Source organism: Oryx dammah, unplaced genomic scaffold (assembly GCF_014754425.2).
Source record: "Oryx dammah isolate SB20612 unplaced genomic scaffold, SCBI_Odam_1.1 HiC_scaffold_26, whole genome shotgun sequence".
Classification (NCBI taxonomy): Eukaryota; Metazoa; Chordata; class Mammalia; order Artiodactyla; family Bovidae; genus Oryx; species Oryx dammah.
In genome coordinates, this window is record NW_024070210.1 from 7,977,111 (window position 1) to 8,121,289 (window position 144,179).

The window sequence follows — 144,179 nt, forward strand, 5'->3', positions numbered from 1 at the left end:
AATTATTCACAGTAAGTGTTCATCACTCAGTCGTGTCTGACTCTTTGTGACCCCATGGCCTGTAGCTTGCCAGGCTCCTCTGTCCATGGGATTCTGCAGGCAAGAACACTGGAGTGGGTTGCGATTCCTTTCTCCAGATTTATAACAAAGACTATGACTAATATCATAAAATTATTCCACATAAACTTCTGATAATCAAGACAATAACCTTTGGCCTCAAATCATCATAGCATAGAAACTAACAAGAAATTTTCAACACTGGCTGGTAAGAAATGCATCCCCATGGATCATTCAAAAGAAAAGTACATTTTATTCATAGATATGATTGTTTTAGTTCTACAAACAAACTTTAAAGTAAATTAACAGCCGACAAAATGTATTATTCTCCAGTGTCTGATAAAAATAATCCTTTTAGGTTGAATATATTTTTACCAAAACAAACTTCTGTAAGAGTTTAAATCACAAATATGAATAAAAACACCCATGTCATACTCTAATTGTTTGTTTTCAATATCAAGAACAACATTTGATAACAAGCATAACACTGTTTAACAGCTTCTGACTTACTCTGATAAAGGATATAATTTTTTAAGTAGGAAACCATGAAATGTGTATCTCTAAAAGATAGTGAGGTAATAGTCTTAGGAGATTCTAAAAGCTTGCCAATTGGTAATTGACTTTGTGAACTCTGAATTACCCAGAGTACATCTTTCTACAATACAATTAGTAGCTATTAAGTATTATTTCAATACATAAATGTCAAGTACAAGAAAATCTGTATCAGTATCTGGCCATTTTTCTTCTGTGGTGGGGATCATACAGATCCAAAGCAAAATATCACAGACAACTTAAGCAGGTGCCAATATTACCTCAATGAATGCTAGAATCTTTTAAAATTATTCACAAGTATTTATCATAATCCACAGTTTTGCATTAATCCCCTTTTTATATATTCATTTAGTGGGTATTTATAGAATGTCTACAATGCTGAAAATGAAGTATGTGAGATTGGAGAGAAGGTGCTGTGGTCGCTCAGTTGTGACCCCATGGACTGTAGCCCATCAGGCTTCTCTGTCCATGGGATTCTCCAGGCAAGAATACTGGAGTGGGTTTGCCATGCCCTCCTCCAGGGGATCTACCCAACCCAGGGATCCAACCCAGGTCTCCCTCATTGCAGGCTGATTCTTTAAGGTCTGAGCCAGCAGTGAAGCTGGCTCCCTGGTGGCTCAGACAGTAAAGAGTCTGCCTGCAATGTGAGAGATCTAGGTTTGATCCCTGGGTTGGGAATATCCCCTGGAGAAGGAAAGGGCAACCCACTCCAGTATTCTTGCCTGGAAAATCCCATGGATTTAGGAGTCTGGCGGGCTACAGTGCATGGGGTCACAAAGAATCGGACATGATTAGGCAACTAACGCTTTCCATAGAAAAGCCCCATTAATTAAGAAGTCACACATTACATTGAGTGTGAGGGGATATGGACTTTAAAACAATGAGCAAAGGGAGGGCTCAGAAGGCCGGTTAAGATCAAGTATTTGGGTAGGGGCAGAATTCAGAATCCAAACTATATACCCAGGCCAATACTTCTTTTGGTTTGTTGATACAGCAGGAAATTCCTCCTTTTAATATCTTTCTGATATTCTTGGACCATTTCATATACAAATATCATTAATCTTTCCTTGTGAGAAAGTAACAGTCAAGAAAAGAACATGGGATTGGATAGAGGGTTTGGTACACAGAAAGAATATCAGCATAACAGTATTATTTTATTTGGCTTTATCAACCCCATCCCATAATTGATTTCTACAAAAGCTCAAGTTCAGATTCTAACCCTAACATCTACTAGCTATGTGATAGAGAGAGAATCATTCTATCTCTTAAACCTGAATGCTGTCATATAAAAGTAGGTATGATAATATCTTCTCTGAGTTATCAAGGGGATTAATATATAATGTACACAAAATGCCTTGTATAGTGGCTGGCTTATAAAAAGCTTCTATTGGACATTTTGATACTCTGACTGTAGTTTCAAATCTTCAAGACCAAAATGTTTGACCAAAAAGTTGAGTTCCCTGTGCTTCTACATTACTTTATATATTCTCAAAATAAATTTCTGTTACCAAAGGCAGCATGAACCTTTTATGTAGCTCCCTGAAATCTGAAACAGGTTAAATAACCCATGTTCTTACAATGTTCTCTGTACTGCACTGCACTGATCAATGTGCATTATCGTAATATGTACATGAACTTGTAGCCAGACTGGAAAATCAATATATACTTAATAAAATGTCTGTTTATTTTGGTCAAATATGGCAATTGGTACAAGAATGCTCTTCTTGTTCTAATTGCTTCAATCACTAGTTATTCTATCTGGGAATAGTAAAAGGCCACTTGTTTTTCCCTAACCCAGCCTGACTGCACAGACATGGTTCAAGCCTTTTCAAGAGCTGCAAATTTATACAACAAGAACAAAATTATTTCAGGAAGAAGTAACTCAAGAAGAAGATTGTAACTACGGTATCATTTAAAATTTTTTTAAAGGTCAGAACGTTGACTTGAACTGGGAATCCAGATAGCATCATAATTGAAAACAGATGCAGTAAGCAGAAAGCAGCCTTTGGGCTTCTGGTTCCTGGACATTAATGCAATTGCCCGGTTGTGAAGTCATGCTAATGACTCAACATGAAGTTTTACTACCTCTCTCAGACATTCAGCTAATGATAGATTATAAATTACTTTGCTACCTGAAATGTAAGGCCAGACCTATATTATGTTAATGAATCAGATGCTGCCTGTGGGTGATCAGCACAAATCATCAGGGGCTATTAAACTTGTGCAGGTAATGAGCAGCTGTTTGTTTCGGTGGACAAATCTGGATTTATAATCTGGTTTACTAGCATTTTCTATCTAGGAGAAGGTGGTTTACTTCTTTAAAATTCAGATGCTTTTTCTATTATAAAAAAAGGGCGGGGTAATATGACTTCTCCCAGATTACCTCTCACAGCAAACAAATTATGATCATGTATAAGAAAATACCTTGTATATGGCAAACTTAGATTGTTTTGATTATGTGACCATTCTTTTAAAAAAATCATTTAGATTTTAAACATTTGCTCAGCATTTAATCAGAAAAATAACTTAAATAAACCTATTGGGATATTTAATAGGAAGGAGGAAAGCTGAGGAGGGAAAAGTTATTTCTTCACTTAAATCTTCTATAATGGTTTATTCAGGGAAGTTATGTTGCTTTATATTAGAGAATTATTTCACTTTCATTTAAATAATGCCTTAAGATCTTGAAATGAACTGCTGATTATGAATTCACAGATAAGGTAGATTCAATCACAATGAAATGTTAAAAGAGTAATATTCTAAAATTCAAGATGCTTTCTAATTTCATATTCAGTGAACAGTTGTTGAAGATATTCTACATGCAAAGTTATGCCAACCTTTAATTTAAGTATCTCTTTAAGGCACTATTACAAACCATAGAAGAGCTAGTATCATGCCGTTTATAGATAAGGAGAATGAGGTTCAGAGAAGTCTTATATAGCCTAAAGTCACGTAATTAATGCATTACCTATCTTTTGTATTCCAAAGCTAGTGCTTTTGTCCTTTATACTCTATTTTGCCCGTGATTCTTATATTTTAAGTCACTTTGCCTGTTTAAAATATCAAAGGATAATGAATGGATAAACATATACACTCAATTATTTCTTGTTTTAAATTATGGACTCTGAGGCTACACTGATTGAGTTCAATCTTTTGTGTAATCTTGAACCAATTGTATTTTACTTACATGCCCTCAGTTTCCTCATCTGAGGAAGATGATAACCATTGTACTTCTTGTTAACAGAGTTTACATATAAAAAGCCCTAGAACAGCAGTAGGCACTGAATACTTAAGCAGTTGGTAAATGCTAGTTATTATTATTGGCCCATTTTTTCTGCTACTATCCAGATCACTTTCTTTCTACATATTCTCATTTCAGAATCAAGAGAAAGTAAGTTTTTGATGAAAAAAATTTACAATTGACACGCCATGTTTATTTATGATTCATATATCTCAAATTCAGTAGTTATTATGTTTATCGTTTTCTCATGATTCATTGAGTTAGTTATAATGTCATTTTCCTGCAGCAAAGTATTCAGGAACACATCTCTCTCTCTGACCTTCTCTTACAGAGAGAAAACAAGACAGGCAATCGTGCTCCCTATGAAGAATGGAACATCCAATTTGAAAGAAGATAAATTGGCAATTCAACTATTATAACAATATCATCAACATCATCATATTTGTTAATTATTTAGATGAAATATCCTTTCAACATATGTTAAAGTAATAGCGGTATTTTTTACAGACCGTTATGCACCAGAATCTATGCTAAGGATTTTTCATTTATGCTTTCTAATTCTAGCACGAGCTTTGAAGAAGGAAACAAATGTTACCATCTTAAGAGGAAACAAACTCAGAAATTTTACATAAATTGGAAGGAGGAAGAACACAGGTGTTGGTGTTGGACAGACGAGTTTAAAATGTTTTAATTTTTTTTCAGCTAACTCGCAAACTTTCTGTCTCATTTCTATAATCTGTGAAATGCCTCATCATGTCACTATGAGGATTGTGTGTGATAATGTTCAGAAGATCTTTAATATAATAGTGGATACATGGCAAGCATTTATACAAGGTTGCTCATGTCATGAGTAAGCCAGTGCATCAGTATTATGGGAATTTATACTAAAACATACATCTGTCTGATTATAAAGATCACCATCATTGACAAACATATTTATCTACCCTTAAAAACAGTTACTGAAAGTAAACATTTTGATCAGCTGTTTTTTAATTAAGATTTAATTCTCCAAATATGAAAGTCATGTATATGTATACATTGGTATCATCAGGCTAAACTGAGAAAACTAATAAACAAATACTTTTCTTCTCTAGTGTTTACCATTGAAAGGTATGAGCTTTTAAATATGAGTCAAATTGATGGTCTTGACCCTGTTCTCACATGGAGGGCAGGTGCCCACAGACCACTTTAGTTTTGTATTTTTCTTTCTAGAGAACAAATCACAGGAGAAAGAACTCTGATTGCAATTTTTGATGTACTGTGAAGCACTCTTTTATACAGTGGGTTGGCTATTACCCACAGGAGATTAATACATTATAACACCAAATCAGAAATGACATATTCATTTTCACACCAAAAGCATACCAGCAATATTTATTATAAAGAAATGATTGATTTGCTCCAAGGAGAAGCAAATCAATATACGTTTTTACACATATGCACACACTCTTATAAACTTTCAAAGCTTTAGTATAATTACCTTCTAACACATATTTTCAATGAAATCTATTTCCAAAAAGCAGAAACTAATAGAGAATGTAATTATAATGTTTTATTTTATTCTATTAATTAATCAGTTATGAAAATATTCTTTAAGTGGATTTAAGTAAAAATTGATGTTTTGGAGAAGTCATTCTGTTATCATCTGGAATACTGCAGTCTACTTTTTCTCATGCAAAAATCACTCAGCTTCTGACCCTCCAATAACATCTCCATGGTTCTGCCTGTCAGTGACTTGAAATGAAAAATATTCAAGCAAAGATTTATGACTCAATATATTAGCTGTGGAGAATCTGTTTGTACATCATAAATGATAGCATTCTTTTGTAAAATAATTGACATGTTTCAGACACAGATGTACCATCTTTTTCAATAACATCTTACCTTATGAATAATTCAAAATTTTCATTTTACCCATTGCTAAATTCTGTATCTTCTGAAGTAAATATTAAACCTTGGAAGTTATATAGCAATGTGTGATATTGGGCTATCTTTCCCTATTTATTAGCAAATTTTTTTAATATGTAGCAGAAGGACAAAGCTATAATCCAGAATATATTTTTTAAAATTCAACAAATACTTCTATGTTCCAAGCACTATACTGTGAAAATTTCAAAATAATCTATGGGTGACTATTCTAATTTTTTTTTAATTTAGATCAGATATAATATCAAAAAGAAAAACAGAAAAATTAGAAAATTCCAAATGTACATTTATTGATAGAATAAAAATTTACACCAAAATTTGAATCGATGAATATTATTGTTTCCAATCATATTAATCATATTGTTCCATGAAATGAGAGAAGTTTTAAAAGCGTAAGAGAGTTGAGGACAGAATGCTCAAATTCCTTTGCACATCTGCAAGTGATCTTGAGACCCCCCAATGAAACTGCAGCTGCAGAATGTAATCGTGTCCATCACAGACCAAATGATTAACTAGTTTTCCATAAATCATAGTGTCAAGGTGGATATTTTAACCAACTGTCCAAAATATTTTGAAATGATATCACATACTGACTTGTCAATTATCTGAAATCATTGTGCTTAATTTTACAGTTTTCAAGATTCCCTTATTTGCTTTTCTGTAATTTGCTTTCCAGTTATTCTTCTGATATTGAAAAGTTCAAACTACAATAAGAAAAGTACAGTGAGTATACGTGTTTCACATTTAAGAATATTGAGAATACAAGGATGGGGTTTCCCAGGTGGCTCAGTGGTAAAGAGTACCCTTCCAACGCAGAAGACGCAGCCTCCATCCCTGGGTGGGGAAGGTCCCACATGCCATGGAGCAACGAAGCCCGTGCGCCACAAACTATTGAGCCTGTCCAGGAACCGCCACTATTGAGCCCACACGCTGCAACTACTGAAGCCTAGAGAATAACAAGAGAAGCCACTGAAGTGAGCAGTGTGCGGACCACAACTAGAGAGAGCCTCTGTTCACAGCAACTAGAGAAAAGGATTCACAGCAACCAAGACTCGGTACAGCCAAAAATAAATGTATAAAGATGCTCAAAAGAGAATACAAGAATGGCCTCAAAGTAAATATGGGAAAAGAACGTAAGCAAGACAATATACATTTCAGATTTTGAAGCACTAATCCCAAGGCAAGAGCTAGAAGATTACACAGCCATATCAAGGAAGTTGGGCCATTTTATTTATTCTTATGTAGCTCTTTAGCAGCAGAAATGACAAGGAGATTTAGCGACTAAAACACATAATGCTAATAGCAGAGAACTGAAGAGGGAAAATATGGAACACTAGCCCAGAACTGAAAGCATTTAGCTTTTGAAAATGCAAGTTTATATAGCTTTGAAGTTTTTATAAAGATTATTTCAAGTCAAATTGCAAAATGATGTATATGCACATAGTTTTTGATAAAACTGTAATATTTTCAATAAGCCAATGAACTATGGTCAGTAGGGTCATATCTTCCGTGATGAAAAGACAGAAAACGTTGAGTTTCTTGAATGTGATAGCTGTGGCAGATGAATTTTTTGAGTCAGCCAACACAATAACTCAGTCAGAGAAAAAAATAATATAAAATTTGAGTATCTTTTTTCCTTGAATTTGTAAGTATAGCCTCCTGGTTCGTAATTAACCCTCCAACTTAAACTCTAAAGAGGAGTTTAATATTCAAATGCATTTAAGAATACTGCATGTATATACCCACTTGGAGGAATGCACTGCTATTTGTATATTAAAGTCCTGAGTGATTCATCTGTATGGCGTGTTTTCTGTGTATTTGATGTAATCATAATTGATTACTTGAAAATTCTTCAAATTAAATGATTAGCATACTATAAAACTATGATTCTAGGAAACATTTTGAGACATGGTGCCCTGAACCCAATCATCCCAATGATTAAAAAAAAAAAAAAAGAGGTGTGATATGTTTAATATTTCCATTCTTCCCATCAGATTGGCTCCACTGTTTCCACACAGCTTCCCAAATAGCTGATCAGCTCTTCATTTTGATTTTGAATTAGCCAAAGATTGGCACCAATAGGAATTCAGAGAATGGGTGAGAGGTCCAATCCTTGTTACTCTGAGTGTCTCCCCACAAAATCACTACAAAGTGGCAGTGTACCTCTACTAAAGACCAAACCTACTACCAGACAGCCTTTGCCTACAGGTTATCTCCCTAGCTTATGTAATCACACCCCCTCTTCCCCCTTTAGACCTGTGAGTAGCAACTTTTCTGTCCACTGTTGTTAGATTTAGGATGTTTCATCACCATTTCTATTAAAACTGCTTTTGCTTTATGAATTGTTGCCATTGATGTTGCCATCTCTTTCCTGTTGGACTCATGAACAGCCCTAGGAAATGCACGCTCAAAATGAGATTCTTGGGTTAAGTTGCTCACGTATTTAAGGAGTCTACAGATAACCCTTTGCATGTGGGAAATAGGACACTGATAACTTCTTCAAGGTGGTGGCATCACAATTATTGAAATTATCACTAATTGTACATATATTAGAAGGCAACGGCACCCCACTCCAGTACTCTTGCCTGGAGAATCCCATGGACGGAGGAGCCTGATAGGCTGGAGTCCATGGGGTTGCTAAGAGTCGGAGACGACTGAGCAACTTCACTTTCACTTTTCACTTTCATGCATTGGAGAAGGAAATGGCAACCCACCCCAGTGTTCTTGCCTGGAGAATCCCAGGGATGGGGGAGCCTGGTGGGCTGCCGTCCCTGGGGTCACACAGAGTCGGACAAGACTGAAGCGACTTAGCAGCAGCAGCAGCAGCAGCAGCAGTAGTACATATATTAAATGCTAGATGAAGTACAGACAGCTGTTGAGAAATCATTTGGCTGTGATCCTCAGGCACCATGGAATGTAAATCTGAGTATTTATTCCTCTGTTTGAACTGTTTTTTCCCCTGGACCAGCACTAAAGACAAGCATTAACATAGAATAGCTGGTCTATGTGTGCGACCTCATTCCATGTCACTTCCTAGAAAATACGCTTTCTTAGCTAGCTCTACTGCTGCTCCTGCTAAGTCATTTCAGTAGTGTCCGACTGTGTGTGACCCCATAGACGGTAGCCCACCAGGCTTCCCCGTCCCTGGGATTCTCCAAGCAAGAACACTGGAGTGGGTTGCCATTTCCTTCTCCAATGTATGAAAGTGAAAAGTGAAAGTGAAGTCGCTCAGTCGTGTCCGACTCTTGGCGACCCCATGGACTGGAGCCTACCAGGCTTCTCCATCCATGGAATTTTCCAGGCAAGAGTACTGGAGTGGGGTACCATTGCCTTCTCCAGTAGCTAGCTCTGGGATAGGCAAATTTCTCTTGTAAAGGTAGTCATGTTGTGTTCCAGTCTGTGCTTCACAGATGCTCTTCTCTCTGTTACCCCATGTACCGCAGCACGCCAGACCTCCCTGTCCATCACCAACTCCCAGAGTCCACCCAAACCCAGGTCCATCGAGCTGATGATGCCATCCAACCATCTCATCCTTTGTTGTCCCCTTCTCCTCCTGCCCTCAATCTTTCCCGGCATCAAGGTCTTTTCAAATGAGTCAGCTCTTCGCATCAGGTGGCCAAAGTATTGGAGTTTCAGCTTCAACATCAGTCCTTCCAATGAACATCCAAGCACTTCAGAATAACCTCTAATAATGCGGTGCTGACATTCTACTATCCATCCAATGCCACTTGCCAGTCTTCTCTGCCAGACTATAAGGTCAGTAGTTAAGACAGTCCTGTGCATTTTTAAAATACAATACAACCATGCGCCAATCACATTCTCTAGTGAATAGGAGGAAATCTAGAAAAAATGATGCTGATTTAGACAACTAATGAAAATTATTTTTTCTGAGAGTGAAAATCAATACATGCACTCTTTCTTTATGCAATGTTTATATATGGGTAAATTCTCACTGGAGATAAAATGTCAAAAATGTACAAAGTAATACATGAAAATCACCTTTTGTTTCTTTTCATTCTTTTCTTCTCAAAATTAACTTATATTTACAATAGAGTGAGACTCATGCTTTTTAGGAAATTTTGTACCAAACAAAATAGAATTAACTATTTGAAAGAAGATACTTTTGGCATTTTTACTTGCCTGGCAGAAAGTGATGGACGAATTAACACTAATTTTGCTTTAGTATTTAACACTGCCATAGGCTGTGGTTTGCTTTACCACAACTACCAAAAATATCCATGAGACAAACGATTCACATTAAGTTTTTGACCCTTGGTAGGATATTCTGTTTATTTTGTGGATAATTCTAAATACAGTGTGGTTCTTGCTACACTACTGCTTTCAGTGGCTCTTAGTTGCCTAAGCATATAACTAAAAACCTTAACAGGCTGTTTAAAAGCAGGTGTTCCACATTTCCTTGGTTTTCCAAAAAATACACCATCAAATTTAAAACTACTACATGTAAGCATGTTTTCATATATTTGTGAGCAGTTAAATGCATTGAAAAAGCCAAACAAAAATTTTTAAATCCTTTAAAGTACAGTGGATGTAAACGCGCATACCACACGTCTTTTTTGTTTTTGTTTTTGTTTTTTTTTGCTTTGCTCACTATATCATATGTTAAATAAGAAAGGGCTCAAGGGGGAGGCAAGATAGGCAGGTGAGCCTGAATTTACTTTTAGTGGTGCACTCTCACTGCAGTGCACATTTTGCTGCAAAGTACCTAAGGCTAAAAACCCCACCTTTTTATCAATACAAGGTAAAGAACAAGTTTGCAAGGTATTTCCTAAGCACAAACTAAAATCTGGCATGTTTATGTGTGAATATTGTGATTGGCACTGTTAGTCTAATAGAAAGCTAATGGACAGCTCTATTAACTACTGTGGCTTAAAATTCTGACTTATGTTTCATCCCTTAATTAAAATCCAGAAACCTTAATGCTGAGATATATTATGTATAAATTTACTTTAGCAATGAGATGTCTCTTAGATGATGTAAATGCCATGGTGCAATTGGAGGACCTTTTCTGAAACATGAAAAATGGAAATACTCTTTAGCACAGAGATCTAAACCTTCTCAAAAGGACAGGCAGAAGGGCCCAGGAAACCAGTGCAGCTTGGTCTGTGATGGCTTTCATGCGTTGGTCTTATGTGAGTAGCCAACACAAAAGATCAGTTTTCTCCCCCAAGCCCTAGTTAATTAAGAAACAAGGGAAGCTAATGTGCTCGTTATAATGTATCTGCTACCAGAAAACTGTCAGAACAGAATCCACTTTATTTTTATTTTTTATACAATTTTAAAGGTCATATCCATTTACAGTTATTGCAAACTATTGTCTCTCATTCAACATATTCAAGTCCACTGCTCTATTTAATAATGTAGTTAGCACTATATAGTGTTTGCTTCTTTGAAATAAAGGTCTTAGGTAAGTCTTTAAATGGAAAAGGGAAGAAGTGTGAGTCACAAAGAAGGTACTTTTAGAATTAAAGCCTAACCTCCAAACTCTAAATTGTCTATTTTGAGTTAGGATCAGAACAATAGCATTTATTACTTTAAAATGGGAATCCCAGGTCTCTTTTCTCAAAGTGAAAGTGAAGTTGCTCAGTCATGTCCGACTCTGTGATCCCCATGGACTATAGCCTGCACCAGGCTTCTCTGCCCATGGGATTTTCCAGGCAAGTGGGTACTCTTGGGTTCAGAAAAGGAAGCAGAAAAGCTAAAAGGATGCAAGAACAGAGAGGATTGCCTGATAACTAGATAGGAGGCTTGTCTCCACACTTTCACCTTCTTTTTACAAATTGCATGCCACCTACCATCTTAAAAATATTTATCAATATACAAATGATGAATCAATGTAGCAATGATAAATATACATAACATACAAATATACATTATGATATTTTATTTATTCAACTTCCTTGAAATAAGCAGGAAAAGAAAGCATAGGGCTTTAGAAGGCCAAAAGAAAAGGTATTACAGAGTTACATTCCAAAGTTTGTAGATATCATCTTCTAGGTGAATTGCTTGCATCCTCAATCAGAGACCATTTAATTTGAACACATGAATCTTACACATGGGAAATTTTTACTTAATTATCGCCTCACAGGTCCGTTTGTCTAGACTGCAACTTCTTCCTTGCAATGAGTTTTATCTTGAGTATTTTACGTTTGCTACACTAACTAGAATACTGTGTTACACAGAGATAATCATGACTAGCATTCTGTGGTTATTGCTGTTTAGTTGCTAAGCCATGTCCAACTCTTTTGTGACCCAATGGGCTGTAGTCTGCCAGGCTCCTCTGTCCATGGGGTTTCGCAGTCAAAAATACTGAAGTGGGCTGCCATTTCCTTCTCCAGGGAAATTTTCCCAACCAAGGGAGCAAACTCCCCATCTCCTGCGTTGGCAGGAGGATTCTTTAACCACTGAGCCACTAGGGAAGTCCTATCATTTAAGAGCAATTTACTATTTCAAAAACAATTTCACCTACATTATCTTATATGACTTGCACCACCTCGTAAATGAGTCAACATGATTGCCATTTTGTTAAGTCAGTTAGAGTCAAAAAGTTTGACTTACCTGATAGTGTTATTAAATTCTAAAACCTAGTATCAAATAAAGTGTTTCAGATTATGAATGTCATACTCTTCTGCAAACAACATCCATCAAGAGATGATTATTGAATGAACAAAATTGGTTTGTATCTGATGTCATTTTCCTAAAATCTACCACATGCACAGCATATATAAGTCAAGGAACTAGATACTGGAGATATAAAAATAGTGAAGATGCAGTTTTTCCACAAAATAAACTCAGTCTAATAATGGTATTATTGGGGCTTCACAGGATCCATATTTTCAATCTATTATTCCTCTCCCATCCCCCAAAGAGTGATCAGATTATCATACTATGGCCATGTATCGTCTTCTTTTCAAATAGATGTTACTTCATGAATAAAATTGGTACATATAATAAAGGACTGATCTTTATACAAGGTAAATTAAGCAAATGCCTTAGTAGGATACCCTATAATGTTGCAGAGTTGTTTTGCTTATAAGTATTTCTAAATATGTGAAATATGATTTTATAATTGTGTGATGACCTCAGGGGAAAAAACCTCACAGTTTTTTATATATTTTAATAGTTGTTTTAGAAATTTAGACATAAAAAGTTAGGTTCAAAATTGAAGGTAGATTATTATTTGATGCCAGGTAGCATCTGAAAATCACCATTCCTAATTAAATATCAACTGGATTGATAGCCTAATGAATTTTATGTCTGTGTCTCCAACCTGAGGATGGTTTTCATTGTTGCTGAACTATATGACAAAATACAAACTGAATATCTGGGTTCTGTTTCAGATATATTCAAATATATTCCTGTAAACTCTAAATCAAGAGACCAACAGATGAATATCAATTATGAATAACTCAAACAGAAACTACTTAGGGACTCTGAGATATACACAAGACCAAAGTTTTCTGATGCCATCCTGGAAAGAGAGAATAACTTACAATGTTACTCATTCTTAAAACTTTCAGTTGGATGACAGAGCACAGTCAGTCTCCCAGGGGGTGGCTGAAACTCAGAAAGAAAACACAAAGTCTTTTGGCCTGTAGTAACAGGCATCAGATTTCAAAGCAACCACTATCTTTGAAAAGTGAGTAGTTAATCCTGGAGGGTAATGCTGCTGCTGCTGCTAAGTCGCTTCAGTCTTGGCCGACTCTGTGCGACCCCATAGACGGTAGCCCAACAGGCTCCCCGTCCCTGGGATTCTCCAGGCAAGAACACTGGAGTGGGTTGCCATTTCCTTCTCCAAAGCATGAAAGTGAAAAGTGAAAGTGAAGTCTCTCAGTCCTGTCCGACTCTTAGCGACCCCATGGACTGCCAGGCAAGAGTACTGGAGTGGGGTGCCATTGCCTTCTCCGCTGGAGAGTAATAGAGTAAGAGAAAAGAAGTGCAAATGTTAGCCTCTCAGTGGTGTTTGACTCTTTGCAGGACCATGGACTGCAGCCCACCAGACTCCTCTGTCCATGGGATTCTCCAGGCAAGAATACTGGAGTGAGTAGCCATTATCTTCTCCAGGGGATCTTCCCGACCCAGGGATCAAACCCAGGTCTCCTGCAATGCAGGCAGGTTCTTTACCATGTGAGTCATCAGGGTGAACTCCAAATTCTATGTTTACCCTATTCCTAAATCTCTGCATTGAAGTAAGAAACACACAGTATGGGGCTGACTGACAACAACTCTAAAGAGAAAAGAACAAAATGGAACATAGCTGTTGCTCAAGAGCAGGGGTTTGTGAATTGAGTTAAACAGTATTAGCTGCCTGCTATATTGGCACCCTACTCCAGTACTCTCACCTGGAAAATCCCATAGACGGAGGAGCCTGGTAGGCTGCAGTCCATGGCATCTCTATGAGTCAGACACGACTGAGCGACTTCACTTTCTCTTTTCACCTTCATGCATTGGAGAAGGAAATGACAACCCACTCCAGTGATCTTGCCTGGAGAATCCCAGGGATGCGGGAGCCTGGTGGGCTGCCGTCTATGGGGTCTCACAGAGTCAGACAAGACTGAAGCGACTTAGAAGAAGTAGAATATGATTGATACCAAAACTCTGGAGGAATAATACAAAGTCAATATCATCCACAATATAATATTTACAATTCCAGAATACAATCCAAAATTATTAAGTGTATGAAGAACTTGGAAAATATGACCTGTTCTCAAGGAAAATAATAATCATCAGAAATCAATACTGAGATGACCCAGATATTAGATTGTTTAGTCTAGGACTTTGAAGCAAATATTATAACTATGATTGACCAAAAGAGGAATATTAGCTTATACGGGGAGGGAGGAGGAGAGAGGGAGGGGGATTCAGGATGGGAACATGTGTATACCTGTGGCGGATTCATGTTGATGTATGGCAAAACCAATACAATATTGTAAAGTAATTAACCTCCAATTAAAATAAATAAATTTATATTAAAACAATAAAAATAATCCGGCTTGGAATTTAAAAAAAAGCTTATAATAAATGAAATGATAGATGTCAGAGGAAAATAGAAACATGAAAGGAATCAAATGCAAACTTTAGAAGTGAAAAATACAATATCTTAATCTGGTTAGATATTAAGACCCAGTGTGGTCTTAATAGACTAGAGAGAATGTTTTTTTCTAAAGAATCACTAGAAAGAAAGATAGATTAATTGAAGATATCTAATCTGAAGAAAAGGGGAGAAAATGATGAAAGGGAAAGGAACAGAACTTTGGAGACAAGGCGCAGAACAAAAAGCAAAAGCGCTTAACGTGCACATGATTATAATCCCACAGAGCTGAAAGACAATTGGCTAGGAAAAATGCTTGAACAAATATTGGCCTGAAAATTTCCCAGTTTTGGTGAAAGACATTTATTTACAGATGCAGTAGAGTTGGCCAAATTCAAACAATAAATATAAAGAAAGCATAACTAGATGTTTCATAGTCAGCTACTGAAAACTAGAGATAAAGAGAAAAGTCTCGAAGCAGACAGAGAAGAAGGACAAAGTACATTCAGGGGCAAAATAATTAGAATGGTACAAAATTTCTAATCAGAAATGATAGAAAACAGAAGACAGCAAAATGACATATTTGAAATGTTGAAAGAAAATCTTGCCCACCTGGAATTTCATATCTACACAAATATCTTTCAATAATAATAGTGTGACATTTTTAGAGAAAATAAAAATAAGTTAACCATGTGCAGATCCCAAATATAAGGAATGTTAAAAGATATTCTTCTTGTTGAGAGGATATGTAATGATAAAGAACAGTATCCTCAGGAATGAATGAAGAACATCAGAAATGGTAAATATTGAAATAAATTTAAAATACTATTTTTCTTTCTCAGTTTTAAAATATATGTGAATATTTTACAAAAATATTACAAATTCTGATTGTTACAATGTATGTATTTGTAACATATGACACAGTAGCATAAAAATAAAGAGATATAACTAATTAAAATTTTTTGCATTGTATGCAGAAAAATGCATTTTGTGAGCTGATAAAACAGTAATTCAAAATATACTGAAACATTGAAGAAGTGTTATCCCTAGAATAATCACTAAAACAAAGCAAAAATTAACAATCTAATACATAAATTGCAATAAAATAATTTTTTAATATCAAAATAATTTTTTAAAAGGAACAAAAATAAATGGGACAAACAGGAAAAATTACTAAACTTAAATCCAACTATATTAATGACTTAATTAATAAACTAAACATTCCACTGAAAAGAAAAATGTCAGAAGTGATTAAAAATCAACTCTATACCATATGAGATGTATTATATATATAAAAACACAGATTAAAAATAAATGAATAAAAATATAGATATCATGCAAATAGTATGTATTAGAAAGCTAAAATGGTTATATAAGTAACAGATAAAATAGACTTGGGGCAAATGAATTATCATAAATGAGATATACATTTAACATTGATAAAAGAGTCAGGAACATTAAGCAATCAGAAATTTATATTCAATTGATAACAGAGCTTTAAAATCATGAAGCAAAGACAGAACCAAGCAAAGAGACAATTTCACAAACACCGCTAAATTTTTTAACATCTTTAATTCAGAAATTGATAGAACTAGACATAAAAGACTCAGTAAAGACACAGGTGAATTGGACATTATCTCACTACCATGATTTACTTGATATTTATAGAACAGTGGCATTAGTGGTAAACAACCTTCTTGCCAATGCAGGAGACATAAGAGATGCAGGTTCGATCCCTGTATTGCAAAGATCTCCTGGAGGAGAGCGTGGCAACCCGCTCCAGTAGCCTTGCCTGGAGAATCCCCATGCACGAGGAGCCTGGCAGGCTACAGTCCATAGAGTTGCAAAGAGTCAGACACGACTGAAGGCACATACACGCAGAATATGTACAATGGTTTTAGTTTACACATTATTCACAAATGCAAGTAAGATATCACCAAGATAAAATATATATAGCCCTACAAAAAAAATTAAGTGAAATTCAAAGAATTCAAATCTTTGAATTTGAATTCAACGTTATATTCTCTAATATCAATACAATTAAATTAGAAATCAAAACTATAAAATAGGAAAACACAAATATTTAGAAATAATGCAAAATAGTTTTAGATAATCTGTATAAAGCACAAGTGAAGTGAAGTCACTTCAGTCATGTCTGACTCTTTGTGACCCCATGGACTGTAGCCCACCAGGCTCCTCCATCCATGGGATTCTCCAGGCAAGAATAGTGGAGTGGGTTGCTGTTTCCTTCTCCAGGGGATCTTCCCGACCCAGGGATCGAACCCAGGTCTCCAGCATTGCAGGCAGACGCTTTAACCTCTGAACCACCAGGGAACATACGGTCCCTTCTAAGTCACACTTTTGCTTCATCCTACAAAACTAGATATGCTGAATTAAATTATTTAGTTACAATAGTTTCTAATTCCTTAATTTAGCAAAAGTGTGACTTAGAAGAGAACGTATGACTTTAAATGCTTATACTAAAAGGAAGAGAGGTCTGTAAAATCAACCCCAAGTTTTCCAGAGGCTGGACTTTATGGAAAGACTAGAAGGATATGAGGTCAGGAAACTTACAGGTTCCAGATTAGATAGGGAACCACTAAGCTGGTAAGGAGTTGAATTTTACACTGAATTCCCTGGGGAGTCATTGCAGGATTCTAAGTAGGGAAAAAGTGGGACCAGATTTTTTATTTTAAAAAGATTATTCTGAAAGTAGTATGAATTATGAACTCATTTTAGAACCATTCAGAGCAAGGGGAATAGATATCAGGAGGCCACTGTAATAATCTGTGCACAGAAGGATAAAATTCCACTAGAATGCAGTCTAAGGAAACTGAGAAAAATCACTGGTGTCTGGATTATTAAAGAGGTAGTAGCAAAAGGATTTGGTGAGTGGTTACATGTTGATAGTGAACAAAACAACGGACCTAATTTGGCTTTGGTGTAACTGGGAAAGTGGGAATAGCACCAATAGTCACGGGTAGAGAAAACAAAGGTGAAACAAGAGGGTACAAGTAAAAACAGACTAATTTTCAGAGACCTTTTATATCAGTTTTAGATATTGAGCTTGTTTCTTTTCTCTATTTTTAATTTCTATTCCATTGCTCTCTACTCTTATTATTTAATTCTGTGTGTATGTGTGTGTGTATGTGTGTATGTGTGTGAGTGTGTGTGTGTGTGTGTGTGTGTGAGTGTGTGTTGGGTTTACTTGTCCTATTTCAAAGTGATTCTGATTCAACATTTTAATACTGAGATAAGATTTATAGAAGATAAGATTTATATATTGTTTTCTTTGAGTAGACAATGCAATGGGGAAGATAGTAGACCTGTAAGAAGTTTGACTGAAGGCAGGAGGAGAAGGAGATGACAGAGGATGAGATGGTTGGATGGCATCACTGACTCAGTGGACATGAGTTTGAGTAAACTCCAGGAGTTGGTGGTGGACAGGGAGGCCTGGCGTGCTGTGGTTCATGGGGTCGTGAAGAGTCGGACACAACTGAGTGACTGAACTGAACTGAACAGAAAAAGTTTGAGGCTAGTTGTAAAAGGTAGCATATAGGATCATTTCACCTTTGGAAATACTGAAGACCTTTCTCTTTTAGTGATGGCTAAATGAAATGTCGGTGTGTAATGCAATAGTGCTTATCATAGTAGAAGGAATCAGCATAAAATGGGGTTGTTACTAGGTTGTGCTGTTTGGAAAACCTTGATATTCACAGGCTTCGTCTATTCTTCATCATTGCCCAGGCAAAAAATTTTCATATCTGAGATAGATTCTGCCTCAGAATAACTGAAGAATACTCATCTAAAGTTAGCATGTCTCTTATCAGAAATAAAAAAACATAAAAAACGTTTTTCCAAGAATCTGAGAGAACAGTATGCTGTAAAATGTCTCATTCGTAAGTTCTGTAATAAACTAAATTACTGATTCTGTCGCAACCAAAAATAGCATGATTATATCTTCTAATAATTTTTCACTCTTCATCACGTTTGACTTTTACTACATTTGATACCGTTGACTGAGTTTTTCTTCAAACTTTACTCACATAGTTTTCCTAATGTATCTCTTGACTTTCTTTCTGTTTCCTCTGAGAATTCCTCTGTGTTCCTTACACTCTCATGATTTCAAATAATTGCTATCAAATGTGTATCTTCTCAAAATACAATTTTCCTGAACCTCAAATCATTGTATCCTACTCTCTGATGAATATCTCTACACAGATGCTCCACAGGACCTCAGTTCAACTTCTGACATTCAGACAACTCTCACAGACCTTTCCCTATCAACCATCTGGATCCATCTAATCAATTTAAGCAACATTAACCACACAGTCTTTCAAAAAGCCTCCTCACCTCAACATTCAATTAACAAGTTCTGTTAGCTTTATCACTGAAGTATATCTTGTCACTTCTTTGCATTTGACTGGTCATCATCGAGCACTGAAACTGCCATAACAGTTGGACTTAACTCTTTCAAATCCATCTTTTTTTCAGATATTATTGTTATTTACTAAAAGCATATGCGTGTGCACACAGATACACATACACATATATATACATATATACACATTCATAAATGTTTCATTACTAACTTAAAGCTTTCTGTGACTCTCCATGGCATAGAGAATGTAGTCCTGTTTATGGCACTAAGTTAGTGGTGGGTAACTAGTTTAAGAATGAATGATGGCATCACTGACTCAATGGACATGAGTTTGAGCAAGCTCCAGGAGATGGTGAAGGACAGGGAGTCACAAAGAGTTGGACACTACTGAGCCACTGAACAACAAGAAGAAGCAGTTTTACAATGAAGGATGATTCAACAAATAGACAAGATGAACAACTAGGTAATCATGGACACTTACAAAGGTGTTACCACTATCCAATCATGACGTCATGAATCTGAATATAACCACTTGTCCCTTATCAAACATTTACTGAGTATAGATATGAGCCTGGCCTTCTTCTAGATACTAGAATGCCCTAACAAGCAAGGCAAAATCCATGCTTTAAATTAATTAGGCAAAGAGGCCATTAGCCTATATAAGCAAACAGAAACCTAAGTCTGAAATGTCTCCAGGTTGAGACAACAAAACCTAAGGACAACCAGTCACAAAGAGCCAACTAGGCTTTCAAACATAAGACAACCTCATAAGCTATGGCTAGTCAAATAACGTAGTTGCTTTGCTTCCAACTCCTCTACAGAAGTTTTCCCATTAGCTCCTGTCAGTGGAGAGGCTCCTAACCAATTCCAATCTAGGCCTGGCACTGCCCCATTCAAATAGGTATTGGCTCAAATAACCTCTTACAAATCTAATGAGCCTCCATTTGTCTTTAAACATGCTCTCATTGTGTTTACATTCTTATATAAGCAAAGAAGTAATTAATTTCAAATCAGTGATATAGTTTCTAAAAATATAAAGCAAGTCCATTGAAGATAGAAAATTGGGGTTGGTTTTTAACTAGAGTAATCAAAAAGTAGGTCTCCCAGAAGATGACATTTGATCTGATATATAAATCCTGAGAATGATGAGATTAATATCTTAATAATGGGGTTACAATTTTGTAAGCAAACAGCCAAGGCCCATTAATGAGAATAATTATAAAGCATTAGAAGAACAGGAAAAGAGAAAGTGTAACTGCAAAACAGATGAAGAAAAGTGGTAGGAGATGAGCTCTGTGAAGAAAGTAGGCAACCAATGGAAGTCCAATAATATTATGTTTCCAGCTCCCATACTTATGATAGTAACTTATTACTATGATATTCTCTGACTTGTCTTTATCATTATATACCAACTGTTCCACATTAGGACTTCCCTGGTAGTTCAGACAGTAAAGCATCTGTCTACAATACAGAAGACCTGGGTTCCATCCCTGGGTCAGGAAGATCTGCTGGAGAAGGAAATGGCAATCCACTCCAGTACTATTGCCTGGAAAATCCCATGGACAGAGGAGCCTGGTAGGCTACAGTCCATGGGGTCACGAAGAGTCGAACATGACTAAGCAAAGAAGTAATTAATTTCAAAGCAGTGATATAGTTTCTAAATTAATATAAGGAAAAGCCAGTCTAATAGATTTATACTCACTTTTGTGTAGTTTCCAAGAAGAAACAATTTTGATTTAGTACATTTTCCTAATCCTTTCTTATATCTTTTCCTTGACCTTATTCACATTAAATTTTCCTTTTGCTCCCCATGGTTTTCCACTATAAACATTTATCTTTAGTGAAAGACCTGGGATTTCCTTGAAAGTCAGTTAGTTCAGTCACTCAGTCATGTCCAACTCCTTGTGACCCTATGAACCGCAGCACTCCAGGCCTCCCTGTCCAGCACCAACTCCCAGAGTCTACCCAAACTCATGTCCATTGAGTCAGTGATGCCATCCAACAATCTCATCCTTTGTCGTCCCCTACTCCTCCCGTCCTCAATCTTTCCCAGCATCAGGGTCTTTTCAAATGAATCAGCTCTTTACTTCAGGTGGCCAAAGTAATGGAGTTTCAGCTTCAACATCAGTCCCTCCAATGAACACCCAGGACTGATCTCCTTTAGGATGGACTGGTTGGATCTCCTTGCAATCCAAGGGACTCTCAAGTCTTCTCCAACACCACAGTTCAAAAGCATCAATTCTTCAGTGCTCAGCTTTCTTTAGAGTCCAAATCTCACATCCATTCATGACTACTAGAAAAGCCATAGCCTTGACTAGATGGACCTTTGTTGACAAAGTAATGTCTCTGGTTTTGAATATGGTATCTATGTTGGTCATAACTTTCCTTCCAGGGAGTAAGTGTCTTTCAATTTCATGGCTGCAATCACCATCTGCAGTGATTTTGGAGTCCAAAAATAAAGTCTGACACTGTTTCCACTGTTTCCCCATCTATTTCCCATGAAGTGATGGGACCAGATACCATGATCTTCATTTTCTGAATGCTGAGCTTTAAGCCAATTTTTTCGCTCTTCACTTTCACTTTCATCAAGTGGCGGTTTAGTTCCTCTTCACTTTCTGCCATAAGGGTGATGTCATCTGCATATTTGAGGTATTGATATTTCTCCCAGCAATCTTGATTCCAGCTTGTGCTTCCTCCAGCCCAGTGTTTCTCATGATGTACTCTGCATATAAGTTAAATAAGCAGGGTGACAATACACAGCCTTGACGTACTCCTTTTCCTATTTGGAACCAGTCTGTTGTTCCATGTCCAGTTCTAACTGTTGCTTCCTGATCTGTGTGCAGGTTTCTCAAGATACAGATAAATAATTAATAGCTGCTTAAGGAACTTCCAGTCTTAGTATATGTGTCTTAATAAGACTCCCAAATAAAAGCTGAGGAAAAATTAGTCTTATTGGTAGAAAATCATTCATGTCTCCTAAGCAATGGTATATGTACATGTGTGCATGCTTAAAAGTGTGTGACTCTTTGTGAAACCATGGTCTATATCCCACCAGGGTTCTCTGTCCTTGGAAATTTCCAGGCAACAATACTGGAGTAAGTTGCCATTTCCTACTCCAGGATATCTTTCCAATCAAGGATTGAAACCACTTCTCCTATGTCTCCTGCCTTGTAGGAGGATTCTTTACCACCTAAAAATGAGCCCCAAGTAATGGAGACCTGAGCCAGTTGTGAGCATTAACAGAGAACAAGCCTGATATGAGCATTGAGATAATCCGTGTTACCATGGATCATGCCAAATTTAAGCATTAAGGCAATAACGTATCTCTGACAATATTCATGTACACCATTTTGCATAAAGCCTCCTAAGCTTTCTAGTATAAAGCTATTAAATAAAAAAGAATAGATTTTTATACCTTTTTAAAAAAGTACATCTTAAAACTGCATTAAACAGACACCAGAACTGTCTCAAGGAATTAAGATGTTAGCTTTTAGAACAGTGGCAATGTAGGAGATTCAGAAGAGTGTTAAATTTGACCATAATCTCTGAATCTTTTTATGTAGCAAACTTAACACTTTGGCCCCGGGAGTATCTTACTTGATACAACCTGGCATCTAACCAAAAGTCACCTTACGCTGTTATTTGAGTAAATTACTGGGGGACCTTGAGATTTGTGAGTTAGAAATTGTGTGTGTGCTTAATTCAAGCCACAATCATTAAGATTATATATCACACAATCCAATGTTACTGAGATGTGAATGCTGCTGAGACCACATGTCCTTGATAATTTGCTGAAATGTCTTCAACTCAGCAGTTTAGAGGTTTCTTGCTAAGAAAACTGTTCTCCTTCATATAACACCCCTTTTCTCACTTCTCCCTTTTATTTCAAACTCTATGAATAAAGTATATGGAGAAAAAAAAGACATTTACAAATCTCCATGTGGACAATTAGGAGTTAATTGATTTACATGTGCCTCATTCAATATATAGCTTCTAAAATACATGTGTGACTACATCCTAAAGGTCTACCTGAAATGTAATATGATAAGAAAATGTACTGTAAAATACCCAATAAATGGAAAAGGATGGAAAATAAATACTACCTGAAACCGTTATATTTCACAAAGACATTTGTATGGAACTCTTTCAAATGTAAAACAGCTCTATTTTAGACCTGATTACTCCTTCTGGGTGCTAGTAATCATCTGAATAGCAGCTTTTGCTTCTTAATAATGACCATCCCAAGTCCCTTGTTCAGTTCTTCTATTCTCAAACACAATGTTCAGAATTTCAAGGTTGACTGTTTCATGAATGATTCAAAATGATCTGTTCCTGAATTGCCAGTTGCAACCCAGGGGTGGGTTACCATTCAAACTCCTTCACTGGGAAGCTCACCAGAATATGTATGAAAGTGAGCCAAGATTCTGGGTTTCCTTTTTTTCCCCTAACAGTGAGATTGTGAGAGAAAGAAAGATACTGGACTCTGAATGGATGAAATTTCTTACGGAGAAAAGCTTTCTGCCACCAATAGGTGATGAGGATTTTATATAAACAATCCCACTGCTTGGTACTCATATTCCCCCTGCCCCAGATTCTCATCTATGAAAAATTCCCTGTCAGTGTCTCTGTATGATTATTTTCTCAACCAAGTGTCTCTAGTTGCAGGCCCAAGCTCAGCAGCTGTAAAAAGAACTTACTGCAAAAGAAACCATTTCCAATAAAAGCATCAGGATTTGAGTGGACTGGCCAAGCCAATTTCTGTTTTGTATAACTGCTCAAGTTCAAACAGTTCTTTCCTATTTTTTTCCCCTAATAGATTGAAAGACTCCTTTTTACTGCTGAGCTAGAGCGATACAATCCAATAAAAATAGTCAAGTGTCTTTCTATACAAGCTTGTAATTTCCTTTTCCGTTAAGGTTATTTGGGAAATAAGAAAGTTATAAGTCAGAGAAAACTAGTAGGTCGTCTTCTTCCTCAGCCTCTAGTTAGTCTTATAGTCTTTAGTTGAAACAGTTTAATGAAATTCAATGTAATAAACTTTTATTAAGCATTTGATACCTGGTCTTGAATAGCATAAAACACAGACTTTCATTTGACCATTTAAAATAACCAGGACTATTTCAGGAAAAAAATCATTTCAGTTAGACTAAGACAAAAATAAAGCTAAAAATGAAAGGAAAAGAAAAGAGCTTTATATTATTAGGATGCTGAGAGATATCACAGAATAAGAAGTAGAGTTCACAGGTAAAGACCCGTAAAGGCCAAGAAGTCACTTCAATCTAAAAGAATATTGTGTCAAGCACTTTGAATGACTTCAGAATTTTTTTTCCCCTCTTTGTTTTTCTATGTTAGATATTTTTTCTCCTTCTGCAGATCAGACTCTTTTGAAGGGAAAAATATGTATATATACTGCTTTGATACCTGTATGGATTTGCCTGTTTCATCTCATTGTCCCAGGGAAGGGATTGATTGGCTTATCTATGGTCAGACACCCATAAAATTTAAACCAGAGGCAAGGGAGTCAAGCAAAGATAGCACAGCTCCTATGGGGAAGTTATGGTTGACAGAAAGAGGTGGTCCCTCTCTGAAGGAAGTATTATTGGTTTCCAATGATATCTAGAGAGCAAGCAGTGATAGGTGTTCATGAAATGTTAAAATATTAGCAGTCCATCCAAAGATATATTTGAAGTATGGTTTAAAACTAAGTGCAACTGATGACAGGGGAAAAAACAAGAGGAAGAGATAGTTAGGGAGTTTGGGATTGACACACACCACTGTGTTTAACACGGATAACCAACTAGGACCTACTGTACAGCATAGGGAACTCTGCTCAGTGTTACGTGACACCTGGATGGGGGGAGATTTGGAAGGAGAATGGCTGAGTCCCTTTGCTATCCACCTGAAACTATCACAAAATTGTTAATCTGCTATACTCCAATGTAAAATAATAATTAAAAAGTTTTAAAAAATCAAAACAAATGTAAATTAAAAAACAACAAGCCCAAACCTATAGGATAGTGCAATAGCAGTTCTTAAGGGGTAAATGTACTAATAAGTTCTGGATATCTAATGTATAGTAATGTGATCATAGTAATAGTAACAACAGTCTATTTGTACTCTAAAGTTGCTTGTACAAGATATTAAATGTTCTCACCACAAAAAAAATAAATTATTACATGACCTGATGGAGATGTCAGTTAATGCAACAGTGGAATTTGTACTTCAAAGGGTATAGGTAGTAAATGAACATGTTATACACCTTAAGGAGAAGAGGGCAGCAGAGGATGAGATGATTAGATAACATCACCGACTCAGTTGGACATGACTTGGAGCAAACTCCAGGAGATAGTGAAGGACAGGGAAGTCTGGTGTGCGGAAGTCCACGGGGCCACAATGAGTCAGACACAACTTAGTGGCCAAACAACAACAACATACTCCTTACACTTACACCATGTTATATGTCAATTATATCTTAATCAAAATAAAATTAAATTTCATAAATGAAATAAAATTAAGTGAACGGAAAAAAAAAAAAAGATTTGCAAAGTTAATCAAATCAACAATTACAGATAGTTTGCTCTGAAAGACTGATTTTACCTTAACAGTATGCTTCTCAGCCCAGATGACAACTATCAATAGTATGAACTTTCAAGGTATTTGTTCTCATTCTTTGCATCGTAGCAACACATGTGGCAGATGTATTCCTGAGACATATAAACAAAAATAAGTCTTGCCTCTAATCGGTGCCTTTGGGAACTCCAGAAATTATTTTGATAACAACAGCAATCAAAATTTATATAGTTTATGACTATTTTTTTAGCTTGAATCCATATGTATCACTTATTGGCTTGTGATCTGAACACAAAGCTGAACTTCTCTCACTCTTTTATTCTTTATCTATGTAATAAATATAACAATACTATCAGCCTCATAGACAGGCACATTAAATAAGATAGCATATTGGTAAGGCAGTGAGAACTCTGGCATGTAGTAAGTTCACAATAAGTGTTATTAGCTCTGATAGCTATTATACTAAGACAATGATGATATCTATGAAACAATCATATATCTGCCTAAAATTTGATATTTCAACTTACCTCCAAGTAAAAAACAATAAACCTAAACCATCTTTTAGATTTATTTTAATTTATACGTGTATTTGCAAAGACACCATTAGCTGAATTCGTTAAAAAGCAGGCCTACATGAAGGAAAACATCTTTAAATTCTTTGATTAAAATCACAGGAGAATTTGTAATGATAAAAATTTATATTTGAACAAAAGTCTCCTTTAAGTATTCTCTATTAATATGACTGAAGTAGCATTGGGACAACTAAACATAATTCTTCCTTGCCCCATAAATAGAGATTGTATATATATATGGAGAGAGAGCATGTCTGTGTTTTTAATAAACATGAGTCCTACACAAGAATCATTTTCTATTTCCAGCCAATTCCCAATACTAATAGCAACTGATTTTAACAGGTCATTATGAATTCTGCTAATTGTCAATCATTATAAAGCATTTCATAAATATCTGGAAGAAATAGGAGAGACCCAAAAATTCCATGTCTTCAGAAAATTTTTGTAACACATTGAGAACCATTGTGTGTCAATCATCTGGATCTGAATATAGCTGAAGAAAAAAATCAAGTGATACAGATAGAGAAATTATTTAAATGAAGAGTGGAAGTTGAATAGGTCATCACTGGGTAAGTGAGAGTTCAGAACGTAGAATGAGAATGAGGAATATTTACAATAAGGAAATAAATACTGTAAGTGGAGGTTTGAGTGCAGAATCAAGCAAGATAGCTGTAATTAGTCTCACTCAAATGTAAGTAGTGTGTACTCGCATATTGTGGGAAATTGACTTGATTTTATTGAAAAGTATTAAGTAAAAATATTTTCAAAAATCAGAGGAGTTTTGAATCAATTAAGTAATGGGAGCAACTGAGATTTCTGAAGAAAGTAGCTTCTAAAATTGGTTGATTTCTAGTACTGAGCACCAGTTTGATTAGAGAGAATTCTGGAGACAGACAAGTGAAGCAGATATTTAGATCTGAGTATAATGACACAGACTAAGGTATTATGTTGCTATTCTCTATCTTCCTATCAGCAATTGTAATAATAGCAATTTCAATATGAGATTAATTTTTTTCCACATGCTATATTCATGTTCCAAAGAATGCAAGACAAAGATTACTTCAGCTAAATATGATCTTTATTTCTAGGAAGATTTACCACCTAAGTTATTTCATCCTTTTTAAACTTGTCAGCCCTGATGAGAAACATTAAAAAGTAAATAAATAAAAACCTAAATACTTTTACAAATCTTTCTATTAAAACAACAGAAATTCTTCATATGCTTAATGTGTTCTCAGTCACACAGTTGTGTCTGACTCTCTGCAGTCCCGTGAACTATAACCTGCCAGCCTCCTCTGTCCACGGAATTTTCCATGCAAGATTACTGGAGCGGGTTTCCATTTCCTCTTCCAGGGTGATCTTTCCGACCCAGGGATGGAACCTATGATTTTTGTGTCTCCATCATCAGCAGGCAGATTCTTCACCACTAGTGCCATCTGGGAAGACCAGTCTGCCTAATACTTTCCTCATGAAAATACCCTGGATAAATTCAGTTCTTTCTAATCAAAACACCCTACCCAAGGTCAAGCTCTTCCACTCATGAGTATCCAGAAGCCATCTTTTGAGTATGTGAAATAATATGAGAAAGCCCAGAAGGCAAAGACATTAGAAATATGAGTAAATAAATGTCAAAGCTAGAAAATCGACAAAATAATGTGACTTGATTAAACAATATTACTCCAGATGAAAATTAAAAGTGAAAGTGTTAGTCACTCAGTCATGTCAGCCTCTTTGTGACCCTGTGGACTGTAGCCTGCCATGGCTTTCTGTCAGTAGAAATCTCTAGGCAAGAATAATGGAGTGGCTAGCCATTCCCTCCTCTAGAGGATTTTGCTGACCCAGGGATCAAACTCGGGTCTGCTGGAATGCAGGCAGATTCTTTACTGTCTGACCCACCAGGGAAGCCCCATTACTCTAGAAACATTCAGCTAAAGTTTACCAATTTAATTACCTTCTTCAATATAAGCAAAAATTGAGACAAACTATTTTAAATTATTTGCAACCTTTTTCCAAATGAGAAGACCGCATGCTTCATTCAAAGATTCATTCAATAAACAATTTTTTGTGCCTACTAAGATTGTGATAATACATTTTAAGGCTAAATACTAAATTAAATATGCAAATAGGCATAGTTCTTATACCGATATTTTAGTAAATAATATACACAAGCAATGATACGACCATAATATAATTATCATTTGTAATATAGGGCTACATTGAGATAGTCAGGAAGAACAAAGAGGGATTCATAATAGCCTGACTGGGTAAAGAATGATGATTTTGTTTCACTTATGCCACCTATTATTATAAAAGCAATTTGCTATGCATTGCAATCATCCTCTGAAGGATCCAATGAATTTAATCACTGTAGTAGTACCATGGCCTTTAACAAGTAACACATAATTTCATGGTAAAGATCAGGGTAACAAGGTAACAAGGCTTCTTGTCACTTATTGGGTGAATACAAAGCATACAAACCAAAGTGAAATCGTGCTTCAAATTTCTCCTTTCAAATAATTATGTTTAAGAACCAATTTGGCTAACATTTTTACTAAAGTTTAAAGATGAAGGGGCCTATAGAAGTAAATATCTAAAGACTAAATCTGTGTATCACATGCTTCTATTTAGCATCTCTTTTAAGAGTTATAGTTGTGAATAAGCTTAGTTCTTGTACTCAATTCCAGTGTGGCAATCACAAATGAGTTTGTCCTATTTTATGTTTAATTCAATGTGAAAAGTCTAAAACTATAAATAAAACCTGGGAAGTTCAACACAGAAATTTTCGTTCCTTATTTTTATTACCATGACCTTACAATGTAGGCTTACTAAAGTAATTATTGTTTGTTAATTATGTACAAGTGAGTTATCATGGATATATTTATTTAAGTTTAGGGGGTGAATAGCTTGATTTATAATTGCTTAGTCTTAAAACATATGTTTTAAATTAACTAGTATCCAATATAGTGTGTCTTATGATAGTCTTATTTAACTGCAGTCGTTAACTAAATAGCAATTATGAGAAACATATTTAATAAATTAGAATCATCATTTTCCAATGACTGTCTACAATGGTGGTTGAAGCTCATATAACAGTTTTCTTTTGGGAAAACAGTAGGGCATATTCATACTACCTAGCTTATTCTATTACATCTCTTATAAATCTCATTTCAGACAATCTCTCCCACCACAAATCAAAATTAAATAAATGGCCAAATCTGAGAAGATGCTTTTTAGAGACAGACATATCCATTGCCTGAAACAAGACCATAGTTCTGTTTATAGCGAGATGTCAATCCTACTTCATGACATTTCTAATTTCATTCACTACCACCAGAGTCCAAACTCTTGAAGGACGCAATGTAACACTTGTGTTGTCTTTGTGCTTTTCACAGGGTTTACAACAACACTTTAGACTGAAATCACTCTGTGTTTACTGAAAGGAATATCTATCTTTTCCCAATATAATATATACCATTTAGATAGATCATTTTTCATAGCCATTTGGACAAAAGATAGAGTGAGCAAGTAGTCATCACTGTCAGCAGGCTGGTCCCAGGAAGATAACATGGAAATGGGATGATTGGGGGGACTTATTTGAAGAGTATAAGTCATCTGTTAATCACTGTATACACACACATGCGCGCGCACACACACACACACACACACACACGGGATTCTCTGGTGGCTCAGATGGTAAAGAATCTTGCCTGCAATACAGGAGTTCTGGGTTTGATCCCTGGGTGAGGAAGATCTCCTGCAGAACAGAATGGCTATTCACTTCAGTATTCTTGCTTGGAGAATTCCATGAACAGAGGAGCCTGGCAGGCTACAGTCCATGGGGTCACAAAGAGTTGGACACAACTGAGAAACTAATACTTTCACTTTTTTCAAGCACACACACACACACACACACACACATTGTGTGTGTGTATCAATGTCCCCAAATAACCATATCATGTAAAGTTTTATAGGCAATAAAACCTAAACTCAGAGAGGTTGTCATCTGCCAAAGTACACAAAGAATACCAGCTACAAACTTAAAATAATCCAATTAGAATTTTAGTAATTAGAGAAAATAAAAGGATGGTTTTGGAGCTTAGGGACAATAAATTGAGAAAGGACATAAAGGACTTAAAGTAGGAAAATTGCGCATATATTTTATACTTTGAAATTATCATTTTGGCTCTTAAATAAATAGTAAGTCATGTAGATGAGAGGCAAGTGTAGAAGAAGCAGCAGGTAAACAGAATTCTAGATGGCCCTATAAATTTTGCTCTTTGTCCATTACTGCTGTGCTTATCTTGCTACATGGCAAAAGAGTTTACCAAAAAAGAGCAATTCAAAGATATGTAAAGTATGGGAAGGATTTGACCTTTGTTTGCTGGGTTAAAGATAGAAGGGGCCAAGTGAGAACAAATACACTTGGATTTCCAGAGCAGCCTCTGGCTGACAGGCAGCAAGAAAACTGGGACTTCATTCCTACAACCACAAGGAAATAAATTCTGCCAACAATCTAACTGAGCTTGGAAGTATATTCTTCCTGAGAGTCTGCACTTAAGAACTCAGTTTGATCAACACCTATGTTTCAACCTTTTGTAACTCCAAATAACAAATCCAGTTAGCCCTACCTGTATATCTGACCTACAGAACTGTGAGCTCATTAATGAGTGCTGTGTTACATCATAAGTTTATGGTTATTTGTTACAGCAGCAATAGAAAACAAAGCAGAAAATAAGCAAGGAGACCAATTACTGATAATTACAGTTATCATGGCCAAATATTGTGGGAACTTGAGCAAGAAATATGGTAGAAGCCCAGAGGATGATGTGAAAGTGGTCTGGGTATATTCTGGGAATAGTTAAACGGATCTGTTAATGAATTGGATAAGAGGGATGAGAAAAAGCAAAGAATCAGGTAAGACTCTTGAGTCTGGGGTTGGAACAACCCGGTAAAAGGCAGTGTGCTTTATTTTCATAGAAACCACTGGAATCAGTGATTTTGCATTATTTTGGGGGCATGTGCAGCTTCCCAGATGGCTCAGTGATAAAAAAAATAAATCTGCATGCCAATGCAGGAGACCTGGGTTCCATCCCTGGGTGAGGAAGATCCCCTGGAAGAGGAAAAGGCTACCCACTCCTGTATTCCTGCCTGGACAATCCCATGGACAGAGGAGCCTGGTGGGTTACAGCTCATGGGTTCTCAAAAGAGTCAGACGCAACTTGGCAACTGAACACGCATGCACACGTACAAGCACGGAGGCATGTGCATTTTAAGGAAGTATATTTTATGCTATAAATAGATAAAATGCTTATGTATAAATATAATCATAAAATTAGTTTTATAATTAGAAAATATATAAATATATTATCAAATATATAAAAATTATATATTTAAAATATTTAAGTAGTCATATCAAGTAATTGGGTACTCGTACCTAGATCTCAACAATGATGTGCAGCTAGACATGTAAAATTGCAGTAATCACTGTATAAAGAGTATTCAAAACTCTAGAACTGGATATATTCACCCAGAGAGATAAGTGTGAAAAGTCCAAGGCCTGAGTCATCCAAACTGGTGTCTCCCCCAATACAAATCTGGGGGAGAAAGCATAATCATTTATTTTTATGAGAATAGAAAGGAGCACCTAAGAAAAGTAAGCAAGGTGAAATGCAATGTCATGTACCAGACACCAGAAAATATTTCAAGGTGTAAGAAGGCATAAATGAAGACTGAGAATTATCCATTCTGCTGCTACTGCTAAGTCACTTCAGTCGTGTCCGACTCTGTGCGACCCCATAGACAGCAGCCCACCAGGCTCCTCTGTCCCTGGGATTCTCCAGGCAAGAATACTGGGTGGGTTGCCTTTTCCTTCTCCAATGCATGAAAGTGAAAAGTGAAAGTGAAGTCGCTCAGTCATGTCCGACCCTCAGCGACCCCATGGACTGCAGCCTTCCAGGCTCCTCCATCCATGGGATTTTCCAGGCAAGAGTACTGTAGTGGGGTGCCATTGCCTTCTCCGATTATCCATTCTATTTGAGTGCAAAAAACACATTCATGAGTAATTTCAATAAAGTGATAGATATTGACTCCAATACTCTTGCCTGGAGAACTAATAAAATATGATAAATAAGTTTAGACTCTGTGGTAGCTGAATAGTTAAAAACTAATTCTGGTGAGGGTTCATATAAGCATGGTAACAAATGGGACTAAAGGGAGAGTTTTTTGAAATGTTAGTTTTCTTTCCCACATGTGCCAACATGTTTTTTGGGTCATTATCAGAAAAAAGATTTGGCATAGTGGGATAGGTATTGGAATAAACGGTTTCGGACTCGAATTTCTGTTCTGCCTTTATCCTGTGCTGTTTAGCAAAATTCTGGAATTGGGATGACTAAGAAGTAGTTAACTAACATGGCAGAAATAAATTCTCTAAGAAAGAAGAATCATAAATGTGCATCAGTTCAGTCACTCAGTTGTGTCCGACTCTTTGCAACCCCATGAACCACAGCACGCAGGCTTCCCTGTCCATCACCAACTCCCGGAGTCCACCCAAACCCATGCCCATTGAGTCGGTGATGCCATCCAGCCATCTCATCCTCTATTGTCCTCTTCTCCTCCTGCTCCCAATCCTTCCCAGCATCAGGGTCTTTTCAAACGAGTCAGCTCTTCACATCAGGTGGCCAAAGTATTGGACTTTCAGCTTCAACATCAGTCCTTCCAATGCACACCCAGGACTGATTTCCTTTAGGATGGACTGGTTGGATCTCCTTGCAGTCCAAGGGACTCTCAGGAGTTTTCTCCAACACATTTCAAAAGCATCAATTCTTCTACACTCAGCTTTCTTTATAGTCCATCATTAAAACTCAAAAAGAAGAAACTCCTAATATCTTAAAAATTATTTTTTAGGATCCTTGAATTAAAGCATGTATGTGTGTGTGCATGCCCAGTTGTGTTCGATTCTGTGATCCCATGGGCTATAGCCCTCCAGGCTCCTCTTCTTTTTTTTTTCCTAGTCACTAAGTCATATCCGACTCCCTTGACCCCATGGACTGTACCCTGCCAGGCTCCTCAGTCCATGGAATTTCCCAGGCAAGAATACTGGAGTGGATTTCCATTTCCTTCAGTATTAAAATTTCAGGTTATCATCTATTTGGGCCCTTTGAGTATTCTTATATTCCAGAAATAAGCTCATCCCACAAGTTGCGGGACCAATAAAGAGGAAACTTGGTGACGTCAACTTTGAATTATTCCAGGGACAGAATTCTTTCCTTCTTTTTTCTTTAAATGTCACCATCACCTTCAACTAACATATTTGCAGCTGTACAAATCCCATGTGAAATAGCTCTGATTTCACAAACCTGTGCAGGAGCTTATATTAAATACTACCATTGCATTGACTGACCAAATAGGAAAACTTACTCTACTTGTGTAAGATCAGATCTGAAATTGAATACGGTAATTTACCTCGTTATATCTTTTCTAGTGGACATGTATGGATATGAAAGTTGGACTGTGAAGAAAGCTGAGCACCGAAGAATTGATGCTTTTGAACTGTGGTGTTGGAGAAGGCTCTTGAGAGTCCCTTGGACTGCAAGGAGATCCAACCAGTCCATTCTGAGGGAGATCAGCCCTGGAATTTCTTTGGAGGGAATGATGCTGAAGCTGAAACTCCAGTACTCTGGCCACCTCATGCGAAGAGTTGACTCATTGGAAAAGACTCTGCTGCTGGGAGGGATTGGGGGCAGGAGGAGAAGGGGAGGACAGAGGATGAGATGGCTGGATAGCATTTCCAACTCAATGGACATGAGTTTGGGTGAACTCCAAGAGTTGGTGCTGGACAGGGAGGCCTGGCGTGCTGCGATTCATGGGGTCGCAAAGAGTCAGACACGACTGAGAGACTGAACTGAACTGAACTGAATTTACCTCCAAATTAAAACTCAAAATCACTGCTTCAAAGAAAAAAAAAAAAGAGCTCAGTAGGCTTATTTATAAATGTATAGTGTTTATCATTAAACCCTGGATAATATGCCATGCTTCATGTATGATATAAGCATTTAAAATTTAACTGATTTCTCAGGGAGTTGGATTTCAGTATCAGGTCAGTGGACTAGGAGTAACTTTCAGACCTAGAGCCAGACACCTTAAGGTTTCTGTAGAAAACTGCCACCTGTCACAATGTAGCATTGATTAAATGACTTAATTTCTAAATGCAAAAATAATTGAAAATTTCTAAAATCAAAAGAGCTATGTGATTCACACTTATACAAGTAGAGCCATCACTGTTTTTTCTTTTCAGAAGTTTATTGCCACATTCTCCTTGAATTTCTAAGCTGCTGACAGAGAAGGAAGGCATAAAAGGGGTAAGCAAAGGGGTAAGCAAGTAGTAGAATTTGATAGATCAAATTCTGATGCTAGGTATTATTTTGGAAGATCTAGAAAACTATTACAAGCATAATGCAGTATTTGAATTTTGCTGTGACATTTATGAAGCAGAGAATTTTTTTTCATCATCAAACTTTTCCATTACAAACCACTTGAGTCTCTGAAATTCAACGTGGCTACACTTCTACCACCTAAACTATCCCTCAGAGTGGTACCAGTCCCAGCCCTACCAAAACATCACCTCTCAAACCAGGTTGGACTCAGTTTAAAATGGGAGGAGATCCAGGAGTAAATTCAGGCACTAAGAATTGATGCTTTTGAACTGTGATGGAGAAGACTCTTGAGTCCCTTGGACCACAAGGAGATCAAACCAGTCAATCCTAAAGGAAATCAGTCCTGAATATTCATTGGAAGGACTGGTGCTGAAGCTGAAACCCCAGTACTTTGGCCACCTGATGGGAAGAGTTGACTCATTGGAAAAGACTTTGATGCTGGGAGGGATTGAGGGCAGAAGGAGAAGGGGACAACAGAGGATGAGATGGCTGCATGGCATCACCAACTCGATGGACGTGAGTTTGAGTGAACTCCTGGAGTTGGTGATGGACAGGGAAGCCTGGCGTGCTGCAACTCATGAGATCGCAAAAAGTTGGACACAACTGAGAGACTGAACTGAACTGAACTGAACTGAGCCTAAAACTTATATTTTTCCTAGAATGTGACTTTTTTTGTGTGTGGCATACCAGTGTATCTTTATTTATTTATATAAATTTATTTATTTTAATTGGAGCCTAATTACTTTACAATACTGTATTGGTTTTGCCATACATCAACATGAATCCGCCACAGGTGTACACGTGTTCCCCATCCTGAACCCCCCTCCCACCTCCCTCCCCATGCCATCCCTCTGGGTCATCCCAGTGCACCAGCCCTGAGCATTCTGTATCATGCATTGAACCTGGATTGGCGATTCGTTTCACATATGATAATATACATGTTTCAATGCCATTCTCGCAAATCCTCCTGCCCTCACCCTCTCCCACAGAGTCCAAAAGACTGTTCTATACATCTGTGTCTCTTTTGCTGTCTCACACACAGGGTTATCGTTACCATCTTTCTAAATTCTGTATGTATGTGTTAGTATACTGTATTGGTGTTTTTCTTTCTGGCTTTACTTCACTCTGTATAATAGGCTCCAGTTTCATCCACCTCATTAGAACTGATTCAAATGTATTCTTTTTAATGGCTGAGTAATACTCCATTGTGTATATGTACCACAGCTTTCTTATCCATTCATCTGCTGATGGACATCTAGGTTGCTTCCATGTCCTGGCTATTATAAACAGTGCTGTGATGAACAGTGGGGTACCCTTGTCTCTTTCAATTCTGGTTTCCTTGTTGTGTATGCCCAGAAGTGGGATTGCTGGGTGGTATGGCAGTTCTATTTCCAGTGTTTTAAGGACACTCCACACTCTTCTCCATAGTGGCTGTACTAGTTTGCATCTCCTTTAAAATTTATTATTTACTTCAGTTACTTTTTACCATTTGCAGCAAATAAATTTGCAGCAAATTTATTAAAATACTATTTAAGGGATTTCTAGATTAACTAGGAATATTGATGTCTAAATGTTGACTGTTTCTGTTCATGGACATAGTACATAGCTAGCTATTTCTTTGTCCAAAACTTCTTTTATGTTTCTCAATAATATTGGTAATTTTATTGCTTCATATATTTTGTTTTTAAGCTCTATCTCTAGACATTTTATAGTTTGTTGTTTTTATAAATAGTATTTTCATTTCTATTTTACTTTTTATCTGTTAATACTAAAAATACAGTTAATATTTTTGTGGTTCTTGATTGTAGAAAAGTTGATAATTTAAAAAAATGTTAGATAGTTAAATTTGCTGATTCTCCTAGATATTGCTTAAGATATAACAACATGAACAGAGACAATTTCCATTTTTTAACATCATGTTTGTCTTTAAATAATACTATGTCTAGGACTTCTCAAAATAAGAATGAATACAATCTAGCCTCTGGATTGGACCATTAAACATATTATTTAGTATAGGTTTTTGATAGATGCCTACCAGATAACAAGGAGCTTCCTTTCCAGTTGAAATCATTTGAGTTTCTATTATGAGTTAGGTATTGAAATATAATGAATTCTTCATATGCTTTTTTTGAGCTCAATTTTTTCTTTCTCCCTTAAACTCTATGCAGCATGACATAGTGATAGTTTTATCTGAAACTGACATTTGTTTACATGCCTGGGAATAAGCACTAATTTGTTACAATATAGTTTGCATGTGTGCATAGGTGTATGCCTATACATGTGCACATATGTGGTTTTAATCTTGAACTTGATTTGCTAGTATTTTATTTTGGATTGTTGTTGTACATGACTTTTTTCATGGAAACTGGTATCGACATTTTTCTTTTCCTTTTTGCTCTTCTTGTCTGGTTTTGTTATTCAGCTTATGCTAGCCTCATAAACTTAAACTGAATAGTTTTCCTTTTTTTTCTAAATTCACTGTCTGAAATTGTATAAAATCAGGAACATCTGTTCCTTGAAGGTAAAGTCATCTGGGTTGAACATGTGTTTTATAAGTAAAAAGGCTGATGATTGAAGATTAAATTTTTGGTTTACATTCTTTATCAGATATCCAGGTTTTCTGTTATTCTCAGTACCTTTTTATAATTTCTATATTTTCTCAATATTCTATTAGGTAATTGACAGAAAATTATTCAAAACAATCTTATTATTTTAAGAAGCACTATTATAACTAAATTTGCATTCCCTTTTTGTTGTAAATCTGTTTGTGACTTTTCTCCCCTAATCAGTATTGCTAAAGTAACAAATATATTGATCATTTCTCTCCTAATGTGTTTCTATTAAATTAATTTCCACTTTTGCTATTATTATTACTCTCATATTTCTCCTATAAACTTAGTCATTTGTTTTGTAGCTTTTCTTAGCTCTGTTTCCAGAATTTTTTTTAAGTAAATGCCTTTAAAATTATAAATTTACCACTAATTACTATATTGATCTTTTTATGCAAATTTTAGTATATTATTTTTATTTTTGTTCTACTTTTTATATATTTGAAAATTTTCAACAGTTTCCTTTACCACCTGTAGACTATTTAGCTTGCATTTATGTCTTTAAACATATTTTTTCTGTTTTTAATTTTTAATGTCATTGCATTGAGGTATAATTATATGCTTTGCTTTGGCACTTATTTTGCAAGTGAAAATAAAGTAATACAAAGTTTTTGGTAAAATATTCTCCATTTTGGAAGGCTGGATCCTACATAAATAGATATTAATGTCAAGCATACTATAGTTATTTGTTAAAATTTTTTGTATATCTATGAACTACTCTTTCTGGCTGACAATGTCTAGTGGATATGTATTGAAATTAACTTCAGGGTACTGATTCCTTAATTACTTTGTGAAAGTTTATCACTCTTGCTTTGTATATTTGAAGGCTGTGATGTTACATGATTATATAGTCATGATTTGCATATATATCTGCTTGAAGAGATCTGTGGGTTTTTTCTTTTAATACTATGCAGTGCCGAGTGTCCTGGAGCAGAGAATGGCCACCCACTCCAGGAGTCTTGCCAGGAGAGCTCCACGGATAGAGGAGCCAGGTGGGCTATAGTCCAGGGAGTTGCCGAGAGTCGGATATGACTGAGCAAGAGAGAGTGCCAAGTGAAATACAAATTAATACTTTCACCTTAAAGAAACTCTTATCTGGTATTTCATATTGCTTTACTTGCTTTTTTCATTTGCTGATGTTTACTTGGCATACCTGCTTTCAGACCTCTATTATCACCTTTATATATTGCGTTTGTTTATATGTGACTTTTATGTAGAATATAGTTGATTTTGCATTGTTGGAGTTGTTTTTAATTTTCAATAATAAAATTTATGTTTTATATTTATTGTGACTGTAGGTGTATATATAATTTATATGTAAATATAGTCACAAAAATTATATTATAAATATAAAATACTATACGTATTGTACAACATCTTATTTTGTATATGCTTTCCATTTTATCTTTTTTTCTTTCTCTACCTCCTTATTGCTATTGTTTCTTTTTTTAAATCTTTTTCTTTTTAATTTGGATTGGATGGATAAAATTCCTGATATCCCTTGTCTTTCCTCTTCTGGTCTGAAGGATGCAAAATCTGTTTCAGTAATTTTAGTGGTTTGACTTACATTTTCCCAAACATAGTTAACTGCACATTTACTTAATAAAACTAAGGGAACTTCATAAACTTTTCTTGAACAATAACTACTTATTATGTCTTCTTTTTCATTGATATTGTTACTTATTTTATTTTATATAATGTTAAGCACAAAGTAACAGAGAAGGCAATGGCAACCCACTCCAGCACTCTTGCCTGGAAAATCCCATGGATGGAGAAGCCTGGTAGTCTGCAGTCCATGGGGTTGCTAAGAGTTGGACATGACTGAGTGAGTTCACTTTCAGTTTTCACTTTCATGCATTGGAGAAGGAAATGGCAACCCATTCCGGTGTTCTTGCCTGGAGAATCCCAGGGACGGCAGAGCTTGGTGGGCTGCCGTCTATGGGGTCGCAGAGAGTCGGACACGACTGATGCGACTTAGCAGCAGCAGCAGCAGCAGACACAGTAATGATGACTACTTTGTGGTCAATCTTAGTGAAGTTAACTAACGTGCACTTTCTGTGCTCTACAGTGTTACTTGTATCTCTCTTCTCTCCTGTGTTTAGTATACTCACTGAAGTATATACTTCATTAACTCTTTATTTTGGTCATAGGGGTATTAACACTTCTACCTTTGTGTCTCAATACTTTGCTCTCAAGTGTTGAGTGACAGTTTGAATAGCATAGAATTGTGGAGTTATGTTCTCTTATCTTTCCCGGGATATTTATCTTTTACCATCTGTCTGGGACATTCTGGTTAACCTTACTTAATTCTTTTGCATATAATCTCTTTTTTTTTTTTCTGATAGTTGCAATAACTTCTCTTTAATAGTGATGATATGCAAATTTAGTATGAACTGTGTGGTTGTAAATTTGATTTTAACCCCCTCGTTTCTTAGGCTGTTTCACCTATGAATTGCTGTCTTTCTTAAATTCTTCATATATTTTTTCTATAAAAATATTGCTCCATTTAATTTGCTATGCAAATTATATTTTTTATACAAATATTTTATTGTAATTGTAATATCAAAGTTGGTTCTTTATTACATAAATTATATCATTATCACTCTGGAATTTTGGAGGGAAGGCATATATCAAGCACTATCTTGAAATTCACACTTCTCCCCTGAGTGTAGCTGTAGTTGACACCACTTACTACGAGCCTCTCTGTATTATGAGTCTATTGCATTGATTTTACTTTTATATTCTACACAATAATTGTTTTTTTTTTTAATTTTAGAGTAAATGTATGTTCTAATCAGTGATCCTATAGCTGTTTTTACTAACATTATATCTACTTATCAAATTTGGAATTTTAATTTCAAGCTCAGTTTGAGTGGGATATTTTTTATTTATTTGTGTTTCATTTGACTGTCATTCTTTCACATTTTGTCTAAATTTTGCAGTTGTCTTAGAGTGGGTAATTGATCTCCAAGTTCACAAATAGGTTGTACAGTGGGATTTGAGGTTTATCCTCTACAGCAACCATAGATCTCTGTTCAAATCGTCCTCAGTCTAAATAATCCCACCCTCTGGGAGTATGGTAAATTCAGGAGAGCAATCCACGGCAGCCATGAAATTAAAAGATGCTTCTCTTTGGAAAAAAATGCTATGAAAAAAACTAGACAGCATATTAAAAAGCAAAGACATCACCTAAGTGACAAAGGTCCATATAGTCAAAGCTGTGGCTTTTCCAGTAGTCATGTATGGATGTGAGAATTGGACCATAAAGAAAGCTGAGCACCAAAGAACTGATGCCTCTGAATTGTGGAGCTAGAGAAGACTCTTGAGAGTTCCTTGGACAGCAACAAGATCAAACAGTGAGACCCAAAGGAAATCACCCCTGAATATTCACTGGAATGATGCTGAAGCTGAAGCTCCAATACTTTTGCCACTTGATGGGAAGAGCTGACTCATTGGAAAAGACCTTGATGCTAGGAAAGAGTGGAGGCAAAGAAGAAGGGAGCTGCAGAGGATGAGATGTTTAGATAGCATCAACAGCTCAATGCACATGAGGACAGGGAAGCCTGGCATGCTCAGTCTATGCCGTCACAAACAGTCAGTGTCTGAGCAACAACAGCAGCAGTCCACGGCACTGCTCTCCTGTGGTTTTCTTCCGAGCAGCGGTGCTAGGGTAGACTAGGAATCACATGACTTAGTGCCTACTGCTGATTCCAACCAGTTAGTGGGAGGACAGATAGAGCCACAATAGGAAACAATTCTGTGTGTCTAACCCATAAATTCAAATGAGCATTTTGTGACTTTTTTTCTTCTTGCTCTCAAACACAAATCCCCTTAAATTTTCCTTGAATGTAGAGCTAGCCAGATTAAAGGCTAATCACTATTTAGTTGACTTGCTGGCTTTTTCTCATATTATAATTTTTTCAAAAGAAGGTGAGGTCAGAGAGTCAGGATAAGATACAGAATTGACCAAAACTTAATTGTGTAGCTTTAGTTAAAACTTTAAAAATTGTCTTCAGATTCTCATTATGCCTTTGGCTTTCTTCAATCTTCAGGTTAAAAGAATGCTAACTATATTCATAGCTCTGCTTGATGTCCCAATTTGTCAGTGTTTGGTTGGTTTTTCATTGGTTTTTGTTTCCTCTTTCTTGTCATGAGATATCGTTGACCAGAAGAATGTCTTCTGAATTTGTTACCTTAATTTTTTTTTTCATGGGGCTTCCCTGGTGGCTCAGATGGTAAATCCTGGGTCAGGAAGATCCCCTGAAGAAGGAAATGGCAATCCACTCCAGCACTCTTGCCTGGAAAATCCCATGGACCATGGACGGAGGAGCCTGATAGGCTACAGTCCATGGGGTCGCAAAGAGTCGGACACAGCTGAGCGACTTCCCTTCCTTCACTTCAGTAGTAAATCTACTACTCTTTCTCCCTTATTAAGTGTAAATACCTCCTCTGACCAATGTTTCCTACTGAAAAAATTGATATTGAGAGTACCTTAGGTCTAGTTACATAACTAGTGTATTTGGATCAATTTTTTTTTTTTTTGTCAAGCTGTATATTGTTCTCCCTTTTTCTGCATTCCCAGTGGACTGAAAGGGTTGTGTTAGTCACTGAATCATGTCTGACTCTTTGTGACTCCATGGGCTGTAGCCCATCAGACTCCTCTGTCCATGGGACTCTCCAGGCAAGAATACTGGAGTGCATCACCATTCCCATCTCCAGCAGGTCTCCTTGACCCAGGAGTCCAACCTAGGTCTCCTATATTGTAGGCAGATTCCTTGCCATCTGACCTGCCACAGAAGTCCATGGACTGAAAAGTAAAACCCAAAATAGCAGCATTTTTTTTCCTTCTCGATTCAGTTCACATGCCTGAGAATTCCACCCACATCCTTGGCTTTCAAGCTTTGTGTATCAAGCAAATTCATCATCTTTTTGCAGATTCATTAATTTTGTATTACCCACACTTTCTTTACCCACAAACATGGAACTCTCAACCATCTTCTTCAGAGCCCTGTAGACCCTCAGTTTTATTTCAGCATCCTAACGTAACTTTCTAATCCACAGCTTTGGATCTATTTGCTGAGATTTTCTCTTTTTCTCTTTGTCATTGCAATGATTTTGAAGCTGAATGGCAGTGCTGAAGTTTATGTCAACTTCTAAGAATTGTCAAATACAGCTGACTGTCAAAGCATCTTATTATTATCTGCCTTCTTATTATTTTTTTCAGTTCTCCATCTACAGTTTGCCATCTTTAAACAGTACTCTAACTTTACACCAGAGCATTCTTTCTCTAACTATAGATAATATATAAAATAACCTTGTATTTCCTGTGTGTGTGCTGAGTCTCTCAATTGTGTCCAACTTTGTAACCCCATGGACTGTAGCTTGCCAAACTCCCCTGTCGATTTTCTAGGCAAGGATACTGGAGTGTATTTCCTACTTTTGTCTATAATTCTTATTTTGCTTCTTCTTCACCTCTTGGCTCTGTGGCAGAATGTTTAATTCCATCACAGTGAAATGTAGTCTTATACTTTTATAATTTAACATCACATAATGCACATGTACTATCCAAGGACTTATATAATTTAACTGTGTGAAACATTTTTGCAATGCACTCTACATAAAATATATTATATGCAATGAAGTTGTTTTGTATACAGCACAGAATTTTTTCTTTGAGTAATGATTTTCACTAAGGATTTTAGCTCATCTGGACTCATAAATACTTGCACTCATAAAAATTGTTTCTCTTTACCTTCCAATATAAATCTGCATTTGTCTATAAAACTTTTAGCCCAATGAGAACAGTATGTTTCTTTTAAGGTATTTGCCTTTTCTCCTATTGATTTTGTAGAATAATCCTTTCTCTCTTGAGAAAGTTATTTCTACATTTTCATAAAAGAGGAAAACCTTAGGGTGTGAAACAATAGCTTTATGGAACATCCTTAGTACAATTCAGAATACTCATAAACATCTAAAAGTGGTGAAAAGACTAATTTTATATTTAGAATTTTTACCATTATCTTCTAAAACCTTTTATAGATGCCAATTCCGACTGATTCCCTCTCACTAGCTCTTTATTGAAATATTTTTTAAAAAAACGTGCAGATGTATATAAGCTCATAGTCAAATCTATTGACAACCTAAATGAACATATACAGTATTTTCTCTTGGAGAATTTGCAATATAAATGCCTTACATCTTTGTACTTTTCAGAGATACACGTGGTATGCTATTGTGATCTGGTATAATTTTTTGTTTTCTATAAAAGACTTCTCATGTCATCTAAAATTTAAAATAAAAACACCAAAATATAAAAGATTAACTTATGTATTATTATCTTTATATTATCTTATGTATTATTAATCTTTATACATAAGATTAACTTAGTTTATCCATTGTCCATCTATATATTTGAAAATAATTACTTAAACATTCAAGATAGCTAATAATTACATATATATTTTTGGTAAAGCTTGTATTTAACCATAAAACCTAATTTTAACAGACTTTTCAAAACCAATAATGGTACTTCATTGAAAAAATGCTGATGACTGTTACATGTATTTTAAATTCATGCTGTTATACTGAGATTTTTTTTTTTTGTCCATTTTCCTAATGAAGAAAGTGGAATCCAGAATATTGTATAACATGCGTTTTTAGTGCAAAATTTATTCTAACGATCATATTATTACTTAGTAAAATATATTTTTAATTAGCTTTTGAATAAATAATACAAGAACAGTATTTTAGAGAAAAATGACATAGTATTCAAATCAATTTCTTTAAAATGCACCCCTACCTGTTAAAATCCTTCAGTGATTTCCAAACACATAAAATAATAAAATCCAAGGACCTCACCTGAGTCCTCAGTCAGCTGACTCTCTCACTGCCTCAGTAGTCTGAGCCCACATTGCCCATTCTTTCTTTCTTTCTTTCTTTCTTTCTTTCTTTCTTTCTTTCTTTCTTTCTTTCTTTCTTTCTTTTTCTTTCTTTCTTTCTTTCCTTTAAGGGGAAGCATAAGACAATGGCAACCCACTCCAGTACTCTTGCCTGGAAAGTCCCATGGACGGAGGAGCCTGGTGGGCTGCAGTCCATGCGTTCGCAGAGTTGGGCACGACTGAGCGACTTCCCTTTCACTTTTCACTTTGATGCATTGGAGAAAGAGGTGGCAGCCCACTCCAGTGTTCTTGCCTGGAGAATCCCAGGGATGGTGGAGCCTGGTGGGATGCCATCTATGGGGTCACACAGAGTCAGACACGACTGAAGTGACTTAGCAGCAGCAGTATCCTTAAAATGTGGATATGGGCCACCATGTCTGGCCCATGTAAGTACTCAGAAAATATTTGAAGGAAATACGGGCTATTCCCAAGGAAATTACAGTTGTCTACTGGTTATTCCTCTTGCTAACTTTGTGACTTTAACTAACTCTCATGGGTTTCCCTGGTGGCTCAGATGGTAAGAATCCACCTGTAATGAAAGAGGCCTGGGTTCAATCCCTAGGGCAGGAAGATCTCCTGGAGAAGGGAAGGATTGTTGTTGCTGCTGCTGCTGCTGTTAAGGTGCTTCAGTTGTGTCCGACTCTGCGTGACCCCATAGATGGCAGCCCACCAGGCTCCCCCGTCCCTGGAATTCTCCAGGCAAGAACACTGGAGTGGGTTGCCATTTCCTTCTCCAATGCATGAAAGTGAAAGTGAAGTCGCTCAACCATGAAGGACTCTTAGCGACCCCATGGACTGCAGCCTACCAGGCTCCTCCTGGAGAATCCCATGGACGGAGGAACCTGGTGCCCTACAGTCCATGGGGTGGCAAAGAGTCTGATAACTGAGCGACTAACACTTCCACTTTCATAGATTCTCTATCCCCTAAATCACTCTTCTACAAAAAGAGAGAAGGTAAAGAAATAATGTTTGTACTCCTTATCCCCTAGAGTTATCATGAGGATATAAGGAGATAATTTGCAGAAAATGCTTTGAGAATTGTAAAACACTGTGAACATATAAAATGTCATTGCTGTCAAGATTTTCTATTAACTTGCTGAGTGTCCTTCACTCACTCCCAGGATCCTCATCTATATAATTTGGGGAGTGAATGTCATAGAGTTCCTGACTCTTGAAGGGCTTATGAATCCAACCATTACTCTTAAATCTTACCTTGCTGTAACTGGCTAGTTTTATATTGAAAGCTAATGTGCCAACAATTAGACTTAGCAATGACAAGAGAAATATGAGAAAGCTGGGGTCTATAGAGGAGCAGCTGTGAATTTTTACATTTTATGCATAGAATCTTTATTCACCACAGAAGTATTAGTAAAATATCTAAAATGTAAGTTTATAAAAGCAAATGTATGATGTATTTAATAAGTACTCTCCCCTAAGAGTTAGATAAAGGCTCAAAAAATTAAGGTCATTTGAACATAATATACCTGCCAATATTTAACAAGAGTAAAATAATAAAAAAAATAACAAAAACCTACAAAGTTTCATTAAGCAATTATCTCTTGGAATACACAATGACAATTCTTTTAGATCTAATTTAGTAGGGCTTGATCAGCTATATTCCATACAACTGTAACTACTTATACTTTTGTAAATCTTACATAATATCATTATACAACTGGGAGAAATAATTTCAAAATAACTATTGGTCATAATAGCAGTGGACATACCTGTTATTTCAGAATGAATGGATGACTTATTAGACCAGGTTAAACTAACGATTATTTTAGGGCACAGTGGGAGGATAAAATCTTTAATGACAAATTAGCAAAGCAAGGATGAACTTTTTTTTTCTTTCAAATAAGAATCTATCCTCTTACACTCAATACCTTCTATTTAATAATTCCTTAACTATTCACCATTTTATGTCTTAATTTATTTTTATCTCACACAATGCCAAGAACTAATCCTTGTATCCAACCAGAAAAAAACCTGAAGTATATATAATCAATGACCAAAAAAGTGGTTAGATATATTTGCTTGTATTCAGTTTGAACAAAAGTAAGACTCTGCTTTCCTGCTTCAGGAAAATACACACATGGTGTTGCCTTTTACTCAGATGTCTTCATTATAACAACAAGGTCAATATTAAAGTAATTATTTTTTTCAATAACTGGAAAGATAATTGGATGTGCTATTTTCTATAACTACCTCTCCCAACTAAAACTTCAGTAGTATTTTCACTCACCATTTCACAGATGTTATTTTTTCTTGTCTCCAAAGCTGCATCCAAAGTAGTCGTTTGCTTGTTTTGTTTCTGTTTTTGCTTTTTTCTACAAAAGGTATTTGGGAAGCAAATTTCAAACTTCCTGGCGGTAATGATTAGGTTTGTTTCAATTTGACTGTGCTACCGGATGCCCAGATAGATGGTAAAATATTATTTCTGAGCGTGTCTGTGAAGGTGTTTCTATAACACCTTTGGTGTTATAAATGGTGGACTGAGTGAGGATCACCACACCAAAGCTCCCGGCACCATCCAATCCCTCAAGGGTCTGAATAGAACAAAAAGAGAGAGGAAAGAATGACTTGCCCTTTGCTGGATCTGCGTCTCCCATCTGCCCTGCCCTGGGGCATCAGTGCTCTTGGCTCTCAGGTTTCAGTTTCAGACTAGGATTTGTACCACTGACTCCCCTGCTTCTCAGGCCTTTCGGTTTACACTGGAACTACACCACTGGCTTTCCAGGGCCCCCAGATGCAAGCAACAGATCGTGGAACTTTTCAGCCTCCATATTCACATGAGCTAATCCTTCACAATAAATCTCTTTTGAAATATCTATATTTGTATCTGGGCTTCCCAGGTGACTCAGTGGTCAAGAATCAACCTGCCAGTGCAGGAGACATAGGAGATGTGAGTTCAATCCCTGGGTTGGGATGATCCCCTGGAGAAGGAAATGGCAAGCAACTCTAATATTCTTGCCTGAGAAATCGCATGGAAAGATGAACCTCACAGGCTACAGTCTATGGGGTAGTGAGGAGTCAACATGACTGAACACAAACTCTCCCATACATATTTTATCTATATTTTGATTCTTCTGGTACTGTTTTTCTAGAAAACCCTGACTAGCATATTGTCTTTTGTGAGCCTTTTTTTTTTTTTTTAATTAACATCTGACTTGGTTTGCTTTTCAAATGAAAGATGTTGATTAGTTATATATTTACCAAATTAAATGTTCTTAGTTCTTTCTTTAAACAAGGTTCAATATAAATTCAACTTTCAAATGCAGCAATGAGTTGGACATGACTTAGCAGCTGAACAAAGTATTAAATACTTAAGCCCTTAATATATTCTATCTTTTTTTTTTCTATCTTTTCATATGTCAGATTTTCTATGGAATGTGTGGGGTTTCAGAAATTATTCAGCAATTCTAAGACAAAGCTCTCTTTGATAATGCTGTCTTCCCTAAGTCTAGAAAAGACTGTGGAATGTTTAGTTTTTCAAGCATTAGATAAGAGAGTCAATAGAATATGAAGAAATGGTTTCAAAGATGCATCAGTTTATAGGCAAAACTGTCATGAGGGGAAAAATCACATAGGCTAATCACTTTATGGTCACATTCTCAGAGTTAGTCCCTAAATTCATGTGTATGTTGCCTATCAGTGTGTAAGTAAGCTAAATTAATAACTGCTTGAAGGAGGCAAGGTAGAGAATATACGTGGCAGTATCCTTTAAAGGACCAAAGACATTGAAGGTTTCATATTTCTTGGGGCAAAGGAAGTATTTGGGAAGCAAAGATGAAGTAAACATCTTACCAAGATGCAACTGAGAGAAATTCCACAAAAATGAAATGTATCTTTCATGCATTATGTCTCACTCCAGTATTGTCATTTTTGACAGTGATGTGCTTTTGGAATATGTTATTTTATACTAACTCTTATAGCGTGCTTCTACTTACTCTCCTATATTTATATTTCACTGCCTGAAACATTAATGCCAAGTGTCAAATTAAGCTAATTCTAAGAAAATAATTACAAGCGAATAGGGGGATATTGGCTTCATTCCATATTTAAAATTATATTCAGATCTTAATAAATACCATCTGCCACTACTTTCAAAAATTTTCTGTCATTTTTAAACATACTTCTACACACTAATTAATAGATTACCTTTCTTTTCTAGGACTGAGGGGAAAAAAAGGTTAAAAATAAAATATACAAAGAAGAAAAAACAATGGAGCATTAAGAGGACTTCTACATCATTTTTTGAACACAGAAGTTTTGAAAGACCAACCAGTTATGGGAATAAGCCATGATAACTGACCAAGAGAAAAACTACACCATGTAATGACAGCTCTGTTTTTGTTGTTCAGTTGCTAAGTCAGGATCCACTCTTTTGCAATCCCAGGGACTGTAGCCAGTCAGGCTCCTCAGTCCATGAGATTTCCTTGGCAAGACTATTGGAGTGAGCTGCTATTTCTTCCTTTAAGGGATGGTACCCGGGTCCTGCCCTGGTTGGATCCAGGGTATACGAAGCGTGGACGGCAAGGCGAGAGAGATATATAGGTTTAGAGAGAGATAAGGAAATAATTTGTAGTTAAGCGACTAGAGGATAGAAAGAAAAGACGACACGGGGGTACCAGGCTTTCGTGGAACTGGTCCTGGTCCTGGTCCATCTCTTTATTTTTCAGGGAAGCTTTTATACTTTAAGTTGTACACAGAGATAAATGTAAGAAGCAGAGTCACGCAGGGTCAGCTGCTCTGACCCTTATCTAAAGACAGTGTTCTTTGCATATCTTTGTTCTTACAAGGGTCTTACATTTGTTTACAATATCTTCTGGTCTGAAGACCGATTAACATTTTATGGCCCCATCTTTCTTTCTATTGATAAAGATTAGTCAATCAGAAAACTTGTTTTTCCTTAAAATCTACTTAGTATGAAATTACATTCTTACATAGCAAGGATACAACGATTTATAACAAAGAAAGAGGAGTACAGTGATTTATAATAAAGAGAAAATTCAATAACTCAAAAGTCAAGTATTGCTAACATCAAAACTACTATACTTCTTTTTCTACATTCCAATTACATTGATTAATACACTCTCAGATGCCTGAGGATATGGAGGCCTGGTGGCAATCATTAACTCAGCAATGAAACCCTTCACCAACAAGATTTTCATCTTTAGAAAAGCCCTATGTTAACTAAGACTTTCAAAATACTCCAAACTCTCTGTGCTGTTTATGGTTGAGAGGTTGTAAACAATCACATGCAAGAGTGTGGATAATCCTGTCACAAAGCTAGTCTGCCAGCAGAGAGGTTTGACCTGAGACACTCCTTTTATATGCAGGAGACTATTAACTGGAGCTCTAAGTTAATTTTCCAGAGAAAGGTGGTTGGGGATAGCCCCTGTTAATGTCAGAAGAGTGTAGCATAACAGACAGATTTTGGTTTCGGGGGTAGATGCTCGAGCAGATCTAGGGGACCGCTTGAATCTTGATCTTGCCTGCATGACCTTGTCATGGGTGGGGTCGGGGAGTCCCTCGAGTCCTGACCCGCCTTTGCCCATCAGGTCTCTGCCTCATGACCTTTGCCATGGGTGGGATCTCCAGTGCTGGCTCCTGGCAGGATGGTCTCGATCCAGGGTTCAAATCCATGTCTCCTGCATTAGCAGAGGAATTCTTTACCAACTGGGAAAGCTCTAATGGCAACTCAGTCTGTTCAGTCACTCAGTTGTGTCCAATATTTTATAACCCCATGAATTGTAGCACACCAGGATTTCCTGTCCATCATCAACTCTGAGAGTTTGCTCAAACTTATGTCCATTGAGTCATGGATGCCATCCAACCAGTTCATCCTGACATCCCCTTCTCCTCCCTCTTTCAATCTTTCCGAGCATCAGGGTCTTTTCTAATGAATTAGTTCTTTGCATCAGGTGGTCAAAGTATTGGAGATTCAGCATCAGTCCTTCCAATGAATATCCAGGACTGATTTCCTTTAGAGTTGACTGGTTTGATCTCCTTGCAGTCCAAGGGACTCTCAAAAGTCTTCTCCAACACCATAGTTCAAAACATCAATTCTTTGGTGATCAGCTTTCTTTATGGTTCAACTCTTACTTCCATACATGACTACTAGAAAAACCATAGTTTGACTAGATGGGCCTTTGTTGGCAAAGTAATGTCACTGCTTTTTAATATGCTATCTAGGTTTGTCATAGGTTTTCTTCCAAGGAGCATCTTTCAATTTCATGGCTGCAGTCACCATCTGCAGTGATTTTGGAACACAAGAACATAAAGCCTCTCACAGTTTCCACTTTTTCCCCACTTATTTGTCATGAAATGATGGGACCGGCTTCCATGATTGCTGCAGCCTGGCAGAGCAGAGACCAGAACCTGGCCCATGACTCCAGGATGCAGCAAAGTGCGCCCTTGTGATTGTCCTAGTAAGCATGCTGAGCAGACATTCTTGGGGCGGACACTCTCCCTGCTCCACTTTACTGCCTACCCCTGCATCCGTCTCCATGGGAAAAAAAAAACAAAACAGGATATTCCTGATCAACAGTAGGGCCTGTGCTAATCAAACTCCCCAGTATCACTCGTCTCTAATGATCTGATGTGACTACTGCCAATAAAAGTGAGAGCTGAAAGGAGCCATTTTGTCTTCCTGCCATGAAGAACAAGAAGGCCCTCTAATTCCTTGCTTGTCAAATTATATATGTCTGTTTTTTCGTTAAGCACTTGCCCCCGTTTCAGATCTTTCTCACCCACTGTGCTGGACACAGCACGTGATCTTTGTTTTTTGAATATTGAGTTTTAAACCAGCTTTTTCACTCTTCTTTTTCACCTTCATCAAGAGTTTCTTTAGTTCCTCTGCACTTTCTGCCATAAGGGTGGTGTCATCTGCATGTCTGAGGTTACTGATATTTCTCCCTGCAATCTTGATTCCAGCTTGTGCTTCATCCAGCCCAGCATTTTGCAAGATGCACTCTGCATATAGGTTAAATGAGCAAGGTGACAGTACACAGCCTTGGCATACTCCTTTCCCAATTTTGAACCAGTCCATTTTTCCATGCCTGCTTCTGTTGCTTCTTGACCTACATTGAGATTTCTCAGGAGGCATGTAAGGTGCTGGTTTTCCCATCTCTTTAATAATTTTCTGCAGTTTGTTGGGATCCACACAGTCAAAGGCTTTAGTGTAGTCAGTGAAGCAGAAGTGGATGTTTTTTTCTGGAATTTTCTTACTTTCTAACTGCAATTTCATTTTCCTAAGAATACTAGGGAATATGTTGATCTTCAAAGTTATAGAGATTTGTAATCTGCTGGCATACAAAAAGGATTTTTGAGGGTTTTCTTAAATACTTCAATGCAAGTTTGAATTCAAGACAGAATTTGAATATAGTAACCAATAGTTAAAACTAGCTTCCACTATTTAAAATAATACATTTTAAATCTTGATTTTCCAGTGACTTCTAGCTATCATTGTTTCTGTTTAGTGTTGAGCTATGGATTTTGTTGGATTTTTAAAAATAATGTATCTTTTTAATCTATGGGCACTTTTAAGATGTTCTGTTTTTGGTTTGTGAGGAGCTTGAATATAATAATACCTAGATGAGGGTTACCTTGTATTTGTCTTGCTTATGGTATATTACAAACCTTAAATCTTTAGTTTAAATTAAAAAGAGTAAAGACTTATTGTCATTCAAATATTGGTTTTGTTTAATTTTTTTCTATTCAGCCCTTTTGGCAACTTAATTTGTACGTCTCACACATTTTCACTATGTCTCATATGTCTCTTGTGTTTGCATATTTGTATGTGTATGTGTTTTTTTAAAAAAATTAAGTTTTTATTTTTAATTCAGGCAGATTATAGTCTATTTTCCTACACTACAAAGCACTACTTCACTCTTCTGCTGTGTTAATTCATATACGTAATGGATTAGTTTGTTATTAAATCTACTTAGTTCTTAATTTTGTTAGTAAATAAGAACTGATGCTTTCAGATTGTAGTTCTGGATAAGACTCTTGAGAATTCTTTGGACTGCAAGGAGATCACACAGTCAGTTCCAAATGAAATCAATCCTGAACATTCATTGGAAGGACAGATGCTGAAGCTGAAGCTCTGATACTTTAGCCACTTGATGCAAAGTTCTGACTCATTGGAAAAGACCCTGATGCTTGGAAAGATTGAAGGAAAAAGGAAAAAAGAGTGCCAGAGGATGAGATGGTTAGATACCATTAATGGCTCAATGACGTTAATTTGAGCAAACTCTGGGAGATATGGAGGGCAGACTAGCTTGGCGTGCTGCACTCCATGGGGTGCAAAGGGTCAGAAATGGCTTAGGCACTAAAAAACAACAGCAAAATTTCACAATTCTAAAATTTTTCTTTATAGTTCCTTTATAATTTCTTAACATCTGTATATTTTAAATAAATGTGTTTGTTGGAATAAATAAAAGGATTGCATGAAAGCTCTTTTCAAACTGATTTGTTTGGAATTCTTCATCTTGCCATCTGTGTTTTGATTGCACTAATTACATTAACTTTTAAAAATATGTGCTTTGTAATTGCAAATCTGTAAAAAATGGATTATATTTTATTTATTTTTTCTCCTCTTGCCCTCTCTCTCTGTCTCTCTCTGTTTCTCTTTCTTAATATGCTTGGTTATTCTTAATGGAGTGCCATATTCTATACACACACACAAAGAAAAACAAGATAAAGAATCTCTGAATGATGCTAATTCCATCTTCTTTGGGAATTTTTTTTCCCAAACTGAGAATAGAAAAAAAAATCCCTTAATTCAAACAAGTTCTAAATTTATTTGAGTCTGGGTGCATTCCTTGTAATACATGTTTTACTTATGTGTCACTACTGAGGCATAGCCCACAAGACATCTCAGGTGAGGGATTGGGAGGTATACTAAAACTGCCTTACCTCTTGGGAGGTCCTGAATTCTAAACTGGTCTAGTCTCCACCAGGGTCAGGAAGATCCCCTGGAGAAGAGCATGGCAACCCACTCCACCATTCTTGCCTGGAGAATTCTATGGACAGAGGAGCCTAGTGGTCTAGAGTCCAAGGGGTCGCAAAGAGTTGGACATGACTGAGAGACTAACACTTTCACTTTCCACCGTGAGGCATTAGAAAACTCGATTGAGCTTTCAGGCGATTTTTGGTTGACATTTAGCTTCAAGCTCTGTGAAGCCTAAGAATTCCCAAAGTTCCTCAGAAGAAAGAGAGTTCAGTGCATCACGAACCTCATTGTAGTTCTCGTCTCCCCAGAATCGTAGCCACTCACATAATGTGCCCCTGAGCATTCCAAAACCTCCATTTTTGTGTAAGCCAAGACCGCAACATAGAGGAAAACTCTCCTGGATTCTTACCCTCTTTCTAAATTCTCAAATGTTGGACCTACACCAAGAATCAAAACTGCCCCAATGAGAAATGTTAAAGAAAAGGGATTCCACTCCTCACGATTTTCTTGCCTCTACAGTTTACGTCTCTAAAGCCCTGGTTGCCTCAGTAGTCTTGAGGTACTTTCAAAAGGTTTTTATGACAAAATAGCTAGCTTTTCTAGTTGTTCCTAATTGGAGTTTTGGTCTCATAGTTTTTTAATAGAGAGAAACAGAAGTTTCTAAGCTAATTTAAGCTGTTATATTTTTATGTCTCAGGAGAATCCTGAGGAGGATAGGAAGAGAATGAGTGGATTTTGAGAATCTAAAATCTGTCATTTTACATATCTTATTTAAGTTCATTTAATGTATCATCTTTAAAGACGCCCCTCTTAAGAATTGCTGTTCTTATTTTACATTTAAAACTAGTGACATGGATTCATATTTGTCTTTTAAGAGTTTATTCAGAGAGTGAGTAGTAGAGGTCATATGGCAACCAAGTTCATCTGACTCGGCCCTGCCTGACATCCAAAGCATCTCGATTTTAAATTTAATTACCTTAGGCAGTTTTGATTCCAACAAATATATTCCATCTATCCATGCAGTAAAGAGTGACCCTAGAAAAATTTTTATTCTCACAGAATGCAAAAGGGCATTTCATATGTATTTGTAGCCCAGGAACCTATACTACATTAATCCTGTCTAAACATAATTTATTTTAGTTTAAAATTTGTTGTTCTGTCATTCTCTCAACTGTTCATGAAGAAACAGTACAAAGTAAAACCCTTTTAATGTTCCTTATTATTTCCTCAATCATCTTTTTGTTCTATAAAATGAAATTCTCTAAATACTGATTTTCTCAGAGTTAATTTTCTACCCATCACCATTATTATTACTCGGCTTCTCCATCAATACATTTAATTAAATTCTAGACAGAACATGAACCTCACTTAATATATTGAAATTACTATTATTAGCTCCTAAATAAAGCATCCCTGGAGAAGGGAATGGCAACCCACTCCAGTATTCTTGCCTGGAGAAGCCCATGGACTGAGAAGCCTGACAGGCTACACAGTCTATGGGATTACAAAGAGTTGGACACCAGAATGAAGCGACTTTGCGCACACACATGCAAACCAAACATTCCAATTTATATATTCAGGTTAGACTTTAAAGAGCAGGGACTTCCTGGCAGTCCAGTGGTTAAGATTCTTTGCTTCCACTGCAGTCTGCATGGGTTTGATCCCTGGTAGAGGAACTAATATCCTACACACTGCTTGGCACAACCAAAATTAATAATAATAATAATAATAGATACATTCTCCAAAAGTTAAAAAAAACATAATCGATTCACTATTGATCTAAGATTTTAATAAATTATAATTAAAATTTATTAAAACAGATAAAGAGTTATAATAATTCTAAATATCTTCTATCTCTACAAATTTATATTGCTTATGTTTCCAGGTCCAAGTTACAAGAAGGACACAAAAATATCTGTCTCATTGTTTGGCAATCATGTCAAAGAGATATGATTTAAGCAAAATGTAGATCATTTTATAGAAACCATATATTTATTTGTATATACAGTTTTCAAAAGCTACTCATTCTGGTTGATAAATTCTCCCATTTTCTTTTATTCAGTTCAGTTCAGTTCAGTTGCTCAGTCATGTCCAACACTTTGTGACCCCATGAATCGCAGCACGCCAGGCCTCCCTGCCCATCACCAACTCCTGGAGTTTACTCAAACTCATGTCCATCCAGTCGGTGATGCCATCTAGCCATCTCATCCTCTGTCCTCCCCTTCTCCTCCTGACCCTAATCCCTCTCAGCATCAGAGTCTTTTCCAAAGAGTCAGCTCCTCGCATGAGGTGGCCAGAGTATTAGAGTTTCAGCTTCAGCATCATTCCTTCCAATGAACATCCAGGACTGATTTCCTTTAGGATGGACTGGTTGGATCTCCTTGCAATCCAAGAGACTCTCAAGAGTTTTCTCCAACATCACAGTTCAAACACATCAATTCTTTGGTGTTCAGCTTTGTTCACAGTCCAACTCTCACATCCATACATGACCACTGGAAAAACCATAGCCTTGACTAGACGGACCTTTGTTGGCAAAGCAATGTCTCTGCTTTTGAATATGCTATCTAGGTTGGTCATAACTTTTCTTCCAAGGACTAAGCATCTTTAAATTTCATGGCTGCAATCACCATCCACAGTGATTTTGGAGCCCAAAAAATAAAGTCTGACACTGTTTCCACTGTTTCCCCTTCTATTTCCCATGAAGTGATGGGACCAGATGTCATGATCTTAGTTTTCTGAATGTTGAGCTTTAAGCCAACCCTTTCACTCTCCTCTTTCACTTTCATCAAGAGGCTTTTTAATTCCTCTTCACTTTCTGCCATAAGGGTGGTGTCATCTGCACATCTAAGGTGATTGATATTTCTCCCAGAAATCTTGATTCCAGCTTGTGCCTTTTCCAGCCCAGCGTTTCTCATGATGTACTCTGCATTTAAGTTAAATAAGCAGGGTGACAATATATAGCTTTGACGTACTCCTTTTCCTATTTGGAACCAGTTTGTTGTTCCATGTCCAGTTTTAACTGTTGCTTTCTGACCTGCATATAGGTTTCTCAAGAGGCAGGTCAAGTGGTCTGGTATTCCCATCCCTTTCAGAATTTTCCACAGTTTATTGTGATCTACACAGTTAAAGGCTTTGGCATATTCAATAAAGCAGAAATAGATGTTTTTCTGGAACTCTCTTGCTTTTTCCATGATCCAGCGGGTGTTGGCAATTTGATCTCTGGTTCCTCTTTTATTAAGGACCAGTTAATTAAGAACATTAATTTTTGACAAATAAACATATATTTGATTTATTTAAAATACTTTGAAATCCTAGAGGTGCTACATAAATTATCTTTCAAGTACATATCACAAAGTGTCCCTTTCAGTTGAGTTTAAGTTTCAAATATGGGCTACAGTCCAAAGAGTCTCAAAGAGTTGGGCACAGCTGAGTGACTGATCAGCAGCAGTTTCAAGTTTAAGTTTAAAAAAATTGTTTGTTTGTTTGTTCTATGTATGCATTGTCATAGGATGAATGTCTTCTATTCAAGTGATGGAGTATCACATTCAGAGTAACACATTCAGCCTGGGCCTTTTCCAGCAACAGAGAACCACAAATCTTTCCCTGCTAAAAGGAATCCCTCACGTTTCTGCCAAAATGGAGTTACATGATCTCCTGGTCCTTTCCATTATCTCTCTCCCTTCTCAAGTACACATAATTATGGAAGAAAAATTCAGGAAAATCTAAATAGGAGACTGACTCATTTATCATTTACACCTTACCTGAAATAACATGTCCTTTTGAAAATATGGAAGTCGTGTCTCAAACTTTGAATGCTTCATATGCACTGGTCTACTACACACAAAACAATATTAAAACCAATCAATTTATGTTGCCAAATTTTCCTTACAAATGAATTAAGCAAATAGTGATTGGAAAAAGCAATGACTGTGACATTCAAAATAAAAGACAAACAACATTTATTCAGTGCTTCCTTATGCAAGATTCCACAGATTTAAAAGCAAACAAGAAATGAGTAAGACTATTCATTTTATTGGGTATCCATTCATTAGTTATAGAAAAAGACCTAACATTACAATACAGTGTGATAATTACTGTAATATTTATGCACAAAGTGTTACAGGAAAATTAAAGAGAGAAGAATTACTCTGCCTAAGTAGGGAAGACTTCAAAGAAGACATGCTATTTGAACTGTCATTAGAGTAAGCATCCATGCTTTTCATGAAGTAAAGAGACAGGGGAAGTGGCAGTAAGGATGAGATGGAGGACTTGGGTGATAACGTGTTCATAAGCAGGATCTCATCTGAAATCACCATTATGCAATTTCTGTGGCACCTCAGGAAAGTTAGAAACACCAACAGGAATGAGTGTCGTAATCCCAGTCCCATTAAGCCTGCTTTGAATATCAGGCTCTGGCAAACACAACCTCCAAACTGTTTCCTTGAACTCTCACATTTCAAGAAATAGAGCATCAAAACTACAACTAGAGAACTGACTTGAACAATCAAGAAATGTTTCTTCATAGCTAATAAAATATATTTAGGTTTACTCTCACATTTCTACCCAGTATTTATAATCTCATTGAAGGGGTGGGAGTGACATGTAAGCTATTACTAGCAAAATCTAGGACACAAATCTCACTAGTGATGACCTTTTCATTGTTTCTTTGTCTCTGAAATGTTAACACATTTTTGATTAATCAGGGTAGCGAACTCTCTCAATCCATTATGGGAGAGGTTTCCGTTTGCAACTAATTTACAGATACATCATATAACCAAGCAAAAGCTATGAAATGAATGTTAGTGAGCATACACGCTATTATGGTAGTCCTCTGTGACTAGTGACATGAATGTTTAGCCATGTCTTGAAAACATCAATTTCAAGTCATTTTTAGAAATAAAGGCAATAGTTGAAACATTTCCAGTTTTGTATAAGTGTGTATTTTGTGGCAGGTTAGGAGATTTCACAGCATGCTAGGTAATTAACAGTATGTGATATAATGATGTAAGTGTTGTGAATGTCTTTACATTGTGTAATGTCAATATTCTATATTGTCAGTGCCTGAACAAAGAAACAAAATTTACAGAGTGCATTTGGACTATATCCATACTAGCTTTTAATTAGTTTTTGTTACCCATCATTGTTTTCAATAGAATCATATTTCTAAATTAATTCCACTCAAGTAGTTTTACTTTAAACACATAGACATGTATATCAGTGTTTGTTTTGTGTTTTTAACACATCTGTTAATATGGGTATTTATGATAAAGTAATCATTCAGTTCCTAGGATTGCAAAGAGTCAGACATGACTATGTGACTGAACAACAATTCAAAACAATCACAGAAAATGGAGAAGGCAATGGCAACCCACTCTAGTATTCTTGCCTGGGAAATCCCATGGACAGAGGAGCCTGGTGGGCTGCAGTCCATGGGTTCTCATAAAAGGTAGGACATGATTTACCAACTAAGCAACAACAAGCATGGAAAAGGATGCGATCTCTAGTATTTCCAGCTTAGGAAAATGAGGGAAATTTGCATTATCTTCTTTGTCTTATTTCTTTTCCTTTTTAATTTTTTTTGTTTGTTTACTTAATTATTTCTGAGAAACTTTGATCTCTGCTACTCTTCTTTCTCTTTTTTCATTAATAAAAATATTCTTCTTTGTTCCCTCCAACTTTACAATTTGGATCTTAACATCTTCAATGTTAGATGAGGTATGCACTCAAAGATTTGGGGTCTGTTGAATATGGGAAATTGTGGAGACGATGTGGTTGAACTAAATGCATCTATTGCTCATAGTTCTCCATAAGGACTAGTGTCTATTTTGTCTTGCTATGTCCCGTCACTAAGAGACTGAGCATACAACATTACTATATGTAGCAGTTTAGCAGACTGCCAGATAGTGATGACAATGTGTTTATGCTTTCCTCTAATTCACTTTTCAGATTCTCTCGGGAAGGAAATCTTCCAGAATAAGTGTAGTCTGGATAGTGACTCATCTGAGTTATTATCACTATTTTTTTTCCCCCCAATTTGGACTTTGTCCCGAGAGTTTTATCTTTTTTTGCTTCAACAGTCTTTGAATTCCAGAAAATGGCATCCCCAAGAGATCCAGCTAATGACAGCAATGGGAATTGTGCAGCTAATGCCAAGTTAACCTAGATTGTGACCTAATTTTTTTTATTATTTTCAGTCTAGGAATGAGTCAAACTAGTAGCATAACTGTGAGAACTTCATCTCTTCTTAATCTTCTCAACAGCTTAGTTCCTGGGGAAAAGCTAAGTATGTTGATGGCAATCCAATTCCAAGGCATTTCTTGTGTGGTTTGGGAAGGAAAGGTCTCATATATTCCAATAAATACAAAGACATATTAGGAACTCAGAAAATAGAAAATAAGCTGAATTCAGCAAGTGTTATCAGTAAGGTAGCAAAAATTCTTTGCCAACACTACTTTGGAATTATTTTCACATGGAATTGTTCAAGGAACTATAAAATGTGAACTCTTGAAGCACGAGAATCCTTCAGATATTATTTTAAAAGTTGTAAAATACAAGTCATTCCTAATAAATTAAATTAAGGTAATATATGCATATACACATGTATGAGTAATTTTATAAATGTATATATCCTGGTGTTTTCAATTTCTTATGAAATTGTCCATTCATAGAATATTAGTCTGCATTTTCCATATGAAAAGCAATTCACTTTCCACCTATAATAAACTGAACTCATTGCTTTTAACCAAGAAGTAAATTATTGTAAACTTCACAGAGAACATTATATTTTAAAATATTGTGATAAGACTAGATATTTTACACTGACATGGATCTTTTCCCCATAATAATTCATACTTGAGGCTGACAGAATTATTGAGGAATTTTCTTTTATATAAAACTGATTTTGTTTTTATTTTTATGCCTCAAATATTTGCTAAAATGCATTACATAGTTCACAGATTTCACACAGCCTCTGCCGAGGGATAAGTCACTCACGTTTGTATCATTAACTGCTGTGGAAAGTCTAGCTCTTTGGCTGCCTGTGGAAGAGTTTATGAGTGTTTTATGATGTTTCTTGGTTATACTGTATTTTTACAACTGTTGCAAATAGACACAAATGTCATAAATTACCGAAAAAAGTTATCCTCAATCCCTCTGAGTTTAATGAGGAACAGTTACAAAAAGGGGAAGTTTGCAAGTGCCACTAAAGTCCACTTGATGGATTCCACATGTAGAATTCTTTCAGATCTCTGAGTCAGATTGGTTAGACTTCTAATGTGTATCTGTTTCCTTTCTTTGATGCCATTTTAAATGTACCCTTAATTATGGATGAATTGACTGCTAATAAATACAGCTATTTGTTTCAAGTAAATGATCCACATTGGCTACCTTTTAGACACAACCAATGCAATATATGCAACCAATAGGTAAATATGTCCATATCTATAATATGCGTCCAGCAAGTTTCTCCAACTATAATCTTTCAAGTTTATCATTAATAGCATTTGGAAAGCTGTCATTGAGATACTACATAAACTTAATGTTCCATCTAAAAATTTAGTGAAAATCACACAAATATTAATGTAACCCACATCTATTATTACTAGCAAACATATTTACTGCCAAATATAGGGCTTGGAATGATGCTAAGTACTATGTATGGATTCAAAGAGGTAAAGGTGGAATTTAAAATACAGAAGACACATTTATAACTATCAATAAAGGATGAGTCTAAGATTTAATTTATGTTACTGATTAGTAAAGGTAACATCGTGATGGAGAAAAAGCAGCCTAGCAAGGGAAATATGCTTGACAAAGAAAGAATTGAAGTCCAAACTTTATCAAAATTGAACTTAAATAATTAAAAATGGGTTCAAGGAGCTGTATCCAGGAAGAATCTCTTTAGGTGCCTCTATTTTAGCAAATAAAGCTGCATGAATTGGTGAAGAACAAGTCATTTCTATTATAACCTTTCCCAAAATAATCAAAAACAATGAACAATGTAGAGGTAATATGAGAAACTCAAAGAAATAGGAAATACACAATCTTTCCATTATTCAAAGAGATTTAACTGATTTAACACTACTAACTTAATGCCTTACTAAATCTGGTACTAAGTAGGGAAACTAACTGGTTATAAATGCACTTCTTGTCTTTCAAAATTCTTCTGAACATGCCCAAATTAGAGCAATGATTAAAAATGAAGGCAGTGGTAGAGGGAGGTAAACTAGATAACACCAAAGCACAACTATTTGCTCTTTAGTAATTGAACATTAGCTGACTGTGAAAGGAAATACTTTGTGGAGTGCCTTAGATGAATTATCTCAAGCCAGCCTCATGTAAGCCATTAATAGAGATCCTATTATTCTCCCAGTTTTATAAATTATAAAATGTAGCCTTGTTAATATGAGACTTATGGAAAATCAAGAGTTAATAAAGCGATGGAGAACAGCATTGAGCCAATAAAGTTCATCCAATGATGGTATTAACAAATCCTCCATAATGAGATATAAGTATGAGGCATATTTAAATTCAAGTTTGCTCCTAACTTTGAATTTTATTATAATTATTATTATAATTATAATTTATAATTTTATTATATATATATACTCACACATACACACATCTGTATATTAAATACTAGCAACTCCTGAAATATATTTAATATCTATATCTATAGATGTATAAATTTATAAATGTATAATATAAAAATATATATATAATATAATATATATGTAAATTTATAAGTATATAAAATATATATTATATAAAATATGGACTATATTTTTTTACATATATTTAAGGAGTTGAATTTTTGGTTTCCTATTACTGGTTATTGCACTTGATTCAACAAGTCCCTAATTCTATGTTGTTTGTGATCCTAGTTACTAGTCATAATCACACATTAAATTTAGCCTAGGATTAACAGTACTCTTAATAAAATCTAATACCCAAAAGTATCACATTGAATAACTCTCAAAAGATGATCATGTATTTTCTTTCAACAAATTATTCTAATACTTTGTGAAGTTAACTGAACTTTTAGACTAAGTTAATTGACTTGCTTATCTAAAACCATATATAACTAAAGAGTTTAAATATATATATATATATATATACATATATACCATATATAGTATTTACCATACATAGAGAGAGAGAGAGATACTTAGGATGTAACTCTTGGAAACAAATTCTTAATGTCTGAGATAGGGTGAAACATTGAAAAGCTAATTCAGCCTGAAATCAGCATATGAAAACTAACTTTAAAATGTCTACTATTTTACTAGAAATTTTGATATATTCCAATGAACCTCCCTTTCTTTCTGCCCAAGCATTTTTATTTTTAAATACATATTCGTGTCTTCCTTTACAAAGAAAAATAAATGGATATAACTCAAGCGTCAACATTTGTTTTTTTCAGGCTTGGTACAATAAATAAAAATAATATGGAAAAGCTAGAACTTTTACCGAATGCAAATGAGACAAACACACATCACTGAAATTAGTCTGGGTTTTAAATTGTTCAAGGGGAACCAAAAAGATGCCTAAGGGTAAATGTAGTTGATGTCTTCTTCACTTCTATCATAATTGTGTTTTTGTTCTCTTGCTACATGTATTACCATTATCAAACTACCGTGTATTTCATTCTTGCCTGTGGCAATGCAGTGGCCCCCGCTAGCAGAAGACGGAGCCGCATCAGGACTACATTAGGAAAGGAATGTTTTATTTAAGGACTAGGCTGGTAACTCACTACCGTATTTCCCTTTACAATTTGCTCACTGTAATTGCTGAAACATTTCCTGCTATTTCAGAAGAGCAAGGACCGCAAAAGTCTACAGATGCGGTGCCACCAGGCTTACCCTAGAGGAGCACATTTGTTTTGTGACCTACATTTGACGGCATTTTAAACTTGCCTTGTGTGACTCCTTTCTTTCCTCTGTCTGCTGGTTCTTCAGAATTGAACATCCGAACTTCGTGCGACTCTGAAATGAGTAATTAATGAAGCATCAGCGTTTGGAAGCTTTCTCAATGAAAGCCAGTGAGATGGAACACAGCCAAATGAACCTAGAGACACACATGCACAAAGAATTGCAGTGTGCAAAACTTCTGGTTCAAAAATGGATTTGAGATTATTGAACTGTTTTCTCCGGATAGCTTCAGTCTAAAGAGGAAATACTATATCATTGTAAAATAGTGGAATATCTATGGGATATATCACTGGTAAGTAGTAGAAGTAATTCTTTTTTAAATTACAGTTTTAAAAAGGATTTAGGAATAAATTGGAAATGTATTGATCAAGTGTATAAAGATAAGTAGCAATTTTCCATTCTATTATGAAAAGTTTTAAATAACTTAAATAGTATTCCCAATATTAACAGATTTCTTGTGGATATTTGAAACATATTCTATATTTCCGGCATTTATTACAAGTGTCTTGTGAAGACCCAGCTAAAGACTTCAACTCTGTGAGCTCTCTTTGTCCAGAACATCTTGTACTTCTTACAACTCTCAAAATAATAGATGATAAATGTAAACAGATCAATATACAGACAAACCAAACAGACTTTAATCAATAAAATGCAGATCTTAAATTCTAAATTCCTGGTACTTTTCATGTATTCAATATAAGGAGAACATTAAATATTTTTAAGGCTTACAGTTTCATTTGGGGTATAATTTCTAATACAGTAAAGGTTTAATGGGAAATAGATGGGGAAACAGTAGAAACAGTGTCAGACTTTATTTTGGGGGGCTCCAAAATCACTGCAGATGGTGGCTGCAGCCATGAAATTAAAAGACTCTTACTCCTTGGAAGAAAAGTTATGACCAACCTAGATAACATATTCAAAAGCAGAGACATTACTATGCCAACTAAGGTCCACCTAGTCAAGGCTATGGTTTTTCCTGTAGTCATGTATGGATGTGAGAGTTGGACTGTGAAGAAGGCTGAGCGCTGAAGAATTGATGCTTTTGAACTGTGGTGTTGGAGAAGACTCTTGAGAGTCCCTTGGACTGCAAGGAGATCCAACCAGTCCATTCTGAAGGAGATCAGCCCTGGGATTTCTTTGGAAGCAATGATGCTAAAGCTGAAGCTCCAGTACTTTGGAGACCTCATGTGAAGAGTTGACTCATTGGAAAAGACTCTGATGCTGGGAGAGATTGGGGGCAAGAGGAGAAGGGGACGACCCAGGATGAGATGGCTGGATGGCATCACGGACTCGATGGACGTGAGTCTTGAGTGAACTCCGGGAGTTGGTGATGGACAGGGAGGCCTGGCGTGCTGCGATTCATGGGGTCGCAAAGAGTCGGACACGACTGAGAGACTGAACTGAACTGAACTGAACTGTAAAGGTTTAAATCAATATATTTTCAACATCACAATCATTGACTAGCTGGGGAGAAAGGTGTCTTCTTTAGTTAAGGTCACAGGGAGTAAAGATTAAGAATATGCCTTTTAAACATTTTCCCAGATAATGTTATAAACTCTAAAATGGGGGTATTGCAGGCTTTGGCATTTTCTGCCTAAATAAATGAATTTGACCAAATAGCCCTACAATTGGTGATTCTGTTGTTTTGTTTTGTGTTCATTTCCACAATGACAAGTCACCTGTTTGGCCAAAGTATTCTATTGATAACTGTAAGTTTCAAATCTTATCATGCATTAAAATCTTATGGGGACTCAGTCACAGGTTTTTATTTTTTCTGTATACAGAAAATTTCTGTTACCCCAGAACATTCCTTTATTTCACTTTCCAATCAGTCTCTCTCTGCCAGAGGAATCTGCTATTAGCTTTGCTAGTTCCTGAACTTCATAAAAATGAAATTCCACCTTATAACATTGATTTAGATATTATCAGGGGAAAACAATTCTTTAACCCCCCAAGTAAATTTTGTAGCATTTCAATATCAAGTCAACACCTATTTCATGAACTTTTAAGATAGAAGTTGTCTATTATGCAATCTCTATTAATTAGCATCATCTTTCTCTATATTCGAAGATTAATAATCTCTCCTTTGATAGTTCAGTTGTTCAGTCATGTCCGACTCCTGTGATAAACTGACCATAAATCTGAATTCTATACACTCAGAAACATTTTGTAGAAAATGAAAAAGAACTGTTGTGAAAAACATTAGTGAATTCCAAACCTCTTATCAAATATCAAGCATTATTAAGTACTGCAAGAAAAATCTTCTGCTCTGTATACATTCCTAAGGAAACAGTTACCTTCTCACTGTCTATTCAGGTGAAGAGTATTCAGACTTCAAAATCTTTAGTGTCCCTTGAGACATGCTAAATTCAATGGACCCTTTAATTCTTGTGTCCTTTAAGTTATAAATTCCAACTACTAGAGAGAAAGAAAAGAACCTATTCCCCACCTACCTGTCCAGTTTCACTTCCTGTTCCTTTCTCTTTTCCTGACTAGGCTTTAGGTCCAATAGTTTTCCTTTTTTGCTTCTAATTTTTACTGACGGTTAGCTGCTTTACAATGTTATGTTAGTTTCTTCTGTACAACGAAGTGAATTAGCTATATATGTACATGTACCCACCCCCCAATACCCTGCCTTTTTTGGATCCCCTTCCTATTTCAGTCATCACAAAGCACTGAATAGAGTTCCCTGTGCTGTACAGTAGGTTCACACTAGTTATCTATTTTATACACAGGATCAATAATTCATATATGTCCAGTCATTTTCAATGCCTTGAACCAACCCCAGCTTTTCCTGCCCAGGGCCTCCATACACGCTGTCTTGAGCTTTCTTATCTCTGCTTTTTGAGAGACTAACAGCTCCTTCTTCCTTTATCACCAATCAATATCTTTTTACTTATTACCTCTTCAGAGAGGCCTCTTGTGATCATTCTCACCTCTGCTTTTGCCCTCTCAGAGCACTATGGATTTTAACTCATGGAACACATACCAGTGGTAATCGCTATAAGGAAAAAGAATCTGAAAAAGAGTCTAATGACACCAAAGATCATGCTCCTTTTTAAGTATCTAGAACTTAACATTTTAACTGAAATAGTAAGAATTTTCAAAGAACTGAAGGCTTTGCCTTTCTGAATAAGAAAGCAATGACATTTGTTTGTTAATTGCCTTCGCTTACCCTGGAGTCAGAATCCCCAGGGCTCTTTTCTCCTGTTCACTCACTCAATGTCTGTGGAAGAGGGGCTCTGCTTCTTGAAGCATCCCATGTATATTAACCCTAACATCGGGGTAACGCTGATCTCCTGAGTAGTGTTTATGCTTGACATGCTATGGAAGCTGAGAAAACACTTTCTAATTTCTCTCTTCAAAGGAAAGAACCTCTTACTTCAACACGATTGAGTTATCCAAGCATACAGGAGCCTCTTTCTATTTAATTTTGTTCTCAAGATGTCAGCTATTTCTCTCTATTCCTCAGGTGTTTATCTTACCAACTCAATGAATTTGGATAATGGAGGAAAATTGACTCTTGTTCTTTTAAGAAAACTGATTTAGGAAACTATATCAGGGCTAAATACTGTCTTAAAGTTATTTCTTGATATGTCCACTGCCTTCACTGTTCAGTTCAGTTCAGTTCGGTTGCTCAGTCATCTGACTCTTTGTGACCCCATGGGCTGCAGCACGCCAGGCCTCCCTGTCCAGCACCAACTCCTGGAGCTTACTCAAACTCATATCCACTGAGTCAGTGATGCCATCCAACCACCACATCCTCTGTCATCCCCTTCTCCTCCTGCCTTCAATCTTTCCCAGCATCAGGGTCTTTTCAAATGAGTCAGTTCTTCACATCAGGTGGCCAAGGTATTAGAGTTTCAGCTTCAGCATCAGTCCTTCCAATAAATACTCAAGACTGATCTCCTTTAGGATGGACTAGTTGGATCTCCTTGAAGTCCAAGGGACTCTCAAAAGCCTTCTCCAACACCATAGTTCAAAAGCATCAGTTCTTCGGCACTCAGCTTTCTTTATAGTCCAACTCTCACATCCATACACGACCACCGCTAAAACCATAGCCTTGACCAGACGGACGTTTATTGGAACAGGAAACCTGTACCTTGTCCATCAGTGGCTTGCGCTGATTTTCCCATCCCCCACGATACCTCTACAGCAGGACCGACAGTATTAGGGACCAACAAAAGGAGAATGTCTCTTGCAAGTATTGCTCATTTGTCTTTCCCTGTATTAACGGAGATAAGCACTATGATATACTAAATTAGAAACAGAAGGTGGAACCAAGGTCTTTTGCGTAATTCTTCATAAATTAGAAGAGACACATACTTGAGCTTTTTTAATCAATGAAAAGACTTTTCTTTCAATGACTATGTTGCGGTTCTTAGCCTAGGAGTACTACAGCCAATGGTGGTGTGAGTTCTGCTATTTTAGTCATAAAATACCTATGTGAACTCCAGATGCTGCCTATGAAGCCAGTTGTTAACAGGGCAAGAGAGGATTCATTCCATGCCCATTTTCTACTTCAGTGCTGAAATGAGAGCTCGTCCACAGGCTAGATCCCACCCACAGGCCGACTTGCACCTGCAAAAGTCTTCAATCTGGGGGCTTTTAAATCACAAACAGACACTCTGACTCAGTCTTCCATATTAAAAATTCCATAGCAGAGGAAAAAAGAAAAAAAAAAAAAAAACACTCCAAAAACTCAGAGCTCTAATTCCTTAATGAATTATGTATGTGCTGTGAGATATACAGACAGACATAAGTTGATTTCCTATTCTGAATACTGGACAGTATATTGCGATGTGGACCGAGACCATTTCAGGGTCACGTTTGTGAGTAAGCCAAAATGTTAACAAGATTGGCTTTAACTGAGAAAACTGGGAACTCCAAACTATTCATAAAACACCACTGACAACGCTAAAGCGCAAGAGGAAAATGCCATCTACTTTCTACAAGTTAACTCTATGGTCTTTGGAGACATAATGCATGTGAATATATTGCCGCGGACTGAAGTGCATTTTGCACAGATTGTGCAGAGGCTTATTTATAGAGACTTGCCCCTGCAATCACCAAGTTTCATTTTAGACTCCCAGTGACCCAGAAACCCAAAGCTAAAATGTTCTACAGTCACCGGCTTTCTTATACTTTTCACCTGGAGTCATAAATCTTTTCTTTATATCCTTGGGGAAGGAGTGAGTTCTCCTGAAAACGTGAGCCAAGTTCACCTGACGCTTCTCATGAGTCCCATTTAGGGTTTTTGTAGGAAAAAAAAAAAAAAAGTCAAATCAAAATAATGTTTGCCAGTTTTAGATTTCATTAAAAAACACCCAGACACATGTGTCAGGTCCCAAGACACTTATTTTAATAGTAATCTGGAAGACAAAAATGGCATCAGTTCAGACTGTCAGGACTAACTTGAGAAACACTCAGAAGACTTGAATCCATCCCCCTAGCCCTAGATTATCTCTGAAAATGAGGCCAAAGGAAGGTTAGCCATGGAAGCTGACAGCATATGTGAGCACTCAGTAGTCGACTGTGTTATTATTATTAACGTTGATGTAAATGCTCTTAGAACTTGTATGTTTATGTGCTCCACATGAGCACATAAACAGTTTATACCATGCTCATTGTCTGCTGTTGTCAAAAGCAGGCTACCATGTCCTTTAGATAAGTGAAGGCACACAGGCATAAGCGTTGGAACTTGGGCCTGAACCTTCCAGTAGAGGGCCTCAAAGGCAAGAATTGTCCAAGATACATTCTTCTGGATTTCCTTCCTGGAGAGGTACCATCATTGTTCTCACTCTAAGTCCCCTCCTGACTCTTCTGCAAACTAATAGCATTGATAGATAAGATGTAAAAAGATAAAATTCAAAAGTCATAGTCCTCTTTGCCACCTAAATGGGAAGAAGTCAGGATAATCTCAAGGAAGAAATGATGTTTAGTAACTAGGCAGGAAAATGAATTGAACTTCAAGAATGCTAGTAATATTCTTTCTTCATTGGGTTGGCAGTCATATGCTTGTGTTCTCTTTGAAATGATTTTTCAATGTGCTAACTGGTTATATGTGCTTTTATATATCTATCATACTTAGTTTACTAACCCAATCAAAACGTGGGCCAAAGAACTAAACAGAGAAGACTAAAAGAAGACATAGAAATGGCTAACAAACACATGAAAAGATGCTCAACGTCACTCATTATTTGAGAAATCAAAACCACAGTAAGGTATCATCTCACTCCAATCAGAATGGCCACCATCAAAAAGTCTGCAAACAATAAATTCTGGGGAGGGTATGGAGAAAAGGGAACTCTCTTACACTGTCTGTGGGAATGCAAACTGGTACAGCCACTATGGAGAATAGTGTGGAGATTCCTTAAAAAACTGGAAATAGAACTGCCATACAACCCAGCAATCCCGCTGCTGGGCATACACACCGAGGAAACCAGAATTGAAAGAGACACATGTACCCCAATGTTCATTGCAGCACTGATTACAATAGCCAGGACCTGGAAGCAGCCTAGATGCCAAGCAGACAAATGAATAAGGAAGTTGTGGTACATATACACAATGGAATATTACTCAGCTATAAAAAGAAACACACTTGAGTCAGTTTTAATGAGGTGGATGAAATTGGAGACTATTATACAGACTGAAGTAAGTCAGAGTGAGGAACACCAATACAATATATTAGAGCACATATATGGAATTTCAAAAGATGGTAACAATGACCCCAATATATGCAAGGCAGCAAAAGAGACACAGATATAAAGAACAGACTTTTGGACTACGTGGGAGAAGGCAGCAGTGGGATGATTTGAGAGAATAGCATTGAAACATGTATATTACCATATGCAAAATAGATGACCAATGCAAGTTCGCTGCATGAAGCCGGGCACTCAAAGCCGATGCACTGGGACAACCCAGAGGGATGGGGTGGGGAGGGAGGAGGGTGGGGAGGTTGGGATGGGGACATATGTACACCTGTGGCTGATTCATGTCGATGTATGGCAAAAAAACACCACAGTAGTATAAAGTAATTATGCTCCAATGATAAATCAATTAATTTTAAAAAGTTTACTAAAAAAAAGTGTCATTGCACTGTGTTCCAAAAGATAAGTACTTGGAAAAGTAACGAAAAATAGTGGGCAGGACTGAATCTGCAGGCCTATTAGAGTCAAAACATGGAATTCCAAAGAACAGGGCATGACTTAGGCAGTGATGAAGTTAGAAATGAAAAGTATGAAAATAAAGACAGTGTCTAAAGCCAGGCTCACTGCATAAACTTGGGAAGAGGAAAAAGTTTAAAAAGGTGTTGCTTCTTTCTGGATCTATAGCTCATTTAAAGTTTCATACCCAGAGACACAAGAGAAAGAGAAGAGCCTGACAGTCAGGTCCTGCACTAGAGAATGTACTCGATTCAATCTACCAAATTTCAAATAACACCACTAAACAGGAGCCTAACCCACCAATATAAGACCTGGCTCTGAATCCAGAACTTCAGCAAAGAGCAACAGAAAAGCTGAGGGAGAGGAATATGGTAATAGACTGAGGTAAGTGAAATTAACCTTTACAAAAAGCAAACAGCCAACAACTAACTCAAAGAATCTATGGATTAAAAGCAAGTGAACAAATAAATTTGCAGCATTCTCCTCTTAACAAAACATTAGACAAAGGGAAGAGATGGATTGCTTACATATGAGTAGCAATTAAACAAGCCCTCTTCTCATCAGAAATGCTACTGAGAGAAGATAAAGAGAGTATTTAAAAAAAATACTGTCACAAGAGTGTATACGACAAAAGTATAGGTGATTTAAAAAAAATATACATTCATATTGAGATCTTTTATGTTTTTTTCCTATTTGGACAAACATTGGTGAAAAGCTAATAAAAGACTACCAAAGCAAGAACCGGCTGTATCTTAAGAAAAAGAAACGCAGGGCAGACAATAAATGAGTGTGTAGAAATGGTAACAGGTTATCTCTTCTAATTAAATAACAGTGTAAGCTAGAAACTAGAACCATAATTAATTTTTTTATTTAATAAAAAGGTTGCAGTAAAGTTTCTAGAGGCCATTAACAAGAAAAATGATAGACAAAATATTTATAAACTACATAAGAATCTTATTATGTTGTAGGGAAGGACAGGTAGGTAGAATAAACTTTGTTGGAAAAAATGTGTCCTTTTACTCAACAAAGGGCCTCCCAGGTGGTAAAGAACCCACCTGGTAAAGCAGGAGACACAGGAGCCTCGAGTTCAATTCCACAGAGGAACTCGGCAGGCTATAGTCCATGGAGCTGCAAAGAGTTGGACACGACTCAGAGAGAGAGCAGCCAAAAAATATTAATATTTACGTTAGACTATTCATGTGCTTCCCAGTGGTAAAAACCTTCCTGTCAATGCAGGAGATCCTGGAGACAAGGGTTCAATCCCTGGGCCAGGAAGATCCCCTGGAGGAGGGCCTGGTAACCCACTCCAATATGCTTGCCTAGGGAATTCCATGAACGGAGGAGCCTGATGGGTTATGGTCCATCGGGTCACAAAGAGTCAGACATGACTGAACCGACTTAGCATCATGACAATTCTAAGCGCTAAGGGTTGGCACAGATTCTGGAGAAACAGGGGACCACCCCGAGTGAAGCCGAACAGGTTGTAGCAGTGGGTGGTGAATATATTTATGGATGTAGCAGGAAGCCAAACTCTAGGGTGTTCTGTTTGGTAAAGGGATTGGAACATGCTTTCAGTTCTTTGGTGTAATGAAGAGTCGAGCTCCTTGTGTTTGTTGTTTGACTGCTGAGAGTTTTTAAGCCTTACCCAGCTCTTCCCCTTCTGCTGGCATCTGGGCAAGCTGATAAGAAAACCCCGTGCTCCTTCCTTTGGTTCCAGCAGGAGACGCAAAATACACAAACCACTATCTGCAAACAGACATCCTCATCCAGATTCTACTGCCTAAACATAATAAAAACTCCAAGCCAGTCTTTTTCCTGCTCTTTCAAGACATTTCAGACTCCCTTGGGAGTGGTAGTGCTCTTCCCGAAATACCTCCTTATGTGAGTGATAAGCTTTTTTAGCCCCTCTTGGTGTTTGTGGCACCATGAGCATTTACATCTGAATCAAATTTTGAGTCGCTTTCACAGATGGTAGGCCCTTGGAGTGTTTGAGTAGGTGTAGACATTATGGGACTTATATTTTTAAAAAATCACTCGTTTCCTCTGTGCAAAATACACCAAGGAAGGCAGAGGATACAGCAGGAATACTGTCCCAAGTTATTGCAATTGTCTAGACCCAATGCTCCCCAAACTTTTTTCACTCTAGGAAGCCCACATAGAAATTAAGACTGTCTGTGTGGTACAGTAGGAAAACAAGAAGCTGTTCAATGCTGGAAGTTGTTTCCAGTTTCCCCCGTTATTTCAGATCTCAAAGCACATCAGAATTGTTATCTTGGTACCCTTGAAACATATTAGGTAACAATATTGCAAAAGCTGGTATGAAAGAGTGATGGTTTAGACTCAGTGGCAGGAGCAGTGAGAGGCAGGAGCACTTTTAAAGGTAAAGCTACTGGATTTGGTTCTATGCCTGTATATTTCCAAGGATTTAGCATAAGCAAGTGAAAGGATAGAATTGTCATTTACTGATATGAGAAGAAGTTGGGAGGAGGAGCTGGTTTAATGGGACAAAAAATAAAAGGTAACATTTTGATAAGTATGTTTATCAAAAATGTTTTACCAATCACTGAAGGAAATAATTCAAGACCATAGCTTTCATTTTGACAGAACTGCTTTCTTAAAAAGTTAAAACCAAATGGTAAAATGTACTATCATCTTTCTTTTTGGTCACAGGCAATAACTCCAACACTATGTTTTATCTGAAAATGTCTTTATTTCCCTGTTGTTCTTGAAGGACATCAGTTCCAGATACAGAAATTATAGTTGATAATGCTTCTTTTTCAGTACTTCAAAAATGTGGAGGCATTTCCTTCTGGCCTCAAGGTTCATCTGCTGTCCTTTGAACTAGTATTGCTTTGCCTATTGTGCTGGTTATCTCTAGATGCCTTCAAGATTTTTCCTTCAACTTCAGTTCCAGAACTTTAATTATGATGCATCTTGCCTTGGGTTGCATGAATGATAAGTCGCTTCAATCATGACTATCTCTGCAACCCTATGGACTGCAGCCTGCCAGACTCCTCTGTCTATGAGATTTTCCAGGCAAGAACACTGGAGTGGTTTGCTGTTCCTTCCTCCAGGGGATCTTCCTGAACCAGGATCTTATGTGTCTCTTATGTCTCCTCCATTAAGAGACGGGTTCTTTAGCATTAATGCCATCTGTATAGCATTCACTCAGCTTCTGAGTCTGCAGGTTTTGGCAAATTTGGAAAGTTTTTTATCATTATTTCATTGAATATCTTTTTCAGTTCTATTCTCTGCACCCTCTGATTTTGGCCAAAAATATGAATATGACCTCCTTTATTATTCTACAAGTTCATGGGACTCTGTTGAATTTTTTAATGCTATTTCTTTATGGTATTCAGATTCACAAATTCTATTGATCTGTCCTCAAGTTAGTTAATTTTGTCCTTTATCATCACTGAAGCCCACCGATGTTATTTGTTTTTCTGATTTGTTTTTAAGTTACACGTTTTATTTGATTTTTGTTTAATAATTTTTTACTTATTTGCTGAGATTTTCTGATTTTTATTTAAGAGAATTTAAGCTTCTTGTTGAAGCATTTTATGGTGGCTGTTTTAAAATATTTGTCAGATAATTCTAACATCTAATTTTTCTTGCTCTTGGTGTCTGTTAATATCTTCTCTTATACACGTTGTAATTTTTCTAGTTTTGAGATAATAAGTGTTTTCTCAGTTATACTCTGAAGATTTTAAATACAATAGTGTAAAACTCCAGGATCTATGTAGTTTTATTTTTTATTTTAATTTTGGTAAAATCACATGATGTAAAGCATGCTATATTAACCATATTTAACTATACATTTCAGCGGCATAAACTACATTCACACTGTTGCTTCAGTTTAGGAAAGTGAAAAAGTTTGGAGATGCATGATGGTTAGAATCTATATATATGTTATTAAAATATAATTGACTTACAATATTGTTTTAGTTTCGGATGTACAACACAGTGATTCAGTTATACATACATATATATTTCTTCACATTCTTCGCTCTTATAGGTTATTACAAACTATTGAGTTTAGTTCACTGAGCTATACTGTAGCTGTATTATGTGGAGCAAGGGCAGAGAAGCCCCAGGAGGGCGGTAGGCGCTGGAGTGGCAACTGTGTGGTGCTGGAGCAACTTAGAGGAGATCCCCCATGTCGAAGGGCAAAAAAGAAGCCACGGCAAGATGTAGGAGAGGGAAATTGCATTTTAAATCAAACCCCATACCCACCAGACACAGAGGGCTCAAGCAAACCTTATACATGCCAGGACCCAGAGACCCCACAGAGGCTGAGACAGAACTGTGTCCGAACCTCTCCTACAGAGGACCGTGTCAGCAGTGGACTGCCGCAGGGGAAGGGGCTCTGGGTGCAGCAGGCCTGGGTGTTGCATAAGCCCTCTAGGAGGAGGTCGCCCTTAATGGACCATAGATCCGCCAGAACTCACACAGGACTGGGAAACAGACCATGGGAGGGCGCAAACAGACCCTTGTGTGCTCCAGGGCCTAGGAGAAAGGAGCGGTGACTCCACAAGAGAGTGAGCCAGACTTGCCCGTGAATGTCCAAGACTTGCCTGCGGGTGTGCGGGAGGCTCCGGTGGAGGTGTGGGTTGGCGGTGGCCTGCGGCAGGGTTGAGGGCATTCAGTACAGCAGGGCCTGCATGGAACCTTCTGAAGGAGGTCACCATTATCTTCATTACCTCCGCCAGAGTTTGGCCCCAGATAAACAGCAGGGAGGGAACACAGCTCCATCCACCAACGGATAATTGGATTAAAGATTTACTGAACATGGCCCTGCCCATCAGAACAAGACACAGTTTCCCCCTCAGTCAGTCTCTCCCATCAGGAAGCTTTCATAAGCCTCTTATCCTTCTCCATCACAGAGCAGCCAGACTGAAAACCACAATCACAGAAAACTAACCAATCTAATCACATGGACCACAGCCTTGTCACACTCAGTGAAACTCTGAGCCATGCCAACTAAGGCCACTGAAGATAGATGGGTCATGACTGGTCCACTGGAGAAGGGACTGGCAAACCACTTCAGTTCTTGCCTTGAGAACCCCATGAACAGTATGAAAAGGCAAAAAGATAGGACAATGAAAGATGAACTCTCCAGGCTGGTAGATGCCCAACATGCTACTGGAGATCAGTGGAGAAATAAATCCAGATAGAATGAAGAGATGGAGCCAAAGCAACAATAACACCCAGTTGTGGATGTGACTGGAGATGAAAGCAAGGGCCAATGCTATGAAGAAGAATACTGAATAGGACCCTGGAATGTTAGGTCTATGAATCAAGGCAAATCGGAAGTGATCAAACAGGAGATGGCAAAAGTGAACATCGACGTTCTAGGAATCAGCAAACTAAATGGAGTGGAATAGGCAAATTTAACTCAGATGACCATTATATCTACTACTGTGGGCAAGAATCCCTAAGAAAAAATGGAGTAGCCATCATAGTCAACAAAAGAGTCCAAAATGCAGCGCCTGGATGTAATCTCAAAAACGCAGAACGATCTCTCTTCATTTCCAAGGCAAACCATTCAATATACAGTAATCCAAATCTATGGCCCGACCAGTAATGCTGAAGAAGCTGAAGTTGAATGGCTTTGTGAAGATATACAAAACCTTCTAAAACTAACATCCAAAAAAGATGTCCTTTTCATTACAGGGGACTGCAATACGAAAGTAGGAAGTCAAGAAATACCTGGAGTAACAGGCAAATTTGGCCTTGGAATACAGAATTAAGCAGGCAAAAGGCTAATAGAGTTTTGCTAAGAAAATGCACTGGTCATAGCAAACACCCCCTTCCAACAACACAAGAGAAGACTCTACTTATGTACATCACCAGATGGTCAATACTGAAATCAGATTGATTATATTCTATACAAGCAAAGATGGAGAAACTCTACACAGTCAGCAAAAAACAAAACAACAACAACAACAAAGACCAGGAACTGACTGTGGCTCAGATCATGAACTCCTTATTGCCAAATTCAGACTTATATTGAAGAAAATATGGAAAACACTAGACCATTCAGGTATGGCTTAAATCATGTCCCTTACGATTATACAATAGAAGTGACAAATAGATTCAAGGTATTAGATCTGATAGATAGAGTGCCTGAAGAACTATGGACAGAGGTTCGAGGTGTTGTACAGGAGGCAGGGGTCAAGACCATCCTCAAGAAAAAGAAATGCAGAAAGTAAAATGGTTGTCTGAAGAGGCCTTACAAATAGGTATGAAAAAAGAGAAGCAAAAGGCAAAGGAGAAAAGGAAAACTTTACATATTTGAATGCAGAGTTCCACAGAATAGCAAGGAGAGATAAGAAAGCTTTCCTTAGTGATCAATGGATAGAAATAGAGGGAAACAATAGAATGAGAAAGACTAGAGATCTCTTCAAGAAAATTAGAGATACCAAGGGATATTTTCATGCAAAGATGGGCTCAAAAAAACGACAGAAATGGTATGGACCTAATAGAAGCAGAAGATATTAAGAAGAGGTGGCAAGAATACACAGAACAATACAAAAAAGATCTTCATGACCTAGATAATCAAGATGGTGTGATCACTCACCTAGAGCCAGACATCCTGGAATGCGAAGTCAAGTGAGCCTTAGGAAGCATAACTCTGAACAAAGCTCATGGAGGTGATGGAACTCCAGTTGAGCTATTTCAAATCCTAGAAGATGATGCTGTGAAAGTGCTGCATTCAATATGCCAGCAAATTTGGAAAAATCAAGAGTGGCCACAGGACTGGAAAAGGTCAGTTTTCATTCCAATCCCAAAGAAAGGCAATGCCAAAGAATGCTCAAACTACCACACAATTGTTCTCATCTCACATAGTGCTCAAAATTCTCCAAGCCAGGCTTCAACAGTATGTGAACCATAAACTTCCAGATGTTCAAGCTGGATTTAGAAATGGCGGAGAAACCAGAGATCAAATTGCCAACATCCGTTAGATTATCGAAAAAGTAAGAGAGTTCCAGTAAAACGTCTACTTTTGCTTTATTGACTATGCCAAAGCCTTTGACTGTGTATATCATTACAAACTGTGGAAAATCTGAAAGAGATGGGAATACCAGACTACCTGACCTGCCTCCTGAGAAATCTGTGTGCAGGTCAAGAAGTAACGTTTACAACTGGACATGAAACAACAGACTAGTTCCATATCAGGAAAGGAGTACATCAAGGCTGTATATTGTCACCCTGCTTATTTAATTTATATGCAGAGTACATCATGAGAAATATTTTACTGAATGAAGCACAAGCTGGAATGAAGATTGCCAGGAGAAATATCAATAGCCTCAGACATGCAGATGACACCACACTTATGGCTGAAAGTGAAGAAGAACTAAAGAGCCTCTTGATGAAATTGAAAGAGGAGACTGAAATGTTGGCTTAAACTCAACACTCAGAAAACTAAGATCATGGCATCCGGTCCCATCAGTTCATGGCATAGATAGATGGGGAAACAGAGGAAACAGTGACAGATTTTATTTTCTAGGCTCCAAAATCACTGCAGATGGTGACTGCAGCTATGAAATTAAAAGACGCTTGCTCTTTGGAAGAAAAGTTTTGACCAACCAAGACAGTGTATTAAAACACAAGACGTTACTTTGCCAATAATGGCCCATCTAGTCGAAGCTAACTATGGTTTTTCCAATAGTCATGTATGGATGAAAGAGTTGGACTATAATAGAAGTTGAGCACTGCAGAATAATTGACGCTTTTGAACTTGAGAGTCCCTTGGACTGCAAGGAGATCCAACTAGTGCATCCTAAAGGAAATCCGTCCTGAATATTAATTGGAAAGACTGATACTGAAGCTGAAACTCCAAAACTTTGGCCACCCGATATAAAGAACTGACTCAATTGAAAAGACCCTGATGCTGGGAAAGATTGAAGGCAGGAGGAGAAGGGGATGACAGAGGAGGAGATGGTTGGATAGCATCACCAACGTGATGGACATGAGTTTGAGTAAGCTCCAGGAGTTGGTGATGGACAGGGAGGCCTGGCTTACTGCAGTTCATGGGGTCACAAAGAATCAGACATGACTGAGCAACTGAACTGAACTGAACTAAATATTGGAGTAATACAGATTAGAATGGAAGGGAGATGTGGAGAGTTCTTTATGTTCACCTGGAACTACCTCATTCCACCTAGTAGATACTGGGTTGGATGAAAAATCAGCTTTCTTCTGGACCAGGATAACACTAGGCAAAAGAACAAGAGTGTGTCAACTAGCCCAGCGGACACCTCCTTGTTGTCGTTCAGTTGCTAGGTCATTTCCCACTCTTTGTAACCTCATGGACTGCATCAGGCCAGGTTTCCCTGTCCTTCATCATCTCCCAGAGTTCCTCAGATTCATGTCCATTGAATCTTTGATGCTATCTAACCATCTCATTCTCTGCCACCGTTTTCTCCTTTGGTCCTCAATCTTTCCCAGCATCAGGGTCTTTTTCAATAAGTCCACTCTTTGCATCAGTTGCAAAGAGTATTGGAGCTCCAAGTATTGGAGTTTCAGCTTCAGCATCAAGTTCTTCTGAAGGATATTCAGGGTTCATTTCCTTTAGGATTGACTGGTTGGATCTCCTTGCTGTCCAAGGAACTCGCGAGTCATCTCCAGCACCACAATTTGAAAGCATCAATTCTTTGCCCCTCAGGTTCCTTTATGGTCTGTCTCTCACACCTGGACATGACTACTGGAAAGTCCATAGCTTTGAAATATACAAACTTTGTCAGCAAAATCATGTCTTTGTTTTTTAATATGCTGCCTTGGTTTGTCCCAGCTTTCCTTCCAATGATCAAGCGACATCTCCAAACTTGTTTTATCGATGTTGGATGACTGTGGAGGCTCAGTTTCTCGCTGGATTGACCTGTATGTTTTTATACCAGCTTTATAATTAACAATAACAGTATAACTGAATATTAAAATTACATAAAACTTAAAAACTGATATTTCTATTTCCGTATAATTTGTGTTTCATTGTATTTCCCAGATCTTCTCGACATAGGTTTGTGTTTCTTGGAAGTTCAAAACTAGCATTGCTATTCCACATTTTTTTTCTGTTTATATTTTCCTTCTAGAGTCTACACGGTTTTCATTCTACTGCTCACACAATATTGTAAGTGGAGATGTTACTTTTTAAAAGATTGGAAAATAACTTCAAATCAATTTAGTAATTAAATGTACAGTCAGTTTTGCACCAAAGTAGTTGTTCATTAATGGCCATACTAGTTTCCAGCTAGTCACTGTATGAGTTTCTTATGGCTGCATAACAATTTACCATGGGTTTATAGGCTTAAAACAATGTAAATTTGAATCTTATAGTTTGGTCGTTCAGAAATTTGTGTAGATCTCACTAGGCTAGAATCAACTTGTTCCATATCCAGACTATGTTCCAATCTGGAGGCTCAGTGGAATCACCACTCTCCTTGACTTTTCCAGTTGCTAGAGGCTTCTTTGGCTCATGTTTCTTTCCATCTTCAAATCCAGCAATTGCTTTCAAATCTTTCTCGTATTGTATAAGTCTTACCCTGACTCACTTCACTCTTCCACATTTAGGAACTCCGTGATGACCCAAACAGTCCACAATAATTTCCCTACCTTGTTGTCATTTGATTAGCAGATTTAACTGGATCTGTAACCTTAATTCTTGTTTGCCATGGATCCTGACACCTTAACAGAAACTGGGATTAGTTGTGGACATCTTTGGATAGCTCAGTTGGTAAAGAATCTGCCTGCAATGCAGGAGACCCAGGTTCGATTCCTGGGTCAGGAAGTTCCTCTGGAGAAGGGATAGGCTGCCCACTCCAGCATTGTTGGGCTTCCTTTGTGGCTCAGATGGTAAAGAATCCTCCTGCAATGCGGGAGACCTGAGTTTGATCCCTGGGTTGGGAAGATCCCCTGGAGAAGGCAAAGGCTACCCAGTCCAATATTCTTGCCTGGAGAATTCCATGAACTATATAGTCTATGGGGTTGCAAAGACTTGGACACGAGTGAGTACCTTTCACTTTCACTTGGAAGACCATTATTCTGTCTAAATCCATGACAATTCAACTGTGGTTTGCATCTTGATTAACTGAATCATGATGTTCACTGTTTGCACGAAGTAACTTGAGGTTTACAAGTTTACAACATATAATTTATCCTTTCAACACTAATTATGAGCAAACGGTTGTAAAATTAAGATTGATTCTAAATAAATGTGGCTTTTAGAGTATAGATTAGATGTTAAATCATTCTTAAAGCTTGGAGAGAATGGGAACATTCATTTCAAAACTCTTAAATCTTTTACTATATTCCTAAGAGAAATTTGTCAGGAGCAGCAGGTGCAATTAGATTTGCCCCATTTTCTAAGATAAAAATATGGAGAAAAGAGTTTTAGGACTAGCAAAATCAGTATCAAGACTATGGAATAACATCAGCTACTTTTACAAAGGTGATGAAACTGAACTCCAGAATCTTAGACTGCTTATGGCCACATATTCAATAAGCAGCAATGGGAGAGTAAAAGCCAATAGTCAGCTTTTTTGAACTTAATCCTTATCCACTCCATTTCATTACAACATCTGTTGAAAAAAGTGATTTTGATTATTTATTTAAATTAGAATGTACTTATTATTAAAGGCATAGGAGAAAAAAATGCCATCACATCAATAGGAACATTTTTTGAAATAAGAAATTATGTAAAGATGAACTTCTAAAATTAATAGCAATAATTTGATGAATAATAATTTTATATATGTGTATATATTTTCCTAAAATAAAATCACTTTCTATTTTACTCCATTGTACACTCTCTGGATAATTATAAACTGTCATACTATCAGTGATTAAACATACAAAACAAGTCTTCTAATAAAAATGTTCAATATATAACAAGTTAAAGTGGCACAGATATGTATTAAGTAAGCAGTATATTTGAATATGTATATAATCAATCTACTCCATAGGGCTTTTATAACTAAATATTTGATATAAATTTATTATTGAACATGTAAGAAATCAATATCATTAATTTCATCACCAAAGGAAAATTTTGACATTATTTTTATCATAGCAATGGAAATATCTGTTAAATATATTAATTTCCTAGTAAGATCTCTTCTTCACTATAATTCAGGTCACAATGACCAGTTAATACAATACAGAAACCAAGAGCTCCTGATTGAGGTCCTGAGTCATCCAGCTGTAACTTATGATATGCCATGACTTTGGAATCAATAGCAGTAAACTAGTATTTACTAGACATATAATCCATTTATAGATGACAGGGGAGGAAAGAATGGTCTCTTAATATGTTTTCTTCTATCTGAAAAATCATCAAAATGATTCAGAAATCCCAAAATGATACTGTCGTAACCGTCCTGACTACACAAATTAGCAATTAGTATGTAGTCTATTTTTGAACACATTGAAAAAAACTTTGAATTTTTCCCAAGATAAAACCAAACATTTAGTTCAAATATGGGATCATCCATAATATCTTACTGAACTCTTTACTGGAAAACTAAAAGATTCTTCTTAACAAGACTGTATCAGAAATTTTTAGCCTTGAAAAAAAATCTGTTAATGTTCATACAGTCTTACAATGAAATATTGGAGAAATATAAGAAATATGTATTAGTGCTAGAAACATAAGTGAAGTGAAGTGAAGTGAAGTCACTCAGTCGTGTCCGACTCTTTGTGACCCCATGGACTGTAGCCTACCAGGCTCCTCTGTCCATGGGATTTTCCAGGCAATAGTCCTTGAGTGGATTGCCATTTCCTTCTCCAAGGGATTTTCCCAACCCAGGGATCGAACCCGGGTCTCCCACATTGTAGACAGACGCTTTACCATCTGAGCCACCAGGGAAGAAAGAGATATTTATTATTGTCTTTTCTTTGGGAGTTTTTTGTTTGTTTTAGCACCAAACCAAAGTTGACTCTTTTAGGAAATTGATTATACCAATTCTCTGTGGCAGGTATTTTTGTGGCATGATACATATGCCAGGGAATTTAAGAGTCCAAGTAGCTTTTCCCATCAAGTAGGTTGTAAGATACAGAGAATGAAACTGTATTATTATTTTAAAATATGTAGACACAATTGAAAAATATGATGTAAAGTTTATCTAAAAACAAGAAAAAAAATCTGAACAAGAAGGAGCCAGATAAGTTAGCACTAAAGCTAGGATAATTTGGGGAGTAAAATGAACCACTAATTAGATCAGGATAGCAGACAAACATGAAACATTCAGTGGGATTGTTCAAGGCAATTCAAGAGATGTGGTCATGCTACCGATCAAAAATATCACAACTGTGGGAAATTTCTTTGGTTGTCCAAAGGATAAGACTCGGCAGCCCCAATCCTGTGGATCCAGGTTCAATCTCTGGTCAGGGCACTAAGATTCTACCTACATAACTAAGTCTGCCCAATGCAATGAAGACCCAGAACAGCCAACTAAATTTAAAAAATAAAAAGGAGTGGGGTTCAAGAGGGAAGGAACACACATATACCTATGGCTGATTCATGCCAATATATGGCAGAAACCAACACAGTAAAGCAGTTTTCCCACAATTAAAAATATATACATTTTTAAAAAAGGAAATAAATTTTTAGAAACATATCACAACTGTGAAATAAAGAGCTTAGAAGCCTTCTCATACAAACCTGGATTTAAGTACTGGTGTGCCATCTACTGACTCTATTTTAATTGGGACATATTTTAAGACTTTAAAGACTATTGTCATATGTTAAATGGAACCATAATAATACCTATCTCTTGGTTTATTGTGAGGAATAAATACAGCAAAGTATTAATATTTAAAGAAGCTAGCAGACTACTGGCACCAAATGAGTACTCAGAAAAAGGACAGCTATATATATATAATGGTAATCAGAAAATGTGTCAAAAGAAGATGAAATAACCAGGAAAAGGAGACTTTGAGAAGTACCTCCCTAGCACCATGAAATTACCTATCCCACTGAATGTTAGAAATTCTAACTTTAATCATTTATTCATTTCAGCTACACCTTTTTCCTTTGAAATACAAGTATTTCTGGAAGATAAACAATTTTTAAGCACTTCAAAGGTCTTTATTCTCATGTATTACAAATTAGCTATTACCTGAAACAACAGATTATATTTTGTTTAGAGTTTTATTTCCAGAACATTTTTGCATATATTATCACAATAAAATTTTTGCACAATTAAAACTTACTAGCTCTACCCTTACTTCCCAGATGAGGAAACAAAAGATTCAAGCCTAGCAAGTGAAAGGCAGAACTGTTTTTGAGTGAAGATTTGTGTTTCCAATATCTTCAGGACTAGCTTAAGAACTTGTCAAAGTGCAAAGACTGGAAGAGACTGGCTTGTTGCTGGGCGGTGGGAGGCAGTGGGGGGAACCCTTAAGAAGCTATATCTGGTGATCACATGGCTATTGCTGGCAGATGGCACTGGGCAACAAACAAAAGAAGATACGGGGAGGAAAGGATACAAACAGGGAGGTGGGTTCAAATGGACAGATGGACAATAGAGTGGACAACTCTTTCTTGCCATTTCAAATACTTCCAGCCCCACCTCTTGCATTTGTAACACAGTGACCATTTTTGTGCAAGCTTTGTGCAACTGACAGATCCTTGTTTCCTACTTCATGGTTTCTCAGCAACCATATTATGGGATGCTCTTGATCACTGCCTCCTGTACAATGTCACGGACCTCCATCCACAGTTCTTCAGGCATTATGTCTATCAGATTGAATCCCTTGAATCTATTTCTCACTTCCACTGTATAATCATAAGGGATTGGATTTAGGTCATACCTGAACGGTCTAGTGGTTTTCGCTACTTTCTTAAATTTAAGTTTGAATTTGGCAATAAGGAGTTAATGATCTGAACGCAGTCAGCTCCCAGTCTTGTTTTTGGTGACTGTATAGAGCTTCTCCATCTTTGGCTGCAAAGAATATAATCAGTCTGATTTTGGTGTTGACCATCTGGTGATGTCCATGTGCAGAGTCTTCTCTTGTGTTGTTGGAAGAGGGTGTTTGCTATGACCAGTGCGTTCTCTTGGCAAAACTCTATTAGCCTTTGCCCAGCTTCATTCCTTATTCCAAGGCCAAATTTGTGTGTTACTCCAGGTGCTTCTTGACTTCCTACTTTTGCATTCCAGTCCCGTATAACGAAAAGGACATCTTTTTGGGGTGTTAGTTCTAAAAGGTCTCAACTTCAGCTTCTTCAGCGTTATTGGTTAGGGCATAGACTTGGATTACTGTGATATTGAATGGTTTGTCTTGGAAACGAACAGAGATCATTCTGTCGTTTTTGAGACTGCATCCAAATACTGTGTTTTGGACTCTTGTTGACCATGATGGCCACTCCATTTCTTCTGAGGGATTCCTGCCCGCAGTAGTAGATATAATGGTCATCTGAGTTAAATTCACCCATTCCAGTCCATTTTAGTTCGCTGATTCCTAGAATGTCCACGTTCACTCTTGCCATCTCCTATTTGACCACTTCCAATTTGCCTTGATTCATGGACCTAACATTCCATGTTCCTATGCAATATTGCTCTTTACAGCATCAGACCTTGCTTCTATCACCAGTCACATCCACAACTGCCCCTGCGTATTGTTTTAGCTTTGGCTCCATTCTTTCTGGAGTTATTTCTCCACTGATCTCCAGTAGCATATTGGGCACCTACCAACCTGGGGACTTCATCTTTCAGTGTCCTATCTTTTTGCTTTTCATACTGTCCATGGGGTTCTCAAGGCAAGAATACTGAAGTGGTTTGCCATTCCCTTCCTCCAGTGGACCACATTCTGTCAGACCCCTCCACCATTATCCGTCCAACTTGGATGGCCCCACATGGCATGGCTTGGTTTCACTGAGTTAGACAAAGCTGTAGTCCATGTGATCAGATTGGCTAGTTTTCTGTGATTATGGTTTCTCTGTGTCTGTCCTCTGACAACACCTACCGTCTGACTTGGGTTTCTCTTACCTTGGACGTGGGGCATCTCTTCACGGCTGCTCCAGCAAAGCGCAGCCGTGGCTCCTTACATTGGACGAGGGGTTTCTCCTCGTGGCTGCCCCTCCTGACCTTGAACACGGAGTAGCTCCTTTCGGCCCTCCTGCGCCCTCACAGCCGCCACTCCTTGGACCTCCTTCAAAAGGTCCCATGCAAGCAATGCTACACTCGGTGCTCCCAACCCTGTAGCAGGCCACCACCAACCCACCATGCCTCCGCCAGAGACACCTGGACATTCATGGGCAAGTCTGGGTCAATCTCTTGTAAGGGTTGTAGACTAAAAAATGAGAAATGTGAGTTAAGTTTTATCTGGGGCAAAAAGAGGACTTCAGCCCAAGAGGCAGCATTTCAGATAGCTCTTAGAGACTGCTCCAAAGCGGCAGTGGGGAAAAGTCAATATAAAAGGTTTTGGTGAAGGGAGAATTCAATACCATGAAGCACTCATTTTACAAAAGTGTTCTGTTAGTCATGAGGGTCTGATGTCACCATGAAAAGATTTAGTGCTTCTTTAGATATGAGAACATGCAAGGATTGAGATCATAAAATCTATTCCTAAAAACACCGATTCCCTGGAGCACAGAGTGCCTCCCTCCACCCTGAACTCCCTCAGAGATTGTTGAAGGTCAACAGCTAGAGCAGCATGCGCTTCAATCTCCATAGAAGCAGATGGCAAATGCCTTTGCTGTTCAGTCATTAGCAATGCTCTTGGTAAGTGCCAATTTGTAGTTGAAAGGTCACTGCTCCTTTCTCCTGGGTCCTGGTGCTCACAACGTTCTGTTTGTGCCTTCCAAGTGTCTGTTTCCCAATCCTGTGTAAGTTCTGGTGCCTCTGTGGTGGGTTAATGGTGACCTCCTCCAAGAGGGCTTATGCCATACCCAAGTCTGCTGCACCCAGAACCCCTGACGCTGTGGCAGTCCACTGCTGGCCCGTGCCTCCTCAGGAGACACTCAAACACAGTTCTGTCTCAGTCGCTTTGAGGTCTCTGGTTCCTGGTGCTCACAAGGTTTGTTTGAGCCCTCTGAGTGTCTCTGGCAGGTATGAGCAATAAATCTGATAGAGAGCCTGAAGAACTATGAACGGAGGTTTCTGACATTGTACAGGAGACAGGGATCAAGACTATTGTCAAGAAAAAGGAATGCAAAAGGCAAAGTGGTTATCTGAGGAAGCCTTACAAATAGCTGTGAAAAGAAGAGAAGTGAAAGGCAAAGGAGAAAATGAAAGATATACCATTTGAATGCAGAGTTCCAAAGAATAGCAAGGAGAGATAAGAAAGCCTTCTTCAGTGATCAACTCAAAGAAATAGAGGAAAACAATAGAATGGGAAAGACTAGAAATCTCTTCAAGAAAATTAGAGATACCAAGGGAAAATTTCATGCAAAGATGGGCACAATAAAGGACAGAAATGGTAGGGATCTAACAGAAGCAGAAGATATTAAGAAGAGGTGGCAAGAATACACAGAAGAACTATACAAAAAAGATCTTCATGACCCAGATAATCAGATGGGGTGATCACTCACTTAGAATCTAACATCCGGGAATGCAAAGTCAAGTGGGCCTTAGGAAGCATCACTACGAACAAAGCTAGTGGAGGTGATGGAATTCCAGTTGAGCTATTTCAAATCCTAAAAGATGATGCTGTCAAAGTGCTTCGCTCACTCAATATTCCAGCAAATTTGGAAAACTCTGCAGTGGCCACAGAACTGGAAAAGGTCAGTTTTCATTCCAATCCCAAAGAAAGGCAATGCCAAAGAATGCTCAAAGTACTGCACAATTGCACTCATCTCACATGCTAGCAAGGTAATACTCAAAATTCTCCAAGCCAGGCTTCAGTAGTATGTGAATCGTGAACTTCCAAATGTTCAAGCTGGATTTAGAAAAGGCAGAGAAACCAGAGATCAAATTGCCAATATCTGCTGGATTATTGAAAAAGTAAGAGCGTTCCAGTAAAACATCTACCTTTGCTTTATTGACTATGCCAAAGTCTTAGACTGTGTATATCATAAAAAACTGTGGAAAATTCTTAAAGACATGGGAATACTAGACCACCTGACCTGCCTCCTGAGAAATCTGTGTGCAGGTCAAGAAGCAACATTTACAACTGGACATGAAACAGACTGGTTCCAAATCAAGAAAGGAGTATGTCAAGGCTGTATATTTGTTACCCTGCTTATTTAACTTATATGCAGAGAACATCATGAGAAATGCTGGGCTGGATGAAGCACAAGCTGGAATCAAGATTTTTGGGAGAAATATCAATAACTTCAGTCATGCAGATGACACCACACTTATGGCAGAAAGCAAAGAATTGAAGAGCTTCTTGATGAAGGCGAAAGAGGAGAGTGAAAAAGTTGGCTTCAAGCTGAACATTCAGAAAACTCAGACCATGGCATCTGGTCCCATCACTGCATGGAAAATAGATGGGGAAACAGTGGAAACAGAGACCAACTATATTTTGGAGGCTCCAAAATCACCGCAGATGGTGACTGCAGCCATGAAATTAAAAGATGCTTGCTGCTTGGTTGAAAATTTATGACCAACCTAGACAGTATATTAAAACACAGAGAAATTACTTTGCCAACAAAGGTTCATCTAGTCAAAGCTATGTTTTTTCCAGTAGTCATGTATGGGTGTGAGAGTTGGACTATAAAGAAAGCTGATCACTGAAGAACTGATGCTTTTGAACCGTGGTGTTGGAGAAGACTCTTGAGAGTCCCTTGGACTGCAAGGAGATCCAACCAGCCCATCCTAAAGGAAGTCAGTCCTGAATATTCATTTGAAGGACTGATGCTGAAGCTGAAACTCCAGTACTTTGGCCACCTATTGCGAAGAAATGACTCATTTGAAAAGACCCTGATGCTAGGAAAGATTGAAGCCAGAAGGAGAAGGGGATGACAGAGGATGAGATGGTCGGATTGCATTACCAACTCAATGAACATGAGTTTGAGTAAACTCAGGGAGTTGGTGATGTACAGGAAGACCTGGTGTGCCTCAGTCAATGGAGTTGCAAAGGGTCGGACATGACTGAGTAACTGAACTGAACTGATATTATGGGAAGCCCACTGAAGCCCCCCTCAACTTTTATACATTTATACCTCAAAAGTTCAGGGAATTTCATATGAATGGACCTGTCATTCTCAGATTTCAGAAAAGAAAATGCTATTTCTTTTTATTCAAGGATTTGAGAAACATTTCATAAAGCTCCTCCATAGATCACAATGGATGGAGCACTAGTTAGCTTTTCTTCTTCCTCTGTTTGACTCTTGTTTGTCCTTCTCTCCTATTTCAAGGGACCAAGGCATAGCACAGTTCAGCAGGAAAGTATGGTCTCTGCTCTGGCAAGAAATTGCTCACATGCTGGACATTTTAGGACCATTGATGGGTACCAAAAAGAAACAGGGAAAAATATGGATGGGTCTTGTAAGTACTGGTCCAATGGGTCCGGGTATAAGAGTGACTTATTGGCCTAGAAGCACTTAGAAATTGTCTTTGATAGATGGCTTTCTGCAGTTTGCATGTAACAAACATCTATAGCAGTGTTACTCAAAGGGTCATCTACAGACCAGTAATATGGGTTTCACCTAGGAGTATATTAGAAATAAAACTTTAAAGTCTCATCCAATGTACTGAATCAGAATCTATATTTATCAAGATCCCACATAATTTGTATCAAATTTAAGTTTAAGAAACAGTAGTCTACAGTAACTAAAGTGGAGATGGCTTAAAAGAATACCAAGGGAGGAGCCAGAAGGCTCAAGGAAATGAAAATGCCTCTCTTGAGAGAAAACAGAAAACAGCTCCTTTGTCAAAGTTGCTATTAATAGCAAGGTATTGGTAAGGGTTACTGGAATCTTTAAAATCCTTGGTGGAAACACTCTTCTTCATGCCAAGGTTAATTGCAGGAGATAAACCTTTCAACTGGACTGCCTGGTTTTGAATGGGAGATGATGGACTCCGGAATGGCAGAGGCAAGGTAGCAGCACTCCTTGGGCAGGGACAAAGTGGATTAATGACTATAATGGATCACAGGGGCCAAATGGTAACTAGATTGCTATAACCTCCAGCGATTTGTAAAAATGATTAATAGATCCTGGTGTTTTGAAGAGTGAGAAAGATAGAAAGCTAAATAGGTATTACTTAACTTGAATAACTAGGAAAAAAGACATGATAGCTAGTGAGCAGAAAGCAGACGTTAAAGATCATGGTGAAAAATAGCAACCCCTGGGTCAATTTTTAAATGTAAGTTCCTCTGTCTCAGAGCCCACTGACCTATGGGAAAGCTGACCTGCTGGAGGAAAATCTTTGCATTGCATTGTATGAAAGTGAAATATCCAAATTCTTTGAACACTGTTGGACAAGATGTCTAAAGTGCCATTGATACCAAGGGACTGAAAGTGCCACCATGGTTTTCTAGATGGAATGGGGGTTTAAGAACTGTCTCAAGTTCATTATATAGTTGGTTTAATATATGCATGGAGTAATGCTGTGGGTATTTTCTACTACCTAAGCAGTCCATATGGTTACGAACAGTCGGACACAACTGAGCGACTTCACTTTCACTTTTCACTTTCATGCATTGGAGAAGGAAATGGCAACCTACTCCAGTGTTCTTGCCTGGAGAATCCCAGGGACGGGGGAGCCTGGTGGGCTGCCATCTATGGGGTCACAGAGTCAGACACGACTGAAGTGACTTAGCAGCAGCAGCAGCAAGCCTATAATTGCCATAGATATACCTAAGAGTTTGAAGAATCATTTCATTGATTCCCTGAACTGTAGAGTAAGGCAGTTTTTGACAAAAAAGGTCAAGTGGAGGACCCTAAAACTGGTTCTTGCAACCCCTTTGGAGGATGATAAAACAGAAACAAAACTGTCTCCCAGAGGAATTGTATGATTAATACCACCGCAGAAGTTTTATAAGATATATATAGTGCTATAGAACCCCATCAGACTCTCATTCAAACCCCAAAGCTGTGTATGAAAGGGGTGGTGAGGTAAACTCACAACATTTTTCATTGTGTAACTGGGAAATTTGGGGCAGTTAACACCAACAGTGCCACCCTTAAACAAGGGAAGGTTAAGCTGCTTTTATCTCACTGGATAGTTCATTAGTATCTCATACCCAAGGTGTCAAATAGAAACCCTCCTGAGAACCAGCCAGAAAGAATTGGATGTAGGGGAGTAGACTGTGCCAGTGGGAGGATCAGGATTTATCAGAGAATGTTTTTCCTCCATGTTAGTTTGCTCTCTAGAGGGACTTTTAAGAAGAGATTGTTTCCAATGCTCAAAAGTGAGTTCATAATTCAGGGGCCTGAGGGGAGAAGAGAAGCCCAACTATAGTTTAATCAAATTAGTGAGCATTTTATTCAAGTTGCTGAGTGGGAACAACAGTTCTGCAAATTATTTATTTATCAATATTTATTTATGTGGCCGTGTTGGGTCTTAGTTGCAACATGTGGGACCTTTGGTTGTGACTCCCAGGTTTCTCTCTAGTTGTGATGGGAGAGCTCCAGGGCACGTGTGCTCAGTACTTGTAATGTGTGGGCTTAGGCACATGGGATCTTAGTTTTCCAAGCAGGGATTGAACCTGCATCCCCTGCATTGGAAAGGAAGGTGGGTTCTTAACAACTGGACCATAAAGAAGGCTGAGCACCAAAGAACTGATGCTTTTGAACTGTGGTGTTGGAGAAGACTCTTGAGAGTCCCTAGGACAGCAAGAAGATCCAACGAGTCTATCCTAAAGGAAATCAGTCCTGAATATTCACTGGAAGGACTGATGCTGAAGCTGAAGATCCAATACTTTGGCCCACATGCTCTGGAGCCCTCTCATCACAACTAGAGAGAAATTTGTGAGCTACAAAGAAAGATCCCATATGTTGCAACTAAGACCCAACACGGCCAAGTAAATAAATATTGATAAATAAATAATTTGCAGAACTGTTTTTCCCACTCAGCAATTTGGATAAAATGCCCACTAACTTGATTAAACTATAGTTGGGCTTCTCTTCTCCCCTAGCTAATTATTAATGAGACAAAGAATGGGAATTTGAAGGGTCTATACCTGGCCCTTTCATAGGTACATAAGAGAGTCATCCAAAGTCTATGTTAAGTCGTGTGGGGGAGAATTATTAATTGTGATAAGATTTTCCCAAAGCTCAAAAATATGGAGGAGACTTCTTGACCCTTGTTATTTACCAAAAGTAGAGGGTTCAAAGTTCAGCATTGCCAGTGGGCAACTCAGCAAACACAACTTTCAGTTGTCCTTTCTTCTTTTTCTGTTGTTATAAGTTCATGGAATCCTTTTTTTTTTTTTTTTCCCCAGGCTTTGTTTTTTCATAAGAGAGCAAACTTTACTCTAAATTAAGGGTCAATGCTAGATTAGTCTTCAGGACAACTCAGTTCAGTCGCTCAGTGGTGTCCACTCTCTGCAACCCCATGAACTGCAGAACGCAAGTCTTCCCTGTCCATCACCAACTCCCGGAGCTTGCCTCTGTCATCCCTTTCTCCTCCTTCATTTATAAAAAGACAGCTATCTTATCATAGACAATAGTAAAATAATGGGTAAGAAAGACACGTTCCAATAAATATAAAAACTGATGATGGGCTGAATTTGCCTACAATGCTACAGTCTTCTGATAGCACAAGGGTAAAAGAATATTCAGTTCCTTTAACATGCTACTTTACTTCATGCTTCTAATTTTATTCACATATCTAGTCCTCTAAAATGAAATAATTATAATAAATAAAATGTTTTCTGTTTGATTGATGAGCTAAACAAATTTCTTTTAGAAAATCATGAAAGATTCTATTAAGAATTACCTCTGAAATGAAGGCTTGTCACCACCATACATTTTTTTCAGGGGTCTTCATCACTATATTCCTTATTCACCTGCTTTACCTTGTAATCACTTATTGGCCATCTGCATATCACTACTATTTTAAAGAATGTAAGGTCCTTTAGTGAAGGCAGATTTTATCTTTTATAGTCATCTCTTATTATGAGCTTTTGAAACTGTTTTGTTTGTGGAAATACTGAAAAAAAAAAAACAAAAAAAATGAATAAAGTTGTGTCATGCCTTTCTAGAAGCAGGGTCTCCCTGGTTTGCATGTTTGGACTAAAAAGTTGCTTCATTTGAAACTTTGGCAACAAGAGACAAATAAAAACAAGAATGTTTGCCTGTGACTATATCGTTGTTTTTTGCTAGATAATATTTGCTAAAATTTGAAGCTACAGGGTGCTTCATTAAGAGAGACAACCAGATTTATCACTACAATTTTGAGAGAAGAAATGGGGATAATCTGAAAGCACTTTCTTTTTAATACATATTGCTCTTTCCAGATAAATAGCTGATTAAAAAAGGACTTTTAAAACCAATCAGGAACATATGGTAACATATTATCTTCATCGTATTAAGATCCCAACTTTAAGGCTATCTTTTAATAAAAGAAAATGCTGCTAATAGGATTTTTACCCTTTTGCAATAGTGTTTTCTGCCCGCATCCAATGCTTCCATCATAAGATTCTCTACTTTATTCCTATGTTACAATGAAGTTTCTGTGACTATATTTACACATTGACTTTGATACAATGAATAGTGAATAGTGTCATCACTAACAAAATAAAATGAAAACTAAACTGAAAGTAAGATCACTTTATAATATTAGCATGGCTTATAATGTCCAATTTTGCATTTACTTTACTGATGAAATATGTCACCTTTTCTTTTTGCCTTTTCTCTGCCAGATGTATCAGCCTCAAATATCATGTTGGTACTTTTTCACTACAGTTAGGTCATAGCTGTCATTAGCCAAGAAATCCTGGGGAAAAAGGAAAACATATCTGGAGAAAACTAAAAAGTAACCAAAAACTCTGTCAAAATATTCAGGTTTGTAACAGGTAGTAGTTCTTATGAAAACAGATTCCAGAAGAAGGAAAAAAAAGAAGTCAAACACTGAATGACTAGTCTGAATATTGCAAAGTGAACCAAAAAGCCACAGATGTTTCCAGGTTTATGTCTGAAAATCTGGAAAGATGAATGATTTATATATTTTCATTTTTATGATGGGGAGAGTGAAGTGAATTGTTCTGTAAGTAACACGTCATGAGTTGTTGGAACATATGTTGAAAAGCTCAGTGACTTGGATGCTGAAATTGGCCACTCTGCTTTTATTTCTAGTTCATAGATTTTTTTTTTTCTGCTTTAATACAATTTTTATTATTTTTGGGAGAAAATGGAGAGCTGACAGATAACTTTGACTACCTAAAGTATTGAGAAGAAATTTAAGAAGTTTTCTTAGTTGAAAAACAGGCCCTAGAGCCCATGCTTCACAACAAGAGAAGCCACCACACGGAGAAGCCCCCACTCGCCGCAGCTAGAGAAAAGTCCGAAGGGCAACGAGACCCAGCACAGTTGGTAACATATTATTTTATTTAAAAAGATGCTTTTGGAAAACTTATTTGAAATATTTCTAAGGAAAGGCAAATAGAATACAAAGAAAGTTCTTCATATTCTCTGTATCCATATTCTATAATTTTTTAAACAATATTTCTCTAAATTATTTTCGACTGTGCTGGGTTTCGTTGCTGTTTCGGGCTTTTCCCTAGCTGCGGCGAGTGGGGGCTACTCTCAGCTGAGTTGCCCGGGCTTCTCAGTGTGCTGGCTTCTCCTGTTGCAGAGCACGGGCTCCAGGGCCTGTGGCCTCAGTCATAGCAGCCTCCAGGCTCTAGAGCACGGGGTCAATAGTTGCCGCCCAAGGGCTAGTTTGCTCCAAGGCATGTGGAATCCTCCCAGATCAGGGATCAAACCGCCCTCTCCTGCACTGGCAGGCAGGGTCCTCACCACTGAGCCACCAGAGAAACCCCATGTTCTACATTCTGAAGAAAAATTCTTAATTCACATTCCTGACAATCACTATATCAGAATATGATTTTGAATGTATTCATTGTGAATCACACCATTGATCAGTAAGTATTATTGTAATCTGCCATCATTAAAGTGACTAATATTGCTTTGAATATGATACAAAAGGTGTTTATACTAACTTGATACATGCATCTAAATTTTAGATTTGCTTGTTCCTACATTTCTAATGTATATTTTTCCTTCCTTATCTCTTTACCTCAGACTCAGGAAACCACAAGATGGGTCAGCTATTTACATCATCCCTGCCCAGTTCTTTCAAACATATCTGAAAACACCACTTCTAAATCAGTCTTTAAAATGAATAATAACCCTAACATTCAGTTTAATATTTACAGAAGAAAATTCATGAGCTAATACACACTAGTTATTTGGTATGATTAATTTTATAGAAACCTAATGTTATTAGTAGCAGATATGCAAATCTGCAGGAGTCTGATCCTTCTCCAGAGGAGCCCACAGCAAGTTTCAACAGACGGCAGTCTATGAACCCAGGACCCAGTCCTCAGCAAACATTGCATCTGCCAGCACCTTGATTGTGCGGTGATGATCACCACTTCTCAGCCTCAAGAACCTGGAAAAGTAAGATTGTCTTTTATAACCTACTCAGTCTATGGTACTCTGTTATACTCACCCAGACAGACTAAGATGTACAGTTCCCCAAGACGCAAAGATAAATGTTATCAATTTGCCTTTACTTGCACATACATATGTCTGCCTCTACACTCTGTAAACAAACCTTACATGAGTAGAAACAATACTTAGATATAGATCATAGATCTCATTGAATGATAAGTAAAAGCATCTACTATAGATACTTTCTCATATATACCTATTAAAAATGTTTATCAATGAAATATTTTAAATATATGAGGTAATTCTGAAATCAGATTGATTATATTCTTTGCAGCCAAAGATGGAGAAGCTCTATACAGTAAACAAAAACAAGACCAGGAGCTGACTGTGGCTCAGATCATGAACTCCTTATTGCAGAATTCAGACTAAAATTGAAGAAAGTACAGAAAACCACTAGACCATTCAGGTATGACCTAAATCAAATCCCTTATGATTATACAGTGGAAGTGAGAAATAGATTGAAGGGCCTAGATCTGATAGATAGAGTCCCTGATGAACTATGGACTGAGCTTTGTGACATTGTACAGGGGACAGGGATCAAGACCATCCCCATGGAAAAGAAATGCAAAAAAGAAAAATGGCTGTCTCAGGAGCCCTTACAAATAACTGTGAAAGGAAGATAAATGAAAAGCAAAGGAGAAAAGGAAAGATATAAGCATCTGAATGCAGAGTTCCAAAGAATAGCAAGAAGAGATAAGAAAGCCTTCCTCAGTGAACAATGCAAAGAAATAGAGGAAAACAACAGAATGGGAAAGACTAGAGATCTCTTCAAGAAAATTAGAGATACCAAGGGAACATTTCATGCAAAGATGGGCTTGATAAAGGACAGAAATGGTCTGGACCTAACACAAGCAGAAGATATTAAGACGAGGTGGCAAGAATACACAGAAGAACTGTACAAAAAAGATCTTCATGACCCAGATAATCACGATGGTGTGATCACTCACCTAGAGCCAGACATCCTGGAATGTGAAATCAAGTGGGCCTTAGAAAGCATCACTATAACAAAGCTAGTGGAGGTGATGGAATTCCAGTGGAGCTATTTCAAATCCTGAGAAATGACGCTGTGAAAGTGCTGCACTCAATATGCCAGCACATTTGGAAAACTCAGCAGTGGCCACAGGACTGGAAAAGGTCACTTTTCATTCCAATCCCAAAGAAGGGCAATGCCAAAGAATGTTCAAACTACCGCACAATTGCACTCATCTCACATGCTAGTAAAGTAATGCTCAAAATTCTCCAAGCCAGGCTTTAGCAATACATGAACTGTGTACTTATAGATGTTCAAGCTGGTTTTAGAAAAAGTAGAGGAACCAGAGATCAAATTGCCAACATCCACTGGATCATGGAAAAAGCAAGAGAGTTCCAGAAAAACATCTATTTCTGCTTTATTGACTTGCCAAAGCCTTTGACTGTGTGAATCACAATAAACTGTGGAAAATTCTGAAAGAGATGGGAATACCAGACCACCTAACCTGCCTCTTGAGAAACCTGTATGCAGGTCAGGAAGCAACAGTTAGAACAGGACATGGAACAACAGACTGGTTCCAAACAGGAAAAGGAGTCTGTCAAGGCTGTATATTGTCACCCTACTATTTAACTTACATGCAGAGAAATGCTGGGCTGGAAGAAGCACAAACTGGAATCAAGATTGCCGGGAGAAATATCAATAACCTCAGATATGCAGATGATACCACCCTTATGGCAGAAAATGAAGAGGAACTAAAAAGCCTCTTGATGAAAGTGAAAGAGGAGAGTGAAAAAGTTGGCTAAAAGCTCAACATTCAGAAAATGAAATCATGGCATCTGGTCCCATCACTTCATGGGAAATAGATGGGGAAACAGAGGAAACAGTATCAGACTTTATTTTTGGGGGCTCCAAAATCACTGTATATGGTGATTACAGCCATGAAATTAAAAGACACTTACTCCTTGGAAGAAAAGTTATGACCAACCTAGATAGCATATTCAAAAGCAGAGACATTACTTTACCAACAAAGGTCCATCTAGTCAAGGCTATGGTTTTTCCAGTGGTCGTGTATGGATGTGAGAGTTGGACTGTGAAGAAAGCTGAGCACCGAAGAATTGATGCTTTTGAACTGTGGTGTTGGAGAAGACTCTTGAGAGTCCCTTGGACTGCAAGGAGATCCAACTAGTCCATTCTGAAGGAGATCAGCCCTGGGATTTCTTTGGAGGGAATGATGCTGAAGCTGAAACTGCAGTACTTTGGCCACCTCATGAGAAGAGTTGACTCATTGGCAAAGACTCTGATGCTAGGAGGGATTGGGGGCAGGAGGAAAAGGGGACGACAGAGGATGAGATGGCTGGATGGCATCACTGACTCCATGGACATGAATCTGAGTGAACTCCTGGAGTTGGTGATGGACAGGGAGGCCTGGAGTGCTGCGATTCATGGGGTCACAAAGAGTCAGACATGACTGAGCAACTGAACTGAACTGAACTGAACTGAATTCATCTCATAGTTTATATTTTAAATTTTATTAAATTTATAAAAATATATATATACACATAGTTATATATATATAGTTATATATATAGTTATATATATAGCAAGGTAGATATCAAAATTAATATCTATTAATATATTTTGGGGTTTCCCAGGTAGTGCTAATGGTAAAGAATATGCCTGCAGTACAGGAGACTCAGGAGATATGGGTTCAATCCCTGGTTCAGGAAGATCCCCTAGAGAAGAAAATGGCAACCCACTCCAGTATTCTTGCCTAAGAAATTCCATGTCCAGAAAAGCCTGGTGAGCTACAGTGTTCTTTTGTAACTTAAGCCCTGCTTATGACAAAATATGCTTAGAATATAGCAATTTATCTTTATAAAGTAGGTTATGTATACTGTTATTAAAATGATCCATCACACTATAAAAGTCATTTTATTGTATCAAAAATTTTACATTTTTTTAGAGATTGGACATAACAAGGTATTTATATGAAAATAGAAATTATAAAATCAGTCCTTGCAAAACTAAAATATGCTTCATAAGATTATCCAGTTCCACTTTCATATTTAATCTAATTAGTATGTTCAATTTTTTGTCTGATTTTGAATGCAGTATCTTTATTAGCAGAATGTTTTCTTTTATAATAATCATGATCAGTCAACAAGATTGCTATGCTGTTTTTAAACAGCAAGTGGAGCTGTCAAAAGGAGCCCATTTAGACTTCTTTTTCCTTTTCCCTCCAAACATGTGATAACTGATCAAATAATTGGTGTACCAGATTATAAAATGTGAAGATGCTTGTATATTGAGACGCTTAGAGACCCATAGTCACTGCTCTGTAATCCTAATCAAAGTTCTAAAAATCTATGGAGACTGACTGGGACATTGGAAGGTAAGGTGGAGTATATATTTCCTCACTCGGACTTCTGAAGTCTATTTAATACATCTGTAGAAAACTTTTTATTGTCTCATCCGTGTCATCATTTTTGACTTTGTTTTTTATAGACATCTTCAAGAATATTATGGAAATCAAAAAATAAAGACTTTTTAATAGAAAAGACCATCCCCCACTTTTTGTTTCTATCTCACCTGTGTTTGCTGTTGTTTCGTTCCTAAGTCATTTCCAACTCTTGTGACCCCGTGGACTGTAGCCTGCCAGGCTCCTCTGTCCATGGGATTTCCCAGACAAGAATATGGAGTGGGTTGTCATTCCCTTCTCCAGGGGATCTTCTCAACCCATGGATCGCACCCATGTCTCCTGAATAGCAGGCGGATTCTTTATGACTTAGCCACCAAGGAAGCCCTGTTTCTACGTAAGTATACTTAAGGTAAGATATCAGGGGATATATAATTTAGAATTAAGGCTATTTGTATAGAAGATGTTCTATTCATTTCTTCATGGATCCTGTTGTTATTTTCATGTAATCTGGGTCCCAATCTTTTTTGGTATCAATGGTAAAAACTGTGTGTCTCTTTGTTATAAGACGGGCTTCAAACTTTTGGAGTACATTTTTTTTTAATTTTATTTTACATCACTTCCACAAGCATTTCTTAACAAGTGTCTGATTGAGGTGGGAATATAAATACCCCTTAGTCAGGACCACCTGGACATATGATAGACACTTGAGAAAAAGTTACCCATCATGGAACTTTGCATCAAATCACATAGTTTCTTGACCTTCTTCCTTTTTTGGTTCCATTTTCCTAGTTTCTTACTAAGTTTTCCCATGAACATTTCTTAACCAATCACTCTCAAATCTTGCATCTGAGGAACCTAATCTAAAATAAGACATGTCTAAAAGTAATGCTAGCAGTAAAGAACCCGCCTGCCAATGGAGGAGATGTAAGAGACAAGGGTTCAATCCCTGGGTCAGGAAGATCCCCTGGAGGAAGGTAAGGCAATCCACTTCAGTATTCTTGCCTGGAGAACCCTATGGACAGAGGAGTCTGGGGCAGGCTACAGTTCATAGGGCCACAAAGAATTGGACACAACTGAAGACATTTAGCAGAAAAAAAACAACAAAAGCCTTTTAGTGGAGGTGATTCTGAAATGATTCTGGGTAAGAATTTCTCAACAGTGGAAACTAAGGCAGGTTTAAAAGGTAGAGTGAAGCAGCCCTCATTGCTCTCAACACCACAATAGTCAGATGTGATGATAAGCAAGGTTAAAGATTCCTGGCAAGCTTCTGCCTGCCATCAGTCTCCTCTTGCTCCTCTTCTAGCTCGTACTTCTAGCTGCTAGCCCAGCTGAGCACAGCAAACTTAGGACCACCTGCAGCTTAGGAGCTTGACTATAAACCACAGAAGTGATAGTTACAGAAGGCCAATAGCTCCCCGTGGATCCCCCCATGAGTTTCCCTCCTGCGCTTTGGTACTTGAGAGAGGATGATTTCTGTGACTGACTTGTTAATGTCTCCTCCTCTGATTCTTCTGTTCTTTCTACCTTCATTTCTGCAGATCTCACAGTTGTGCCAGATCTAACTGTTCCTTAAGTTCTTTATCTATAACTTTCATTGTGACTTATACATAGTGGCACACACTTAATGGCTATTCCATAAATATGTAATGAATACACGATGGTGATTTCACCGAAAGAGATAATTTACAAAGTGACTGGGAAATATGTATTTCCCAAATAATAAATACTACCTTTTCACTGAAAGAATTAAGATGAGCTAAACTTAATTTTATCAGTGAAAAGGTCGTACCTTAAGCTAAACTTGGGCCTCGCTGATGGCTCAGATGGTAAAGAATCTGCCTGCAATGTGAGAGACATGGGTTCAATTCCTGGGTTGGGGAGATCCCCTGGAGAAGGAAATGGCAGCCCATGCCAGTATTCTTGCTTCACAAATCCCATAGACAGAGGAGGCTAGCAGACTACAGTCCATGGGGTCACAAAGAGTCAGATATGACTGAGCAACTAAGCACAGCACAGCACATAAGCTACATTTAGGGATGCTTATGAAGCTTAGAAATCAAAGCAATTATTTTGTGAATTTAGAAAAGAAGCAAAAAGAAGGCATAGGAATATAATATTCACATCCTCAGTTGATAATTTAAAATTGATCAAGCACTCGATGTACCAACCATTACTTGTTTAATTGGAGCATAGATAAATGTGTACAGAGAAAAGATGATTCAGTTTCTCTGCAAATATTGATAGACTGGACCATATTGAACTTCCTTTTTCTTGCTGAACAAAAGAAACATGTTTCTCAATAAGCATTCAGGAAGCATTAAGTAAGTAATTTGTGGTTGAACATGTGAAATTTTATACATCGTAACTGAAAACTAAGCCTTGAAAAACAGCAGTGTTTAGGTGCTGCATCTCTGCAGAAAGACTAAAGTACCACTTATTTTATTCAGCAATGTTGAAGAAATTTAATAGAAATCACTAGGAATTATGTCAATTAAGTATACATGATATTCAAACATGGGAAAGGGAAAGTAATGAGACTTGATTTCCAAGATTTATTATATATGTAAGAAACCACTCAATGCAATAAAAACTCATGAAAATTAATATTTTCAAGTTAAATTATTGCAGCACATTGTTTATATGTCACTTGTTAATGCTGCTGTCATTATTCACTCTCAAGGTGCTGAATAAATTTTAGTGGAGGCATAAATATGTTATCTTCAATTCAGGATAGCCTTTATTCTGCTATTTCAATTGGATTGACCATTTTTTATTTCCTACTCCACTTTTCCCCCATTAAAATGTTTCTATTTTTTTTTAGAAGAAAAGTGAACTATGGTGTGACTGCATTATAAAATATTGCCTTTATCACTTATTTAGCATCTTAGAACTCCAAATTGCATATGATAAAGGTTGCAATGTGTTTATACATTACAGACTTGCAGGGAATTATGCTATGAAGCTAGCATCTCAGACCACTTTTGTTTACCATATAGAGGTCTATAGATATAAACAGGTATAGATAACTACTTGCTTATAAGTAATCTATAGGAAGCAAAGATTACTTAAAAGTTAAGCAATGTTTAATAACATTTTTCACACTAAATAAATTATGGAAAATATCAGCTCTAGTATCCATTGGCTGTGTGACCCTAGCTTCATTTCTCCCCCTCTGAGATGTGTTTCCATAGCTGCAAGGAGAAGGGAATGGCTATCCACTCCAGGATTTTTGCCTGGAGAATTCCATGGACAGTGGAGCCTGGTGTGCTACAGCCCATGGGTGGCAAAGAGTTGGATACAACTGAGCGACTAACACTAAAGAGAGAAGGTATCCACCGAGTCTACCTTACAGACTACTCCTAAAGCTCGATAGAATTAATGAATGTACGTGGGTGCTTTGTAAACCCTAAAACAGTGCATGGCTGAAAAAAAAAAAAATACCATGAATTATTCAAAGTATGTATTTTAATTAGCTGTTCTTTTAAGCATAGCTCCAAATTACTTCATTAAGACTAGTGTTTGACCAAAGAGATGTTCATCATGACCCACAGGACATACCAGAGTAGCCATCAGAGTAAACCTCAAATAAAGAGAAAAGACTTGCCACAGCATGAAAAGGTGTGGATACCATTAACATAAAGAGTGTGAATTGGCTGTGTGGCTCAGGAAAGTCAAACAGGAGCTCTGTATCAACCTAGAGGATGGGATGGGGTGGGAGATGGGAGAGAGGTTCAAAAGGGAGGGCATATATGTATACCTATGGCTGATTCATGTTGAGGTTTGACCGAAAACACAATTCTGTAAAGCAATTATCCTTCAATTAAAAAATAAGTAAATTAAAAAAAAAAAGAATGCACTTTTAAAATAAAAGCTTTCACAAACAAAAAAGAAAAAAGAAAAATTCAAATGATCATTCAACAGAAGGAAGAATTATATATGTTGCTATCACTGCAGGAGAATAGGAACATAAAAATGACCACAATTATTGTAATTATTTTAAAATGATAGACTTTGTTGGATAACAGTTTGGTGGTATCTGAAAAAACTAAGCATACTTTTACCATATGATCCAGCATTTGTGCTCTTTGGTATTTCACCCAATAGAGACAAAAACTTATGTCCATACAAAAAACTACACAGTGATATTTATGGCTGCATTATTCATAATTGCCAAAATTTGGAAGCAATCAAGATGTCCTTCAATAGGTGAATGGATCGACAAGCTGTGGCATATTTGGACAAAGGAATACTCCGCACTTAAAAAAAGAAAAAAGAAAAGAAAATGAGCAACCAAGTCATGAAAAGATGTGAAAGAACTTTAAATGTATAAGGATTACTAAGTGAAAAAAGCCAGTCTGAAAAGGCACATGTTGTCTGATTTTGACTATATGACATTCTGGAAAAGGCAAAATTAAGAGGCAGTTAAAAAAAAAAAAATCAGTGGTTACTGGGACTAGAGCAGGGTAAAGCATGAACAGGCAGAACATAGATTTTTAAGGCAATAAAAAACTCCCTGTGCAAAACTGTAATGATGGGCAGATGTCATTACATATCTGCCCAAACCCACAGAATGCACAAAACTGAGAGTGAACCCTTATGCAAACTATGAGCTTTGAGTTATTTGGACATGTCAGTATAAGTTCATCTATTGGAACAAAGATAACGTAAAGGGGATGTTGATAATTGGAGAATTCATGTATTGTGGCGACAGGAGGAAGATGGGAAAATTCAATTTTTGTCTCAGTTTTGCTATGAACCTAAAACGGCTCTAAAAAATAATATCTTTTAAAAAGTGTCAGGTATTGTCCTTTGTAAAAACTGTACTATAAGAATTAAGATGGGTGAAACTGTCACCCAAGGATTAGGAAACAGCCAATCTATATCTCAAAATTATATAATTTCTGTAATGCAGGGGTGTTATCTATGACCCCTTCCATGAATAGCCTTGTGATCAATGAAGTGGAGAAACCTAAGGATAGCCCAGCTGGCAGAGAAGACCTCTGAACCCTCAGGAGAGAAGCAGGAAATTGTTGCACAGCTAAACTCTTTGAGAAATTTTAAAAGACAGTTTGGAGATATTTGGAGCCTGTGGAAGCCTGCTGGGAACAGGACTCTAAAATGACAAATACGTTGGAAAAATTATGGTCCAAGGCCATTATTGCTGGCTATAAGTGGGATCCCTGGAACCAAAGGGAGCACACAGCTCTTCCTAAATTGAAGTTGTTTATGTCAGAGGTTAAACTGATTTCTATCTAGGCAAGAGATATGCTTACACATACAAAGAACAGCATAGTAACTCCTGGCAGAAAACCTAACAAAACCAGGATAATCTGGGGAAAGGTAACTCTGGCTCATGGAATCTAGCAAGGCTCTTGCCAAATTCTGCAACAACCTTCTTACTAAGGTCATTGGATACAAAAGCTGTGTGATGTTGTACCCTTCAAGGATTTAAACTTATTGAAAATTAAATAAATAAAAGTGTGACTTTGTGGGGGGAAAAAGGCAATTTGGAAATACTACTAGCTCACATATCTTTTTAAAATTTCACAATATTTACCCAGTGAAACGTATAGCATCTATAAAGGGCTCAGGCTGATTTTTCATAATATGAAAATACTAAGAAACAATTTGACAACTGAAACTTCAATTTTTAAAATATGGGACAAGTAATGCTGTCTTCTATAGAAAGTCATCCATACTCCTGATCACTAGCCCTCAAAATATAAATCTAAATTATATTTCCCTAGGAAATTAAGAGAACACTCTTGAGACTCCCTTGGACTGCAAGGATGTCCAAGTCCATCCTAAGGGAAATCAGTCCTGAATATTCATTGGAAGTACTGATTGCTGAAACTAAAACTCCAATATTTTGGCAACCTGATGTGAAGAACTGACTCCTTGGAAAAGACCCTGATGCTGGGAAAGACTGAAGGCAGGAGGAGAAGGGGATGACAGAGGATGAGATGGTTGGATGGCATCACCGACTCATTGGACATGAGTTTGAATAAACTCCAGGTGTTGGTGATGGACATGGAGCCCTGGCATGCTGCACTCCATGGGGTTGCAAAGAGTCAGACACAACTGAGTGATTGAACTGAACTGAACTGAGGAAATTAGGAAAAGAAAAATGAGTTTCTAAACTATAATATTTGTATTAGTCCTCACATGTTGCACTCTAAATTTAAAAGGATAGGACCTAAGAGGGAATTTCTTATAGGGTCATTGGGACTCTAATAAGGAAAAAGGGGAAGAAGGAAAAGGGAAATTGAATTTGACCTTAAGGTTGTTCATATTTTTCGAAGAAGATATTTGTGAAATTTGCATAACTATTCTAAAGGACCTCTAGCTACCGAAATTAAAATGTAGCATTTGTGGCATTTCTTTATCAGCAAATTTGGAACATATTATCCCTACTCTTAAAAATGAAGGTAAATGAAAATTAAGCTGCGGCTACTGTTTTACATATTAAATGTGCCAGTATCAGAAAGAGGGAATGAAGTAAGTGGAAAATATCAGCTTCTAGCCAGGAAATTAAAATAAAGGAAGAAAAAAATAGCAGGAACACATAGACCCTTAAATCAGCACTGTCAGGAATGTGACAGACCACTTTTTTCTCTCCTTGTGGCTTTGATTTGCACATGGACTCTGAGTTGCATTTGTGTCAGAAGGTTTCACTTAAGTAAGGAAAGAAATGAAGTTGGGGCACAAATTGAAAAATGGGCTTTGGTTAAACAACCTGGGCATGAATGGATGAGAAAAGTTCTGGCCTATCTTTCATTAGATTCATCACTTAGGTGTGATCTCTATTCATCTGAGGAGTCATGTTTAATTCTCTGAACATTTTTAAAGTATATTCTTTGAAATGCATCTAAAAAAACACATTTCAATCAAGATAAAAAATAGGTATTTCTCCAGAATCTGTTTAATGTGACTGAGTGCGATCTCCTGTTAAAAGTTCCAAAATCAAAATTAATGGAGTTGACATATTTTTAGAGAATCTTCAAAATCAGTTGCCTTGATCATATCAGAAAGGCTTTACCTCCGTATATTATGTTCGTTGTGTATACAGATATGATCAGCCACTAAGTCATGTCCAACTCTTTGCAACCTCATGGATTGTAGCCCACCAAGCTTCTCTATCCATGGGATTTCTCAGGCAAGAATATTGGAATGGGTTGCCATTTCCTTCTCCAGGGGACCTGATTGAATTAGGGATATAACACACACACCTCCTGCATTGGCAAACAGATTCTTTAGCACTTAGCCACCTGGGAAGCCCCCATATGCATAAAAAATGTCAACATCAACAGGTTATAAGTTTTAAGAGAGATTTTAAATTCTTAGAAGTTATGGTGGTTACAAAATCTTGCCAGAAACTGAGAATAGTGAGTAGAGTTTATGATCACAGTGAAACATACTGCAATTCACATAAAATGGAAGGAATTCCAAAGCCCTGCCACAGAGGAAACACAATTTAAACACACCAAAACCACACCCAAACTCTCTTACATTTAATAGCAAGAAGTCAGTTTTAAAACGTCTCACATGCAACAGTTCTGACCCATTGGCCCCAAGCTTCTCCATTTCTTTATTCTTTTTTTTATTATGAATATTTATTTTAATTGGAGGCTAATTACTTTACAATATTGTATTGGTTTTGCCATATATCAACATGAATCCGCCACAGGCATACCCGTGTGCAGGGGGCACTCCGCAGAGAGAGGCAGTGGAACTTCCCTCAGCAAAGTCAAGGGGTCCCGAGGAGAGGTGAGCCTGCTGTCCACCAACCCAGCCCCTCGTTGAGCGAGAGACAATCAGACTCGACAGGGGTTCCGTCTAAGCAGTTCCGCTTTATTGCTGCAAGCTCTTGGTTTATAAAGGCAAGCAGGGAGGGGTTTGCAAGGGACTTTCCATAGTTGCACCAATCACATTAAAGGTCAAATCGTCATGTGCCATCATTATAACAGGAGTCTATGGTAATCACGCGCTGTGAGGGAAATCAAGAGAGCCAATCAAAAGTTTTGACAGACAACTTAGGCCACGCCCTCATCTCTTCCATCAGGCGCCATCTTAGCTCTAAACCGCAAAGCTAGCCCTTCTTTTTTAAGGTTTCCCATTTAGGTCCCCACACCCATGTTCCCCATCCTGAACCCTCTCCTTCCTCCCTCCCCATACCATCCCTCTGGGTCGTCCCAGTGCACCAACCCCAAGCATCCAGTGTCCTACATCAAACCTGTGTTGGGAGCCAGCGTGAGGAATCCCACCCGTGACAAGGTCATGCGGAAGGAAGCCTGACAAAACGCAAGGACGTGTTACGCTTCAGGGATTCCCCCTGGAAATTCCTGAGCATCCACCTCCCAAGACCAGAATCTGCCTGCTTTACTATGTTATGCTTTCCACCTACTCTTCTGTCATTAACAGGGGACTGCCCCCCCCACCACCACCTTTTTCTGGAAAAAATTAGAGCTTTTAGATAATAAATCTCCTGGGCATAATACGAGTGTTTCAATCCAAAAACCCCTCTGATGGCTTTCTAGCCTGCCTGTAGGACTCCTACAGCTGTGCATATGATTGTTTGAGGCCTCCCAACTGTGGGAGGCACAGGAAGCTTAAAACATCCTAGGAATGCCGGGGCTTCCGAGGAGTCAAAATCATTAGAATAGGACTGATTAAAGGTTTCATTTGTTGAGCCAATACTTGCTGCCAAATTTTCATATCTTTTATTTTTAGGTATAGTTGGTATATAGAAAAACAGGTAGTAGACCTGGTATTAGCAACACTAGATCTTTGAGTTAAGTACTTTCTTTGTTATAACCCACGGCACCTTTGTTCTATAGGAATGTAACTTTTTTGTACTTTGAGGGTGATGCAGAGTAAAGAAAAATCACTTCTAGGGATAAGGAGTTTTCTGGACAATTATCCAGGAAGAGAGCCATAAAAAGGTTAACAAGCCTTTTGGCCAGAAGATAATGTAAACTACCTGAGACCTTTTGTATATGGGAGGGTATGCAAAAAGAAAGCCTTGTCTCAATGAGGGTCAGGACTGCTGCCCCTGCATAACTCTTTTTCTTTATGTACAACTTGGGGTATATAAGCTGATTTTGAAAAATAGTTTTTGGAGTCTTGCACCAATGCTGGGCTTCCCCATGTCGTTCTTTTCTTTTTCTGACTGAATTCCCATCTGGAGCAGGGAGGCTCATCATGTCTACTTATTTGTCCCGGCTTCTAAGATCCGTAAGCGAGAGAGCCCAAGGCGGGGCACTCCACGATATTCAAGTGGACGCCGGTGGCCTAACGTAGACGGTGCAAGTTCCTTGTCTGGACCTTTATTGGTCTTCCACATAATCCAAGTTATTCAGCCTCTTCTCTCCACCTAAATTTCCTACTATATTATTTTCTTCCTAATCTAATCTTATATTAATAAACAAATAAATTTTTCTCACACCAACACCGTCCCCACTTCGAATTCCCTGAATCCACTGGGGCCGGACCCCGGCAAACCTGGACTGGCGATTCATTTCATATACGATATTATACATGTTTCAATGCCATTCTCCCAAATCATCCCACCCTCTCACTCTCCCACAGAGTCCAAAAGACTGTTCTATACATCTGTGTCTCTTTTGCTGTCTTGCATACAGGGTTATCATTACCATCTTTCTAAATTCCATATATATGTGTTAGTATACTGTATTGGTGTTTTTCTTTCTGGCTTACTTCACTCTGTATAATTGGCTCCAGTTTCATCCACCTCATTAGAACTCATTCAAATGTATTCTTTTAATGGCTGAGTAATACTTCATTGTGTATATGTACCACAGCTTTCTTATCCATTCATCTGCTGATGGACTTCTAGGTTGCTTCCATGTCCTGGCTATTATAAACAGTGCTGCAGTGAACATTGGGGTACACGTGTCTCTTTCAATTCTGGTTTCCTCAGTGTGTATGTCCAGCAGTGGGATTGCTGGGTCATAAGGCAGTTCTATTTCCAGTTTTTTAAGGAATCTCCACACTGTTCTCCATAGTGGCTGTACTAGTTTGCATTCCCACCAACAGTGTAAGAGGGTTTCCATTTCTCCACACCCTCCCCAGCATTTATTGCTTGTAGACTTTTGGATAGCAACCATTCTGACTGGCGTGAAATGGTACTTATTGTGGTTTTGATTTGCATTTCTCTGATGATAAGTGATGTTGAGCATCTTTTCAATGTGTTTGTTATCCATCTGTATGTCTTCTTTGGAGAAATGTTTGTTTAGTTCTTTGGCCCATTTTTTTGATTGGGTCATTTATTTTTCTGGAATTGAGCTGTAGGAGTTGCCCAGAATATTGGAAATAAAAGCAAAAATAAACAAATGGGACCTAATTAAAATTAAAAGCTTCTGCACAACAAAGAAAACTATAAGCAAGGTGAAAAGACAGCCTTCAGAATGGGAGAAAATAATAGCAAGTTAAGCAACTGACAAAGAACTAATCTTTATCCTTGACTTACTTTCCTTCACTGTTTCCACACTCATCTTCCTTTTTCCTTCACTTGCCATGTACCATTATCACTTTCTCCTACACTGATAACATTTTATTTTCTGGAAATTCTTGTTTGGTTTCTTGTTTAGTTTTTGCTACACATTTGACTTGGAAAGTATTAAAAGGCAGTGGCAAACACAGTCTAAAAGAATTTTCTCTGAGCATTGAAGAATTAATGCTTTTAAACTGTGGTGTTGGAGAAGACTCCTGAGAGTCCCTTGGACTGCAAGGAGATCACACCAGTCCATCCTAAAGGAGATCAGTCCTGAATATTCATTGGAAGGACTGATGCTGAGGCTAAAACTCCAATAATTTGGCCTCCTGATGTGAAGAACTGACTCATTGGGAAAGACCCTGATGCTGGGAAAGATTGAAGGCAGGAGGAAAAGGGGACGACAGGATGAGATGGCTGGATGGCATCACCGACTCGAAGGACATGAGTTTGGATAGACTCTAGGAGTTGGTGATGGACAGGGAAGCCTAGCCTGCTGCAGTCCATGGGGTCACAAAGAGTCAGACACGACTGAGTGACTGAACAGTATAGAGATCTTTTTATTATTATTTTTTTCTTATATTACTATGTTACAGAATTTCAAGTACATAGGGTGAGACCTAGATATTTGTTGGCCAATCATTTCTATATATTCATATTTTTGGATTATATACATATATATGTGTGTATATATGTATATATACACAGTCTATGGGATTCTACTGGCAAGAAGACCAGAATTGGTTGCCATGCCCTCCTACCAGGGATCTTCCTGACCCACAGGATGGAACCTATGTCTCCTGGATTGCAGACAGATTCTTTATTGCTGAGTCACGAGGGAAGTTTCATGTATATCCACAAAAGTTCCTTGACAGAGGAGAGGATTTGAGAAAATGAATATATGAGTAAACCTTTATCTTTGAAAAGTCTCCCACTTTAATTTACAAAATTATCTCCTTTTGGGTTAAATTACAAGTATTAATATCATCAAATTTTTTTTTAAGTCAAAGTTTCACATGTATAAAAAGTACCACTGGAATTAGGCAGTGCAAATAATGAAAAATTATATGTCTTTTTCTAGAGAAGTATTTATTCAACATTCCAACATATGAAAAAACTGTGGGAAAACTTTGTGAGGGATATAAAAGGAAGGAAGCTCTGCTACAGATATAACGGGTGTCTATTTCAGCAAATCATAGTCTTTGTTAGTGTGAAATTGTATTGGTGCACTTAAGCTGCTATAATAAAAATACTGCAGAATATGTGACTTATAATCAGGAGGAATTTATTGCTCAGAGTTCTGGAGGCTAGAAGTCCAAGACCAAGGTGTCAGCATTATCGGATTGTGGCAAAGTTGCTTTTCCAGCTGTGGACTACCAACTTTGCACTGTCCTCATAGAGTAGAAGGGGCTGTGGAGGCCTGTGGGATTCTTCTGTAAAGATGCTAATCCTATTCATGAGAGTTCCACTCTCATGTCTTAAACACCTGCCAAACCCCTACCTCCTAAAACCATTTCATGGAGCACTAGGATTTCAACATGTGAATTTTGGGACGGATACAAATGTTCAGACCATAACATTGTACTTCAGTTATATAAAATTTGGGGCTTCCCTGGTGGCGTTAGTGGTAAAGAAACCACCTGCCAATGCAGGAGGCATAAGAGACAAGCGTTCGATCTCTGGGTTGGGAAGATCGCCTGGAGAAGGAAATGGCAACCCACTCTATTATTCTTGCCTGGAGAATCCCATGGACAGAAGTTTGGAGAGCTACAGTCCACTGTAGAGTCGGACACAACTCAGCAACTAAATGACAACAACAACATACAAAATCCATATCTTTCTCATGTGTTAGCAACTCAAAACTTTATGTCCAAATTCTCATCTGAATATCATCTGAATCAGGTATGGATAGGACTCCAGTTGTGAACTTGTGAAATCTAATGTGCTGTATGCTTTTAAAATACAATGCTGGAACAGGCATAGGATAGACATCTCATTCCAAGGGGTGAAATATAAGTGGAAAATAAATTATAGGCCCCAAGGAAGTCCCAAACCCTAGGGCCCACAGGGTCAGGCAATCCTGCAATCTGGACACATTGATGCGGGGATCCCCCTTTCAAAATACAATGAGTTGGCTCCTAGCTCCCATGGCTTTTCTGGGAAAAGCACACTTTGTAGCTTTCATATGTTGGGATTCCATGCCTGTGACTCTCTTGAGTTAGAATTTCACACCAGCGGCTCTACTGATACGAGGTCTTGGTGGCCCAACTCATCCCATTGGTTCCACTGAGCATTATCTTAGTGGTGACTCTCTGCAGTCACCATACCTGAGTGCAACACTCCATGGTTCTGGGTAGCTCCATAGTCAAAATCTAGCTGGAGGTTTAGAAGAACTACAAAACTAATGACAGGTCTCTGTGTCTGCAAGTCATACTCTTTGCCTAGTGGGAAAAAAAAAAAAAGAACAGTCCCTCATGTCAAGGCAAACTATTATCTCAAATATAGTTTGAGAAAAGAGTTAGGAAAGTGAAAAAAAATAATTGTAATTTAAATGTGGTATTACAATAACAATGAAATAATTGTCCTAATGGTGTGCATAATTAATATGAAAAACTTACCCAGAAAAAAGATTGCTGTGGAAATTCAAAACAGAGCAAGAACCTTGGTCTCAGAACATTAGAGAAGTTTCTGAGAGTAGGTAGGATTTAAGCTGGATGACAAAGAGTAGGTCAGGTTTGAACAGAAGCTAAATTTAGAGAGAACAAAGATTAGCCATAATAAAGTATTCCATTAGCAACTTGACTGCCCAAATTAGAATTAATAGAGTTGGCTTGAGGACAGAGAAAGAGATAACAACAACTTTAAAAACAAATGCTAACTGGAGTTAAATTTTGGTTGCAGCATACTCATAGCATGAAAAATCTTTTTCATTTTTCTGTGACTTCTGTATATCAATTTAAATATGATTAATTAATTGTCAATGCCTTTTTTATTGAAGACAACTTTGAAGAAAGGTATTAAAGGAAGAATAAATAAAATCGATAAGAAAGGATAACTTTAATTAGATAATTTTATAGCTAATAATAGCTTTATTATGACCATCTATATAAAACAGTCTAAATAAAATTGTAATATTTAAAAAATACTTTTACATGCAGTCTTAGCTCACAATTCACTTAAGTAAGATATTGGATTACATATACTAGTAATTATCAACTAGAAAATGCAAAATTTTCAAAAATTCTGTTTTCAATAACAAGAGCATAATGTTATTAGAAATACAAATAACAAAAGTGTAAATTCTTGGCAAAAATTTTTTAAACTATTATTAAAGAACAAAAAGAGATGTTAATAAATGAAGAGATATAACACAGTATGAATTTTAAAATTGTCATTTCTACCCAAATTAGTCTATAGAATCAAAACAACTGCAATAAAAACAACACATTATTTTTCTTAGAACTTGACAAGATATTCTTCAAATTCATATGAAAAAGCAAGGTGCCAGAAACAGTCAAGATAATATTGAGGAAGAATAACCAACTATATGGTGTTTGTAGGTATCAGGACTTAAGCTAATAAAAACTGCAATTAAGACAGTGTGGTTCTGACATTTAAGATATCAGTGGAGTAATGGCGTCCAGATTAGAGTTGGAAACATTCATACAGATGCGTGCCTTGATATCTGACAGAGGTACTCCTGCAAATACCTGTAGAATTAATGAATTATTTAGTATGTGAGTGTCCCCCTTTCATAACAACAACAAAAACCACTAAGTTCCATAGTAAGACTTTTCCAGGTGGAGATTCCGATACAAAATAGTTATTTTCTTCTCCCCTCTAGAAAAGCATTCAATGACAAGAAGAAAAAGAAAAGAAACATACACACGCATTGTATTTTTGAGAGAATTAGAAAATACAAAAATATAGAAAGAATATGTACTGCTGTGCAGAAAGAGGCCATTAGGCAGGCATGTGAGTAGAGAACACACTACAGAATTTAGGAAGTGTTAGCAAAGTATCCTCTCTTTTCTAAAAAAAGGTAATTTGTCATTATATTTTATTTTGTTTTAATTTTTATTAGATTATAATTGATTTACCATGCTATGTTAGTTTCAAGTGTTCAGCAAAGTGAATCAGATATATATATATATACATATATATATATATATATAAAACCACTCTTTTTTACATTCTTTTCTCATATAGGCTATTACAATATTATTTTCTCATATAAGCTACCACAGAGCATTGAGTAGAATTCCTTGTGGTATATGTAGGTTCTTATTAATTTTATATTTTATGCACAAGTGTTAGTCACTCAATCTTGTCCAATTCTTTGTGAACACATGTGCTGTAACCCAATAGGCTCCTCTGTCTATGGGATTTTTCAGGCAAAAATACTGGAGTGGGTTGCCATTTCCTTCTCCAGGGGATCTTTCCAACACAGGAATCAAACCTGGATCTCTCCCACTGGAGGCAGACTCTTTACCATCTGAGCCACCAGGGAGACATTCTCCCACTTTATCCCCTCCATCACCACCTGGTAACATCTGTAACTCTAGTTCCCGTATTTTTCTCTACAGGTCCAAAGGGGTGAGTGTAGCCTGGTAGATGAAAGCAAAATTCCTGTCTTTGACCTTCTTTACAATGAATGCATGATGCAGGGGCTGGCATTAGGAATTTCCCAGGGCAACTGTGGTTTCAAGAAACATGTTTCACAGCAGATTTTACTGAGTTGCCCCAAGAGATCATACTCTATATCAGCAGTTCTTACCCAGGTCTCACAACCCATTGATGTACCAGGTAATGGTCCAATAAATCATATGCCATGTAGTATTAGAACATTGAAAATTCTAAATTACATATATTTTCTTAAATAAGGGTGATCCGAGATTATCTCTGGCCATATTTCTCTCTACTGGATATTGGCATGGCTTTGGCCAGTGTATTTCCTATAAGTATCGTCGATCATATGAGTCAGAACAAAGCAAATGGATTGAGGACAGTGTGCAGGGTCCTTTTATGTTAAACCTATTCATGTCAGATGCCTTGCTAATTAAATATCTGCATTTTTACAAGGTTCTACACCAAAATATATCAGTGAACCCTCATCCTTTTTGCTATAAGACTCTATACTGGAGAAGGGAACTTCTGGGAACCCTGGAAAGTTTTCCTTGTGTCCAGATGTCTGCTGGCCAGAGGTTCAACAAAGAAGCTGGGCATGTGTGTTCCTAGCATATTTCAGGAAAACTGAAAGGGACCAAAAATTAAAAATTACTGAGGAAAGGTATTTTTCCCTCATCTTTTTTTCATTTTCATGTTCATGGCCTCATGGCATTTTCCCTTGGAAGAAGGAAGGGAACAGAAGAAAATCTACCAGCAAAGAATCATTTATATAAAATATTTCCCTGTCAACACCTTAATTCCAGCAGAGACTGTTCCTGTACCTCAACCAGCACCACAGTTTGTAAGACAAACCTCATAGCAGGATATGCAGGGCTACACACCTGAAAGAGAACCTTTGTCTTTTCTCAAAAAGAAAAAATCAGGAATTCAGGAATGTTTTCATTACATCTCACAGAGTGCCTTTGATTAGACTGGTTTATTGCTCACTTTTTTTTTTTTTCCTCCATTGCTCCATAAACAATAGGAGAGAAGGCTGAGTGGTGAAGGCTGGTGGAAGCATTAATCTCTTATATCCATTCTAAGTGATTGCTTTATCTGACAAAATATTTCCTTATGGCGAGGAGATTGCATATTTCCAGATCTCCTTTGCGTCTTTAATCAGAAAGGCACTAATGGGTCACAGAACGTTTCCTATCTATTATATTTCAGTTTTCTTTGCTTGTGTCTTTTATTTTTTTCACATTTGGTCTTCTTTTGTGATCTGATGTTGTGTGACGAGGCTTTGGTTTTATAAAGTAGTAACGTTAGGAATCAATACAGGGGTATTGATGTGCTTCTTAAAAATTAGAATATGCACTTTTTAAAAAAGACCCCTTTTACTAAGATTATCGATTAAGCATAGGTTTTTTTTTTTTTTTTTTTCCCTAGACTTTTCCATTTATGCGTTTTTCCCAAGGGACTTGCCAGGTGGTGCTAGTGGTGAAGAACCTGCTGCCAACTCAGAAGGCGTTACAGATGTGAGTTTGATCCCTGGGTGGGGAAGCTTTCCTGGAGGAGGACACGGAAACCCACTCCAGTATTCTTGACTGGAGAATCCCCATGGATAGCGGAACCTGGCTGGCCACAGTCCATAGAGTTGGACGTGACTGAAGCCACGTAGCATGCACACACTAATAGATAATATAGATCCAATACAATATTATAGGTCATAAACTGTGATATATGAGAAGCTATTTTTACTACTTAAGTTCTTAATAGCTTGGCAATGAGGGGAATAAAAATGTATACCCATGTAAAGTCAAAATAATAAGAGTGGTATAGGTGATAAAAATAAGAAGGGAAAATAGTGAAAATACAGATAGTCAGATCTCAGAAGACTAAGTTTCATCAGTGTGGACGTGGTGAAAGAATACCATCTGCTTGAGGATATAAATGTGCTTTATTGTAAGGGAAGTTGATAAAAATTACTACAAATCTGAAAACAAGTTTGAAATTAAATCATAATTATAGCAAAATAATAATAATACTTATGAGCATTATAAATTAATAATACATTGTATCCCTATCATATTTTATAGCTTTTAAATGTTTTTTGCTTTCTTTTATAATATTTTGCTGCTGCTAAGTCACTTCAGTCATGTCCGACTCTGTGCGACCCCATAGACGGCAGCCCACCAGGCTCCTCGGTCCCTGGGATTCTCCAGGCAAGAACACTGGAGTGGGTTGCCATTTCCTTCTCCAATGCATGAAAGTGAAAAGGGAAAGTGAAGTCGCTCAGTTGGATCCAACCCTCAGCGACCCCATGGACTGCAGCCTTCCAGGCTTCTCCGTCCATGGGATTTCCCAGGCAAGAGTACTGGAGTGGGGTGCCATTACAAAATCCTTCTACCTAGCCTTCAAAAGTACATGAACCAAGAACTTCCAAGATGTACAAACTGGATTTAGGAAAGACAGCGAAATCAGAGATCAAATTGCCAACGTCCTTTGGATCATAGGAAAAGCAGGAGAATTCCAAGAAAAGATCTACTTCTGCTTTACTCTAAAGCCTTTGACTGTGTGGATCACAACAAACTGTGGAAAATTCTTGAAGAAACGGGACTACCAGACCACCTTACCTGCATGCTAAGAAACCTATACACAGGTCAAGACACAACAGTTAAAATTGGACATGGAACAATGGGACTGATTCCAAATTGGGAAAAGAGAACATCAAGGCTGTATATTGTCACCCTGCTTATGTAACTTATATGCAGACAACATAACGCTAATTGCCAGCCTGGATGAAACACAAGCTGGAATCAAGATTGCTGGGAGAAATATCAATAACCTCAGATATGCAGATGACACTACCTTTATGGCAGAAAGTGAAGAGAAACTAAAGAGCCTCTTAATGAAAGTGAAAGAGGAGAGTGAAAATGCTGGCTTAAAACTTAACATTCAAAAAACTAAGATCATGGCATCTGGTCTCTTCACTTCATGGCAAATGGATGGGGAAAAATGGAAACTTTAATTGTTTAGGCTCCAAAATCACTGTGGTCGTGACTACAGCCATGAAATTAAAAGACACTTGCTCCTTGGGAGAAAATCTATGACCAACGTAAACAGCATATTAAAAAGCAAATATATTACTTTGCTGACAAAGGTCTGTCTAGTCAAAGCTATGGTTTTCCCAGTAGTCATGTATTAATGTGAGAGTTGGACTGAAAGCTGAGTGCTGAAGAATTGATGCTTTTGAACTGTGGTGTTGGAGAAGACTCTTGAGAGTCCCTTGAACTGCAAGGAGATCAAACCAGTCAATCCTAAAGGAAATCAGTCCTGAATGTTCAATGGAAAGACTGATACTGAAGTTGAAACTCCAATACTTTGGCCACATGTTGCAAAGAACTAACTCATTGGAAAAGACCCTGATGCTGGGAAAGACTGAAGGAAGGAGAAGGGAATGACAGAGGTTGAGATGGTTGGATGGCATCACTGACTCGACGGACTTGAGTTAGAGTAAGCTCCAGGAGTTGGTGATGAACAGGGAAGCCTGGCGTGCCTCAGTCCATGGGGTCGCAAAAAGTCAGACAGGACTGAGTGACTGAACTGAACTAAACTGAAACTTAATTAGAACTACATTTTTCCCTTAGTGATGGCTGAGAAAATATGGTGTAGTGTTTTCTCTTATTCTTCTATTGTTGAACATATACACATAGAGTAAAAGAAATAGTTCTTGTCAGAATGTATGCTATTATACAAGAACTCCTCCTCCTCCCCCAAAATCAAGATTTTGTGACTTCCCTGGTGGTCCAGTGGGGAAGGCTCTGTGCTTCCAATGCAGGAAGTGCAGGTTTAATCCCTATTCAAGTAACTAAGATTTGGTGTGTGGCACGACCAAAGAGAAAAAAAAATCAACAAGATTTTATGTATATTTTTCATCTGTCTTATAATAAGCATTCTTTAGTTTGCACATTTCAGAAAGATTTTACACTATCCTTAATAACCTGTACACTAGGTATTTTCTTAGTATATTTTTATAAAATTAAGCATTTAGGAAATGAGTGAAATAGAAATTTTATGCATCAGTTAATCCAGTTGAAAATTAGTTGGAACATGAGATTGATATCCACTCATTTTTATATAATAAAAGCATTACTATATTACCTAAATATATAGTGCCAGGGGCCAGCGTGAGGAACTCCGCCCATGGCAAAGGTCATGAGGAAGGAGGCTTGGCATACACAAAGGCATGATCAAGCCTCAGGAAACCCCCTGTTCCCAAGTATCTACCCCAAAACCAGAGTCTGTTTTATGCTCTCCCCCATAACCGTTTCTCTCGGAGAAGGAGTAAACTGCAGCTCCAAGGCAATAAAAATTCCTGGGCGTTACAAGAGTGTATTCAGCTTACGGACTCCTCTGAAGGTTATCTAGCCTGCCTGTATAGGTTCATCCAGCCACATGTGATTGTTTATAGCCTCCCAACCTGAGAGGCATGAGATGTTTTAGACTTACTAAAGGCAAATTCTTTTGAGGAGTTGGAAATTATTAGTATAGTAAAGGTTGGTTAGGAATTATATTGGTGAAGGGTTTTTCATTTGTTGTGCCAATAATTGCTGCTAATTCCCTACCCTGGGTGTGACAAGGGTGTTTCAGGTCAAACCTCTCTGCTGACAGACTAGCTTGTGTGACAGGATTATCCATACTCCTGCCACTATGCACATGATTGTTTACTACCTCTCAACCATAAACAGCACAGAGTTTGGGAGTATTTTGAGAGTCTTAATTAGCATAGGGCTTTTCTCATTGTTGAGTCAATGATTGCCGCCAGGCCTCCATATCCTTAGGCACCTGGGAATATATTAATCAATGTATTTGGAATATAGAAAAGGAAATATAGTAGTTTTTAAGGTTAGCAATACTAGACTTTTTGAGTTAATGAATTTTCTCTTTTGTAATAGATCACTGTACTTTGTTATAAATCACTGTGTCCTTGCTATGTAAAAATGTAACTTTATCACTATCTTAAGACTAAATAGATCTTAAGGGGAGCATTGGTGAAAGGATTTTCATTTGTTGGGCTGATGTTTGCTGCTAAATCTCCATATTCCCTCCCCTTATAATGAATGTAACTAACATATAGGAGAAATAAGTATTAACCTTTAAGATTAATCATGTTAACCTTGAGTTAAATAAATTCCTTTCTTGATTGTAACTCACTACACCCTCACCCTATAGGAATGTAACTTTATTTGGAGGGTGGTGCCTGGTTTAAGAAAAAACACCCTTGGAAAAAATAAGTTTTTTGGTTATCAGAAAGAAAGGATCATAGAATGTCAGCAGGTCTCATTCATGGCCAGAAGATGATGTAATATCCCTAAGACCTTTTTTTTTTTACATTTATGTGAAGCACCTGATTTTGATAAAGGTCAGGACTGCTGACCCCTGCGTGACTCTGTATTCATCCCTATGTGTAACAAAAGGTATATAAGCAAACCCCCAAATAAAGAAATCGGATCAGTTTCCGGAAAGACTGATACCCCCAGGTCGCTTCTTTCTTGCTCCCCATTTCTCTGGCTGAATTCCAAGTTATTCAGCCTTTTTTTCTCCACTAATTTTCCTACTACACTATCCATTTCTAATCTCTCTATATCTCTGTAATTAAATATGTATTTTTCCAAGGGTGCCGACGCCGTCCCCACCTTCAAATTCCCTGGATCCACCGGGGCTGTACCTCGGCAATATAGGGTTGGAGAAAAAGTTCCTTTGGGTTTTTTGGTAAGATGTTATGGAAACCCCAAAGAAACTTTTTGTCCAACCCAATATTTAAAAATAGAGCAGATATTTTTTCTGACTATGAAAGTCAGTCATGTAGCCTCCCAGGCTCCTCTGTCCATGGAATTCTTCAGGCAAAAATTCTAGAGTGGATAGCCATTCTCTTCTCCAAGACATCTTCCCAACCCAGGGATTGAACCCAGATCTGCTGCATTGCAGGTGAATACATTAGCCTCTGAGACACCTATAATGCAATAGTAAAAAATAATAATATATTGTAATAATAAAAATTAGATGTTTTTTTAAGCACTTACTTTGTGCCAAGTAATTTTTAAGCACTCTGCATGGGTTACTATCATTCAATCCTCATAGCACCTTTCAGATTAAGATTGCCATTGTACCCAATTTTCAAATGAAGGAATACAAATGAAATTCACCTAAGGCAACACAGGTAGTGATAGAGCCAGTATGTACACTCTCCTTACAACTAAAATATCATGTGACGTAAAATATATGAAACCTAAAAAGCAAAAATAATGTGCTGGCAATTAGGTGAAAAGAGTTGGCCCCAAGTATACATGGCTTCTGGTTTGCTTCCTCTAACCAACGTTAGTCAACTAGAAAGTATTAACAAGTGTAACAAGAAAGTGTTAGTCTCTCAGTCATGTATGACTCTTTGCTACGTCATGAACTGTAGTTCATCAGGCTTCTCTGTTCATGAATTCTCCAGGCAAGAATACTGGAGTGTGTTGCTATGCCTTTTCAAGGGGATCTTTCCGGCCCAAGGACTGAACCTGGGTCTCCTGCATTGCAGACGGATTCTTTACAGTCTGAGCCAACAGGGAAGCCTGATATAAAATATATGAAACATGAAAAGCAAATGTAATCTGCTGGTAATTAGGTGAAAAGAGTTGGCTTCTTGTTCATGTGGCTTCTGGTTTGCTTCCCCAAGCCAAAATCATCTGCAATTTGAGAGCCATTTTCCCTAATACAATGAGTCACTGTTGTAGTTCTAAATATATACCAAGAGTCACATGTTATAGTTTACTTACATATTACTAAGCATATAGGGGCTTTCCAGGTGGCACATGGTGAAGAATTCATCTGCAATAGGGAGACACAGGAACCATAGTTTCTATCTCTGGGTCAGGAAGATGCCTGGAGGAGGAAATGGTAACCCAGTCCAGTATTCTTGCCCGGAGAGTCTCATGGACAGAGGAGCCTCGTGTGCCACAGTCCGTGGGATCACAAAGAGTTGGGCAGGACTGAACACCCACAAGCATATATAGTGAGTATACTTTTGCGTTTACTCATCTGATCATGTGAATTCTACACCCTTGACTCTGAAAAAAAAAAGGGAGAGGGGGCTAAGAATTTTGAACTTGGATTCACTGTCTCTGCAGGTGAATTTTGCCTCTGTCATTCTCTGCCTTGCTGAGACTATGAGAATCCTTTACCTTCTTGAGATAGCTTGTATATAAAAAGCAGTGATTGACCCCTTCCTAAATTATTTATGTTATTAGCAAGTGAAGATCCTCATACATGTTAAGGACAGAGTTGCTAATCAATAAATGGCAGGTATTTTTATTATTCTTTCAGTAAGTTAATAAATATTAAAACATATTCATGTTTCCCTTCAGTATGGTGTTTATGTTACCTCTACTTTGTATTACACATTTCACAATTTTACTAGGTATAGCTCTCACTCATCAGTTAAGCATTTAACTACACAACCCATCATTTGTACAGCACATGTGTCAGAAGTCTTATTGTATTTACAGAAGTATTTATCAAATTATTAGCTCAACTGCAATTGAGTGTATTGACTTTGTAAGAGAATATGCAAGATGCTTACATTATTGAAAGATGTTTACATTATTGGTATTTATTATTGTAATTCTTGTGTTTACTGAAATATGGTGGCTATTTTTAAAAGATATTCAAATCTTTCAAACTGCATTCCTTGTAGTACAGATTTTCTAAATGTCTTAGATGAGAAAAGTATATAAACCCAAAATGTATAATAATCTTCACAATTAATTATTTTGAGATAGGCATTATTGCATGAAATAATCTCATAAAGTTGGCCATACTGTATTTACTCTGAAACGTGGACTACAAGTTAATTATGTTAGATAAATATAACAGCTCATTTGCTTTAAATATGTGACTAATGAGGCAAACTCACAGGTTTAATTGCATTAAAGGTCAATCAGCTTTGCTTTGCTCCATGGAAACAGATTGCACTTCAAACACTAATGATGCTCATCACAAATGAATGAAAATAATCATAAGAAATTGCAAGACGTTGAACATTTAAGTCAAAGTTCATCATCAAAACTACGTAAAGTCTTCTAAATTGCAAGTCAAGGATATCATCAAAATAATACTCAAAACTTATATTAAAAAATAAATAGAAATAACTAACAGTTTTATTTTTTAACCTAAGGTGCTCATAAAAGATTAAACTTCTAGTGTGATTTCAGAAATAGATATAGAGCTTCTTCGTACACATGTTCTGAAATGGGATCGACTCTGCGTGACACTCAGAGTCCACTCTGAACTGATATTCTACATTTGAAAGTTTTCTCTCCTATTCTTCCTGTTACATCTGCTTCATGGCCATTCCTGAACACGTCATACTGTCTGTGGCCTTATTCTTTCTGTGACCCTCTTGTTTTGTCACTCTCCTTCCCCATAACAACTCATAGCTTTTGTTTTTTAATACACAGTCAATAAACATTATCTGAAAAAATATATATATATATACACAATGGCACTACACTTTAAAAAATGGTAGCTTGCTCCTCAGAATAACCCAATATATAAAGTATGATTAGACAGAATCAACTTTAAGAATGAAGAAATTAAAATGCAATAATGCTAATAAATTTTGTCACACTGAAAGTTAATAAAGGGCCTATAAGATCAGATTCTATTTCCATGCCTTCTTGAAGTATCACGTTCAACTACTAAACGGTCTTGACAACAACGGGGACTTCTTAGGTCTCTTGTACCAGAATTTTGTGTCTTGTCTGTCCAGTTCTCTATTTGTGTGATTTCCCTTGGAAATAGATGTAAAGAGGAGGCTCTTGAGCTTCTACTATTAGATTCTTATATAAGGTACAACCAAGAAAAAGACCCAGACGTATCACTAGTTGGTTTCTTTTACTTTCAATAATTCTTAGGTATGCCAAATGATTGTCCTTTCACCCACAGACCAACTTTTCTCATACAGAACACTCTTTCCAAGTTTGGTAACATTTTATCCTGTTCTAGCTATTTCACTGAATTCTGTTAAAGAAGACAGCACATGATATTCAAACATTTTTGTCACTAATCTTTTTATATGAACTTATTATAATATATTTCAGTACAGCTTTAGAAAAGTAACATAAGTTAGACAAATCAGAAAGACTGCTATTCAAGTAAAGCTGGTGGTTTGTTTTTTTTTTTTTTTGTACTCATTCTAAATATAGCATGTAAGCAAAGTGCTATTAAATTTAAAAAGAATGATGTTCACAAACATTAATTTTAGGAAAGATAACCTACTCTGATTTTAGCAAGAAATATACTTTTTGGATAGAGGATGTATGTGCATGTGTGAGTGTGCGTGCCTGTGTGAGAGAGAGAGGAAGAAAGAGAGAATGATCTAATTGCAATATTGTAAAACAAATAAGCACTAATTATTCTTGAAAAATAAAAATTTGGAGAAAAATGAGAAGTTTTTCTGAGTACCATATTAAATTAACAGTTTAAAAAATTACTTCTATTAGTAATCATGGCACATTTTTTCCAGAAAAAAAAAAAAAAAAGCTGTTAAATTTCCATGGGGAAGTGGAAAGCACAAATATTACCTTTTCTACCAGAAATTTGGGGGTATGCTGAAGAGAGATAAAAGCAAGTAGGTTCATTTAAAGTCAACTCTATTGCATTAAATTATAGTCATTAAAATTATGTATCAAATGATAAATACAAACTTTAATAATATTTTTTTTATTTAATTGTAAATCACTTGAAAAGTCATCATCAAGTTTTAAGCAATTTACAGTATGGACAGAATAAGGCAGGGTTTCCCAGATCTACAAATAATTGCTCTCCAAGAAAAATTAAAATGCATTCTGCTACTCTTTCACCTATCAGTCAACAGCACAAAATAGACATGTTAGAACTCAATACTTCTAAATTGCTGTCTGCTTCAAAAAAAATACTAATTACACACATTATTATTGGTCCTCTTATTTTTTTTACTGTATTAACATAAAATTTTAGGCATTAATTAAAATTTGCTGATATTTCAAAGTAATAATTTTCTCACTTGTCAATGCAGGACTCATTTCAAATTTATAGTTTAAAAATTAATTTTGTTGTTGACATTTTAGTTCTCTTAGCATTCAGTGACCTACTACCTGAAATCTTGCATTCTACAAATGCTTTCTAAGGAAATATGATTAATTACCCAGAATATAAAACCATTCACAAACATGTAAGAAGCATATAATATAACTGCCTTTGCACTAAGTTTTTCCTGTTTCCTCATTATTTTCATGTAAGAAACAGAAAAGAAATAATAGCATATTTTATTTACTTGGCTAAATTTTTATTCATAAAAGAACCTTTGAAAATTAAAATCAAATGGATCTTTAAACTGTGCAACTGTATTCTAAAAATAAAATTCTTCCAACAGCTTTAGCAATGAAGTAATAATTGGACTAGAACAACAAAATATAGAAATGAAATAAGAAATTCATCAAGTAAAATATACATACTGTACAAAAGTTTGTCAAAATATTTACTTCAAGAGGTCCCTCTCCATTAGATATATTCTGTCCTTGTGGAATAGAGGTTCAACATAATTCAACAAACACTGAGTACCTATTATTTACCAAGCAGAGGATCAGTTTTATAGAGGATATAAAGAGTAAACAATCCTTACCATTTCCTCTTCCAGGATATCTTCCCAACCCAGGGATCAAACCCACATCTCCTGTGTCTCCTGCATTGCAGACAGATTGGTTACCCGCTGAGCCATGGGGAAAGGCCCTGTAATTATGGAATTGAAAATAAATATGGATACAGCATTTAGTATACAATAACTAGACAAGTATATAATTAAGTCATTATGGAAAAACTTTATTTAAAATCACTGATGTTCACACAAGTAAGGCCAATGTATTGTGTTATGAGAATAGAATAAATCAGAGTTGGTTGGCTGATTAAGAAGTTGTATGGAAAGACTGGAAAGAAACTGAGTTTTAAAACAGTGTAAAAAAATGTTATATTCAAATTAGAATGCTGTACTAAAATATACTAGAATATACCAAAATTTTTGCAAAACTGAAAAAGTATTCACCTTTTAATGAATACTGGCAAGTACCTTGGATTAGAAATAGCTGCAGACCCAGCTATTGGGAAGTTAAGGTTGATGAACTTGAGTTTCTAAAGCATCTTGGTAAGTACAAAAGTGGCAGGGAAAGCTAGATACAGCTCCATCTCAAGATCATGGTAGTGAAGAGGGTCTTTACTCAAAATCTGCCAAGAGGGATAGATCTTTGCATATCTGTGTTTAAGAAACATCTCACACATTTATCCAAAACATACATCTTAATCCCTTGCTCTGACCAAAATCTATCTTTTTCCTGAAGACTTTAACATTTTATTAACTGGGCCAACAACCCATCCAGTTGATGAAGGCCCATCTTTGTTAATATCTCCTATTTTTCTCCTCTTTGAAGTACAATCCATAGAAAGTTCTATTGCTTATCATTCTAAAATATTTTTGAAATGTTCCTCCTTTTACAGCTATTCTATGTAGCCAGGCTAATCTAAATCATAATCTTTTGCCTTTTCTGCTGAAGTAGTTATTAAATGGTCTATCCAAATTCAAAAATGTAATCTCACAGAATCCAGAGTTAGGTTTTTAAATCCCAAACCATTGCACTCTATTCTCATTCTAAAAATAATCTTCAAATAACTTCTCGTGTTAAAATAAAGTCCAATTCCTTACCATGGCCAACAGGATCAATTTCAACTCTTCACAATGCTTTTATGACCTCATCTCTATCCCACATCTTCTGGTTCACTGCTGCTGCTGCTGCTGCTAATACCCTCCAATATCTACATATGTAAATTATTTTTCTTTTATTGTTCCAAGTCCTTTCTCATTTATAGACTTCACACATGTTTTTCCCTATGTGCAGTTCTGTTACCCTAACTCTTCAAAAGCTTAATTCAATGATATGTCACCTTGTTATGCTAGGTGGGCTCACCCAGAAAACATAATTCTCAAATGGGGAAATTATATGGATGGGAAGAATATTGGGCTTGATTTGTGGGCCAAAATCTGTGTTTTAGGTATTTGTAAAATTGTTTCCATAATTAAACTTTGGGTAGTCAATTATATAAATAGAAATAAATCTCTATGACAAGGAATTTAAAAATTAGAGAGATATTAGATTCAATTCAGTGATAATCTGGGCTTCCTTGATATCTCAGTCGGTAAAGAATCTGCCTGCAGTGCAGGAGACTCTGGTTCGATTCCTGGGTTGGGAAGATCCACTGGAGAAGGGATAGGCTACCCACTCCAGTATTCTGGCCTGGAGAAATCCATGGACTTTATAGTCCATGGGGTCACAAAGAGTCAGACAGGACAGAGACTTTCACTTTCAAGTGATGATCTATGTCATAAGATTCTCTCTCAGGAAAACAGAAAACCATGTCAACCATGTAATATAAATATTCAACAGAGAAAAATATAAACTCCCAGTATTATGTACACATACATATTTGACCTCACTGGAGTGGTGAAAAACTCTTGTCTGGTTTTTATGTTTCCATAAAGTGGCAGAGAGTTCAGTAGTACTTATTTGTTTGACATCCTAAACACGGTAAAATTACCTAATCAAATTTTCTGCGAAAGTAATCAGTGTCTTCCCACATCATTCCCTGTTCTCAAGGGTAAGTATTTATTTTTTATCATGGTTTATGAAATTAGATTTACCTTAAGATGAGACCAAACAGTTTGGTGAGACCAAACAGTTCGGTATATATGTGGTTTCTAAACGTGCTTGATAACTTTCGTTTATTTGACATCTACCATAAGAAAACTGCTAAATGCCCTTGTAATTTAAATCTTGACAACAAGTGCAGAATTACTTTGAATATCATTCACTGCATAGAATAGATAGATACAACAGCAATTTGCATGATTATGTAAAACATAGCATAGTTGATTTGCAAAACAGCTCTGTTGATGAACCTTATCTAGTTCAGGTTAGACAATATTAACATAATTTTCCTCAGTGATCTCATTACAATAGATTGAATTTACAAACCATCCAGTGATGCCTATTAAGAAATCAGAAGGTTTGACTTTTCAAGCTTGATCATATTCAAGCATAAGAATCTGTCTACATTTTAACTGGGAAAACAATGCAATTTCATGAGCTCAGAATAAAATTAGAAGTAAACATTGGTTCTTTAAACGGAAGACAGCATTTTCTCATTTATGAAAACCAAAAGAAAGAAAAAAGAACAATATGTTACCTAAAAGTTAACTTTCTGAAAATGGATTACAAAAAGTTAAAATATTTTCTATCATTCTGCTTTATTTTGTATATCTCCCTGTGTATTTTATATCATGTTAGAAAATCACAGTTTTTGTAGAAAGTAGATTCTATAATGGGGCTTCCCAGGTGGTTCAGTGGGTAAAGAGTCAGCCTGCAATGCAGGAGACACAGGAGAGGCAGTTTCAGTCCCTGGGTAGGGAAGATCCCCTGGAGGAGGGCTTAATTAATACATCATGCTCATGCTGTCAAGCCCGACTTTTTGAGACCCCATGGACTTTAGCCACCAGGCTCCTCTGTCCGTGGAATTTTCCTCCTCTTGCATAAAATTTTCCAGGCAAGAGTACCGGAGTGGGTTTCCATTTCCTACTCCAATTTTTAGAGTAGAGTAACAAAATAGCTTCTCTCAAAAGGAGAAGAGTAAAGAGTAAGTGAAAACACAGTCCTTAGTTATTTGATGTCTCTCTTTTATAACCCTCAGAACTATCATATTGGATTTTTTCAGCAACAGGAACACTTTCAACTTACTAAAAGTGCATTAATATAAGACAATGCCTATTTGTCACAAAAAAAAAAATAGATAATAGTTAAAATGGAAAGTAAACCACAGAGCTAGATCTTTTATGTGTTTTATAGCAGAGTCATAGAAAATGATAATTTTTTCTAAAATTGCAATATTTTGCATATGCAAAGCTGAATGTCAAAATTAGATAACATCATCTGCAACTGTGGTGTCAGAAATCTGATAGCAAGTTTGCTGCCCTATTCTGCTCACAGCATTATATGACTTGATGAAACATTCCACCCATGGAGATACATCAACTTTTGCTCTTGAAGGACAACACATGCCCATGTTCATATCCACACTTTGCTGAAGGTCATCATTGATTAAGACTTCTGGAATCTGGAAGAATTTTTCAAAATTCATGAGGTAAGCTTCCAATACATCCGTTCCATCATCCAGAGTAAATGTCATCACAAACACATATTGGAGGGTACAATATCCAGTACTTCAGCCACAGAAGAAGGACTCCACGAAGTTTTATCAACTGGGGAATTTATGACAATCTGAGACCTAAACACTCAACAAACTTTACTGCTATTGTTTATTACATTAGTCCTAGCCAATATAGGCTTCCCTGATATCTCAGTTGGTAAAGAATTCACCTGCAATGCAGGAGGCTGTGATTCAATTCCTGGGCCAGGAAGATCCACTGGAGAAGGGATAGGCTACCAACTCCAGTGGTTTGGGGCTTCCCTTGTGGCTCAGCTGGTAAACAGTTTGTCTGCAATGTGAGAGACCTGGGTTTGATCCCTCGGTTGGGAAGGTCCCCTTTAGAAGAGAAAGGATACCCACTCCAGTATTCTGGCCTACCGAATTCCATGAACTGTATAGTCCATGGAATTGCAAAGAGTAAGACATGACTGAACAACTTTCATTTCACTAGCTGATGTAATCTCGCGCTGACATTAAGATTTTGGTAGAACTTTAGATACATAAACAAGGAATAAGGAGTTTACCTAACTTGACCATGGTCATTTGTTTAGTAATCTTGCAACGTTTCAAACATAAGAATTTCAACAGTAGAGTGTCATCTGCCACAGTAATGTGATAATGAATAAAGCAGTGTAATGGTTCACAATAGACCAAAATTATAAATATAAGTAAAAAGGTTAATAGAAAATGTAACATTTAAGTTATACCTCAATGGATAGATTCCACATGTGTATGTTAATACACAGAATTTGTTTTTCTCTTTCTGACTTACTTCACTCTGTATGACAGTCTCTATATCCATTCATGTCTCTGTAAATGGTTCAATACTGTGCCTTTTATGGCTGAGTAATACTCCATTGCATATATGTGTCACATCTTTATCCATTCTTCTGCTGATGGACATTTCGATTGCTTCCATATATGTAGAAAAATGGTACAGATGGACCTATTTGCAAAGCAGAAATAGAGATACAGATGCAGAAAACAAATGTATGGACACTAAGAGGGATGAGTTGAGAGATTGGGACTGACATATATATACTACAGTGTATAAAATAGGTAAACAATGAGGACCAACTGCAGTTCTTTAGACCCCAAATAGACTCTTTTCTTATTTGCCATCTTGAGCTTTTTTTTTTTTTTTGGTTGACATTGATCTTAGAAGGGTAGTATATTTTGCATCCTCTTTTGGGATGCCTCTTGAGGCCATAGAGTTGTTCCCTACTGTTCGTCCAGGAATACTTACTGAAACTTGACAAGGTATTCAAAACACATTTTTACAGTATCTGTGTGGTCAAAATTTGGTGAAATTGGAAGCTAATATTCAGGGCCTAATGAATCTTTTAGGCCTTTTTCACACAATCAAAATGAAACTATGTACCCAAAGGGAAACTAAAATATTCTGAAGTTTTTGTGAAGGAATTTAATGAAACATTCCAAAGATACACAGTTCTACATCTAGATGTGGGAATGTTTGATTTCCATCTTAGCTGAAGATCTGATCCCTCATATACATGGAAGCAAATTGAGGAAGTTGTAGTTGGAAGCTGTTTCAGCCTCCCTATCATTCAGGTTGTATCCTGAGGAATTACAAACTTCCAGGGCGCTCAGTGGTAAAGAATCTGCCTGTCAATGCAGGAGAAGCAAGAGATGCAGGCTTGATCCCTGGGTTGGGAAGATCTCCTGGAGTAGAAAATGGCAACCTACTCCAATATTCTTGCTTCAAAAACTTCACAGACAGAAGATCCTGATGGGCTAGAGTCCCTGGGGTGTCAAAGAGTCAGACACGACTGAGCGATTGAACACAGATACTTGTCTTGCATTTGAAGTTTTTACAAGCATAGAAAGATGGCTCTAAAGTCCATCTATTGTTTTACAAATATCCAAATCTCTCCTATTTATCTTAGAAGATATACAAATCTTGTAAAACACCTGGACTTACCAGAAAAAAACTCCTTCTTGATGGAAGTTGCTTCCTTTTTTCTGCCTCTTTTCTGATAGAAGTATTCTGCCTGTACTTCTCTGGGAACTAAGTAATCTTTTCAGAAGGGGTTGGTGGGGGGAAGGGCCTGTTTTGAAATCTAGGCCTAGGAAAAACCTCAAAATTCTCTTTCACAAATATTAGTAAAAAGCTTTAGCTGTCTGAGGAGATAACTTTCATTTATTCCATCTGCAGAAATACAATTTAGATCCAACTCTTCTTTTATAAAATAGTGAGTTTTACATTATTGCACCTGTCTCATGGCTAAAATTTTAAAATAAAAGCTCTAAGATCTCTCTTTGTGTCTGTCTGTATGCTTATAGTATGTATATGTATTTACTTTATACATGTGAAATTTTCTGGATCTCATTTCCAAAATTATTTTGTAAAGAGTTCTATTTAATTGATTTCAAGTCAAACAAGCATAAGATAAATTGAGTACACTTTCAGAAATACAGAGTCTAACCCAACTGTTTTTCAAGATTACATGAACTAGGATAATCTTTGGTAAATAAAAGCTGGCTTCAACTTGCTTACTTTGTTATATACAGAAATTGTCAGTAATAAAGATACCATAGGATGATGGTTAGCTGTATAATGTTATGAAATTTTCATGATTAACCTAAATATAATTGTCAAAAACAAGTAAATTAAATAGGCATAAAGTAAAAAATTTATAAATAGTGTTAGTCGCTCAGTTGTGTCCGACTCTGCATCCCCATGGACGGTAGTCTGCCAGGCTTCTTTGTCCATGGAATTCTCCAGACGAGAATACTGGCATGGGCTGCCATTCTCTCATTGCAGGCAGATTCTTTACCATCTGGGACACCAGGGAAGATCTTATAAATAATACTTTCATCAATAATTACACTTTAAGGTCTGAGTGAAGTCGTGAGTGAAGTCATTCAATCGTGTCCGACTCTGTGCGACCTCATGGACTGTAGACTACCAGGCTCCTCCATCCATGGGATTTTCCAGGCAAGAATATTGGAGTGAGTGCCATGTCCTTCTCCAGGGGATCATCCCAACCCAGGGATTGAACCCATGTCTCCAACATTGTATGCAGATGCTTTACCCTCTAAGCCACCAGCGAAGTTTTTTAAAGGTATATTTACTTAGAAATAGTTTCCAAAAAATTTTGTGATGCCTCAAAATTTATCTACACTGAGATAGATTAAATAATGGATATACATCAAATATCCAGATCATTTCCAATAGATAAAATACTGACAAATTAATTACTGAACACAGAATTATCCACCCTCACTTTCCTTTTACAGAGGAACAAAAGATATTTGGGTCTTTTAGTAAAAATGTTTTGTGCCACGTTGGAATTTCTATTGTGGAGAAGAATATACTTCTAGAAATGATAAAATGCATTTACAAATTTGCCAATTCATAGAATACTGTCCACAATTGGGAATTAAAGATTTATGGAATAAAATTATAATCAATACATGGCCTTAAAACCACCTGGTCATGGGACTTCCCTAGCAGTCCCATGGTGAAGACTGCCATGCAGTGTGGGGGTGCAGGCTCAATCCTTGGTCATGGAGTTAGATCACAAATGTCTTGCAGCCAAAAAAACCAAAACATTAAAAAAAAAAAAAGAGGCAAGATTGTAACAGATTAAAGAAAGATTTAAAAAATGATCTACATCAAAATAAAATGAAACTACATAGGCATAGAAAGAGCAAAAGGAAAAAACTGTGTATGAAAAGCAGTAAGAAAAGTAAAATGATTCATTGCTCCAGAATGAGAAAAAGAAAAACAGAAAGTATTTCACTGTGTATAGCTCCTCAGGTCTCCTTTCTATCTGTTAGATTGGATTCTGCCCAATTCAAAATGATTTTTATTCAAACTCTTCTAATGTTATATGTTCCAGTTTCACTTTTAACAGCTTTATTTTTCTTTCTCTATGTTTTTCTGTCCTCAGGCTCTGTCTTTCAGCCAACATACAAAGATGCTTATGTGATTTGCCTGCACTATTTCATTTAATGCTTTGCCATGGAACTGGAGCAGGAAGTGGCAATACACGCCAGTATTCTTGCTTGGAAAATCCCATGAACAGAGGAACGTGGTGGGCTACAGTCCACAGGGCTGCAAACATGACTGAGAGTGCATGCGCGTGTGTGTGTACACACACAGACACAGAGAACAGAGGTTATCATCTTGATTCTACATGTGGGGAAGCTAAGGTTACGGAAACTTGTCTAACTTTCCTGACCTTGCACAAGTAGTAAGTCACTGAACTGCTTCGAATCATAAACTGATATTTGAACTCAGGCATTTGCCTTGAAAGTCTGGCAAGACAGCTATCCATAACGCCTCCTGATGTGAAGTAGTTGCATGCTGGTGCTGGTGGTTTAGTTGCTAAGTCATGTTCAACTCAACTACCTCATAATTAAAAAGCATATAGCTAGCCAGCAAAGATTGAAACAGTTTTAGGTCATCGTTCTCTTATTTAAAAAAAAAAAAAAAAACTGATTCAATAAAGTCAGTTTTCTTGATTACTAAACCATAAAATTAGGAATATTTGAAATTAACTCAGAGAACCTATCTGTAAAAGTTAGGTGGCAACTGATGGAAAAAAAAAAAAAAAGCCTGTATTTGGGTATAGAACTATAGAGAATGAGATGGTTGAATGGCATCATCAGTGAAATGGACCTGAACTTGGGCAAACTCTGGGGGATGGTGAGGGACAGACAAGCCTGGCTTGCTGCCGTCCATGGGGTCGTGAAGGGTCGAACATAACTAGGTGACTGAAAAACAGCAGATTTGGGTATATTTGTATGTGTTATATTTATAAGAAGTAGCATAGCATATAGCTGAGAGCATACTTTTGAACTAGGCTACCTTGGTTCAAATTAGGTCAGCATGTATTAGCTCTATTACCAGAAAAACTTACCATGTTCTGCCTGAGTGTCCTCATGTATAAATGGGTTATATAATAGGACCCACATAATAGACTTGTTCTAGGGATTAATTGAGAATTCAAAAGAGAGCCTCATTTACGGATATAAATATGAAAGTGTCTGCTCTGACAATGACGATGATAATAGTGATGGTAATATGATAATGATGATGGAGATATATATATATATATATTCTGGATCATCTAACTTCTTGTGTGTATATTATAGCCAGTATTGATCCAACTTTTACAATAGAAAAATGGATGTAATGAATTGCTATGTGTATGAGTATATATGGATTATTAGCAATGAAATGATGCAGAGCACATTGCTTTAAACATGAGGAAGGATACTTCTTAGAATCGGGGGTGGAATGGGAGAAAAAAGAGAGAAAATAGATAACCAGAGTTCCAAATTAGTCATTTCTAGACAAGGTATTGGCCAATACAATGAATTAGGAACTGGAGAACAGAATTAACACCATAACATATGAAAGGAGTGCACCAACTCTCTAAGGTGAATCTAAATATTCTTGCTTCAAAAGTTGATAGATCCATATTTTCAAGTTTTGCTAAGTTCAAAACATCCTATGATTTTCATTTTGTATGCGTTTAAGTCCTTGACAATGTATCAATAGAAGTATTCTACATGATATCCAGATATTTGGTATTTCTTAATTTTTTAAATTTGTTGGTTATCTTTAACTAACATCAGTAGGATAATATACTCTTGCTTCATTTACTAATTGCTTCATTTCCTTCTTCATTTCATTGGAGAAGGAAATGGCAACCCACTCCAGTATTCTTGCCTGGAGAATCCCATAGATGAAGGAGCTTGGTGGGCTACAGTCCACGGGTCACAAAGAGTTGGACACGACTGAGCGACTTCACTTTCATTTACTAACATATTTTTATTTTTGCAAATTTTCCACATGCCTTTAAAACAAATTAGTATGCTTCAGTTATTGGCACTATTTTCAGATATAAAAGTTTGATAATTGTCAGTTATAGTGAATCTTTGTTTTTCCTGGCTTCCCAGGTGGCACTAGTGGTAAAGAATCTGCCTGCCAACGCAGGAGACCAAAGAGGCGTGGGTTTGATCCTTGGGTTGGGAAGATCCCCTGGAGAAGAGCATGGCAACCCACTCCAGTGTTCTTGCCTGGAGAATCCCGTGGACAGAGGAGCCTGGTGAGCTGCAGTCCATGGGTCGCAGAGTTGGACTTCACTGAATGACTCGCATTCTTTCTTTTTCCTACAGATTAGGTTTTTTTCTTATTCTGCTATAACTAAGAGAAATAAGTTAGAATCTTCGAATATCATTGTGAATTTGAATAGTTCCCCTTTTGGTTTCTGCCCATTTGGCTCAAATATTTTGACATTATGGTATTAGGTAATATATGTTTAACACTTTACATATGTAGGTCAGTAACCCTTGTATCATTTTGATATATGCCTCTTCATCTTATTAATGCTCCCTGAAATTCTATTTGTCTATTAATAGTATAGTTGCATGATTTTTCTTTTGGTTAACATTGATCAGTTCCATTGCTTTCTTATTTTTCTTCGGTATCTTCATATTTAAAGCAGGTTGTAAGCAGAAATGTTTTCTGTATCTTTGTTTGTTTTATTCCTTTTTAAACTCATCTGACAATATTTCTTTTTAATTATGTAAAATAGTTTTATGTAACCATTGAGATATTTGGACTTAAGTGCAGCATCTTTCTCTCATGTTGCTATATATATATATCTTTCCATCTATCATTCTGGTCATAAGTTCATTTTATTTTTGACATGTATCAAAAAAAAGTTGCCCACAACCATACGCATCATCTAAGTGCTTGTATATCGTTTTCATTGTGTGCCTTCATTCTTGCCTACTTATTTGTAAAGCAAACAATTTTTCCTTATAATTTGCTAGTATCTTTTATCATTACTTTTATGGTTCTCATAGAGATCACAATCACAGTCCCCGCCCGCATTGATTTTGGAGACTAACAAAATAAAATCTGCTACTGTTTCCACTTTTTTCCCCATCTACTTGCCATGAAGTGTGGGACTGGATGTCATGATCTTAGTTTTTTGGAGGCTGAATTTTAAGCCAGCTTTTCCACTCTCATCTTTCACTTTCATCAAGAGGCTTTTCATTTCCTCTTTGCTTTCTGCAAATAGAGTAGTATCATCTAAGTATCTGAGGTTATTGTTATTTCTCCCAGCAATTTTGATTCCAGTTTGTAATCCAGCCAGTCTAGCATTTCACATGATGTACTCTGTATAAAAGTTAAATAAACAGGGTGACAATATACAGCATTGACATACTCCTTTCCATTGTTCCATGTCTTGCTCTAACTAATACTTTTTGTCCTCCATACAAGTTTCTCAGAAGGAAAGTAAGGTGGTCTGGCATTCCCATCTCTTTAAGAATTTTCCAGTTTGTTGTGATCCACACAGTCAAAGGTTTTAGCGTAGTCAATGAAGCAGAGGTAGATGTTTTTCTGGAATTTCCTTGCTTTTTCAATGATCCAAGGGATGTTGGCAATTTGATCTCTGATTTCTCTGCCTTTTCTAAATCCAGCTGCACATATGGAAGTTCTATGTTCAAGTACTGCTGATGCCTAGCTGAAGGATTTTGAGCATTTCTTTGCTAACATGTGAAATGAGTGCAATATTATGGTATTTTGAACACTCTTTGGCATTGCCTTTCTGTGGGACTGCAATAAAATCTGACCTTTTCAGTCCAGTGGCCATTGCTGAGTTTATAAATTTCCTGGCATATTGAATGCAGCACTTTAATTGCATCATCTTTTTATATTTCAAATACCTCATCTGGAATTCCATCACTTCTACTAGCTTTGTTCACAGTGATGCTTCCTAAGGCCCACTTGACTTCACACTCCAGAATATCTGGCTCTAGATGCCACTGAGTCGCTTCAGTCGTGTCCGACTCTGTGCGACCCCATAGACGGCAGTCCACCAGGCTCCCCCATCACTGGGATTCTTCAGGCAAGAACACTGCAGTGGGTTGCCATTTCCTTCTCCAATGCATGAAAGTGAAAAGTGAAAGTGAAGTCGCTCAGTCATGTCCGACTCTTAGCGACCCCACGGACCACAGCCTACCAGGCTCCTCCATCCATGGGATTTTCCAGGCAAGAGCACTGGAGTGGGGTGCCATTGCCTTCTCCGGCTCTAGATGAGTGACCACAATATTGTGGTTATCCAGGTCATTAAGACTTTTGGTTTAGTTCTGTGTGTTCTAGCTACCTTTTCTTAATCTCTTCTTCTTCTGTTGGGTCCTTGCTATTTCTGTCCTTTATTGTATCCATCTTTACCTGAAAGGTTCCCTTGATGTCTCCAATTTTCTTGAAGAGATATCCAGTCTTTCCCATTCTTTTGTTTTCCTCTGTTTCTTTGCATTGATCACTTAAGAAACCTCTCTTATGTCCTTGCTATTCTCTGGAAATCTGCTTTCAGTTAGGTATTTCTTTCCCTTTCTCTTTTGCTTTCTGCTTCTCTTCCATTTTCAGCTATTTGTAAGATCCCCTCAGACAACCACACTACATATGTATAGACACATACAGATACAGATATTGTAATGCACTGTGATCAGCAAAACTCTCAAGTGCAATGCTGTAATCCATCACAATTTTCCATCTTTCCTGGAACTCAGCATCATTTTCTCTCTGAAAAACACTGAATTTTTACTATACATTCCCCATTATCATGCTTCATACCTCAAGTTCCTGTTTTCTCCTAGAGTAGAATAATGCTGCTTTTTGACAACTTAACTACCTATTTGATATTTGTACATTTCTTAGATGTATTATGCTTTCATCTTTCATCATTTAACCATATTGATTTTTCTAATGATTTCCTGTCATCTTCCATCTCAGTTTCTAAACCTCTCATGATTTTCATTTTCACAGTGATTAATATGGCCATTTTTAAAGATAAGGAGAAAAGAGTTCTTCTCAGTATGCTTATTTTCCAGTATGCTTATTTTCCAGTTTGCTTATTTTATTTCAATCTTGAGTGTATTATTACCTTGAATGTTTCAGAGATAGTAGATTAATAATTTTAAAAAAACCTATACCTGAAGTGGCCTAACAAACAAATGCAAAACAGAATAATTAAAAATGAAAACCGACGTTTAGACAATCTAAAAGGTACATAAGAAATGGGGCTTCCCTGATGGCTCAGCAGGTAAAGAATCCACCTGAAATGCAGGATTGGATGACCTCCTGGAGGGGGAGTAACATTCCAGTATTCTTGCCTGAAAAAGTCTTACAGGCAGCGGAGCCTAATAGGCCACTGTGCACAGGGTCACCAAAAGTCAGACACGACTGGAAGAAAATATTGTTAGCAGTCTGCTCTTCATTTGCTAAAGATCTTCTGGAAATTAAAGCAGGATTGAGAAAATTATGGGGTAACATAACTAGCTCATAACAACCCCCAATTTTTCTTTTCATGTATCTATAGACAGCCTTCTTCATGGCACAAGGGTTTACTGTGCTTGCATTTGTTATTATTGGAGGAGTTGCTAATTGAATGTTTGAGATCCCAGAGAGAAGAAGGATGATGCTCTTATTCAGTTATCAATGGCCTTCGGTTAGACCTTACTCTTGTCCCTAAAGATGGGGAAACAATTGAAACAGGGAAGGACCTTACTTTCGTAGGCTCCAAATTCATTGCAAATGCTGACTACAACCATGAAATAAAAAGATGCTTATTCCTTGGAAGAAAAGCTATGACCAATCCAGACAGCATATTAAAAAGCAGAGACATTACTTTTCCAAGGAAATTAGTTACAGTGAAAGCCATGGTTTTCCCAGTAGTCATGTATGGATGTGAGAGCTGGACCATTAAAAAGGCTGAACACTGAAGAATTGATACATTTGAACTGTGGTGTTGGAGAAAACTCTTGAGAGTCCCTTGGACTGCAAGGAGATCAAACCAGTCAATACTAAAGAAAATCAGTCCTGAATGTTCATTGGAAAGACTCATGCTGAAGCTGAAGCTCCAATACTTTGGCCACCTGAAGTAAAGAGCCAACTCAATTGGAAAAACCGTGAAGCTGGGAAAGATTGAAGGTGGAAGGAGAAGGGGACGACAGAGGATGATATGGTTGGATGGCATCACTGACTCAATGGACATGAGTTTGGACAAACTCTGGGCAACGGTGGAGGACAGGCAGGCCTGTGTGCTGCAGTCCACGGTGCCACGAAGAGTTGGACATGCCTGAGAAACTGAATAACTTTGCTGTAAAGAAAATCAGCTCATGTGTGGGAAAGAGAAAGGTTTACACGTAGAGTTGACAGTCTTTCTAAGAAATATGCTAGATTGTTTTCAATCACATGCACTGCTGAGACCTAAATTCTGGGACATTTGTCATGAAACAAAAAACCTAATTTGAAAACATTCATGAAACTTACAAGGAATTGAAATGCTCATTATCATTTGGATCTCAGTATAGGTTCTCTCAGGCTTCCCAAGTGGCACTGTTCTTGTTCAGTTGCTCAGTCATGTTCTACTCTTTGCAACCCCATGGACTGCAGCATTCCAGGATTTCCTGTCCTTCATCAACTCCCAGAACTTGGTCAAACTCATGTCCATTGAGTTGGTGATGCCATCCAACCATCTCATCCTTTCTCATCCCCTTCTCCTGCCTTCAATCTTTCCTAGAATCAGGGTCTTTCCTAATGAGTTGGCTCTTCACATCAGGTGGCCAAAGTATTGGAGCTTTAACTTCAACATCAGTCCTTCCAATGGATATTCAGGACTGATTTCCTTGAGGATTGACTGGTTGGATCTCCTTGCAGTCCAAGGGATTCTCAAGCATCTTCTCCATTACCACAGTTCAAAAGCATCACTTCTTCAGGACTCAGCCTTCTTTATGGTCTAATTCACATCAATATATGACTACTGGAAAAACCATAGCTCCCACACGATGCAACTGGTTTTCTGCTTGCCAATGCACAAAACATAAAGAGACGCAAGTTTGATCCTTGGATCAGAAAGGTCCCCTGGAGGAGGGAATGACAACCCACCCCAGTGTTCCTGCCTGGAGAATCCTATGGACAGAGGAGTCTGTCAGGCTATAGTCTATAGGGTCACACAGAGTCAGATACTACTGAAGCAACCTAGCATGCACCAAGCATAGGTCCACTTATTGCGAATCTAAGATCATCTTGAAGGACATGCCAGGAAGTTTAAATTTTCATAATCACTCCTAAAGAATTGGAATGTTCTGACATAGGAGGGGGCATTTAGGCATATTAAAGCATTTCCTAAGTAATACTTCCTCAAGATGCATTTTAACATAATCATAATGTCATGAACTGCTGATCCCAAGAAAAGCAATCAGTGGATTCATCTACCTTAGGATTACTTTCCATCCAATCCTCAAGTTTCTTCTCAAGCACCACTGTTTTGAAAGCATCTGTTCTTTGGCATTCAGCCTTCTTGATGACCCAAATCTCACACCCATACCTGACTACTGGCTTAGCCATAGCTTTTACTATTTGGACCTTTGTCACTAAAGTAATGTTTTTGCTTTTTATTATATTGTCTAATTTGTCATAACATTTCTTCCAAGGAGCAAGCGTCTTTTAAGTTCATGGCTGTAGTCACCATCTGCAGTGACTTTGAAGCCCAAGAAAATAAAGCCTATCGCTGTTTCCTTAGTTTCCCCATCTATTTGCCATGAAGTGATGGGATGCTGTTCTTAATTTTTTGACTGCTGAGTTTTAAGCCAGCTTTTTCACTCATTACATCTCCTTTTTCCCCATTATTTAGTTCATGTTACTGTTTACTTACTAAAGTCGTGTCCAACTCTTTGCAACCTTAGAGACTAGAGCTCGCCTGTCTCCTCTGTCCCTGGGATTTTCCAGGCAAAAATACTGGAGTGGATTGTCATTTCCCTCTCTAGCAGATCTTCCTGACCCAAGGATCAAACCTAAGTCTCCTACTTGACAGGTGAATCTTTTACATCTGAGCCACCAGGGAAACCTACTGTCTCATCCATAGCAGGATCTAATAAGTGCTAGCTCATGCTCCTTCCCTATTTACTTTTAATTCAGCACAGAAAGTCTGAGCACAGAAATCCCCCCTCCAAATATTGCAAATATGGAATTTCTTTGCATATTTTCTATATATAGTATCTCAAATAGACCTATTCCAAATCTACACTGTAAAATGAAGCCTATTCTTCACTATTTACTTCTTGCATCCTCTTAGGTAATGGATTCAGTAAATGTCTAAACAAAGACAGCATTCTTTGTAGATCCTTTGTACAATGTACAAACATCCTTTGTACATTCACTTTGCCTTAAGATAATGCAATTTAAAACTCACTTTGTATGAAATTGTATCACCTGTAAAAGGGAGAAAATACAAAATAAATGCAATAATTCTTTATTCATGTCTGGTTTCCTATAAGGGTTTTACACTAATGGGATCCTTCAACAAAAACCAAGAGAGACAAGGGTAATTTAGATGAGAGCAGAGTTTTTAATAGTTCAATGTGATTTCCTGATGGCAATTTAAGATGAATTTCTGCAACGAGGCATTTCAAAATGTTTCTTGAAGATGAATCCAAGTTCTGGTAAAGGCCAAAAATAATCTGATTACTGCTTGAAAATGCCCTGAATTAAAAGTGTTGGTTTTTTAGAACTGAGTGGAAAAGTGCAAATATATGGTTTATATGCCTGGATACTATTTTTTAACATTGCTCAAATTAATAGTGTGTCTCAGAAGAGTTTTTTTTTTTAAGTTAATCTTCTTAAAAGTATTAACTCTCATAACTGCATAAATATCAACTTAAATATATTCATTATAATAAAATCAGAGGTAAGAAATAGAAGGGGATTAATAAATAAAATGGTAACTGCTATATACCTTTTAATAAGATATTTTAAAATCAGAAGTACCACCACAGTTTCAGGTATAATATAGTGTCAGCTCTCTCAATGTTTTTCTGTACATGAACTTCATTGCTTGTGATTGTTAAATACTGACTCATGAAATAAAGATATCAAACAGGAATCAGTGATTCTGAACACATCAACATTCCTATCTCTCCTTTTCTTGAAATAAGAATTTTTCATATTATCACTGCTTGAGTTATCAAAGTACTTTTTTAAGGTTCCATTTTACTTACTCTGAGACTATCATAATCACAACTTAGCTCATGGCAGTTTAGAAAAGCAAAAAAAAAAAAAAAAAACAGTGCAGAAAAAATTACCATGACTTGCAACATATAAAATTGCAAAATGCAGCTTATTTATATCATTGTAAAATACCTTGTGCATTAAAATGAATCTGACAATTTACCATCTTCTCTTTTCACTTGATATTGTCATTGCTAGCTAATCAACCAAAAATGGTTTTACTGTAGTTCTATTCACTCTGCGAGCTAAGGAATAATTTTCAGAAACTCAAAGTACCTTGAATATACATCTTCATTATTTGTGACTTAGAAGCCTATTGATATTCTCACATCTTCTATGAATTTGCTTTTGTTAGTAATTGTTGCAGGCACCTTGTAGTCAATACAAATAAAACCATCATGATTTCAGATAAAATTGGTTTTATAACTGCTAATGTGTGTCATTTCTGCAATGACACACGGAGACAAATATGCTACTTACCTAAGAGTGTGAATCAAGAAGCAGTTGTGTATGAATTGCTGTTGTTGTTCAGTTTCCCAGTCGTGTCCAAGTCTTTGTGACCCCACGGACTGCAGCACGCCAGGCCTCCTTGTCCCTCACCATCACCTGGAGTTTGCCCAAGTTGATGTTTGCTTCATCAGTGATGCCATCCAGCCATCTCATCCTCTGATGCCCTCTTCTCCTTCTGCCTTCAATCTTTCCCAGCATCAGGGCCTTTTCCAATGAGTCATCTGTTTGTATCAGATGACCAAAACACAGCTTCAGCATCAGTCCTTCCAGTGAATATTCAGGGTTGATCTCCCTTAAGATTGACTGGTTTGACCTCCTTACTGTTCAAGGGATGTTCTGGAGTCTTCTCTAGCACCATAGTTTGAAGGCATCAATTCTTTGGTGTTTTGCCTTCTTTCCATTTTAGCTCTCACAACCATACGTGATCCCTGGGAAGACCATAGCCTTGACTATATATTAATTTATATCTTTACATTTGCATGTATATTTTTAAGATAACTGAGTATGTAAACAAGTATATTTTTAAAATAACTGACTATGTAAATATTTATATATGAATCTATATATAAAAATTAATCTTTTTCAACCAATCAAATGAGATGGCAAGGGAGTGACAGCTATGGCTAAATACAACAATAATGCTATTCCTACTAATATTATTTTATCAATAAAATATTCATCAATTAATAGTATCAACACAATATATAATGTATCTTCAATGAACTCACATTTTTAGACATTAATCAGTTTTCTAAGAATCAGTCATTTAAATGTCAAATATGTATCTATTAAACTGAAAAATTAAATAATAACTGGTGATATTAATACATATTTATACATTAAAAATTTCTTCTTAAATAACATTTGTTTAATGAATGAAAAGACTAATAGCTGAAAGACCTGCCTTTGAAACAAATGGTTTACTTATAGCAAAATCAATTTTCTTTAAAAATTCAAGAAACTAAATTAATTATATTCTTTTTCTTAACATATATTTCCAACATTATATACTAACACCTACATAATGTTAATTGAGGTCATTGTTCTTGATATGGTACAGAGGCCATCAACTCATGGCCTGGGATTCGTGTTAATGTCATATCTAAAGTGAATCATCATTATTTTCTCAAATTTAATACATATTTTCTATCTCATTTTTCCCAGTGAAATGATAATCAAGTGTTCATGTTAAATAGAGCAATACATATAAATCAAGCATGATCTTCCACCTTATCTTCACATAAACAAATGAGTAAAAATCTGATATTGTCTTCCTCAATTAAATCTCTTTTTCTGTTATTGAAGCATCATTGAACTATGTACACAATGTCATACATGTACCTCAGAAAATAAAGATCTTCAAGAATAGAAAACACTATTTAAATAGCATTTATCTATCCATCCATGCATATGTGTACATCACCACAATCCCCAGAAGTTCTTATTTCAAATGTGAGCACTGGACAAAAGTGACCATATTGAAAACATTTCCATGTCATTTAAGATATATTAGCGTTAAAAGTTTCTCTCCATCAGTTGTTAAGTATTTTTAAATGAATAATAGTTTAAATTTCAGAAGAATATTGTCTGTTAGATTTCTAACACCATGGGACAAGAAACATTTGCCTCATTCACAAAGTGAATAGCATAACATCATCACTTGATAGAATTTTGGAATAAATAACTAGGTTTAGTCGTTTTAAGCTATCAATTTTTCAGTATGTCTATAAATTAATGGGAATACTTAAAAAAAACAAGTAATAATTCTTGCTTTTAAATATACAGATATTGGGCTTCCCAGGTAGCCCAGTGCTAAAGAACCTACCTGGCAATGCAGGAGATGAAATAGACACAGGTTCAATCCCTGGGTCAGGAAGATCCCCTGGAGAAGGAAATGACAGCCCATTCCGATATTCTTGCCTGGGAAATCCCTTGGACAGAGGAGCCTGGAAGGCATTGTACAGTCCATGGGTTGCAAGCAGTCAGACATGACTTAGCGACTGAACAGTAACTTTATAGAAGTAGCAAAATCCACAATGCTTAATACAATTCCCTAAAAGAAATCATGATATATAATGAATGCTCAACAAATGCTTGTTGAATCTAACTATTCCTTCCATAATTTATGCATTTATCCCACAGGCAATTCCTTTTTTTCCCAAAAATACTTTATCACTTATCTTTGGAATTATTTTTAGAGCTACAGTTGTTCTTTGAATATGTGACTATTTACAGAACACTGAGCTTCCCTTGAAGCTCAGCTGGTAAAGAATCTACCTGCAATGCAGAAGACCTGGGTTTGATCTCTAGGTTTGGAAAATCCCCTGGAGAAGGGAAAAGGCTACCCACTCCAGTATTCTGGCTTGGAGAATTTCATGGATTGTATAGTCCAGGAGGTCGCAAAGAGCCGAACGTGACTGGGCGACTTTCATTTTCATTTACAGAACACTAGAATAGTTTGCTACCGCTGGATATCTATCCATTGGGAAATGTAGGTCAACCTCTGGGTTGGGAAGATCCTTGGAGAAAGAAATGGCAATCCACTCTAGTATTCTTGCCTGGAAAATCCTATAGACAAAGGAGCCTGGGGGGCAATAGTCCATGGGGTTGTAAGAGTTGGACATGACTGAAGCGACATAGCTTTCATGCACATCTGTCTAACTGGCTACCATCTATCTATCTATCCATCTATGTTTATAATGTTATGAGAAATGCTTATCTGGAAGTTTATTTGTTGTGTCTGTTGTTTAGTATTGTCATAATGGAAAATATTGCATGGATTGCCCACATTTCAGATTGGAATATTAATAGCCTCAACTGAGATA